Here is a 131,580-nt window from a genome sequence, read left to right on the forward strand (position 1 = left end):
GCTTTGTACTGTGTTCCATGCAGGCTTTTTCGTCATTTGAACATAGAACATGAATCAACAATTTCGTTTTTAGCAAGAAAGGAGGGATTCACAAATTGGAAAAAACTCAGTGACAAATTGCCAGAACATAAAAACTCCCAGTACCATAAGAAAACCTTTGTTTCATGGAAAGCATTAGAAACGTCACTTGGTAAAGGAGGGATCGACAAGGAGTTGCAGGATCAGATAAGAAAGGAGGAATCCCACTGGAGAGAAGTACTACGCTGTATACTAGATGCTGTCTTATTTTTTGGCAAAACAGGGTAGTGCATTCAGAGGGACAAACGAAACTTGTAACTTTGCAGATCCAAATAGTGGAAAATTTCTCAACACTATAGATTTAATTTCCCACTATAACGAGACCTTGCGTGAGCATATTGGTCGCCATAAGAAAGGGCAGCTCAGCTATTTTTCTCACACAGTACAAGATGAGTTTCTTGATCTCATTGCAAATGCAATTAGAGAAGACATAATTCAGGACATAAAAAAAGCTAAATATTTTTCATTGATTTTCGACTGTACCCCTGATGTAAGTAAAAATGAACAAATGACTGAAGTCATTCGTTACATTAAATATACTGGCGAAGGGCCAGAGGTATGTGAAAGCTTTTTAGATTTTTTTACTGTGAGTGAAAAAAACAGGCGAGGGGCTTTTTGAAATCATTGCTAAAAAGCTCAAAGAAGATGGTCTAGACTTGATGTTTTGCAGGGGCCAGTCGTATGACAACGGAGCAAACATGGCTGGGAAATACAAGGGTATCCAGTCAAGGATTGTGCAAGAGAACAAACTGGCCTACTTTGTCCCATGCTCAGCCCATTCCTTAAATTTAGTTGGGGTTCATTCAGCAGAGGCCTGTGTTGAAGCACAATCGTATTTTGGTATTATAAACAGCCTCTACAACTTCTTTCATGGCTCTACATCAAGGTGGGAAGTTTTAAAACATGTTCCCCTTTCGTTAAAATCAGAAAGTAAAACAAGATGGCCAGCAATGATTGATTCTGTGGAGGTTATTTATAAACATATGGACAAAGTGCTCTCTTCTCTTGAAGACTTAACTACCCATGAGTTCTCATCTCCTGAAACAAGAGCTGAAGCTAAATCGCTACTTAAAAACATGAAAAGGTTTGAATATGTTATTATGACATGCTTTTGGTATTCAGTCCTCAAGAAAATTGATAGAGTTAGCAAGTTTCTACAAAGAGAGGACACAACAGTAGACAATGCTGCAAGAAACATACAAGGTACAGTATTCTAAATGTATTATCTTCAACTAGGGATTTAACTGTTTCAGAGGCAATTGATGAGGCAACATTTTTAGCTAATAATATGGGCAAAACAGCAGAGTACAAGGAAACAAGAAAGAGAAAGAAAAAGAAAATGACAGGAGACACACATGAAGATGATGGGCCAAATTTTACTGAAGAAGAAGAAGAGCTTTTCAAAAGATCACTTTTTCAAATATGTGATAGAATTATTAGTGAGCTAACTAACAGATATGATGCGTTAAAAATCGTTGCTGATAGGTTTAATTTTTTGTGTGGGGATCAAATAAAAAAAAATTATGGTTGCCTGTAAAGTCGGTTTTACGGGCGAAGATTTTACGTGACAACGTCTTTTTCTCGGTAGAATATTTATTGATATGAATATTATTAAATTGCACAATAGGAACAAGGAATTGAATGAAAATAAGAATTGCACAAATTTTAACTATAGAAATATATTTTGTTTACTAAAACATTGTACATAATTTGAAATTAATTAAAATTTGTTATTGTAAATGGTAAAGTTGAATAAAACATTTACTAAAATTGGAATTTGAAATTCTTGCTAAACACAGTTAAATTCTAACTCCGCGCGTGGTGATTGGTCGGTTTAGTTCGTTTGTTTGGTCGCACTGTTTTGACAGGTTAGAGGTTATAATTTGTTATTTTAAATGTTTGACTAGCAATACGCGCTGTTTCTTCTCAATCGACTGAATTACGATTGATTGCAGAGTGATTTAAACTAATAATTTACTTAGCACTATCAACATTTGTCAATAGTATGACATAACCTATAAACTCAGTTTCTCAACTTTTGTGTCAATCTAACAATTAATCAATCAATCATAGTTTACGATAATGAAATATCAGTGTACAATTATTTACCTTTATTGTTGTAGTTGTTGTAAATGACGAATCTAAGCACTCCACATTTTCACGAATAAACATAGTTATCTGCTTTATCCCGTGCGGATCCCGTGCGGCGGACCCACTGGACGGGCATAGTAACGTTACTGGGCGTTACACTTTTTCATGAGTGATTCCAAGCCGCAACCTAATTTAAGACGTTGTCACGTCAAAAAATGGATGTTAAAACTTTGAAAAGTAAAGCAAAAGAATTAGCTACAACATATGCCAGTGACTTAAATGAAGAAGAGCTTGTGAATGAAATAGAGAGTTTTAAATTTCATGTCTTAAATATGGAAGATGGATTGGAAGACGCAACAGCAGCATCTTTGCTCAAAATATTGCATAAGAGCAAGTTGAAAGAGGGTTATCCAAACATATATGTAGCTCTTAAAATCTTTCTAACGCTTCCAGTCTCTGCAGCATCTGGAGAGAGAAGTTTCAGCAAATTGAAGCTTATAAAAACCTATTTAAGAAATTCTATGAAACAGCAAAGACTAACTAATTTAATCATTGTATCAATTGAACATGAAAGGGCTTCTTTGATTTATTTTGATCAGATAATTAACACATTTGCAGCAAAGAAGGCCCGGAAGATAAAGATTCTATAATTGTTAGTATTGTTTTTTTCTAAAACAATTGTATTGTTTTGGATTCATGTAAAATTGTAAAATAGACATTTCTATTTCATTAAAATAACACTTTCTTATTCAACCTAAGTTTTATTTTATTTCAACCCCATATACAAAGCATATAGTAGTAAAACTTATGGTAAATAGTTTGGTATCGGGGGGGGGGGGCGCCAAAAGTCAAGCTTCCCCCCCCTAGAAGAAATGATAGATCCGGCCCTGGATTTGCCTCTCCACCAGACAGCCCCTCAGATGCTTCTTGAACTTCCCAAGCTCAAGATTTCGCACACACTCCGGAAGGGTGTTAAAAAGGTTTGAGCTGAAGTAGGGAAGCTCCTCTGAGTCACAGCGAGCCTACATCATGGCACATCCAGCTGGCAGGCTTCATGAGTGCGGTGACCATGGACCTGGCTCCTTCTGTCAAATGAATCTATGTTGTCCCGTATGTAAAGGAGGGAGTCAAGGACATACTGGCCATGCACTGTGAGAATTCCCAGATGCTTAAAGATGGGCCTAAAGTGATCCAGGTGGCCAGCACTGGCTATCACCCTAACAGCCTTTTTTTGTAGCACCAGGATGTCGCCGCTAGTGGAAGAATGCCCCCAAAGGAGCAGTCCGTAGATTATAAGACTGTGGAAAAGGGAGTGGTTTGCCATAAGTAAAAACTCCTCAGTCATATTGTATCTCAGTTTGTGGAGCAGGCAGACCACTTTAGAGAGTCTTCAGCATACCTTGGAGACATGAGCATTCCAACTTAGTCTAGAATCTATCCAGAACCCCAGCAGCTTTACAGCTCCCCCGTCTGCCCAACAGCTCCGCGCTTCAGGCTGCAAAGAAGGGTTTGAGTTTTATCTTCGTTTAATTTCAACTTATTGTCTGCAAACCAAGTCTTGGCAGTATGTAGCAATTCGTCAGCCTCCCTAAGTACCACATCAGGGTCACTAGAGAGATCAGGGTAGTATCATCTGCAAATAGAAGTGTACATCCTTTTAAATACAGGTCATTTACCAGGATTAGGAACAATAAGGGCCCCAGAACGGAACCCTGTGGAACCCCGTGCTTCAATTCCCTGGCCGCCGAGCAAGCACCAACAAGAGAGACGATCTGGGTTTTTTTTTGTGAGGTAGCTGGTAATAGTACTCAAAGCCAAACCTTGGACCCCAAGTGAGTATAACTTCCTAAGGAGGATATCATGAGGCACAATGTCGAATGCCTTGCTGAGGTCACAGAGGGAGAGGGATGTAGTTTCGTTGGCCTTGAAAACATCTGAAATTCTTTCCACAAGAGAGAGTAGGGCAGTTGTTGTGGAGTGGCCTCTACGGAAACCATGCTGGGCATCTAGAAGAAAATGCCTAAGAACTATTTGCTTCCAAAAAGGAGGTGAGCTGATATTTCATTACAGTCTCAATTACCTTAGACATCGTTGGAAGAATCAAGATTGGTCGATAGTTGCACATCTGAGCCGTACAGCCTCTCTTGTAGATTGGCACTGTTCTAGCTACCTTCACTTTATCCGGAATCATTCCATGCTTAAGACAACCGTTTATTACCTGAGAAAGTGGCCTAGCAATAATGTCAATGACTCCCTTCAGAATTGAGCAGGATACGCTTTAACATCTTAGGTTCTAGAATTCTTAAATCTTGAGACAATTTAACGATCTGACAAGGGCTTACCACATTCCAGTCGACATGTCTTGGGCCGTCTGGATGATGATGCACTGTGGCGGCCAACTGAGTTGGAAGGAACCACTGGAAGATTTGAAATTACTTCCTCCAATGAGTCAAAAAAGTTATTAAATTTATCTGGCCCATATTCAGGTATTAAAGAATCAAGAATCAAGATCTTTATTGACCATTAAGTAATACAAAATTACAATAGGCTTCGTCAGTTCCAACAATAAAATATCACAGCTTGCTAATTTAAAGATACATAAAATAACAATAACATATTATGTACAATAAATAACACAAACAGGGATGCTACAGGTCAGGGAAATCAGGGAAGTCAGGGAAAAGTCAGGGAAAAATAAACAGGACTGGAAATCAGGGAAAAGTCAGGGAATCCGGTCTCAAGTCAGGGAAAAGTCAGGGAATTTCGACGTTGGTCAGGGAAAAATATAAAATCCCTTTACACAAATAAACTTACTGCCGCCGCGCCGAGTCCAAGCCTGCAGACGACCGCTTTTTAGCCTCAACACCGCTTTTTTCCACCCATTAATTGCCAAAAACCCTGGGGATTGCGTCGAAAAAAGTCAGGGAAAAATGAAAAACTTGGTCTGGAAATCAGGGAAAAGTCAGGGAATTTCATTATTGGACTCCTGTAGCAACCCTGACAAACACCAATACTAATATAATACAATACTACATTAAATAAAATTTCTAAAATACCCACATTTAACTGTCACTAATATTATATTCTAAAAATTCTCTTATGGAGTAAAATGCACGACTTGACAGCCAACCAGAAACCTGCCTCTTAAATGAATTACAATCTAATAATCTCCATGATTCAGGGAGTTTGTTAAAAAATTTTATTTGTAAATATTTATGACTCTTTGCATATTTTTCTAGTCTAGGAATAGGCAGGACTAAGTTGTTTACATTTCTTGTTTGATAAGTATGGATACCATTAAAACAGAGGAAGTCATTAATATTCTCTTTTACATAAATTAAATTTTGAAAAATGAAAATGCAGGGTACAGTCATTATATTGTGAGTAGAAAAATAAGCCTTACAACTACCCCTAAACCCTAAACCAAAAAGGATTCTTATTGCCTTTTTTTGCCATAAAAAAACTCTTTCCGCACCAGTACTACCTCCCCACAAAATATTTGAATACAATAAATGAGCATGAAAAAAACTGAAATATGACATTTTCATCAACTCTTGGCTTACACAGGTCTTTAACTTTCTCAATAAAAAACAAACACGTGCCAATTTTGAGATTAAGTTGTTTGTATGATCCTCCCATAAAAGCTTCTGATCAATAGTGACACCTAAGAGTTTTATTGGCTTTGTCATTTTACTATCTATCTGCATTTGTCTTAAAGTAAACACTATATGTTCCGTTTTACTTTAATTTATTTTAAGATAGTTAGAATCAAACCATACATTGGCTGTGTTAATTACTCTATTAGTTTGATTGAGCACTTTATTTAAACAATTTCCATTTACTAAGATAGAGGTGTCGTCTGCGTACAGTATGGTATCACAATCTAAATTAACAGGCAAGTCATTAGTATATAGTACAAATAGCAAAGGACCTAGGACAGAACCCTGTGGAACTCCAGCAAGAACCTCCTTAGCAGATGAAATCTGATTTCCAACCGATACCATGTGCAATCTGCCACACAGATACGTCTGAAAAAATTGTAATTGCTCGTTATTTATTCCGTAATATTCAAGCTTTTTCAAAAGAACACCATGAGAAATTCTATCGAAGGCCTTGCTTAGGTCTAAAAGGGTCATTCCTACAAGTTCATGATCCTCAAAGCTCCTTAAAATCTTTGTCACAGCAATATCTAGGGCCTTAACTGTAGAGTATCCTGGACGAAAACCAAACTGGCTACATGAAAGAATTTGATATTTATCAAAATAATCTAATAATTGTTTTTTAACGCAAGTTTCTACAATTTTTGAAAATACTGATACAATTGTTATGGTCCTGTAGTTATCAATACACATTCTATCACCCTTCTTAAACAGAGTTATACTTTTGGATGTTTTTAAGCAGTTTGGAAAGACAGAAAACGACAGACAAAGATTAACTATATGCACTAAAGGTTTAATTATGAATGGAGACATCTGTTTCACAATTTTGTTTGAAAATCCAAAAATATCCTCACATTTTGACATCTTCAGAGAATTTACAATGTCACATATTTCTCCCTCATCCACACTTTTCCAACAGAACTCTACCGGAGGACGTTTAGCACCTGTTAAAAACACTTCATGACTTAACCTATTACTACTAGTAGACTGACTTAACTGCAATATTTCTTTACCAATATGTATATAGTGGTCATTGAACTGATCTGGTGTTATAGGGGGAAGAGATACATCTGATTTGAAATTCCCTGATTCATTTTTAATAATTTTCCAAGCAGCTAAACACTTATTACTAGCTTTATTTATAAACTCATCATTGTGATTAATTTTTGCTTCTTTAATTTTTGCCTTATACAACCTCCTTTGTGTACTATAACAATTTCTCAATTTTACATCATATTTATATGCTGGTAGTTTTAACATATCTCTTAGTATATTTACAAAACTTCTTAGTTTCTTTAGTGAATCGTCAAACCATTTTGAACAGTCTGGTTTCTTGTACCTTAATACATTTTTGTACTCTTGGACAATACTGATTATACACAGATGAGAGTGTATTTACAAAATATTCAAAAGCAGCATGTGTATCAGTCATTTAAATAGGGGATCCCAGTCAAATTGAGACAAGCGATGTAAAAACAAATACATATTTTTATCATTTACTTTCCTATAAGAGATAATTTTTGTATGGGAAAAAACTGAGGAGGTTGAGAACTTGAAGTTAATTGCCTTGTGATCAGAAATAGCGTAGTTCCACAAACTACACTCAAAATAGTTTCTATCAATATTAGTGACTATGTTATCTATAACACTATTTTGTCTGGTTGGAAGGTTGTTTGCCTGATACAAATTAAAAGATTTCAGTACATTAATGAGAGTTACTGTTTCTATTTTTTTTACTTAAAAAAAATCTGTATTGAAATCTGCCCCAAGTACTACTTTACTGTTTGGTTTCTTATTATTAATAAAACTGAGTAACGATTCAAGATAATTAAAAAACATATCATAACTTGAGGTTGGAGTCCTGTACAATGAAATAAATAATACATTAAAGGTACTTACATAAATACAGACAGCTTCAAAGATGCTAGTAAGAGTTAAGTGGGCAATATCAATTAACTCGTATGCAATATTATACTTTACTAAAATAGAGGACTAAGTTGTTTACATTTCTTGTTTGATAAGTATGGATACCATTAAAACAGAGGAAGTCATTAATATTCTCTTTTACATAAATTAAATTTTTGAAAAATGAAAATGCAGGGTACAGTCATTATATTGTGAGTAGAAAAATAAGCCTTACAACTACCCCTAAACCCTAAACCAAAAAGGATTCTTATTGCCTTTTTTTGCCATAAAAAACCCCCGTAGGGCTCATTCCTGCAGTATGCTGCAGCTACTTTAAAACCCTCAGGCACATACAGATTCACCTCATCATTAAGAAGCCAGTGTTCATTAACTAACACAACATCACATTGGGCTTCATATAACATTACTGACAATTCATTTACTTTGTTTCTTATTGACTGTATATTTAAATGCATTACATTCACCCATGTATCTTTACCAGACTTTGTATAACATGAAATTAAATTACTATTGATAGGACTTGCAGTTTTTACGGTGGTGTAGTGTGACAGAGGGGTGAGAAGTTTCCCGAAGCTAGCTTTTTCACCGGCTCTGCAACCACAGACAGTTCGCAGCTTGAAGTGGATTCTGTATCTAGGGTGACCAATATCGAGCTGGACTCATTGACTGGTAACTGTTGTTCATTGCTCCTATACTCATCTTTGAGGGGTGATGTTGGAGTTGATGTTCTGCCGCTGGTTGATCTATGGATCAAGACTGGCCTTGTACTCTCCACCAATACTTCACAGATTCTTCTTGCAAGCCAGTGTTTTCCCAAGCCATTCATGTGCATACCATGTTGTGTGTGTAAGTTTCTGCCAGCCATACTTGACTTGACCAGCAAGACATTTGGGTACTTTTTACTAAGAGCTTCAAGTGCTGCATTTGACCTTATTATTTCTTTGTTAACACATGACCACATTTTTAAATCGTATCTAATTGGAAAATCCACCACAACTATTTTGGGAATACAATATGTTTGCAAAGTCTTGTCAATTACGTTGAGTGCTCTCTCTGTTTCGTTGCGAGCAACATCGTTGGCACCACATATAACAACAAGGGCATCCTCGGGTCCCAAGTGTTCACCATCAATGTTTGCAAAATTTAACACTTCCTCTGCTAAACCACCTGGCCTCACAAAACCGACACCATCCAATGTTTTTGAATAACTATTCACTTGAATAGCTAAGTCACGTCCATGGCTGTCAGAACATATAAGCACCTTTTGCCTTTTACCATTATGAGTTTCCTTAATTTTTTTAGGTTTTTCTTTTTTATTATGAGATTGTGAAAATACACATGAGTTACCGTTTTTGTTAGGCAACTCACCAATGACATTTATATCACCTATTTCCAATTCCGGATCACCACATAAAACTTCAAAAGGATTTACTGAAATAAAGTTTTCAGATACCAGTTTTGAATATCGTACGATATAAGATTTCCATTTCCGTCATCATGCCCTATATGTTTAAAATGGCTAGTTTGTTTACTTGACATAAGATCCCTAACAACACTCCAGACAGCTCTTTGTTTGTTGGAAGCTCTACTGATGTAGTTAGATATTTTATTTACCTTGGCAGAATGAATTCTCCCTCTGAACTCCCTCTTGATTTCGAGTAATTACACTTTCAAAGGATGAGAAGATTCTAGATGTTTGGATACTGAGTAGAGAAGAAGTAGTTGATTATTCAATTTCTTTAGATTTTCATTGAAAGGGATCTTCATCTTAGGGCCATATGTGCCAAATTTAGGTATTTTTTCCGGAAATGCACAATCAAGGTAAAATAATATGGTGGCAAGAAAGGAGTCACACACTTCGTCAACACCTAAAGCTGCAAACAATTCATGCCATTGCTCATTTACTAGAAGTCTCCTTAGAACCTGAAAACCTTGTGAAGTGTAATGTGGCTTGATTGTATATTTTACAATATTTTTTGTTGAACTTGGGATATTAAATCTCCAAGTTGCGCATGATGATCCAAAATTCGTGTAACCAAGACGTAGGGTGAAAACTGATTTTACAGAATATTACTAAACATGTTGTCTTTAATAGAACTAGATCCATTAAATTCTCAAGTAAAGCCGCTTAATGTGCTTGATAAGCCAAACGAGTTCATCAGATCAAGACACACTGTAGATGAACGACTAACTGTTTAAAAATTTATATTGAAGTCCCCAGAAAGAACAACATAACTATTTTAGATGGACATATGAAAATTGTTTTTTCAATAAATGATTAGAAATCCAATAAACATCAGAACTTTCAGGATTTGAGAATTTAGAAACTATTTTTTGTACGTCTTCTGAATTAATATTTATCCAATTAAAAGAATTTGGATTGATCAGTCTACGAGTACTTCCTAGAAAATCATAAATGTTAGCTTTAGTGTCTGAAATTTGACTTGCCAATTCATTAATGCAATGTTTGAAGTGATAATTTAATTGTTCAGGGTCAAGTGTGATGTCACTAGTAGAATTTGGAGAGTGTTCTTTTATAACATCCCAAGCTGCTTTGCACTTATTTTGTGCTTAGTATATGTAGTTTCACAGGCTATTGTTTTGGCAGAGGTTAGATGTGCCCTATAGCTTCTTTTACAAAAGAGATATGCACTGTAAGCTAACTCAGTCTGCTCCGATCCATTCCTTAACATGTTTTTATAAATATTATACAAACTTAACATATAATCTCTTTCCTGAGCAAGTTTACAATTTGTACCATTTTGTTTTATTTTTTCTAGAGTGTAGTTTAATATTACCTCGTTTTTCACTAATTAATTAATGGTGAGCAAAAATGCCATAGATTGATATATTGCCTAAAAAAACTGTCAAACATTGTTGAGACATTCATCTTTCCTAACTCAAAATCAGTGATCATATTCCACTTTTCTTTCTTCAATTCCTTAATAAAATATTCAATATTGTCTACACTTTGAAAACGAAAGAATGTTTTAGAAATTGTGTTTTTTGATATATTTAAGTCTAAGTTATCATATTTTACACCGATTATAAGTGGAATATGGCCTGAAATGTGGTCATCTACAGAGTTTACACTATATAAATCGTTAGAGAAATTTACCAATATATTATCTATGCACGAGTTAGCTCTTGTTGGTGCCAAATAAGTACAGTAAATTTTGAATGATCTTAATAAGTTTAGAAATCGAATAAAATTTTGGTTACTAGTTTGCAACATCTCTATATTAAAATCTCCACAGACAACAACTTTTGTTTCTTAGATATAATTTTCTTTATGGCCAATTCATATAAAAAAAATGTATTAATGTTACCTTGAGGCGACCTGTAAAGACAAATAACAAACAAATTTTGTGAAATTAATTTTACACAACTTAACTAAATATCCATTTCCAAACAATATTCATTCATTTAAATCACTCCAACTTCAGTACCAGTACCCAGCTTTACTACAATTCCTAACCCTCCATTTTTGAAAAACAAAACTGGAACATAGACAATAGACAATAGACAATAGACAATTGCTTTATTTTCGTATTCATTAAGAACAGAAATGGCGTCAAATATGATAAGACATATAGTCAATTAATTGTAGATAAAAGTTGCTAACTACATTAACAATTAACATGTGTAACTGACAAAGTTTAGGTAGCTATTTCTTTAAAACATGATAAAAGTTTTACCAAAATAACAATTACAAAATACACATATAATTTACATATTTACATTGGTTATATTCTTGAACTCTTCAACACTATATATTGACCTTCCAACAAGCCACTTAATAAGTCTTTTCTTCAGAACCTGCGGAGTGCTGGTTTTGAAGTTCTTCGGAAGCATATTATAAACCTTGAGGTGTTTGCCAACTTCTTCTTATTGGAAACAAAATGCTTAATTGAACAAAAATAAAAATTTCTCAATTATTGTAGTGTTTGTTCATAAATTAAGCATAACCTTGAGTTATATATATCATCTGTTCTGAATTAAGCCAGTGTTCAGACAGACTGATTACCTCAATGTCATGTTCTTTATAAAAGCTTTCTAATTCTAGTAGTTTGTTTCTCACACACTGTATATTTAACTGAAGAATTTTTAATGTAGTTGACGTTTTAATGTTACTAGCATAACATTTGTCATTCCCTACATTCCTAAAATACCTATTGAACTAGCTAAACTTACGATACTATTCACATTTGAATTATTTACAAAGAAAACTCAATGTTCTGGATCGTTCTTCACACCAACAGTGTGTACTCTCAGTTCATCACTCATGCAACAAAAACTTATATTAGAAGTTTCACCGAGCACGATTCCTGCAGACTGATGAGAAGACTCCAAAAAATCGCTATTACAATACAACTTAAAATATTTCAATGCAAGAAATGTTAATTATATACTAGATTTTGAAATATTCAGTAGAAATACATCTGAAATGAAATCTATTTATATAGAGGCTCAATGAAAATTGAAATATAATAGGAAGAAAACAGATAGATTTAGCAAACATGCCTCCTTGTACATTTATCTTATCTCAGAGGTTTCTTATCTCGATGACAATAAAATAGCTGGCCCTGTAAAAATTATATGGGATTAAAAATGTATTTATTGCTCCTAAGTAAGATTGACTGTGAAAGAGCTTAATATTGGAAATGACTATCCATATATCGATTAGATTATAACTCATTAACACAGATATTTTAAGACATACGATTACCTTTATCTCTTCTATTCTGCCATTGAGTGTTAATGATAGTTTTTATTCAATTATATTCTGGTTACAGTTAACATGAACAGTGAATATTATTTTTAGGATAGAAACTCATAATGAAGCATGTATCAGTGATATATTTCCTAACGGTGATGTACTATGTAAGATCAAATGTTGTGGATACTATGGTAAGAGCATTGATATTCAGTTACAATCTTCCTTCATTAGGCAAGGTTACTAATTTAAAAATTAAATTTATAAAATTTATGTAATTATCTCCAAAATGGAAAACATTTAAGGTAACCAAACTATGCTTTGCCACATAAGAAGAATAATTATATTTATAATATATTTTTGCATTAAGTGCTATTGTAACGCAGTTTATGTTTTTTATTGTTTGCTTGATAATAGCAAATTTGTTTCAACTGAATTAAACATTCATAAATTTTAATTTGTTACAGAAACAACAAAGGCAACTCACCAGTCAGTCAGGTAATGAAATTGATTAATTCATTTTAAAATATTTACATAATGATAAGATTGTCTCTTCACATGTTAATATTAGCTCCGTAGCACACTGATGAGTCTAAACTTATATACAATTGTTCTAAACTTGCTGAAACCACAAAGAAACTGTATACATATAAAACAGTTGAGACAAAACAAAGCAAGTAAAATTTATTTTACTTTTCACTTTCAAGCAATTATTAGCTTCTTACATAATATTCATTCATAACTAAAGATCTTGAAAGTATACTTTTTTTTACATAATTGTAGGTTCCTTAATAAAGAATTGATTAAATCATAAAAACAGTTTATATCAAATGTAGTATAATCTAATTGTACACAATTACAGCTAACCACTTTTCTAAAAAGAGTTGACTGTGTCATGTTTGTTTGGAACAGATTTCAGCCATCCCTGTGTGAGAGAATGTATCTATGGAGCCAATATGGTCTGCTACTACACATTCATAGTGGACTGGTACACCAGCATGAGTGTGCAGTGTGGCGACTGTCCTTTCACCACTACAGCCTGCTCCAATCCTGGCTGTATCGTGGGTGGTGGCATCGTACGTCCTGTTGTATCCACCAACCGTAGAATTCCTGGCCCAGCTATTTCTGTAAGAATGTTTATTTTTCATATATATGTATTTTATCAGAATATTAATTTCAACGTAGCAGTAATTTAAAAATTGTTAAATCAAATAAAAAAAGATTAAAAAGGCAGACGTATATAATGGGATTTTACGCTATTAACAATCTTAAAACTTAAAAAAGATAGTGGTTATTATGTTTTATGTTAAAATCTTGTTAATTTATAATCTCAACTATTGTACCTCGTTTAATACCTTAGTTAAATTTACAAAATCTTGTTATCTTGATAAAATACCAAATGCTTTAACCCTTTTAACCCTGACAACAAACTTTTGGGCATACTGAAAAATACTAGACATATATTGTAAGGTACTGCGAAAAATACTGAGTCAAAATTCACGTTTTTGTAGATATTTTTTTCAAAAATCACAACGCCTTTATTTTATGACATAGGATCATAACTTTTTTTATTTTCTTACAAAATAAAAGTATTTTACATAAAAAAATACTTAAACGCAAAATTAAAAGTAATAAAAATATTTAAAAAAATAAATAATGCCAAAAAAAATTTTGTTTTTTTTTATTTTTTTATTTTGAAGCATAAAAACTAGTTTTCATGAACACATTTCATTAGACAAAATTATATTCATAATCATCACAATGTATTTCTAAGTCAACATACAAAAATTCAGACACCTATCTTCAAAAACTTGGAAGAACGATGAATTTTTCAAAAATGTGGTAAAATCGACAATTTGTCCATTTTACAAGTCAATAGTGGTTTCTGTGTCTTTGATGCACTTTTATAGTAAATAACTCAAATTGACTATTGCAATAAAAAATGTATGTTTATAAATCATAAAATAACTAGAAAAATTAGAGTTCATATCTATTTACATAATTTGCAGTAAATATGTTGGGAATCTGTAGTAGACCAGTACATCTTTATTGTGGGTTTAGGATTGAGTCCCATGTTCAAGAGAACAGCAATAAACGCTTTCATTTCCGGTAAAGTGACGTTTTTCCACATTCTTGCACTTGAATTTGGAGCTAATGTGTCATCATGTTTACTAATGTACTCCCTAGTATATTTGTTTCTTTCATTTACAAATGTGGTAAGAAGATTTACTGTAAAAAATAATTAGAAATAATCAATGGGTTTTGAATTATGAGGAGGGCAATACTTTGCCCCGGGTGTCTCAAAGAATATAATATTATTATGGTCATAGCCTGGGTCATTTGTTTCATCACAAACAGTCCAATCATCATTGTCATCATTATTTACAGGGTGTACTAAATTATCATCATTTACATTTTCTTGAATAGCAGGTAGGTCTAGGTTGTCTGAATTAGTGATTACATGTTCAATTGTATCACTAACATTGTCATGAGTCATATTTACTGGTATGTTTACAGTTTACATAACCAACTCACATCATAAACAAAACTAAACTGCAATCTAGTTTGTTCACCAGCTGTTGGACAGTCAGGTGAGTCATGTAGCCAGCTGACAGATGACAAAGCAACTTTCAAAGCAGTCTGCTACCAAGACAATTCTTCAAAGACTTACAAATTATACATTTCCTTGTTTATAATTTCATTACCTAACAGCTGATAAAAAATTGGTTAGACTTAGGCAAAATTAAAATACCAATAAATAAAAAAAAGTGAAGGTCCTATATAAAGGACGTCAGTATTTTTAGCAGAGATGAAGGACGTCCTACATATAGGACCTCAGTATTTTTGGCAATAACTCAACGGTCCTATATATAGGACGTCAGGGTTAAAAGAGGGTTAAAACATGCTATTACTGAACCAACTTTTAAGAAGAAATACCACATACAGTTTTTAATGGAATTTGTTACTAAAATGGCCAAAAACCACCAGATTTTCAAAGAGATGTGTTAATATTTTTGTTCTTTAGGTTCTAATACATACAAAACTGCAATAGAAATTAATTTCTCAGTTTTTGAATGTGCAAAATTTTTTTCCTTCAACGCTGCAAGTGTTGAAAATGAGCAAAATCACTGTTTTTCATATATCAATTTGGTTTGTATTTTTTTTTTATGTAATTACAATTATTTTTGTTCATGACAGATTTTATACCATAAAATATATTCTTATACCATTGTATAGTATATATTGTGTACTATAAAGCGTGTGGAGGCGTTAGCCAAGAGGGGGACACTGCCTTAGCACCCCCTGGGCTCCGACTTCACACCTTGGGGATGCTTATTCAGTGCATGGACATGGTCACTGCACTAATTTAGCACTTCCTTTAGGATATTTTTCATTTTTAATGTTACAAAAATAAAACACTGCGTTTAGAGGATTGAAGTATTCCTAAGTAATAAAGTTTAAACAAAGATCCAACATTTCATCCACATACTTTCATCCGCTTGTTTATAAACTTTAAGAGATTCACAAAAGCTGCTTAAGTTTTTATGACCTTTGATAGCAATATATTCTATTTACGGAATTAGATATATTTAAATTAAATATGATTATTATTTGTATTAAATGAAATAGGAAACAATATTTTATTTTTCAATTACTCAAAACCATTATATCTTTTTATTTTACATTTTTATTTTAGTTCTTTAACTATGATTAATTAATATTTGTATTAATGCATTTTAAGTTTTAAATCATATCTTTAAAAGTAGTATAACTTATAAAATGAGTTAATTGGCACGTTAATGTTTAGCTGCATACTCGTATTTGTTTTCAATATTGGAAAGCATAAATAAAAATCAAAAATATAAAATTGGATTGATATGACAGTAATCCTTCTGATAGCTTTCAAACAACTATAAAACTGTATACTAACTTATTTATATGTTAAAAAGAACATGTATGATAATAATATAAACTATTTTTGACAATCAAGGTCTAGCCTGTAAGGTGTTCTGTTGCCTAAAATGTCCAATATATTTTCTAAAAACCTTTATAAGCACATAAATAAATTCTATATTATTTTCAACATTGCATGCATTTGATTGCAAAAGCGAGTTAAACTGAAATTTTAGTTAATGTGTTGTTTTAGATCTAATGTCGTAATGTAAAACGATAACAACCTTTCAAGTTCATGGAGTTGCTGTTATAAAGTTAGAAATGAGTATTAATTAACATGGAGTTGTTTCTTTGAAGAATAAATTCACGAAATTTCTAAACTCCGCTACTATTTCACTTTTAATAAGTGCAGTACGAAGTACTCTTATATTAAAGACTTCTTCCACAAAACGTAATAATGTGCGATAACAGCCAACTCTTCTATGTTATAGCATTAGATTAAAACTTCCATGTTGTCATCAAGTTGTTGTTTGAGTCATTTTTGAGTATATTATAACAGAGTGACACAAATAATATGCTTGGATTACGCATTGTTACTAGCTGTAAAATGCTGTAACACATGGTCGCATTGATTTAAAAAACAACTTTAGTCTGTGTAAGTTACTTGACTAAATCAATAATTTATTAGTTAATTTATTCACCTACAATTGTATATAAAGAAATAAAAATAAAATGTTGTTCAATGATACAATCAGCTGCACTGATATGGATATTTTTGTTGTAAAAGCTTTGCAATATTATTTAAACATTGCTATAAAATTAAATTTAATGAACAAAATTCTGAATATATGCATGTAAGGTATCCATAACTAGGATTTCTGGGAAATGGGGCATGGAATCTTAACAGTAGCTGAAGGAGTAAAAAAAGAGTGACCGGTCTAGTGATTATAATGCCATAGAAAGAGTACATGGTCAAATAAGACAGGATATGTAGTATTGGCCTTCACAACAATATTTGAGAAATAAGTGAGCACAGGGGGCCTTTAATCATTGTAAACAGAATTGAGCCCCTTAGTGTAGAAGAGGTCCTTATTTAGCGCCTTCACCATGTCCATGTCCTGATTTAAAAAAAATTAAAATAAAATATCTTAAACCTTGAAAAAAATGGTTATGTTAAGTATATTAACTGGATTTACAAATGTTTGGAAGAATATATCACCTTCAAAAATAAGTAAATATCATTAAAATTCATAACTTATTTTTTGATTAAGTATATCAGTTCAAAAAAGATTTAAAAAATTTAACAAAAACATGGATTGTAATTTTTTCTATAGTACAATTTTAAAATCAAGTTTTATTATTTTTTTAATAGCATATCCTACATTACAATTACAATTTTTAATAATAACAAATTTCAACATTTACAGTATTAAATCCATTTAAACAATGTTTTCTTTCCTTCTTAATATTATACCTAGGACTCTGTTACCTTTTTATAAAGTATTTGAGGGACTAATTTATAGTAAAAATATTGATGTATTTAGAATTAAATAATTCAATATATTCAACATACGGTATATCGTGATGATTCAACTCAATGAATTACCTTCCTTTGATGTGTAGCCTTGGATTTGACTTCAATATACTACACGAAGTGTAAAATTCAGGCTGGTATGGTGTCCATTGTTGGCAGGTGTGTGAGAACGACACAGTGATAGTAGATGTGACCAACGCCATGGACAAAGAGCTGCTGACCATCCACTGGCACGGGGTGCATCAGGTGGGCTCTCCCTTCATGGACGGTGGCCCTTATGTGACCCAGTGTCCTCTTACTCCGGGTGACTCCTTCCGTTACCAGTTTCTGGCCTCCCCACATGGCACTCATATGTGGCACGGACATATTGGTAATGTGATCCTGTTTATGTTAACAGCTGTGGGTTTCTGTTGTATGTAATCTTCCTCAAGTCTCAGTTCTTAACCTGTTATTCTTTGCTTTGTAAGTTGTTGTTAAACAAACAATTCCAATAATCATATACAGTACCTATTTAACCGTTGTGGAACATTTACAGTTGGCTTCAGCCCTATCTGGCTCATAATATACTACATTATGTACAATTTAATTTTCCCAACTGTTTAGTTTATTATTTAATATTTATTTCATATGAAACTGTAAAATGCGGCTGTTGTTTTGTGCACCATCCTGAATTCTGATGCTGAAAACAATTTTTTAGTATTGTAACTACATAAAATAATTGTAAAAGTACTGATGAAACTTTAGTGGGTGGTTATAACATACAGTTCTTATTTTCACATATATAAACTAAAGTGCAAAACAAACTCTTGATCATAGGGTCTATCACTGACTATTTTTGTTTGTTATGTAAAAGTTATAACCCAAGAATTTTGGACAAGGTAGTCATAGTCATAGTCATAGTCAAACTACTATATTCTGTAATATGTACAAGGTACAAAGAATAGCATCACTACAATGAAACTAAATACTAATAATTATTTTAAAATATAAGTAAAAAAACAAAAACAAAATATCGTAACATCTTAACAATTTGTCTTCAATTCTTCTTTAAACGAATTAATCAGTTTTTGTATTGAAATATTCCTCAAAAGAATATAGAGACAAATTAATTAAATAATCCTTGACTTCTTTTTTAAATTTTAACAGATCTGTTCCATTATAAATTTTGTTGGTAAATATCTAACACCTCTGTAATATGTTTTCTTTTTGTAAAATTCGAGATTGTGTTGATCAACATGTTTATTAAAACGATTATTATATGTATGTTTATTGGTTTTTAGTATCGGATCAAAAAATTGTTTTACATAAATTATTGATTCAAATATGTGTAAACCATATACTGTCAGAATTCCAAGTTCAGAAAAATATGTTTAACAGAATCTGTATATCTTAAAATTTTCATGATTCTCAAAGATTTTTTTTGTAGGACCAAAAGTCTATCTAAATTGCTTATTGTTGTTGCTCCATAAATGCTTATTCTATAAGCTAAATGTGAGTGGATTAATGAGAAATATATTAATTTCAGTGTATGTAAATTACTAATTTTTGCCATTTCTCGCAATGCATATAGACCAGTAGACATCTTATTAGTAACATGATCTACATGTTTATCCCAAGCTAAATCTGTATCTATTATAAAGTCTGAAAAACTTTGTGTGGTCTACTTGTTTAAGTCTGTCATTGTCTAGAAAAATGTCACAGGTTAAATTTGATCTGAATTGCTTTGTAGAAAAAGAAATATAATTAGATTTATCTGAATTTAATAAAAGATTATTTTTGTAAAAAAAAAATCCTTAATCCTACTTAGACCAATACATGATGAAATTTCAATATTCTCAAGCTTCTGACCAGAAAAAAAACATTTGAATCATCAGCATACAGACATACGTCACCATCCAACCCCTCCATCACCCCTGGCAAACCTCCTATATAACATAAAAACAATAGAGGTCCCAGGATAGACCCCTGGGGCACACCATGCTGCAGTGTCTGCAGCTGTGATCTATGAGCCCTCACATAATGATTTTTACTGTGAAAAATTGTTTCTTCTATTTCTACATATTGTTTTCTATTTGTTAAATAGGAATCAAACCATGCTTGCTCCTTTCCATTTATACCGAAGCTGTTTAATTTCCTTTTTAACTTTCCATGACAGACACTATCAAATGCTCTGGTAAGATCTAAAAATATCCCAATTACTTTTTCTCTTTTATCAACTGAATAATGGACTGGATAAATTCTATATCGGATTGTTGATTTTCCATGACGAAAGCCATGTTGTTGTTTGTCCAACAGTTCATTACACTCTAGGTGTTTTAAAAGCTGATCATAAACCACTTTTTCGAATATTTTAGAAATAATTGGGAGCAATGACACTGGCCTATAGCACGCTGGATCAGTCACATTACCTTTTTTAAAGAGAGGAATCACTTTGGCAACTTTTAAAATATCAGGAAATATTCCTGAAATTAAAGAAGAATTGATTACATGGACAAGAGGTTTTAAAATAAAGTTAACAGATTTTTTCACAGTATCAATTGGTATATCATCGTGTCCCACAGAAAACTTAGTTTTAAATGACAAAACAATTGTTTTTGACTGATACTCAGACACTGGTTGAAATCTGAAACATGGCCGAGCACAGATCAGATGCTCACTATTGGTATAAATAGAGTTGAGCTGAGGTATGTTAGGTAATACTAGTAAGTCAACGGCTGTCACAAAAAATCATTAAAACTGTTTCCTACAGTAACAGGATTACTTATTAATTTTCCATTTGCAACAATATTTGTATTATGATTTACAATGGATTGTTTGTTTACCTCATATTTAATAATTATTTTCCAAGTTGTTTTTGGTCTGTTGTCAGAGTATAGAATTTTATCATCGAAGTATTTTTGTTTATTTCTAGTCATGCACTCTTTCAATACATTTTTCTTTTCTGTTATAATTACTTTGAAATTTGTGTTTTTGGCAATTCTAAATTTTTTCTCAAGTTCAACTAATTCATTCTTTTTAATTTGTATATCATCTGTAATCCATTTTTGTCCTAAAAATGATTTTTAACAGTTTGACTAATTTTAGGAAAATGTATTTAAAAAATATAACTAAAAATACTATGAAATAGTTGATATTTCATATCTACCGGTGATTAATAAACTTCTATCCATGTCTCCTTTGCTATATCTCACAAAAATGTTTCAGTGCTATTCAATGTAAATCTTTTGCATAGTTTTTATATATTCATTTTACTCGAATCAACACAATTGAATTCTAAAAATTCTAGAAGTTGACTATCATGAACGGGTATTTGAGTTATGATACCTGATATATTTAATTTTGTACAATCTATATTCGTAATAAAGTTATCTATGGCTGTCTGAGAATCAGCTGTAACTCTAGTTGGGAAGTCCACAAAATATGTCATATTATACACTTTTAATATATTACTAAATTTAGTGTAAATTATATATTTTGACGTGACAACGTCTTAAATTAGGTTGCGGCTCGGAGTCACTCATGAAAAAGTGTAACGCCCGGTAACGTTACTCTAGGGAAGTTATAGCATGACCGGTGGGATGCGCGTGAGGAGTGGAGGAGTTGAGCGCGTGGGGGCACAATCTAAAGTAGGGGAGGGGATACGGTGCTACTAACCCTACTGAGAGTTTTCGGCTCCCGGCTCATAGTGGTGGCGGGAGCCGAATATTGTAGTGTTTGCCAACATTTCTAGACCCTTATGTTCTTACCACGGTGGTCTTTTATGATGAGCAATTTAGTATAGGAGACCTTGAGAATATTTGAACATTTCTAGACTCTTTTGAAGTTACGGCGACGGACTTTTATGATGGGGAATTCAATACAGGAAATCTTGGAAATATTGGGACCGGATGTACATGATCTTAACAATGACTATGTTCTGCCGAAATTGTGTTCATAGCTCACCCTTCTTAATGAGTTCGCAGTAGAGATACCTGGTGGTAAGAAAGGGTTCTCATAAATTGGGAAAGGGTAGGAATTTATATTATTCTTGATCTCCAACGACGACAACAGTTCAGAATTGTAATTGTTACGCTTTGTTAGCCATTAAAATTCAATTTATCATATACTAACCGTGTAAGCTTCAGGATTTACGATAGTAGATACAATTATACACTACAAAATTTTCAACTGACATAGCCTAGCTGCTAAATTAAAAATTAATATAAAACTGGTTAAACTAATTTGTCAATATACACAGTAGAATAAGAAAAAACTCAGTTTTATCTACCAACTTGTATCAAGTTAATTTAATGATGTATACTTAAAATAACAATAACGCCAACGATCCACACGCAATAGTTAACATAATAAAACCCCGTTGTCGATGAAAATTATTTATTGTTCTTCGAACTAGACCCAAATCAAAATTGTCCAGATTACTTTTAGTATGTTTGCGTTTTCTTACTTTGTTGGGCGTACTAAAAGAATTGCCAATTGGACTTATTTTTTTCCTCCTTCAAAATTCGTCTCAGCGTACTTTCAGAAATTCCAGTTGCCTCTAGGACACGCTGTTGAACTTTCTTCAAATTTATAAGTGTGTTGGTTTCTGCTTCCCGTTTCATAAAATGGGAAGCACTTCTCTTGCTTGGCTGTGTATAACCTTTCTACCTCCAATTTTACATTTTACATTATGATCCATCTCAAACTCTTTACTTAAAACGTAATGAGCACAACGCAATTAATTCACAAATTGTATTACAACTCGTGAATTGGCACAAGCGAATGTTTTTTGGGCGGCACGTATAGAAGACTGGAGACCGAAGTTCACAAGGCTAAATACGGCAACAGACTGAGCCGCTCCAACCCCCACCTTTAAGGCCATGTCACACTGCCGTGGCGTCGCGTCCGTCCATCCATAGTATGAACGTCCGCGTATGCCGCGACGGTCTCGAATCCCGTCAAACTACCAGACACGCGTCCGCGTCCTCGGCCAACGCCACGTCTTTCTAGGAGTTGCTTATGCATTTCAACTACTTTGAATTTGTTTAGTTATACACTGATAGTGGAATTAATAGTTTGTTATAGCTCTAAAAAATTAATTTATTGTTCTGGAGCGTATTCATTAATAATTATTATTATCAAAATTATATTTTCATTATTACATGCAATACTATTTCTATTATGAACTTAGTAATTAGGGCATTCAATACTTTGATATACCTCTTTAAAACTATTGGTCTTTATATATAAGATGCACTTGAAAGGATTATTTTGTAATTTTTGTGTTGGTGTTTTCAGTTTTGTAATAAGTCTTTATGTTTTTAAAATAAGGCCTATTTAATTTTGTTATAGATCAAACATAATATGAAAAAAATTATGGTTGCCTGTAAAGTCGGTTTTACGGGCGAAGATTTTACGTGACAACGTCTTTTTCTCGGTAGAATATTTATTGATATGAATATTATTAAATTGCACAATAGGAACAAGGAATTGAATGAAAATAAGAATTGCACAAATTTTAACTATAGAAATATATTTTGTTTACTAAAACGTTGTACATAATTTGAAATTAATTAAAATTTGTTATTGTAAATGGTAAAGTTGAATAAAACATTTACTAAAATTGGAATTTGAAATTCTTGCTAAACACAGTTAAATTCTAACTCCGCGCGTGGTGATTGGTCGGTTTAGTTCGTTTGTTTGGTCGCACTGTTATGACAGGTTAGAGGTTATAATTTGTTATTTTAAATGTTTGACTAGCAATACGCGCTGTTTCTTCTCAATCGACTGAATTACGATTGATTGCAGAGTGATTTAAACTAATAATTTACTTAACACTATCAACATTTGTCAATAGTATGACATAACCTATAAACTCAGTTTCTCAACTTTTGTGTCAATCTAACAATTAATCAATCAATCATAGTTTACGATAATGAAATATCAGTGTACATTTACCTTTATTGTTATACATTTGTCAATAGTATGACATAACCTATAAACTCAGTTTCTCAACTTTTGTGTCAATCTAACAATTAATCAATCAATCATAGTTTACGATAATGAAATATCAGTGTACAATTATTTACCTTTATTGTTGTAGTTGTTGTAAATGACGAATCTAAGCACTCCACATTTTCACGAATAAACATAGTTATCTGCTTTATCCCGTGCGGCGGACCCACAGTTATCTGCTTTATTCCGTGCGGATCCCGTACGGCGGACCCACTGGACGGGCATCGTAACGTTACCGGGCGTTACACTTTTTCATGAGTGACTCCGAGCCGCAACCTAATTTAAGACGTTGTCACGTCAATAACAAATAAAATAAAATGATTGCATATAAACATGACACCAGAGTATTCATTAACCCTAGAACTGGCGGTCATTTCATCCTGGAGTGTCGGGCTGTTTTAGAGTTTCGCGCAAGGGTTTTTTAAACAAATTATTAAAAATATAAAATAAAAGGAGTAGGCAGTGGCAAGAGCGCGGGTGCCCCGGTGAGGGGGTTGGGGAGGTGCTTTATGCGCATGCGCGAGCCTTCGTAGCATCGCCGACGTCGGCCAAGGATCGCTCCAGCCGCATAGCGCAGCAGACGGTGGCCGACGCGACGAACGTTGCGCCACGTCGGTTATGTCAGTGTGACTTGTCCTATTTGACAACATGGTTAGTGATTATTTTAAAAATCCATCCGCAGATGGACGGACGCGACGCCACGGCAGTGTGACATGGCCTTTAGTTCCGTCTTTGCCTACGGCGCATCTCGAAGTCACCGGTCATGCTATAAATTCTCTACTATACGATGCCCGTCCAGTGGGTCCGCCGCACGGGATCCGCACGGGATAAAGCAGATAACTGTGGAGTGCTTAGATTCGTAATTTACAACAACTACAACAATAAAGGTAAATAATTGTACACTGATATTTCATTATCGTAAACTATGATTGATTGATTAATTGTTAGATTGACACAAAAGTTGAGAAACTGAGTTTATAGGTTATGTCATACTATTGACAAATGTTGATAGTGTTAAGTAAATTATTAGTTTAAATCACTCTGCAATCAATCGTAATTCAGTCGATTGAGAAGAAACAGCGCGTATTGCTAGTCAAACATTTAAAATAACAAATTATAACCTCTAACCTGTCATAACAGTGCGACCAAACAAACGAACTAAACCGACCAATCACCACGCGCGGAGTTAGAATTTAACTGTGTTTAGCAAGAATTTCAAATTCCAATTTTAGTAAATGTTTTATTCAACTTTACCATTTACAATAACAAATTTTAATTAATTTCAAATTATGTACAATGTTTTAGTAAACAAAATATATTTCTATAGTTAAAATTTGTGCAATTCTTATTTTCATTCAATTCCTTGTTCCTATTGTGCAATTTAATAATATTCATATCAATAAATATTCTACCGAGAAAAAGACGTTGTCACGTAAAATCTTCGCCCGTAAAACCGACTTTACAGGCAACCATAATTTTTTTAAAATAAATTTATGTCTATATCTCCAGCCAAAATCACATTTTTGAATTTATGACATAGTATATTACACAATATATCTAAGTTATTTAAAAATGTATCTACTAGGCAGTGTTGGGGTGATCTATATAAAACTGCTAATACAAAAGAAAATTGATCTATTGTTATTTCAGACAGGCAGCACTCAAATTCTTTTTCTCCTAAGAGAGCTTCAACTGCTGGTAATTTAATACATCTGAAATGTATATGCTCTTTAGCCAATATTATCACTCCACCTCCAGATGAATGAGATATCACAAAAGACAAGCAAATGTTGTACTGAGGAATGTGCAACCCAACCAATTCTGCTGCTGTCAATTTATGTTCAGTTAGTGCTAAGATATCTGGTTGTATTTCCTCTAAATTTATATTTAACTTATTTAAGTGGGATGACAAATGTTGAACATTTTGATGAAAAATAGAAAACTTATATAATGATAGACAGCTCCTTGCTTTAGTATGCCTACATTCTTGAGCAAAATCATTTAAACTTTCAGTTGATGAGGGCAGGTGCTGTATGTTCTCATGAAAATTGGTAATGTTATTTGTATTTGCTATATTGTTATTTTTGTAAAACTGAACCTTTGATATTATTTTTCTCTGCTCTATTTTACTGGGCTCTTCTGCAATTGATTTGCTAAAAAAGGTGACAGTGGTGACATTAATGAAGGTTGTGTTGACAAGTGACTACATGTGTTTTTATTGCTCATGGAGTTGCTGTTGTTCCGGATATTAGAGATTCTATGTGTGGTTGAATTGTCTTGTGTGTTTGTGTTACTCTGAGCACTGCAATGATCTTTTTCACATTTTGTCTTATCAACTTAGCTATTAAAGCTTTACCTCTTCTATTAAAATGAAAGCCATGATTTGTATAGTAGTTAAGCTAGGAGATGATGACATATTGGCCTTCAATGAGTGATTGAGACATGGAGTGGTGATGTGCTTAAAAAAGGGTACTTTGGGATTATACCGACCACACCAGTATGAAGAACACAAAAATATAAATTTATAGAAATAAACATGATAGAACGAAAAAAAACAACTCTTTAATTACAAAATTACAAACTTACAAGCATTTCCAGGTATTGTGATCGGTATGTTGTCGCTGTTATCTTATCTTTCTCGAGAATCCCGATTACGGCAGGCCGCGCGGCATCACATGATTTGCACTGTACATAATTGCCTTTCCATTACAATTCAATTTATATTTCTGATCAGCCCCTCTAGAATTTGATATTTTACTGATAGGTACTATCTTGAGGGATGTTTTTCTTTCTTCGATATCAGCGCGGGGCAGCACCGAAGGTGTGGAATGTGATCAAGAATAAAAACAAGTTTTGAGTGTTTTTTCAATAAAGAGTTTAGTTTTAGTTTGGTAATGTTTGTTGTTGTTGAATTTTTGTGTTTGGAGAAATGTAGAGGTAAAACACGGAAGTACAACAAAGCGACGCACCAGCTGAACGGGCGGCGAGACTCTGCAATCACGTTATCTACTAGACCGCTCGACTTTGACCTCTGTCTGAGGATGGGGAGGGGTTTGCGATAAGACAATTCCTGTTTTATATTGACGAAATATTGTTCTACGGTAATCTAGTAATCAGTAAAAGCAAAATGTCGAATAACGATTCATGTCTGGGTGTGGTCGGTATAATCCCAAAGTACCTAAAAAAGTTGCTTTTAAGTGAATCATGAAATGTGGTGACTATAAAATGTTGTCTTAAGGTTGATAATGTAGTTATATGCTGTGAATATAAATCAGAGTTTTTAATGTCATGATCTCATATTTATTTCATTAAACTGCAAGTTGACTAACATAACCTAAATGCTAAAGTTATAATGTCTTGTGCTGTAGAGTTTTAAGTTCAAGAACCATTTAATTTTAACACCTTGACAAAGAATTAAAAAAGTGCCAAGGCTAACAATATTAAAAATCAGTACATACATAAGGGATAAACTTTCATAACTAATAATCATTGTAAACCTAGGCTTACCAGAATAGTCATGTTATAATTATTTCTGTTGTCTTATTATAATTTATTTATTACATGCACGGCAAGTTGTAGTTTAAATAAGAAATTATACAATTCATTTAATTACCAACTTTTAAATAGCTTCCTACAAGAAATATTGAAAATTTTCTCCAGTTAAACTGACATTACATGAACTTGAACTGACAGGTGGGAAGCAGGAATACTGTACACTACTTGTCACTGACCCTGTCAACTTCTCATAGCTCAGTTGGTTGATCATCTGTCACTATCAACCTGAAGGTCAGGGGTTCAAGTCACATAGTGGGTATAACTTTTTGCTAGGTACTTTAATATTAGTGCTGAATACTAAAGAATGTTTATTTAATATTTTTTGTTCAGAATTTTGATTCACAATTAAGTAAATTAAAAAGACAATTTTACTGGACCATTTTAAAATATTTTTGTGAAAAATGGATGTTTTAACTAACAGGAAAACATATGCTTGTAAAATGTGTAAAAAGGGAATAAAATCCGGAGCTATTTACTGTAATGGTCAGTGCAAATCATGGCTTCATCTGAAATGTTTGAAAATGTCATATGCTGAAGTGAAAAAAATTCCAAATAATAGTATAGAAAATTGGACATGCTTAAGTTGTAAAGGAAGTTTGGAAGATCAATGTTCAAGTATAAATAATGAGAAAAACTCTTCTATAAATAATCTGGAAGAAAAACTCTCTTTAATTTCAAATTTTCAAGAGATTAACTTGGAAAAATCTTTGACACTGGCAGCGGAGGTGACTACTGCTCTTCTGCAGGAAAATGATGAGCTTCGGCAACAATTACATGCAACAAAGTTTGAAAAATCCTACTCTGAATTAGGATTGGAAGATCAATTAGAAGAATCTAGCAAACAAATTCAAAAATTAATAAATGAATCAAACAAGAAAGAAAAGGATCTTATGATCAGAATTGAAGTCTTAGAAAATAAAATTAAACATGAAAGGAAAATTAGAAAAGAGTTGATTCACCAGAGTGATACAGAGAAAACCGAATTGAAAGCTAAATTAAATTATTTTGAGAAACAAAATAGAAATTTGGAAGACTTCGACCTGGCAAATAAACAAACTGAATATTTGGAGGAAAAATTGAAACAATGTAATTCGGTAAACCTTGAATTGAATACAAACATTCTAATCTGAAAAGTGAGATTCAAATTTTAAAATATCCATGTAAGACATGCACCAATTACAAAGATGAAATTAAAAACATTACTGAACGTTTGAAAGTTTTTGAACAAGAAAACCAGTCTCTTTTAATTATTAATGAAGAAAATCAAGTTCTACAGAAAGAAAATAAAGCCCTTAAGAATGAAGTGACAAATCTTCAAACTGTTATAAAAGTACAAGAAGATAACAAAAATGAAGATCCTACACCTCCAAGCAAGGAATCCAGTTTTACTGTTTCCCGCAAAACTTTTAAAGCATCAGCTTTACCTAACAAAAGTAGACTCATAGAATTGAAAAATAGTTTTAATATTTTAAACAAAATTGACAATGGAAACTCAGAGACATTAAATGTTTTCAATATGAGAGACTTTCCCCCACTGTCGACTAAAAATACAAATTCTACAGATATTGAATCTCTTAACAATATTAACACTAATAAAAAGAAAAAACATAAAGAACCTCTGCACATAACACATAACTCCAAAGTAAAATGTTGATTCTATCAGACAGTCATGGTAAAAACCTGTTTAGAGAGGTCCAAAGTAGATCATCTGATAATGTGACTGTGATAACGAGACCTGGAGCTCCACTACAACATGTGACTGGTGACATTGAGCAGCTTACACATGGTTTCACCGCTGACGACTATGTAGTGGTCATTGGAGGAACCAACGATGTGGGAAAAAAACAACCTAATAGCATCGTCAATCAACTTATAGAAGTGCATACTTTTACTAAACATACAAATCTCATACTGGCAACCTTAACAATGAGACATGACAAACCACATTTAGATGAACAAATTTCACCCATCAATGATAACTTGATGAAATGGCCTACTGGTGCTGAAGCTGTCTCTATACTGCCTCTTCACAGACTGCCTAGACATTTCTACGCCAAACACGGTCTTCACCTCAACAAGCTTGGGAAGGAAAAGATTTGTCAAATGATTGTTGGAGCTACGAGAGAAATGAGGCAACATTGTATGGTATTAGAGCAGTGTGTAACATTACTGAGTGTGGCTGCTGAGCTCAAAAACCCTTCAGCAGATATCGTATTGCACCAGTTACCCCAAACCTCCATCACTAGTCGTGCTGTACTTCATGAACTAATAGAAGATCAAGTGTCTCAAGCCAACAGAAACCCAATCATCACCAAATCTAGCAAAATTAAAATTATAAAAGAAGATATGAATAAAGTGATAAAAGAATTCAGAAATGACCCTAACACAGCTTTCAGCCATTGTATATCAGCGGATATTGGATCAGACAGACAAATGTCAGCAGGTGTTGCAGTGGTTTTTGGCAGAAACTTTGGCAAGCCATCAACCACTCATCTCTTAAATTCCCACTTAACCTACCAACAAGAAAAGGGCAAAGCTGGTATTTATGGACTCGTTACAAAGACAAAACATTTTGAAAAACCAACCTCTGCAGACTATGACACAGCTTTCCATCAATTCGCTGCAGACTTCATAAATAGAGGACACAAACAGCTCATTTGTTCACCAATGGGCTGTGTTAGGGATAACATACAACTGGAACATTTCTTATCAAACCTCATAGTATTTCAAAAATCTTCTGGAGTAGATGTCACAATAAATTGTGTCTTATGAAGAAAGATCAACAAGAAGATTATACAATGGTTTAGAGCATTCTGATTTTATGAAGAAGATGGAAACCATCATCCAACATCTTCAGGGACATTCCATGATGACAGCACAAAAAGAAGAGCCTTCAACATCATCTAGAAGAGCAAACCATTGTGTGAATTCTCCTGATGACTGCATTATCTCATGTCCAACAAATCCTTTCGATGAGCAGGATCTGAGCTAAGTGAGGTCAGCTACGCCGAGGAACCAACCGTTTGACAGTCCAAATAAAACATTGGAAACTATTTCACCGACTGAGACACCTTTGGACTGCAGTGCAAATCCACCATTAGATATGTCAGAAGAAGTGGCCAGTGACAGTGGAAAAATTCATGGGCAATCTAGTGTTATTGATTTATGTTCTTATCCTTTAGGTTTAAACTAATGTTTTATGACAATGAAGACGCTTCTGCATCTGTTTATAATAATCTTAGTATAGATGTTAATAAGGTAGAGACCAACTTAAACGCAATGTATTTTTATAATAATAATAGCAATAATACTTTTGGTAATGACTTACAATTTAAACAATAATCTAAACGGCACTCAACTTCAATCTCTTAAAATACTACATCACAATGTTCAACATTTATCATCACGCCTAAACATATTAAAAATTAATCTAGAGGAAATTCAACCTGATATTGTCACAATATCTGAACATAAAATGACCGAAACAGAAATTACTTATTTAAATGTACAAAATTACAAAAAGTGTTCCTTTTTTAGTAGATGTTGATTGTTGTACATTGGGCGGTGGTGTATTGATATTAGTAAAAATTGCATCAAGTCAAGAGTAAAAAAGTATCAATTCCTGCCATACAAAATCTTTTAGTGGAGAAAGAATTTGAATGATGTTTATCAGAAATAACTGTAAACACATTTTCATTTATCTTGGTATGTATATACAGATACCCCCAACAATGCTTACTTGAATCTTTTTTAATAAATTTGATTTCCTTTGTGATTTTTTGTGCAAAAAATACAAAAATATTCTTATTACAGGTAACTTAAACATAAATGTTTTGAATAAGGATAAAACTTATATTGCCTTTGTTAATATTTTAAGTTCTTATGATCTTGATTATAAAGTAGATTTTCCTACCCGAGTTACATCAGAATCTGAAACTGCAATAGATAACTTTATCACTAACATTAATGTAAAAAGTTAAAAATATCAGGTATAATAACACACTTATCAGACCATGATGGACAGTTGTTGGAAATTTATGGTTTGGAAAATGAGTTTGGTTATAAAACTAAAAAAATACTGCAGGAAATTTACGAAGGCTAACACAGATTTATTTTTTAAACTTCTGGCACACGAAAATTGGTTAGATGTTTATCAAGCTACTGTTGAAACTAAATACAATGTTTTTTATTGTAAATTTTATTTGTAATTGTAAAATTGTTTTTTTTTGCGTAAATTTGCATTACGAACTGCCTTTGAAACTAGCTTTCCCAAACTACTAACAGAAAAAAATAACAATGTTAAATGGATTTCAAATGATGTTAAAATTAAAAATGATGACATTTTGAAACTTGAAAAAGAGTATAGATTGCTGAAAACCGAGATTTTAAAACAGAAAATTAAACAGTTAAAAAGGGAAGTTAAATTACAAATTAATAATGAAAACAAAAATTTTTTTGGATAATAAAATAATGAATTCTACAAATAAATCAAAATATACATGGCAAATTATAAAATCTGTAGTTGACACCACTACTAAAACAAATGAAAATATACATATTGTTGTAGAGGGCAAAACTGTATCAGAGCCAAACCTGTCAGCAATATTTTTAATGATTCTTTTTGTAAATGCTATAGATAATTTAGTAATTCTGAACATCCAACCTAAAATTGTTAGAGAGTTGTCCTTTAAAACACAAAATTCAAGAAGATTCACTTTTGAATCTGTTAATGAAGATGCAGTAAAAAAATTGTTATGGCTTTTAAAAATATATTTTCGACTGGTATTGATGATATTCCAATGGCTTTGGTAAAACAATCGTTCCCGCTCATCTCCAGGCCACTCACACACATTATTAATTCATCATTAATTTCTGGTTTTTTCCCATCTCAATTGAAAATTGCTAAGGTAATACCTCTTCATAAAAAAGGAAACACAAATGACCCATCAAGTTTCAGACCTATATCATTGTTACCCGTATTCTCAAAGGTTTTTGAAAAAGTAGTTTATAATCAGCTTATGAAATATTTGGAACTAAATCAGTTACTTGATAATGAGCAACATGGTTTTCGACCAGGCAGATCCACAGCTATAGCAAGTGTTAAATTTATTGAATCGATTATAGACTCAATTGACAGAAATGAAAAAGTTATTGCAATTTTTCTTGATCTTACCAAAGCATTCGACAGTGTGACACATGATGGGTTGCTTAATGTCCTTAGTGATTTGAATATAAAAGGCAATGAATACAATCGGTTTAGGTCATATTTGAAGAATAGACAGCAGTGTACTCAAATTCAAAACATTTTAAACTATGCTGGAAGTCAATATAATTACATTAGAACCTATTTTTCAAAATTTAAAATAGTAAAACATGGCGTTCCTCAAGGTTCCATCCTGGGCCCTTTTTTTTATTTCTCTATTATTTAAAGGGGCTCCCTGGGACGGTTCCAGGTGGAGGCTCAATATGCCTTTATGCTGACGATGCAAGTATTACGGTTTCAGGTAATAAACAGGAAGACATTGAGCTTTTATCTTTTTTAAACCTTCTAACTGTTAATGATTTCCTGACTTCCAAAAATCTCTTGCTAAATCCAAATAAATCAAATTTTGTATCGTTCAGTACCAAACAATCAAGATTACAATTTGAGCCTAACATATATTTAGAAACTTCAAAATTGAATCAAGTAGACAATACAAAGTTTCTTGGAATAATATTAGATCGGAATTTAGGTTGGGAGAAACATGTTGATTATGTTGTAAAAAAATGTCCCCCGGTCTATTTGCTTTACGCCAAATGTCAAGGGTGTGTAATATTGAGACATTGAAAGCCATCTACTTTGCTATGGTAAATTCCCATATGTCTTACAATATAAAGCATTATACGAAGCCACAACTAAAAGAAATCTGGACGAATCTTATTACAACAAAAAAAAGCTTTAAGAATATTTTTTAACCTAAAACAAAGAGATACAGTGAAACCAAACTTCTCTCAACTTCAAATTTTGACCTATATGATCTATACATTTATGAAACTGTTTTATACGTAAAAAAATACAACAACCCAATTAGTATTTTAAATCATCATGATCACAATTTGATATGTGGAACAACATAGGCTGAAGTTTAATAAAAGAAAACTGGTTTCATCGGCATAAAAATTTTGTTTAACCTTGCTCTCAATATGCAAAATGAGCAAAATTATGAACAATGCGAAAAACTAATTAAAGATTATTTATTTACGTTATCCTTGTATTCTTTTGAAGACTTTTTTCGTTTCAATATGTAAATAACTTTTAAGTATTTTTGGGAATGTTTAGAAATGTATAAAATCCCCTTAAATTACCTAATAATTACCTTAACTAATAACTGCCTTGATGTAAAAATTGTCTTAACTTACTCTGTAGAAGGCTACATAGCCAAATCTTACTTTTTCAGTGAGTGTCAAACTGATTTTTATGTTTTAATATATAAATGATAAATTTATATTGAGATTTATTTTGACGCTATTCTTGTAATCTGTTACATGTCTAAATAAAGAAATTTTGAATTAGAATTAGGCTGAATGGTTAACAAATCTATAAAACCTCTACTATTAGATGTTGACATACATTTATGTAGTTTTGCATTTACACAGTGAATAGCAAAGTTTTCTTTAGACCTATCAAACCGGAATGGAATGCTTAGAATATGTACGTTTGTTTTAGATGCTACATTTACTATTTTATCTAACTTAAAACTATTTACATGTAATTCATGATCATTGACTCAATCACAGTCATTGCTTCCACAGAGAAATATTGCATGGTCTTCAGCTGTAAAATTAGATGTCATCTCCACCAAATTTTGAGCAACATAGTTAAAATTTGCTCCTGGTTTTGTGACAACTTCCACAGTGAAAATCTCCCCCAGTTCTTCTTCCAGAAGTGACTATCTGTCACAAACGGCAATCTGGGCTTCTTGGTTTTTGTTGACCTCGAGTTTGTTGGCTGGTTACATTTTTCCAACGGTAACCAAGGTAACCAACGAACTGTAAGCCATGCCATCAAACAATAAAAAAAGAATAATATTTTATACTATTGATAAATTTACAATAATGTGTATGTGAATAATATTGTTCTGTAATATGATACATAGTAATTAAAAGATCTTTAGTGTAACATAAAGCCTATTATAGTTCATACAGAATTAAAAAGTTTATGATAACTATTGTCTAACGATTTATAAAATAAGTCTTTTAATTCAGATGAATATTAATTTCTTAGTTTTATTAAATGTTAAATAAAAGTAGTACTTCAATTAATTAATAAACTATTAAATAATATAGCCATGTTTTACAAGATATATTGAAATTATATTATATTGAAACAAATGATTAAAAACACTTAGTCTTCTCTAGGTTGACATAATATAAAAGTTGATATTAATAGATTTTACTCTGCTAAATACAACAACATTCTATTATTATTATTATTTGACATCTGTTATAGACTAGATGTCAATAATATTTTTAGCACATCGGTTTTAAGTTACATATAGCATGACTAAGTTATGACTGAAAGCGAACTATGGGGTGGGGAAGGAAGTGAGGGTGATAGAACCTACTGCCAGAGCCCTAAAAATAAATAAAATACAGGGTGTCCAAAAAGTCCCGGGTCGGTTAAATATTATTCAAAATATTTAAAATAGAGCTACAAAACCTTACAAAAAGTTACTGGACATAAAAATCTATTTTATCACATATTCAGTGATCCGCTACTTCCTCAGGGGGGCGGCCCGCTAGGAGTCAGAAGAAAATCTTAAATGTAAGCATAGGTTGATATGCATATCAAATTAAAGGTCTTTATTAGTAGAGTAAAGAGCCGCAAACCCGATCTCAAACGGATAACCGAGTCAAAAATGGCAGCCGTTCAAAGATGGCGAGAGTTTAGGTCCAAAAAGTCTCGGGTCGGTTAAATATTTTTCAAAATATTTAAAATAGAGCTACAAACCCTTACACAAAGTTACTGGACATAAAAATCTATTTAACACATATTCAGTGATCCGCTACTTCCTCAGGGGGGCGGCCCGCTAGGAGTCAGAAGAAAATCTTAAATGTAAGCATAGGTTGATATGCATATCAAATTAAAGGTCTTTATTAGTAGAGTACAGAACCGCAAACCCAACCTCAACCCAAAACTGTTTACAATTGAATCAGTCATTCAAATGACCCTCAAACACCTCAAGAAACACCTCATGTCCGTTTTTTAATGTTAGTAAAGTTAAAGTCAAAAAGCTCATCAGTGTATTTTGTTACATTAACCTAAGTTGCAAACTCTAGCCATCTTTGAACGGCTGTCATTTTTGACTCGGTTATCCGTTTGAGCTCGGGTTTGTGGCTCTGTACTCTACTAATAAAGACCTCTAATTTGATATGCATATCAACCTATGCTTACATTTAAGATTTTCTTCTGACTCCTAGCGGGCCGCCCCCCTGAGGAAGTAGCGGATCACTGAATATGTGATAAAATAGATTTTTATGTCCAGTAACTTTTTGTAAGGTTTTGTAGCTCTATTTTAAATATTTTGAAACATATTTAACCGACCCGGGACTTTTTGGACACCCTGTATATAACATCAACACAAACTTGTCTGAAATATAGCAGTTAAATGTTTTACCTAGGATTAAGCCTACACGAGTAATACACATTAAAATGTATTCCATACCACGGAGTGTGTGCTCTTCAATCCAAATGATCTCCCCCCTCAAGCCAGTTCCTAGTTTCGCCACTGACTAAAAGTAACTATTTATTTTACTGTTTCAGGTTACCATGATTCCAGTGGACTATTTGGGTCTTTGGTTGTGCGACGACAGGAGCCAGACTACATCAGTTCTCTGTATGACTATGATTTGCCCGAACACACAATCGTAGCATGGCACTGGTATAACCAGGTCAGTCAGCATTTATTTAAGTAAAGGAACAGCCACAGTAGTCCGGAAGTCAACAGTTTTGTCTGAACACACAATCGTAGCATGGCACTGGTATAACCAGATCAGTCAGCATTTGTTCGTAGCATGGCACTGGTATAACCAGGTCAATCAGCATTTGTTTAAGTAAATGAGCAGCCACAGTAGTACGGAAGTCAGCAGTTTTGTCTGAACACAGTCGTAGCATGGCACTGGTATAACCAGGTCAGTCAGCATTTGTTTAAGTAAAGGAGCAGCCTCAGTAGTACGGAAGTCAGCAGTTTTCCTGAACACACAATCGTAGCATGGCACTGGTATAACCAGGTCAGTCAGCATTTGTTTAAGTAAAGGAGCAGCCACAGTAGTCCGGTAGTCAACAGTTTTGCCTGAACACACAATCGTAGCATGGCACCGGTATAACCAGGTCAGTCAGCATTTATTTAAGTAAAGGAGCAGCCACAGTAGTCCGGAAGTCAATAGTTTTGCCTGAACACACAATCGTAGCATGGAACTGGTATAACCAGGTCAGTCAGCATTTGTTTAAGTAAAGGAGCAGCCACAGTAGTCCGGAAATCAACAGTTTTGCCTGAACACACAATCGTAGCATGGCACTGGTATAACCAGGTCAGTCAGCATTTGTTTATGTAAAGGAGCAGCCACAGTAGTCCGGAAGTCAACAGTTTTGCCTGAACACACAATCGTAGCATGGCACTGGTATAACCAGGTCAGTCAGCATTTGTTTAAGTAAAGGAGCAGCCATAGTAGTCCGGGAAGTCAACAGTTTTGCCTGAACACACAATCGTAGCATGGCACTGGTATAACCAGGTCAGTCAGCATTTGTTTAAGTAAAGGAGCAGCCACAGTAGTCCGGGAAGTCAACAGTTTTGCCTGAACACACAATCGTAGCATGGCACTGGTATAACCAGGTCAGTCAGCATTTGTTTATGTAAAGGAGCAGCCACAGTAGTCCGGAAGTCAACAGTTTTGCCTGAACACACAATCGTAGCATGGCACTGGTATAACCAGGTCAGTCAGCATTTGTTTAAGTAAAGGAGCAGCCATAGTAGTCCGGGAGTCAACAGTTTTGCCTGAACACACAATCGTAGCATGGCACTGGTATAACCAGGTCAGTCAGCATTTGTTTAAGTAAAGGAGCAGCCATAGTAGTGGTCAACAGTTTTGTCAATCGTAGCATGGCACTGGTATGCCTGTGCAGTCACAATCGTAGCATGGCACTGGTATAACCAGGTCAGTCAGCATTTGTTTAAGTAAAGGAGCAGCCACAGTAGTCCGGGAGTCAACAGTTTTCCTGAACACACAATCGTAGCATGGCACTGGTATAACCAGGTCAGTCAGCATTTGTTTAAGTAAAGGAGCAGCCACAGTAGTCCGGAAGTCAACTGTTTATTTGTATTGTATAATCCAGCTTTAAACAAAATCTTGACACACTTAACCCTTCAAGCCTCCATCATCCAAATTTTTTGTCATCATCAAAAATGTTGATGATAAATATTCATCTCTTTAAATTCATTTAACCAACACTAATACCGATAATATTGTAATTATAACCTATACCGTTCGAAAGCCTGTGAGTTTTTCTTTATGTTTAGTGGTATTTGGATTTTTCATACTCTGTAACGAACATAAGTCTACATCATTTTCACCAGCTTTTGTTTCCAAATTATGTATTATTTGTTGTTCCTCAGACACAAATGTGTGAATTTCACTATTTACAGTCCTTTGCGTGCTTGTTTTTTTCAATTTTTTATTATGTAGTTACTGATATTGTTAGAAATAATATTACAGCATGAAAATATTGTTTAAGTTTTTCATAACAGATATTCACTACTTTCACTTTCCTACATATATGTTAATATCATGAATTCTAAAAAAAATCTTGTAGCGTTGTATATTTCTGTGTTTATGACAAATTGCTACCAGTAGGCTGTTCTAAATGTTTATTGCTGTTATTTTTAGTATAATATAAAAAGTAAGACCATTGTTTTATGAATGTGTGAAATAACTACTCAAATGTGCGCTTTTTCTTAAAAATGTATGTATTACAGTTTTTATTGATATATACTATTCAATATTATACATTTATGTCTTCAGACAAAACTTTCTACAATTTGGCTATTCTGAATTTTTAATATGTATAATATTTTAAATACATGTGCATACTTTTATTGCAATTTTTAAATTTCTAAAATAATAAATTTGTTTGACCAACTTCATACTTACATATTATGAAAACACAGTTCTTTGCAGTGGTATATAACACTTTATATTTAAGTTATTATTTAGATTTATTATAAATTTACAATGAGAGCTTGCAAAACCTCACAAAACGGATATAAATTTTCCAAAATACGATGGACACTCCGAGGGTTCAAACCATCAATCAGGCACATAACCAAAAGTTAAGTCAGTACATTATTAAATGAAGACCAAAATAACAATTTGCTAAGGTACAGGTATTTAACAAATTAAATTTGACAAAACAATGGTATGTTTTATGTCTCATTGGCTGACTGTGATATAACTAATGTTTATATGTATGACAGAGGGTTTTAAGAGTGTGACAAAAAAATCGAATCTAAGAAAAAATTATTCTTTGACCTTTTGATATTTTCCCATTTCGATTCCCATCAAAACTAACAGGCTAATGATTGATTTCTTTATAAGGAGAACCTCCTTTACTGATTTCATGAAAGTTTGGTTGTGCACCTTGGCTGATTGTACTCCAAATTTAAAAAATTGTTTGTCAGTGGTAGTTTCTCTTCAATGGTTTCAGGGGAGAGCCAGTTTATGCTGTATAACGTCACTTATTAAAAACAAGTTTTCTTGATATCAATAGAAGAATTTTCCCTGAGAAAGGTAATGATAGTCAACAGTGTTAGTTTTGGTGGGGGAGATGTGATAGTAAATGGTTTAGAGTGCCAAACGATACATTGTTTCATAAGTGCAATGTTAGCTTGACACATTTTAAAATCAATCATCAGAAATATTAATAATTAATTAATTATTAATAACTGGAGGCTGAAAGTTGTCCAAGATGTCAATGACTGCCGTGCTGCTGATGGATTGACACTATTCGCCAATTAGAATCAGCTTTTCAGCAATTAAAACAGTTCAATTAACCTCTAGCACCAATAAATAGGCTGAATTAAAGTAGCATACCATGAAACATAAGTGTATTATTCTACTTGGGAGAAACACTATGAAGCCCAAGAGAAGATCAAGGTATGAAGAAATTTATGTATCTAAACATTTCTGAGTGACACCCTTCCTCTTACACGGCTTTCTCCACCTCACATTCACTGATTTATGAGATGGATGGATCATTTCCAAATCCATCAAAATAATTTTTAAGTTATGATCTTATAAATCCCTTAAGCGTGCGGAATATTCCCAACTATTCAATGTTTTATATTGAGCGATATAAATAGTTACTCTTATTTCTTTTAGATAATGGTTTGTTAATTAAAATCCAATACATTTATTAAGAAATGTATAATTACTTTTATCTACCCATCATGTGATAGTAATGAAATTAGTTCAAAATATTTCTGTGCTTTATCTAACACTATCAATCGCCTCCATTTCCCAGGTTAGAGTCTGAAATTCAAGATTTCACAAATCACTCAAAGTATGAATCTTAGTATATCAAACTTAAATTCCAGTATTAAAAAGTATTTATAAAAATAATGCAGATTAATTGTCGACTATAAAAGGTTTTCCAGCTCAAACTGCACCGAACAATGTCAGATAAAGTCAAACCTTAAAGTATCTTGTATCTCCTCTACCTGGCTGTGTAGCTTGTATCTCCTCTACCTAGATGTGTATCTTGTATTTCCTCTACCTAGCCGTGTATGTTGTATCTCCTCTACCTAGCTGTGTAGCTTGTATCTCCTCTACCTGACTGTGTAGCTTGTATCTCCTCTACCTGACTGTGTAGCTTGTATCTCCTCTACCTAGATGTGTATCTTGTATTTCCTCTACCTAGCCGTGTATGTTGTATCTCCTCTACCTAGCTGTGTAGCTTGTATCTCCTATACCTGACTGTGTAGCTTGTATCTCCTCTACCTAGCTGTGTATCTTGTATCTCCTCTACCTAGCTTTGTATATTGTATCTCCTCTACCTGGCTGTGTATCTTGCATCTCCTCTACCTAGCTGTGTATGTAGTATCTCCTATACCTAGCTGTGTAGCTTGTATCTCCTCTACCTGACTGTGTAGCCTGTATCTCCTCTACCTAGCTGTGTATCTTGTATCTCCTCTACCTGGTTGTGTAGCTTGTATCTCCTCTACCTAGCTTTGTATATTGTATCTCCTCTACCTGACTGTGTAGCTTGTATCTCCTCTACCTAGCTGTGTATCTTGTATCTCCTCTACCTAGCTTTGTATATTGTATCTCCTCTACCTGGCTGTGTAGCTTGTATCTCCTCACCCTAGCTGTGTATGTAGTATCTCCTCTACCTGGCTGTGTAGCTTGTATCTCCTCTACCTGGCTGTGTAGCCTGTATCACCTCTACCTAGCTGTGTATCTTGTATCTCCTCTACCTGGTTGTGTAGCTTGTATCTCCTCTACCTAGCTGTGTACCTTGTATCTCCTCTACCTGGCTGTGTATCTTGCATCTCCTCTACCTAGCTGTGTATGTAGTATCTCCTATACCTGGCTGTGTAGCTTGTATCTCCTCTACCTGACTGTGTAGCCTGTATCTCCTCTACCTAGCTGTGTATCTTGTATCTCCTCTACCTGGTTGTGTAGCTTGTATCTCCTCTACCTGACTGTGTAGCTTGTATCTACTATACCTGACTGTGTAGCTTGTATCTCCTCTACCTAGCTGTGTATCTTGTATCTCCTCTACCTAGCTTTGTATATTGTATCTCCTCTACCTGGCTGTGTAGCTTGTATCTCCTCACCCTAGCTGTGTATGTAGTATCTCCTCTACCTGGCTGTGTAGCATGTATCTCCTCTACCTGACTGTGTAGCCTGTATCTCCTCTACCTAGCTGTGTATCTTGTATCTCCTCTACCTGGTTGTGTAGCTTGTATCTCCTCTACCTAGCTGTGTACCTTTTATCTCCTCTACCTGGCTGTGTAGCTTGTATCTCCTCTACCTAGCTTTGTATATTGTATCTCCTCTACCTGGCTTTGTAGCTTGTATCTCCTCTACCTAGCTGTGTATGTTGTATCTCCTCTACCTAGCTGTGTATCTTGTATCTCCTCTACCTAGCTGTGTATCTTGTATCTCCTCTACCTAGTTGTGTAGCTTGTATCTCCTCTACCTGGTTGTGTAGCTTGTATCTCCTCTACCTGGTTGTGAAGCTTGTATCTCCTCTACCTGACTGTGTAGCTTGTATCTCCTCTACCTGACTGTGTAGGTTGTATCTTCTCTACCTAGCTGTGTATCTTGTATCTCCTCTACATAGCTTTGTATATTGTATCTCCTCTACCTGGCTGTGTAGCTTGTATCTCCTCACCCTCGCTGTGTATGTAGTATCTCCTCTACCTGGCTGTGTAGCTTGTATCTCCTCTACCTGACTGTGTAGCCTGTATCTCCTCTACCTAGCTGTGTATCTTGTATCTCCTCTACCTGGTTGTGTAGCTTGTATCTCCTCTACCTAGCTGTGTACCTTGTATCTCCTCTACCTGGCTGTGTAGCTTGTATCTCCTCTACCTAGCTTTGTATATTGTATCTCCTCTACCTGGCTGTGTAGCTTGTATCTCCTCTACCTAGCTGTGTATTTTGTATCTCCTCTACCTAGCTGTGTATCTTGTATCTCCTCTACCTAGCTGTGTATATTGTATCTCCTCTACCTGGCTGTGTAGCTTGTATCTCCTCACCCTAGCTGTGTATGTAGTATCTCCTCTACCTGGCTGTGTAGCTTGTATCTCCTCTACCTGACTGTGTAGCCTGTATCTCCTCTACCTAGCTGTGTATCTTGTATCTCCTCTACCTGGTTGTGTAGCTTGTATCTCCTCTACCTAGCTGTGTACCTTGTATCTCCTCTACCTGGCTGTGTATCTTGCATCTCCTCTACCTAGCTGTGTATGTAGTATCTCCTCTACCTGGCTGTGTAGCTTGTATCTCCTCTACCTAGCTGTGTAGCTTGTATCTCCTCTACCTAGCTGTGTAGCTTGTATCTCCTCTACCTGACTGTGTAGCTTGTATCTCCTCTACCTAGCTGTGTATCTTGTATCTCCTCTACCTGGTTGTGTAGCTTGTATCTCCTCTACCTAGCTGTGTATGTAGTATCTCCTCTACCTGGCTGTGTAGCTTGTATCTCCTCTACCTGACTGTGTAGCCTGTATCTCCTCTACCTAGCTGTGTATCTTGTATCTCCTCTACCTGGCTGTGTAGCTTGTATCTCCTCTACCTAGCTGTGTATATTGTATCTCCTCTACCTAGCTGTGTATCTTGTATCTCCTCTACCTAGCTGTGTATATTGTATCTCCTCTACCTGGCTGTGTAGCTTGTATCTCCTCTACCTAGCTGTGTATCTTGTATCTCCTTTACCTTGGCTGTGTAGCTTGTATCTCCTCTACCTGACTGTGTAGCCTGTATCTCCTCTACCTAGCTGTGTATCTTGTATCTCCTCTACCTGGTTGTGTAGCTTGTATCTCCTCTACCTAGCTGTGTATATTGTATCTCCTCTACCTGGCTGTGTAGCTTGTATCTCCTCTACCTAGCTGTGTATGTAGTATCTCCTCTACCTGGCTGTGTAGCTTGTATCTCCTCTACCTAGCTGTGTAGCCTGTATCTCCTCTACCTAGCTGTGTATCTTGTATCTCCTCTACCTGGTTGTGTAGCTTGTATCTCCTCTACCTGGCTGTGTAGCTTGTATCTCCTCTACCTGGTTGTGTAGCTTGTATCTCCTCTACCTGACTGTGTAGCTTGTATCTCCTCTACCTGACTGTGTAGCCTGTATCTCCTCTACCTAGCTGTGTATCTTGTATCTCCTCTACCTGGTTATGTAGCTTGTATCTCCTCTACCTGACTGTGTAGCTTGTATCTCCTCTACCTAGCTGTGTACCTTGTATCTCCTCTACCTGGCTGTGTATCTTGCATCTCCTCTACCTAGCTGTGTATGTAGTATCTCCTATACCTGGCTGTGTAGCTTGTATCTCCTCTACCTGACTGTGTAGCCTGTATCTCCTCTACCTAGCTGTGTATCTTGTATCTCCTCTACCTTGGTGTGTAGCTTGTATCTCCTCTACCTGACTGTGTAGCTTGTATCTCCTCTACCTGAGTGTGTAGCTTGTATCTCCTCTACCTAGCTGTGTATCTTGTATCTCCTCTACCTAGCTGTGTATCTTGTATCTCCTCTACCTGGCTGTGTAGCTTGTATCTCCTCTACCTAGCTGTGTATGTTGTATCTCCTCTACCTGAGTGTGTAGCTTGTATCTCCTCTACCTAGCTGTGTATCTTGTATCTCCTCTACCTAGCTTTGTATATTGTATCTCCTCTACCTGGCTGTGTAGCTTGTATCTCCTCACCCTAGCTGTGTATGTAGTATCTCCTCTACCTGGCTGTGTATCTTGTATCTCCTCTACCTGGTTGTGTAGCTTGTATCTCCTCTACCTAGCTGTGTACCTTGTATCTCCTCTACCTGGCTGTGTAGCTTGTATCTCCTCTACCTAGCTTTGTATATTGTATCTCCTCTACCTAGCTGTGTATCTTGTATCTCCTCTACCTAGCTTTGTATATTGTATCTCCTCTACCTGGCTGTGTAGCTTGTATCTCCTCACCCTAGCTGTGTATGTAGTATCTCCTCTACCTGGCTGTGCAGCTTGTATCTCCTCTACCTGACTGTGTAGCCTGTATCTCCTCTACCTAGCTGTGTATCTTGTATCTCCTCTACCTGGTTGTGTAGCTTGTATCTCCTCTACCTAGCTGTGTACCTTGTATCTCCTCTACCTGGCTGTGTAGCTTGTATCTCCTCTACCTAGCTTTGTATATTGTATCTCCTCTACCTGGCTGTGTAGCTTGTATCTCCTCTACCTAGCTGTGTATGTTGTATCTCCTCTACCTAGCTGTGTATCTTGTATCTCCTCTACCTAGCTGTGTATCTTGTATCTCCTCTACCTGGTTGTGTATCTTGTATCTCCTCTACCTAGCTTTGTATATTGTATCTCCTCTACCTGGCTGTGTAGCTTGTATCTCCTCACCCTAGCTGTGTATGTAGTATCTCCTCTACCTGGCTGTGTAGCTTGTATCTCCTCTACCTGACTGTGTAGCCTGTATCTCCTCTACCTAGCTGTGTATCTTGTATCTCCTCTACCTGGCTGTGTAGCTTGTATCTCCTCTACCTAGCTTTGTATATTGTATCTCCTCTACCTGGCTGTGTAGCTTGTATCTCCTCTACCTAGCTGTGTATGTTGTATCTCCTCTACCTAGCTGTGTATCTTGTATCTCCTCTACCTGGTTGTGTAGCTTGTATCTCCTCTACCTGGTTGTGTAGCTTGTATCTCCTCTACCTGGTTGTGTAGCTTGTATCTCCTCTACCTAGCTGTGTAGCTTGTATCTCCTCTACCTGACTGTGTAGCTTGTATCTCCTCTACCTAGCTGTGTATCTTGTATCTCCTCTACCTGGATGTGTAGCTTGTATCTCAAATCAAATCAAATCAAATCACGTTTATTTTCCACACACAAAAAGAAATGAAATACAAAATAAACCTTTACATTGAAATGATAGCAAATGTAGTATTTGTATATTATCTAATTCATAAAAACAAACATACAGAAGTATTCTAGAATACAATTAAAAAACTAAAATTAAATAATTAACGTTAAATAATATAAAAAGACTTGTGTTACATAAATAAATCAATATAATGAATAAAGAGATGATAGAATAAAGAGACATATATATACACACATACATGTACATACACATGCATATACATACATATCCCATACATACACGCATACCCAGTATAAACAGCATTAAGTTTGCTACATAATTTCTGGATAAATTCAAATAGGGAAAAGAGCCTACATGGGCCTTAATGGCCTGTGCGTAGACTCGAGTTGAAATTGTTACGATTCGAATTTTATCTCGAGCAGAGTGTAGATTAATTTTATAAAATTTGATAATTGAAAGAAGACATCTAAAGCAGAATAAACTACGGATATGACCTCGAATTCCGATAATCAGCAATATAGAGGAGAAAGTAGACATAACAAATAAAAATATTGAGTGAACAAAAATTACAAAAAATAGGCTAATTACTTAAGTTATTGGATTTTATTATATATAGTTTGAAGAGGAGAGGAGAGGGGACAATGCTGTCAGTCAGTTGTCAGATAGTCTAGGTCCGTCTGTAGTCAACAGAGATAAGTAACTGGGCCCTCTCACTGCTTATGAGAATCAAAAACTCCTTGACATGTTTCTTAAAAACCTCAAGAGAGGGAGAGTCGAACAGCTTGAAATTTCTAAAACTATTAGAATAATTTCGATATAAAATGTGTGCTAGATAAAAACTGTTTGTTGTCGCAAATGATTTATGTTGGTGAATAGTGTTAATTCCGACTATATTTGCATATCTTGTGTTATAAAAATGTGGGATTGTAGAAAAAATGGAGCCGAAATGTTTGTAAATATGAATAAATAAGACTTTAATAAAAATCTTTTTAATTGGCAGAATTCCTGTTTCTTGAAACAATAAATCAGAGGGATATCGTCTACACTTCGCAAAACCGGCTTTCAGAATAGATTTCTGAACTATATCTAAACTTTTGATATGTGAAGGAAAAGCACCCCCCCAAGCTAGAATGCCATACGAAAAAAGGGATTGCACATAAGCAAAATAAACGATTTTAGTTTCATCAAAACTCAAAATGCTATTTAACTGCCTAAAAGCAAATATATACTTTCTTGCTTTATTTTTTAAGAAATTAATGTGATCTATCCATTTCATTCGAGAATCAAACAACACACCCAAATATTTGTATGACGACACTTTCTCGATTTTATTACATCCACAGGCATTGTTATAGAGATTATTACAATTAGACTATGAATAATTAAATCGTGTAAGTTGTAATCTGAATTTGATGTAAGAGAAAGGTGCATAAATTTAGTTTTTGAGATGTTAAGTGATAAAACATTTTGGTCCATCCATTTTTTAATTGTCATGAGGTCATTTAAAGATTTATTTTGAACATCCTGCCAAGATTTACCTTTGATAATAATTAGCGTGTCGTCAGCAAAAAGAAATAGTTTACCATGAATCTGCAGTTTTGAAATGTTGTTAATGTATATTAAAAATAATATAGGGCCCAGAGTGCTTCCTTGAACTACACCATAATCCACAGGAAGCTCATCGCCATTCACACCGCAGACAGACACAAACTGCCGTCTGTCCGCAAGGTAGCTCCTAAACCATGCGAGAGCGTTTCCCGTTACACCTATAGCTGATAATTTGTAAATTAATTTGTTTCTATCTACACTATCAAATGCTTTCTTTAGGTCAAGGAAAATTAAAAAGCTCCTCATACCATCTGACAAAGTATGATAAATTTCTTTGTTTACATCAAAGAGAACGTCTGAAATGTTTTTATCAGCCCTAAACCCGTATTGACACTCCGCTAAAATATGGTTGTGTTGAAGGTAATTTACAAACTGCTCTTTGACGATTCTCTCCAGCACCTTAGAGAAAACACTTAACAAAGGAATGGGACGATAGTTATTTTTCTCCGTAAATGTGCTAGCCTTGTGAAGTGGGATTACTTTAGCTAACTTAAAACTATCAGGAAATATACCGTACGCCAAGCTAAGATTTAAAATATGTAGAAAAGGTTTAGAGAAAATATGAATATTATCTTTGAGTGCAGAAGCTGTGACGCCGTCATAACCAGGAGCGGACCCGCCACGTAGTGCAGTAATGTGTCTGAATAGGTCCAGTTCAGTGACAGTCCGAAGCGTGAACAGTGAGTCTCGCCCGTAATCTGCATCATCGATAATTAATGCACCCCCGGTGTTAATTGAACTTGCCAAGTTATATCCAACGCTAGCAAAAAACATGTTGAAATCGTTAGCGACTTCTTTACATACACCGTGAGTAACACTTGGTACATTAGGCAGATACCTTTCTACCGGAAATAAACCCTTATTATTTTTTTTACCTGCCAACTCGTTAATTACAGTCCAAAACAATTTAGGATTATTTTGATATTCGTTTAATTTAGCCCTGTAGTAAATACGCTTAGACGTTTTGATAGAATTGGCAATAAATTGCCTTAACGTTCGATAATTATTTTTAAGAATTATATTAAAAGGCTGTTTTTTAATTTTTTTGCTCAATTTATCTCTATCGCGAATTAATTTGATCAGATCATTTGTAATCCAAGGCTTAAGCCTCTTGAATCTAGATGACTTTTTAATTGGTTTTCTAGAATTATCGATCGCTTGGCCTACCATTTTGCAAAATTCGTATGTAGAACCGTTTACATTTTCGTTCTGAAAAATCGTCTTCCAGTCAATATGAGCAAGATTACGGGACAAGAGTGCAGAGTCTATAATCGTCTGTGCTGTATTTGTCATAACCGATGGTGCTGTAACGGGAAAAGTAATTGTAAGACCAGTGCTATAGTGATCAGTTATCTCAGTCTGTAACACAGCTGCCTGTACGTTGTTCATGTCGTTATATCGTATAATAAAGTGATCCAGGCATGACTTTCTTGATTTTGTTACCCTTGTTGGTTTATCTATACAATGAATGAGACCAGCACCTACTATACAATTCAAGTATCTGTCAGTATAAGGGGAGTTTGTTTCAAGCAAGTCAAAGTTGAAATCTCCAGCTAAGATAATTATTTCGTCCTTATTCAAACTATCAAGATAATGTTCTAAAGAATAAAAAAAAAGTTGAATGTCGCAGTCAAACGTACGGTAGAGAGCCACGAGACAAAAAGTTTTATGACAAAAATTAAAGTAGAGTTTTATGCCGTACGTGTCACCTATAGAAATCTGTGATGCAGCAACTGACAACCGGTTATTGTAGTAAACAACTACACCATCAGCCTTGTTACGCTGCTTATCAGTAAGTACAAAGTCAAACCCGTCAATGGTCCACCCCTCCTCACCTCCCCTCAACCAACACTCTGTCAATATTATTATATCTAGCGAAGGAAGATCATTTAAATAAATCAAAAGTTCGTCAAAGTTTTTTGAAATACTTCTTATATTGCAATGGAATATTTTAAGTTTATCAACAGAATTACTACTAAAAAAAAACTTTGTATTCAAAATATGATTCCAGTTCTAAACAATCGTTGTGGAAAAACAAAGAGTTGTCATCATTCTCACCCATTTATGCCGTTCAAGCCCAATCACCCGCCCGGCCAGTCTAAATATTTGAAAGTAATAAAAGTATATTTTATAAATGCGTATATGTACCCTGGCATACACAGAAGTTTAATTAGCACTTAAATATTGCATATAATCTGTTACTTATTTATACTTCAGTAAGATGCATTTATATAAATCCATATTATTACAATGTAATTACATTAAAATGGCCAATTTCAGTAGACGATTAAAAAGATTGCATAATTATACATTTTAAAGGTTTTCAAATTTAAAGATTGCAGTCTTACATAGACAAATTTAGAAGTTTGTGAATTCTGAACATTAAGTTTTATCATAAAATAGTTTCTGGTTAAATAATAAAGATATTAAATAGTGGAAAGACAGACTAAATAAAGACATCTGTGTACATAAATTAAATAGTACTAAATGTATTTAACTATATAATATTAATCTTAATTTCTTACACCTAGGCCTATGATGCGTATACCATAATAAACATAATAAGAATAATAAACAAGCGTATGCTTGTATAAGTTGCTGACAATTTATTACCAAAAACAGACAATGCAAATATAACAATACTAAAATAATTGAATTTATTTTTTCAATGTTTTACTCACTTAAGAAAAAAAATATTGCAAATATGTAATTTAGAAAATATTTAATTGATTAGTAATAAATAGTTAGTTATGTTCTGAATTTATACTCCGAAAAATACTGATATTAAATTTTACATGAAAAGAAAAATTGTATATAAAATTTGAGCCTCTCTTACATATTAGTAACTTGACTTTCTCATAGAAATTAAAATACAAAACCATACACCAAACTAATAATAACTAATTACATCAATCTCATTGTCATACTTAATTTATCGTTTCCTCGTACAATAACCTATCGAGAGAAAAATGAAATATTATTTTCTCTAATAAGAAAGTGTATTGTAAAATTATAAATGTAGTTTTAGATTATATAAATACAATACAAATGAAAATTAAAAGTATCTTCTTTATGACATAAAAAGTGAATAAACAAAAGAAAAAGCCTGATTATTATACTAACGAAAGAAAAAAATTTTATAGACGTATAAACTTACTTATGTAATGCGGACCACAGAGGAAAGTTATCTCTTGTCAAACCTGTCGAGATCCTCCATCATGGTGACGCGAACAGCCTCAGCACCCTCAGCAGCCTTGATGACGACCTTTCCGTTGAAAAATCCGGCTAGGACGATCTTCCCCTCTCGCTTAAGCCGGCGAGCCTTCCCCAGAAGCGCTTTATTGTGAGGTGTCAGTCAGGTGGTCGTTCACGTATACATTACTCCGTGTGAGAGATGGGTGGATGTCCGCGGCGTTTAAATTCTTCTTCGTCCTCGCTGCCCTCAGCCAGTCCTCCTTGACGCGTCTGGAGACGAACTGCACAATAATCGGCGGATGTACATGCCTTCTCGTGGAGTAAGCTCTCAGCCGATGAGCGATCGATACGTCCTCCATCCTGAACTCAAGTCCAAGGGCACCGGCAATGTGCTGGAGACAGTCGACAATATTTTCATTGTCAGTCTTTGGCAGACCGACTATCTCCACATTAGCAGATCGAGAGTGCTGTGTATCTCCTCTACCTAGCTGTGTATCTTGTATCTCCTCTACCTGGCTGTGTAGTTTGTTTCTCCTCTACCTAGCTGTGTAGCTTGTATCTCCTCTACCTGACTGTGAAGCTTGTATCTCCTCTACCTAGCTGTGTATCTTGTATCTCCTCTACCTAGCTGTGTAGCTTGTATCTCCTCTACCTGGTTGTGTAGTTTGTTTCTCCTCTATCTGGCTATGTAGCTTGTATCTCCTCTACCTGACTGTGTAGCTTGTATCTCCTCTACCTAGCTGTGTATGTTGTATCTCCTCTACCTAGCTGTGTATCTTGTATCTCCTCTACCTAGCTGTGTATCTTGTATCTCCTCTACCTGGTTGTGTAGCTTGTATCTCATCTACCTGGTTGTGTAGCTTGTATCTCCTCTACCTGGTTGTGTAGCTTGTATCTCCTCTATCTGGCTATGTAGCTTGTATCTCCTCTACCTGACTGTGTAGCTTATATCTCCTCTACCTAGCTGTGTAGCTTGTATCTCCTATACCAGACTGTGTAGCTTGTATCTCCTCTACCTAGCTGTGTATCTTGTATCTCCTCTACCTGGTTGTGTAGTTTGTATCTCCTCTACCTGACTGTGTAGCTTGTATCTCCTCTACCTAGCTGTGTATCTTGTTTCTCCTCTACCTGGCTGTGTAGCTTTTATCTCCTCTACCTGGCTGTGTAGCTTGTATCTCCTCTACCTAGCTGTGTATCTTGTATCTTCTCTTCCTAGCTGTGTATCTTGTATCTCCTCTACCTAGCTGTGTTTCTTGTATCTCCTCGACCTGGTTGTCTTATTTGTTTCTTCTCTACCTGACTGTGTAGCTTGTATCTCCTCTACCTAGCTGTGTAGCTTGTATCTCCTCTACCTGACTGTGTAGCTTGTATCTCCTCTATCTGACTGTGTAGCTTGTATCTCCTCTACCTAGCTGTGTATCTTGTATTTCCTCTACATGGTTGTGTATCTTCTATATCCTCTACCTGGTTGTGTAGTTTGGTTCTCCTCTACCTGACTGTGTAGCTTGTATCTCCTCTACCTAGCTGTGTAGCTTGTATCTCCTCTACCTGACTGTGTAGCTTGTATCTCCTCTACCTAGCTGTGTATCTTGTATCTCCTCTACCTGGATGTGTAGCTTGTATCTCCTCTACCTAGCTGTGTATCTTGTATCTCCTCTACCTGGATGTGTAGCTTGTATCTCCTCTACCTAGCTGTGTATCTTATATTTCCTCTACCTGTGTAGCTTGTATCTCCTCTACCTAGCTGTGTATCTTGTAGCTGTGTAGCTTGTATCTCCTCTACCTCTACCTAGCTGTGTAGCTTGTATCTCCTCTACCTGACTGTGTAGCTTGTATCTCCTCTACCTAGCTGTGTATCTTATATTTCCTCTACCTGGCTGTGTATCTTGTATCTCCTCTACCTGGTTGTGTAGTTTGTTTCTCCTCTACCTGACTGTGTAGCTTGTATCTCCTCTACCTAGCTGTGTAGCTTGTATCTCCTCTACCTGACTGTGTAGCTTGTATCTCCTCTACCTAGCTGTGTATCTTGTATCTCCTCTACCTAGCTGTGTAGCTTGTATCTCCTCTACCTGGTTGTGTAGTTTGTTTCTCCTCTACCTGGCTGTGTAGCTTGTATCTCCTCTACCTGACTGTGTAGCTTGTATCTCCTCTACCTAGCTGTGTATCTTGTATCTCCTCTACCTAGCTGTGTATCTTGTATCTCCTCTACCTGGTTGTGTAGTTTGTTTCTCCTCTACCTGACTGTGTAGCTTGTATCTCCTCTACCTAGCTGTGTAGCTTGTATCTCCTCTACCTGACTGTGTAGCTTGTATCTCCTCTACCTGACTGTGTAGCTTGTATCTCCTCTACCTAGCTGTGTATCTTGTATTTCCTCTACCTGGCTGTGTATCTTGTATCTCCTCTACCTGGTTGTGTAGTTTGGTTCTCCTCTACCTGACTGTGTAGCTTGTATCTCCTCTACCTAGCTGTGTAGCTTGTATCTCCTCTACCTGACTGTGTAGCTTGTATCTCCTCTACCTAGCTGTGTATCTTGTATCTCCTCTACCTAGCTGTGTATCTTGTATCTCCTCTACCTGACTGTGTAGCTTGTATCTCCTCTACCTAGCTGTGTATCTTGTATTTCCTCTACCTGGCTGTGTATCTTGTATCTCCTCTACCTGGTTGTGTAGTTTGGTTCTCCTCTACCTGACTGTGTAGCTTGTATCTCCTCTACCTAGCTGTGTAGCTTGTATCTCCTCTACCTGACTGTGTAGCTTGTATCTCCTCTACCTAGCTGTGTATCTTGTATCTCCTCTACCTAGCTATGTAGCTTGTATCTCCTCTACCTGGTTGTGTAGTTTGTTTCTCCTCTACCTGGCTGTGTAGCTTGTATCTCCTCTACCTGACTGTGTAGCTTGTATCTCCTCTACCTAGCTATGTATCTTGTATCTCCTCTACCTAGCTGTGTATCTTGTATCTCCTCTACCTGGTTGTGTAGTTTGTTTCTCATCTACCTGACTGTGTAGCTTGTATCTCCTCTACCTAGCTTTGTAGCTTGTATCTCCTCTACCTGACTGTGTAGCTTGTATCTCCTCTACCTGACTGTGTAGCATGTATCTCCTCTACCTAGCTGTGTATCTTGTATTTCCTCTACCTGGCTGTGTATCTTGTATCTCCTCTACCTGGTTGTGTAGTTTGGTTCTCCTCTACCTGACTGTGTAGCTTGTATCTCCTCTACCTAGTTGTGTAGCTTGTATCTCCTCTACCTGACTTTGTATCTTGTATCTCCTCTATCTAGCTGTGTATCTTGTATCTCCTCTACTTAGCTGTGTATCTTGTGTCTCCTCTACCTGACTGTGTAGCTTTTATATCCTCTACCTAGCTGTGTATCTTGTATTTCCTCTACCTGGCTGTGTATCTTGTATCTCCTCTACCTGGTTGTGTAGTTTGGTTCTCCTCTACCTGACTGTGTAGCTTGTATCTCCTCTACCTAGCTGTGTAGCTTGTATCTCCTCTACCTGACTGTGTAGCTTGTATCTCCTCTACCTAGCTGTGTATCTTGTATCTCCTCTACCTGGTTGTGTAGCTTGTATCTCCTCTACCTAGCTGTGTATCTTGTATTTCCTCTACCTAGCTGTGTATCTTGTATTCCCTCTACCAATATTATAATGATGTTTTCTTTGCAATTAAAATAAATAATATTTAATTGTAATATAGGCTTCTGTACTTTGTTATAATAAGTAAATTGTTAGCTACGCAATAAAGATTTATAATGTAAAATATTTTTATTGAGTTGTGTATAGTTCTTGTTTAATTTATTCAATTGTTTATAAATGAAATTTAATAATTATAGCCTTAAGTTACTATAGGTTGTAAAATATTTCAGTTTTGAAAATTTTAGTATTTCAAGTCAAAAAATTTGTCCATTCCTTTTCTTTTGGGAACAAATCAATTTTTTTCTTAAGGAAATAAGTTTTTCCTTGTTTATGGTTTCTTCATTCATCAACTGAATTTACAGAAGTAAGAAACAGTTGTATGTTTCAGACAGATCGAAATGTTCTTTCTTCAGTGCTTCACACAGGCCACGAGATGATGGGGTTTGGCTTATTGATCAATGGTTATGCTGCATTAAAAAAGTTTCCTTTAAAAACAAATTCATCAGACTTCGTTTCAACTCCTAGAGCAAAATTCTTTGTTAACCAAGTAAGTGCTTTTTCTCGTTAGAGTATAGTTTGCAGGAAATATAACACATACATTATTCTGTTTTATTTTAATAATCCATCAAAGTTTATGGAACAAAACTAAAATATCTGTATTAACTTTACTTTAACTTGGCCTGCATCTCATATATACGTCAATGAGGTTTCTAGAAAACTACTACTGAAGTAGTTTTAGAAAATATTAATATAAGAGGGGAGGGTTTAAAATGTGATTTGTTTTGTCAGACAATAAAAATGTGTCACCAAAATACTATATTTATACTATAGAATTATAGGAGGGATGTTTTAAAATCAGTGTTCTAATATGAAAATAAAAATACTCTAAACATTGTTAAAATATACATTTGTTCTACATAAATTCTACATAGTTTATTTCAATTCCTATATCACTTCTATTCTTGTCCAAACATTTGCCATATATCCCTAACTAATTAAGAAACTTGGTTTATTGTGCTATAAATGAAGAAGTTTAAATAATGATAGCAGTTTAAACTTCTTTATCATTGAACTATTGCCTACCAAGTAAACCCTTTAAATACTGAACCGATTGGTAAAATGACTGAAGAGTAAGGATTTAAAACGAAATATTATTTTTGTCATGTGCACCATAAAAGTATTGACAGAATCACGATTGGGCATTTTTGTTGGCATCATACATTATGATAAGTTACATATAACTTAATTAATATGTTAAATTATAGAAATAAATAATTACCTAAATAATATGACTTATGGCATTTAGATATAATTAAAATTAATATTTACAGTAATAAATAACAATAAAAATCATAAATAATTCCTAATAAATAAGTTGTTTTAAATTCCTAATGTGCAAACATTTTTGTTCATCAATAAATTATTAAAAGACTTGCCATGCCTTTTTAAAAGCTCAACAGTTTTTATCTTATTAACAAAAAGCATAATCAATGTTCAACTCGATTAGCATCTAATCTAGGCTTTATGAACTACATTTGATTTGTTTACAAATGTTCTTGTGCAACTCAGGTTTCAGTCACATATTAATACTCTATTTGTGTTGGTAGTAATATGCCTTAAATATTAATACGGGATCAATCTGAATGAATCTAAATTTCATTTAATTAGTCAGGCCTAATTCAAAGTAACACGTTTAAATGCTGTATTTCAAACAAGTTGGATTTCTATTATACATGTATTTTAATTTTTTTAGGGGTTTTTGGGGGTTCTATCCCCTTAATACCTCTCCCTTTAGTTACACCATTGGAGGTTGTCATGTTAACTAGTTTGTCATATTTGTGATCTCTCACATTTGTCAGCTACAAGAAAGTATGGCACTGAAGTGCCCAGGTAAAATAGATAGTCCTGAAGGGATATATTTAACAGCCAAGACCACTTTAACTAAAATTTAAAAGCTTGTATCAAAAGATTGTAGACTCATTAACAAATTTAAGCCATCAGGAACTTAGGAGCAGGAACTTATGGCCAAGGTTCTGAGAGATGAGACATAAGGTCATAACAACAACAAAACAAACATAATAACAAACGTTACGTAATAAGTTAAGGTCATCAATTAGAACTTTTTATTTTCTTAAAAATTATTGCGATAGAGATATTATGCGCACTCTATATTTTGCCCTTATCCAATCTACATTACAGTGTTCAATTAGTTGCTGGGGAAGTACACATTAATTTTTGATAAACAAGTTAAAAGTAGCACAAAATGAAATGGTTTCATGCGTATTATATTAAGTAGAAGCAAAATAGATAGCGTCTTTCCATTATATTTGAAATTGAAAATCTTGCCCCTAGAACATCTACACGTATACAACATTTTGAGAAATTTTTTATTAGAAGCGGAAATTTAGGTACAAGTGGTTTGACGTATAAAACTAGAATTAGTAAAAGCAGAATCTTCAGGTTACCTAAAGTTAACAAAGAACTCTATAGACAATCCATTCTATACATAGGCCCAAAATTATTTAATCAAATTACTGATGAAATCAAATCGAGTAGTATCTTAAAACAGTTCTGCTTCTTACTAAAATCCTGGCTATTTACAAAATCTGACATCGCTTTTTTAACGAGTGTATTAATTTAAGTTTTATGCAACCACTTACTATATTATTCACATCATTATTAAATAATTTTTAACCTGATTGTGTAAAACTATCATAATTATAGTAGTGTGTGCCTGTGAATGTTTGTTTTAGAATGAGTGGCTGTTCTATCGTATGCATGTATGTGTACGTATGTGATTTGTCTGATATTTGTATGTAACTTTATATAATATATTAAGCAAATTTTCAATTATTTTAATATATTTGTTTATAAATTTTTGAAACATTATTTAGGATTTTAGTACATAAGATTGTATTTTTTCCAAAATGGTTTTTTATTCTTTACAATGTCTAATTACTTATTATTAATAATCAATTTATATTGTATAGAAATCTATATGTCTTTCTTTTGGTTCTAGTCTTGAGCAGACGTCGCGGAGAGCAGTCTGTTGACTTTTTAGTTTTTTATGTGAGAGCAATCTATAAGCTATAAACTGTTTATTTATGTATTTTACACTGACCAGCTACTTGATTTTGGTCAGTGACTACCTAAGTTTATTGTTTATTGTAAACATGTATGTAAATGTTGGAAAATAAATATTTATTTATTTTATTTAAGGTGGCTCTACAAAATTGAACAAGTCAACTACATCTCAAGGCTATCTATCCACCTATATTGGTGTAGATGAATTCTAGTTATAAAGAGTTATTTTTTCATAAATACAAAGTAAATATTTATTATTTGCTATATCTGAAACACATTTTATTGTAGGGGAAGAGATACAGATTCCGGTTATTAGCCAACAGTGTGATTTATTGCCCGTTCCAAATCTCCATAGACAACCATACACTTCTTGTGATTTCTGGGGACACGGATTCCTTCCAGCCTCTGCCAGGTAGGTAGGAAGTGTAATGTAATAAAAGTTGTACTATTTGGTATGGCAGTTGGTTTTTTGTTCACTCAAATACAAACTAAAGTCTGAGATACTTTGTGTCACCCGATCAGCTGTCAACAATTTTGCCTATCTTTGAAGTAGTAAATACGTTTTCTTTAAATTACTTTTAAAAGGACCGTATTTATTAGTTTTATTTTTAAATAAAAATATATTCTTACATCTAAAGGAAAATCAATGTATATGCCAAATTTAATCTAAATCTGTCCTCTAAGTTTTGTGTGATTGAGTATCACGTATACATATTCACAAACTTTTATATTTTTATAATATCAATAGAATTATTATGAGTATTGTTTAATAAATCTTAAAGATAGAAAACAAACTACATGAGGTACGAATGTTGAGTTTAGCTCGAGTTCGCCTTCTTCTCAGTGCAGGGTTTGGAATCTGGTGCTGGTAAAGACTTGACTCCTGGAGCCTGGAGTCAAGTTCGTCTGAAGAGATTGGTGCAATCGTGCACCTGATGAGACAATGACAGTGCTAATTCACCTAGATTACACTATATTTTATATTTTGGGTGTCCTTGATGTCAAAACGATGCAAATTGTTCGTTTTGAGCTTCTTTGTAGCAGACTTTTTCAACCACTTTTATGCGTCTGTAACACCATTGAGAAGAAGGTGAACGGGAGCTAAATTCAACATTCACATTAAACAACCCATCTCACCATGACTACGTTACTCTAGGTAGATTTAAACTCTTTAAACATAGTTTTATTTTAGTTCTATACATTTTTTCAAGTTTTCTCTAACTGTTTTAAACAATACAAAAGTAGGGTTTTGAAGTACAGTTTTAGGTACCTGTCTACAAATAGACAAAGTTGATGACTAGGGTTTAATAGTTTTTTAATTGAAACTAAGCAGATGTACAACTATCATTTATCTTTTTTCAGAGGAGGGTCTCAAGTCCTTTGTTCAAGTAGTTGGTGTAGATTTTAATGAACACTATCAAAAATCATGGTCCTCACTTTGCTGATCAATTTTACCGTTTTCTCTGAGTCTGTTAACTAAAACAAATCACTGTTTTAACGGTTCCTTTGTCTCTGGAGTAATGGTGTATCCACGTTTAGGCCACAGTTAAGTATCGATACAGAAACTTGTCAAGATTGTAATGGGAAAAGTACCAACACAACCTCAGAGTCAACTATGAAGTTGTGCTTTGCTTTTTCTTCACAAAGAGCAAACATCCCCAGCAACCATGTTAAGTATCGATACAGAAACTTGTCAAGATTGTAATGGGAAAAGTACCAACACAACCTCAGAGTCAACTATGAAGTTGTGCTTTGCTTTTTCTTCACAAAGAGCAAACATCCCCAGCAACCATGTTAAGTATAGATACAGAAACTTGTCAAGATTGTAATGGGAAAAGTACCAACACAACCTCAGAGTCAACTATGAAGTTGTGCTTTGCTTTTTCTTCACAAAGAGCAAACATCCCCAGCAACCATGTTAAGTATCGATACAGAAACTTGTCAAGATTGTAATGGGAAAAGTACCAACACAACCTCAGAGTCAACTATGAAGTTGTGCTTTGCTTTTTCTTCACAAAGAGCAAACATCCCCAGCAACCATGTTAAGTATAGATACAGAAACTTGTCAAGATTGTAATGGGAAAAGTACCAACACAACCTCAGAGTCAACTATGAAGTTGTGCTTTGCTTTTTCTTCACAAAGAGCAAACATCCCCAGCAACCATGTTAAGTATCGATACAGAAACTTGTCAAGATTGTAATGGGAAAAGTACCAACACAACCTCAGAGTCAACTATGAAGTTGTGCTTTGCTTTTTCTTCACAAAGAGCAAACATCCCCAGCAACCATGTTAAGTATCGATACAGAAACTTGTCAAGATTGTAATGGGAAAAGTACCAACACAACCTCAGAGTCAACTATGAAGTTGTGCTTTGCTTTTTCTTCACAAAGAGCAAACATCCCCAGCAACCATGTTAAGTATCGATACAGAAACTTGTCGAGATTGTAATGGGAAAAGTACCAACACAACCTCAGAGTCAACTATGAAGTTGTGCTTTGCTTTTTCTTCACAAAGAGCAAACATCCCCAGCAACCATCTTGTCAACAATTCTTTAACACCCAATTCGGGTGTGTAAAATTATAGTCTGCACCTACATAACATTTGTACATACAGACATTTCTACATACATTTGTATGTCACCTCAACTACTTTGTGCATTTTGATTGTTGATCACTCAAAACCATATTGTAGATATTGATACAGATTTTGGAGGATTCACTGGTCCAATAGATGTCCTTAATAATTTTCATCTTTCTTGAATAAAAAAGGTCTCATTTGGATTTTAATACAAAATATAGTGTAAACAACACATATATAGCCACAACTTCAAACCAACATTGTTGGTGGTCCATAGTTTTGATGGTGCCAGGTTCAAACATCTACCCAGTAGCGAACTGTTTCAAACATAGAAGCAGATACGCTATAAACTCAGCTTTAGTATTTTAAAAATATAAATGTTCAATGGAAGCACAAATGTAATCCAGAGTGCTCCAGACAACTAACTGAATTAACAACTAACAGAATTAACAACTAACATAAACCATGTGATTGATGTAGTTGACATTTTTGATAGCTGTTTTATGAATGGGATATTTTAAACATTTTTTTATATGGTATTGATAATTATGATACAATTTTTGATAAATACTACAGTATTGTCATTTAAAGGATATTCTTAGGACTCATTGAATGACCCTCGTAAATAATGTAATGAAAACTCTAAATCATATACCTTTGTTATAATTTCGTACGGGAATAAACAGTTAAAAAAAGGAATAAATGCTTGTTGATAAAGAGAAAAGGTAATATTTCATAGTAAAATGGTAATTGAAAGAATGCATTATTGTAGAATTGACTACTGATGGTGAATACCGGAGAAAGATTCAGTTTTGTGATGGAAGCGAACCAGACAATAGGCTGCTACTGGATAGGATTAAGAGGCTTGGGTTACTGTGGTTCCAATGATGATATGTTATTGTGCAGTTGACTCGCTGATGGTGAATGCCAGAAAAAGTTTCAGTTTTGTGGTGGAAGTGAACCAGACACCAGACTGCCACAGGATAAATTCAGAGGCTTGGGTCACTGTGAACCAATGAGTATGTATAGTATTATTGTACAGTTGACTCACTAATTTCGAGATTTAGAGGCTTGGGTTAACTGTGGACCAATGATGATGTATTATTGTACAGTTGAATCGCTACTAGTGATTGCACAAGAAAGATTTAGTTTTGTGGTGGAAGCAAACCAGACACCAGGGTGCAACTGTATGAGATTCAGAGGCTAGGGTTACTGTGGACTAATGATGTACTTTTGTACAGTTGATTCGCTGCTGGTGAATGCTGGAGAAAGATTCAGGTTTGTGGTAGAAGCGAACCAGACACCAGACTGCTACTGGATGAGATTCAGAGGCTTGGGTCACTGTGGACCAATGATGACGTATTATTTTACAGTTGATTCGCTGATGGTGAATGCCGGAGAAAGATTCAGTTTTGTGATGGAAGCGAACCAGACAATAGGCTGCTACTGGACGGGATTAAGAGGCTTGGGTCACTGTGATCCAATGATTATGTATTATTGTACAGTTGACTCGCTGATGGTGAATGTCAGAGAAAGGTTCAGTTATGTCGTGGAAGCGAACCAGACACCAGGCTGCTACTGTATGAGATTCAGAGGCTTGGGTCACTGTGGACCAGTGATGACGTATTATTTTACAGTTGATTCGCTGATGGTGAATGCAGGAGAAAGATTTAGTTTTGTGGTGGAAGCGAACCAGACACCAGGCTGTTAGGATGAGATTCAGAGGCTTGGTTCACTGGAGACCATTGATGATGTGTTATTGTACAGTTGATTCGCTGATGGTGAATGCCGGAGAAAGATTCAGTTTTGTGGTGGAAGCAAACCAGACACCAGGGTGCAACTGTATGAGATTCAGAGGCTAGGGTTACTGTGGACCAATGATGTACTTTTGTACAGTTGATTCGCTGCTGGTGAATGCTGGAGAAAGATTCAGGTTTGTGGTAGAAGCGAACCAGACACCAGACTGCTACTGGATGAGATTCAGAGGCTTGGGTCACTGTGGACCAATGATGACGTATTATTTTACAGTTGATTCGCTGATGGTGAATGCCGGAGAAAGATTCAGTTTTGTGATGGAAACGAACCAGACAATTGGCTGCTACTGGACGGGATTAAGAGGCTTGGGTCACTGTGATCCAATGATCATGTATTATTGTACAGTTAACTCGCTGATGGTGAATGTCAGAGAAAGATTCAGTTTTGTTTTGGATGCGAACCAGACCCCAGGCTGCTACTGGATGAGATTCAGAGGCTTGGGTCACTGTGGACCAATGATGACGTATTATTTTACAGTTGATTCGCTGATGGTGAATGGCGGAGAAAGATTCAGTTTTGTGATGGAAGCGAACCAGACAATAGGCTGCTACTGGACGGGATTAAGAGGCTTGGGCCACTGTGGACCAATTATGATGTGTATTGTTATTGTACTGACAACTCGCTGATGGTAAATGCCAGAGAAAGATTCGGTTTTGTGGTGGAAGCGAGTCAAACACCAGGCAGCTACTGTATGAGATTTAGAAGCTTGGGTTACTGTGGACCAATGATGATGTATTATTGTACAGTTGACTCGCTACTAGTGATTGCACAAGAAAGATTTAGTTTTGTGGTGGAAGCGAACCAGACACCAGTCTGTTACTGGATGAGATTCAAAGGCTTAGGTCGCTGTGGACCAATGATGACGTATTATTGTACAGTTGACTCCCTACTGGTGAATGCCGGAGAAAGATTCAGTTTTGTGGTGGAAGCAAACCAGACACCAGGGTGCAACTGTATGAGATTCAGAGGCTAGGGTTACTGTGGACTAATGATGTACTTTTGTACAGTTGATTCGCTGCTTGTGAATGCTGGAGAAAGATTCAGGTTTGTGGTAGAAGCGAACCAGACACCAGACTGCTACTGGATGAGATTCAGAGGCTTGGGTCACTGTGGACCAATGATGACGTATTATTTTACAGTTGATTCGCTGATGGTGAATGCCGGAGAAAGATTCAGTTTTGTGATGGAAGCAAACCAGACAATAGGCTGCTACTGGACGGGATTAAGAGGCTTGGGCCACTGTGGACCAATTATGATGTGTATTGTTATTGTACTGTTAACTCGCTTATGGTAAATCCCAGAAAAAGATTCATTTTTGTGGTGGAAGCGAGCCAAACACCAGGCAGCTACTGTATGAGATTTAGGGGCTTGGGTTACTGTGGACCAATGATGATGTATTATTGTACAGTTGATTTGCTGATGGTGAATGTCGGAGAAAGATTCAGTTTTTTCATGGAATGGAATCAGACTCCAGGCTGCTATTGGATTGCTATTTAAAGGCTTGGGTTACTGTGAACCAATGGTGATGTGTATTGTTATTGTACTGTCAACTCGCTGATGGTAAATGCCAGAGAAAGATTCGGTTTTGTGGTGGAAGCGAGTCAAACACCAGGCAGCTACTGTATGAGATTTAGAGGCTTGGGTTACTGTGGACCAATTATGATGTGTATTGTTATTGTACTGTTAACTCGCTTATGGTAAATCCCAGAAAAAGATTCATTTTTGTGGTGGAAGCGAGCCAAACACCAGGCAGCTACTGTATGAGATTTAGAGGCTTGGGTTACTGTGGACCAATGATGATGTATTATTGTACAGTTGATTTGCTGATGGTGAATGTCGGAGAAAGATTCAGTTTTTTCATGGAATGGAATCAGACTCCAGGCTGCTATTGGATTGCTATTTAAAGGCTTGGGTTACTGTGAACCAATGGTGATGTGTATTGTTATTGTACTGTCAACTCGCTGATGGTAAATGCCAGAGAAAGATTCGGTTTTGTGTGGTGGAAGCGAGTCAAATACCAGGCAGCTACTGTATGAGATTTAGAGGCTTGGGTTACTGTGGACCAATTATGATGTGTATTGTTATTGTACTGTTAACTCGCTTATGGTAAATCCCAGAAAAAGATTCATTTTTGTGGTGGAAGCGAGCCAAACACCAGGCAGCTACTGTATGAGATTTAGAGGCTTGGGTTACTGTGGACCAATGATGATGTATTATTGTACAGTTGATTTGCTGATGGTGAATGTCGGAGAAAGATTCAGTTTTTTCATGGAATGGAATCAGACTCCAGGCTGCTATTGGATTGCTATTTAAAGGCTTGGGTTACTGTGAACCAATGGTGATGTGTATTGTTATTGTACTGTCAACTCGCTGATGGTAAATGCCAGAGAAAGATTCGGTTTTGTGGTGGAAGCGAGTCAAACACCAGGCAGCTACTGTATCAGATTCAGAGGCTAGGGTTACTGTGGACTAATGATGTACTTTTGTACAGTTGATTCGCTGCTGGTGAATGCTGGAGAAAGATTCAGGTTTGTGGTAGAAGCGAACCAGACACCAGACTGCTACTGGATGAGATTCAGAGGCTTGGGTTACTGTGGACCAATGATGATGTATTATTGTACAGTTGACTCGCTACTAGTGATTGCACAAGAAAGATTTAGTTTTGTGGTGGAAGCGAACCAGACACCAGTCTGTTACTGGATGAGATTCAAAGGCTTAGGTCGCTGTGGACCAATGATGACGTATTATTGTACAGTTGACTCCCTACTGGTGAATGCTGGAGAAAGACTCAGTTTTGTGGTGGAAGCAAACCAGACACCAGGGTGCAACTGTATGAGATTCAGAGGCTAGGGTTACTGTGGACTAATGATGACGTATTATTTTACAGTTGATTCGCTGCTGGTGAATGCAGGAGAAAGATTTAGTTTTGTGGTGGAAGCGAACCAGACACCAGGCTGTTAGGATGAGATTCAGAGGCTTGGTTCACTGGAGACCATTGATGATGTGTTATTGTACAGTTGATTCGCTGATGGTGAATGCCGGAGAAAGATTCAGTTTTGTGATGGAAGCGAACCAGTCAATAGGCTGCTACTGGACGGGATTAAGAGGCTTGGGTCACTGTGATCCAATGATCATGTATTATTGTACAGTTGACTCGCTGATGGTGAATGTCAGAGAAAGATTCAGTTTTGTTTTGGAAGCGAACCAGACCCCAGGCTGCTACTGTATGAGATTCAGAGGCTTGGGTCACTGTGGACCAATGATGACGTACTATTTTACAGTTGATTCGCTGATGGTGAATGCTGGAGAAAGATTCAGTTTTGTGGTAGAAGCGAACCAGACACCAGGGTGCTACTGGATGTGATTCAAAGGCTTGGGTCACTGTGGACCAATGATGATGTATTATTCTACAGTTGACTCGCTGATAGTGAATGTCGGAGAAAGATTCAGTTTTGTAGTGGAATCGAACCAGACACCAGGTAGCTACTGGATGTGATTCAAAGGCTTGGGTCACTTTGGACCAATGATGACGTATTGTTTTACAGTTGACTCGCTGATGGTGAATGTCGGAGAAAGATTCAGTTATGTCGAGGAAGCGAATCAGACACTAGGCTGCTACTGGATGAGATTCAGAGGTTTGGGTCACTATGGATCAATAATGATGTGTTATTATACAGTTGACTCGCTGATGGTGAATGTCGGAGAAAGATTCGGTTTTGTGGTGGAATCGAACCAGACACCAGGTAGCTACTGGATGTGATTCAAAGGCTTGGGTCACTGTGGACCAATCATGATGTATTATTCTACAGTTGACTCGCTGATGGTGAATGCCGGAGAAAGATTCAGTTTTGTGGTGGAAGCGAACCAAACACCAGGTAGCTACTGGATGAGATTCAAAGGCTTGGGTCACTGTGGACCAATGATGACGTATTATTTTACAGTTGAATCGCTGATGGTGAATGCCGGAGAAAGATTCAGTTTTGTGGTAGAAGCGAACCAGACACCAGGGTGCTACTGGATGAGATTCAAAGGCTTGGGTCACTGTGGACCAATGATGATGTATTATTCTACAGTTGACTCGCTGATGGTGAATGTCGGAGAAAGATTCAGTTTTGTGGTGGAATCGAAGCAGACACCAGGTAGGTACTGGATGAGATTCAATGGCTTGGGTCACTGTGGACCATTGATGATGTATTATTCTACAGTTGACTCGCTGATGGTGAATGTCGGAGAAAGATTCAGTTATGTCGTGGAAGCGAATCAGACACCAGGAACTTACTGGATGAGATTCAAAGGCTTGGGTCACTGTGGACCAATGATGATGTATTATTCTACAGTTGACTCGCTGATGGTGAATGTCGGAGAAAGATTCAGTTTTGTGGTGGAATCGAACCAGACACCAGGTAGCTACTGGATGAGATTCAGAGGCTTGGGTCACTATGGATCAATAATAATGTGTTATTATACAGTTGACTCGCTGATGGTGAATGCCGGAGAAAGATTCAGTTTTGTGGTGGAAGCGAACCAAACACCAGGAACTTACTGGATGAGATTCAAAGGCTTGGGTCACTGTGGACCAATGATGACCTATTATTTTACAGTTGAATAGCTGATGGTGAATGCCGGAGAAAGATTCAGTTTTGTGGTGGAAGCGAACCAGACACCAGGCTGCTACTGGATGAGATTCAGAGGCTTGGGTCACTGTGGACCAATGATGACGTATTATTTTACAGTTGATTCGCTGATGGTGAATGCCGGAGAAAGATTCAGTTTTGTGGTGGAAGCGAACCAGACACCAGGGTGCTACTGGATGAGATTCAGAGGCTTGGGTCACTGTGGACCAATGATGGCACAGGCACATGGAGAAGCTTCAGTTTGTTATCATGGAGCAATATCTGAGCTGACAGACAATCCTACATACAGCCAGGGGAAAAGGCTAGGCAGGGTGAGATCTTCTAAAATTACCTATTATTATTGTTTTCACAAATGCAGAAATTATTTTATTGTTTGATACCATCAGGTTTGATGTTAATGGTACACCTGAGGCCAACATCCCCCTTAAACACGGCTATGATATGAATTAATATCAATAAGATTCAATCACAAAAAGTACTGTAAGCGTGAGAAAATTGTTTGAAATTGTCATAAATTTGAACGTGTATGCTTAGTGTAAGCGTTATTATTCTATTTGTGTTGCAACTGATTTAGTTTATTATGGTGGATATCACTTGGATATATTATAATTTATATTTATAGTTTAGTAAATATGTTATTGGAGTCTTTCAGGTCAGCTCTTTCTATGTCATGTATTGTCAGCTATGCCATCTTATTGTGTCAAAAGTGTTGTATAATTATAATGGTTTACCGTTGAAATAAATAAATAAGTACTTGGTTTAATGGGACATGGTATGAATTAATAATTTTATGTTTTGCTATGTTTTATATTTAACACCTTATCTTTATGTAAGAAAAAATTTCTTTCTGTTCTAATATCTATGTTTTACCACTAGGTGCATCTTTACCGATTTTCATTAACAAATATATATATATATATATATATATATATATATATATATATATATATATATATATATATATATATATACACGGTAAATACACTGAGTACAACGTGACAATGGTAGTATCCAGAGATATGTATATAGAACTGTAATTTGTCTTTTAAAAAGCAGCACTGCCCACAGATTTCCAGATTGCAATGTCTGGAAACTATAGACTAGTCGCTCAAAAGCAAAGAGATTACTCTCTGAATAGCCTACACTTAGTTTTGCTCTAATAGGGGCAGCAGTATCATTATCTAGAACTTTGAGAGTACACGAAAGTACTAGACTATCATAGGCGTAGGCGATTTTAACTCTCTGTATGAGTTCCTACTATGAGTGGAACTATAAACTAAACTCTTCTGCATTGTGATTAAAAATGCATATCTATAATAACACAGGGGTTTATAATGTTTGGAAAGCTATATACTAACTAACAGAGTCTTCTCCTTATTTCGAATTCCTTATCCTGGAAGTTTATCATTATAAAGTCAAATTTAGAGTTTTCCATCACTTCTAACATTTAGGTTTTTCAGTATATAGATATAAACATAAAAACTGGCAATATGCAATCCTAATTTATTATTGCTAAATCTCATCACTTTAAAAAGTTACAAAAACTCTATAATTGAAATTACAGATATTCCATACACTTCCATTTTTATAACCTACACAAGTTCATACTAATTAACAATTTGAACTTTGTGATGTGATATATAGGGTATAGTATCGATGAAAGCTACAATGTAATATTCATGACATGATTTCAGATGTTAAACCCTGTTTTCAATGGTGAAGATTACTCCGAAGTTGAACTTTGTGATGTGATATATAGGGTATAGCATCAATGAAAGCTACAATGTAATATTTGCGACATGATTTCAGATGTTAAACCCTGTTTTCAATGATGAAGATTACTCCGAAGTTGAACAGATTTCATTAAGTGATCTAACGGGTCTAGAAGTAGAGAAGTACAGCTACAGCGGTCCTCCTAATGTAACTATTTACCTGGAACTCAATGCCAAATATTATAGTAAGTTCTATCAGTAAACTGGTAATTATAATAAATGTATTAACTGTAATGTTATGCAGAAGCCGCCTGACTATATCTGTGTCACGTGAAACTTCTACATTGACTACGCTCTTCTCACAGAAAACCTCGCGTTGACTGGGTACTGATCTGAGGAATTTATAGGTTTAGTTTGTAATTCAGTGTTTGTAGAAAAAATGAAATTCCAATATAAATACCAGGTTTAAAAATAGAAACCTTGGATATATAAAGCGCTAATCAGATTGCTACGGTCTAGAGATAAATTAAGTAAACGGCAGGAAAACAGCCTTTAAATTTACAATTAAAAAAACGATCTTAGGCATCTTATCTTAGACAAATCCTCAATAATTCTTAATACGAGCAAAAAGAGAATCAAATTAGTAAATTAATAAGAATCCCAAGATATTTTGGTCTGTAGTTAATGAACTAAGTAGAAACATTGGCAAGCATTCTACCTTTCTGAGGGGTTACCTCCCAGGGATTTTTGATATCACCCCTGATTTATATAAAGAAACTACAAGTAAATTTGATTATTTTTTTGCTTCTGTGGGACTGGAGCTGCCTGATGCAATCGATTCAGGTGGGAGGGGGGCTGGTTGTGAATGACTGTGACCTTAGTCTAGACTATTTGTTTAGTTTTAACACAGTGACTGAACTGGACGTTGTACGCAACGTGAACGCTCTACAGGGGCTGGTTGTGAATGACTTTGACCTTAGCCTAGACTAATTTTTTATAGTAGTCTTAACACAGTGACTGAACTGGACGTTGTACGCCACGTGAACGCTCTACAGGGGCTGGTTGTGAATGACTTTGACCTTAGCCTAGACTAATTTTTTATAGTAGTCTTAACACAGTGACTGAACTGGACGTTGTACGCCACGTGAACGCTCTACAGGGGCTGGTTGTGAATGACTTTGACCTTAGCCTAGACTAATTTTTTATAGTAGTCTTAACACAGTGACTGAACTGGACGTTGTACGCAACGTGAACGCTCTACAGGGGCTGGTTGTGAAGTACAAACCAAAGTTCAAAGTGACCTTATGATATTGAAGAATTGGCTCAATAAAAACGTTTTAACGCTAAATAGTTCAATTTTTATTATACTATTCTTGTTCTCTGATTGTGATGATCTAATCTGAAAAATCTGATCATTCACAACTTCAGTTTACAAGTGTCCTATTGGAGTATTCCTTGATTACAGGATGATATGGAAACATCATTCAGATTATTTAGTTAAGAAACTAAGACAGTTAATTTTTGTCTTTCTACAACTGAGCGATGTTCTCAATGCAAGCGAGATAAAACTTGCATATTATGCTTATATTTAATCGTTGCTTTCATTTGGAAATATTTATTGCAGAGAGGGGAGCTAAAATTACACCGATCCACACCTTGTTTTACACCAAATACAGTTACTAAAATTTGGTACCCACAAAGAACGTTGTTAACCTACTGAAAATTTATGTCAGGAATTATCTGTCCTCACAGTTCGTCAGTTATTTATAAAATCTCATTTAGTTAACATCTCCTCAAGTTTACATATTCTCACAAATTCCCTATTGATAACACCAGATATGCCCAGGAAACAGGAATAACCACTCTACAACATTATAGATTATAATGTTAATGTATAGATTATAATGTCACTTTTATGATGGGACAAAATCTTTCACCTCACACCACTTACTATACTTTGTATCAGTGCCGGGTAGATGAGATGTGACCCTTGAGGACATGTCACTGTTACTGATGGGACACTCTCACAACATTCTACTTTCTATAATTTGTATCAGTGCCGGGTACAGGAGATCTGACCTTAGACGGACATGTCACGGTTACTGATGGGACACTCTCACCACACTCTACTTTCTATACTTTGTATTAGTGCCGGGTACAGGAGATCTAACCTTAGACGGACATGTCACTGTTACTGATGGGACACTCTCACCACACTCTACTTTCTATACTTTGTAACAATACCGGGTACAGGATATCTGACCTTAGACGGACATGCTACGGTTACTGATGGGACACTCTCACCACACTCTACTTTCTATATTTTGTAATAATACCGGGTACAGGATATCTGACCTTAGACGGACATGTCACGGTTACTGATGGGACACTCTCACCACACTCTACTTTCTATACTTTGTATCAGTGCCGGGTACAGGAGATCTGACCCTTGACGGACATGTCACTGTTACTGATGGGACACTCTCACCACACTCTACTTTCTATATTTTGTAACAATACCGGGTACAGGATATCTGACCTTAGACGGAAATGTCACGGTTACTGATGGGACACTCTCACCACACTCTACTTACTATACTTTGTATTAGTGCCGGGTACAGGAGATCTGACCTTAGACGGACATGTCACTGTTACTGATGGGACACTCTCACCACACTCTACTTTCTATATTTTGTAACAATACCGGGTACAGGAGATCTGACCCTTGACGGACATGTCACTGTTACTGATGGGACACTCCCACCACACTCTACTTTCTATACTTTGTAGCAATACCGGGTACAGGAGATCTGACCCTTGACGGACATGTCACTGTTACTGATGGGACACTCTCACCACACTCTACTTTCTATACTTTGTATTAGTGCCGGGTACAGGAAATCTGACCTTAGACGGACATGTCACTGTTACTGATGGGACATTCTCACCACACTCTATTTTCTATACTTTGTATCAGTGCCGGGTACAGGAGATCTGACCCTTGACGGACATGTCACTGTTACTGATGGGACACTCTCACCACACTCTACTTTCTATACTTTGTATTAGTGCCGGGTACAGGAGATCTGACCTTAGACGGACATGTCACTGTTACTGATGGGACACTCTCACCACACTCTACTTTCTATATTTTGTATCAGTGCCGGGTACAGGAGATCTGACCCTTGACGGACATGTCACTGTTACTGATGGGACACTCTCACCACACTCTACTTTCTATATTTTGTAACAATACCGGGTACAGGATATCTGACCTTAGACGGACATGTCACGGTTACTGATGGGACACTCTCACCACACTCTACTTACTATACTTTGTATTAGTGCCGGGTACAGGAGATCTGACCTTAGACGGACATGTCACTGTTACTGATGGGACACTCTCACCACACTCTACTTTCTATATTTTGTAACAATACCGGGTACAGGAGATCTGACCCTTGACGGACATGTCACTGTTACTGATGGGACACTCTCACCACACTCTACTTTCTATACTTTGCATTAGTGCCGGGTACAGGAGATCTGACCTTAGACGGACATGTCACTGTTACTGATGGGACACTCTCACCACACTCTACTTACTATACTTTGTATCAGTGCCGGGTACAGGAGATCTGACCTTAGACGGACATGTCACTGTTACTGATGGGACACTCTCACCACACTCTACTTTCTATATTTTGTAACAATACCGGGTACAGGAGATCTGACCCTTGACGGACATGTCACTGTTACTGATGGGACACTCTCACCACACTCTACTTTCTATATTTTGTATCAGTGCCGGGTACAGGAAATCTGACCCTTGACGGACATGTCACTGTTACTGATGGGACACTCTCACCACACTCTACTTTCTATATTTTGTAACAATACCGGGTACAGGATATCTGACCTTAGACGGACATGTCACGGTTACTGATGGGACACTCTCACCACACTCTACTTACTATACTTTGTATTAGTGCCGGGTACAGGAGATCTGACCTTAGACGGACATGTCACTGTTACTGATGGGACACTCTCACCACACTCTACTTTCTATATTTTGTAACAATACCGGGTACAGGAGATCTGACCCTTGACGGACATGTCACTGTTACTGATGGGACACTCTCACCACACTCTACTTTCTATACTTTGCATTAGTGCCGGGTACAGGAGATCTGACCTTAGACGGACATGTCACTGTTACTGATGGGACACTCTCACCACACTCTACTTTCTATATTTTGTAGCGATACCGGGTACAGGAGATCTGACCCTTGACGGACATGTCACTGTTACTGATGGGACACTCCCACCACACTCTACTTTCTATACTTTGTAGCAATACCGGGTACAGGAGATCTGACCCTTGACGGACATGTCACTGTTACTGATGGGACACTCCCACCACACTCTACTTTCTATACTTTGTAGCAATACCGGGTACAGGAGATCTGACCCTTGACGGACATGTCACTGTTACTGATGGGACACTCCCACCACACTCTACTTTCTATACTTTGGAACAATACCGGGTACAGGAGATCTGACCCTTGACGGACATGTCACTGTTACTGATGGGACACTCTCACCACACTCTATTTTCTATACTTTGTATCAGTGCCGGGTACAGGAGATCTGACCCTTGACGGACATGTCACTGTTACTGATGAGACACTCTCACCACACTCTATTTTCTATACTTCGTAGCAATACCGGGTACAGGAGATCTGACCTTAGACGAACATATCACTGTTAATGATGGGACACTCTCACCACACTCTACTTTCTATACTTTGTATCAGTGCCGGGTCCAGGGTACCTGACCCTTGACATACATGTCACTGTTACTGATGGGACACACACTCTCACCTCACTCCTATTACTATCCTTTGTATCAATGACGGATCCAAGGTAACTGACCCTTGACGTACATGTCACTGTGATGGGACACACTCTCTCACGTCACTCCTATTATTATCCTTTGTATCAATGCCGGGCCCAGGGTACCTGACCCTTGACATATATGTCACTGTTATTGATGGGGTACACTCTCTCACCTCACTCCTATTACTATTCTTTGTATCAATGCCGGGCCCAGGGTACCTGACCCTTGACATACATGTCACTGTTACTGATGGGACACACTCTCTCACCTCACTCCTATTACAATCCTTTGTATCAAGGCCGGGTTCAGTGTACCTGACCCTTGACATATATGTCACTGTTATTGATGGGGTACACTCTCTGACCTCACTCCTATTACAATCCTTTGTATCAAGGCCGGGTTCAGTGTACGTGGCCCTTGACATATATGTCACTGTTATTGATGGGGTACACTCTCTCACCTCACTCCTATTAATATCCTTTGTATCAATGCCGGTCCAGGGTACCTGACCCTTGACATACATGTCACTGTTACTGATGGGACACACTCTCTGACCTCACTCCTATTACAATCCTTTGTATCAAGGCCGGGTTCAGTGTACGTGGCCCTTGACATATATGTCACTGTTATTGATGGGGTACACTCTCTCACCTCACTCCTATTACAATTCTTTGTATCAATACCGGTCCAGGGTACCTGACCCTTGACATACATGTCACTGTTACTGATGGTACACATTCTTTTCTCTTAACCCTATTACTATCCTTTGTATTAATGCCTAGTCAAGGGTACCTGACCCTTGACGTACATGTCACTGTTATTGATGGTACACATTCTCTCACCTTACCCCTATTACTATCCTTTGTATCAATACCGGTCCAGGGTACCTGACCCTTGACATACATGTCACTGTTACTGATGGTACACATTCTCTCACCTTACCCCTATTACTATCCTTTGTATTAATGCCTAGTCAAGGGTACCTGACCCTTGACGTACATGTCACTGTTACTGATGGTACACATTCTCTCACCTTACCCCTATTACTATCCTTTGTATCAATACTGGTCCAGGGTACCTGACCCTTGACATACATGTCACTGTTACTGATGGTACACATTCTCTCACCTTACCCCTATTACTATCCTTTGTATTAATGCCTAGTAAAGGGTACCCGACCCTTGACGTACATGTCACTGTTACTGATGGTACACATTCTCTTACCTTACCCCTATTACTATCCTTTGTATTAATGCCTAGTCAAGGTACCTAACCCTTGACGTACATGTCACTGTTACTGATGGTACACATTCTCTCACCTTACCCCTATTACTATCCTTTGTATTAATGCCTAGTCAAGGGTACCTGACCCTTGACGTACATGTCACTGTTATTGATGGGACGCACTCTCTCACCTCACTTCCTATACTTAATAAATAAAGTTGTCTTTTATAGTTTTATATTATATTAAATTATACCGGTACCATACCATTTAACATTGTTTGTTGTCACCGCTTCAACCCAAATCATTATTTTTGTAGTGAATACAAAAACCAATATAGCTGTATTTATTCTTTTTTTTCCTACATTTTCTAGCCTTTTGTGTAATGTTTACGTAGGCGGCTAGATACACTAGGACTACGCACAGGCAGGTTTGCCCACGTAGGTGTTTCCGTATTGTGTATTAGTATATTACAGCATATTTTTTATTTGTATCAGAAAGTTGTTTTATTTTGCTAAGTATGTATACTTTATTGTCCATGAAGTTATAATTAGCCTATTTTAAAGATTACAGTAGTGTAACTAGGACTTTGCTTTGGTGAGGTGGGTTATGAATCTGATTGAAGACACTACTCTAAAGGGAGTATGGGGTAGATCTGGATAAATCTTATTGAAGAGCACATCTCACCAGGGAGTATAGGGTAGATCTGGATAAATCTGATTGAAGAGCACAACTCACTGGGGAGTATAGGTTAGATCTGGATAAATCTGATTGAAGAGCACATCTCACCAGGGAGTATAGGTTAGATCTGGATAAATCTGATTGAAGAACACATCTCACCAGGGAGTATAGGTTAGATCTGGATAAATCTGATTGAAGAGCACAACTCACCTGGGAGTATAGGTTAGATCTGGATAAATCTGATTGAAGAGCACAACTCACCAGGGAGTATAGGATAGATCTGGATAAATCTGATTGAAGAGCACAACTCACCTGGGAGTATAGGGTAGATCTGGATAAATCTGATTGAAGAGCACAACTCACCAGGGAGTATAGGATAGATCTGGATAAATCTGATTGAAGAGCACAAATCACCAGGGAGTATAGGGTAGATATGGATAAATCTGATTGAAGAGCACAACTCACCAGGGAGTATAGGATAGATCTGGATAAATCTGATTGAAGAACACATCTCACCAGGGAGTATAGGATAGATCTGGATAAATCTGATTGAAGAGCACATCTCACCAGGGAGTATAGGTTAGATCTGGATAAATCCGATTGAAGAACACATCTCACCAGGGAGTATAGGTTAGATCTGGATAAATCTGATTGAAGAGCACAACTCACCAGGGAGTATAGGGTAGATCTGGATAAATCTGATTGAAGAGCACAACTCACCAGGGAGTATAGGATAGATCTGGATAAATCTGATTGAAGAGCACATCTCACCTAGGAGTATAGGATAGATCTGGATAAATCTGATTGAAGAGCACAACTCACCTGGGAGTATAGGGTAGATCTGGATAAATCTGATTGAAGAGCACATCTCACCAGGGAGTATAGGTTAGATCTGGATAAATCTGATTGAAGAGCACATCTCACCAGGGAGTATAGGTTAGATCTGGATAAATCTGATTGAAGAACACATCTCACCAGGGAGTATAGGTTAGATCTGGATAAATCTGATTGAAGAGCACAACTCACCAGCGAGTATAGGTTAGATCTGGATAAATCTGATTGAAGAGCACAACTCACCAGGGAGTATAGGATAGATCTGGATAAATCTGATTGAAGAGCACATCTCACCTGGGAGTATAGGGTAGATCTGGATAAATCTGATTGAAGAGCACAACTCACCAGGGAGTATAGGATAGATCTGGATAAATCTGGTTGAAGAGCACAACTCACCAGGGAGTATAGGGTAGATCTGGATAAATCTGGTTGAAGAGCACAACTCACCTGGGAGTGTAGGTTAGATCTGGATAAATCTGATTGAAGAGCACATCTCACCAGGGAGTATAGGTTAGATCTGGATAAATCTGATTGAAGAACACATCTCACCAGGGAGTATAGGTTAGATCTGGATAAATCTGATTGAAGAGCACAACTCACCAGGGAGTATAGGGTAGATCTGGATAAATCTGATTGAAGAGCACAACTCACCAGGGAGTATAGGATAGATCTGGATAAATCTGATTGATTTGGTTGCAGTCCAGACATTCTGCACATCATAGGAGGCTCTACTAACTTAAAAGAAAATTCAGTTTTTTTAGGGGGCCCATTTTACAGCAAAGGGCTAAATTGACAGATCAAAATCGGCAAAATCAGACAAATCAAAAAGTACATGTTCAAGGTTCCCTAAGACTACTCCACCAAAACGCCCAGTACGCAACCAACAAATTGGATGAAATTCAGCTGATGTGTGAGGAGCTGAAATCAGATATACTCGTTGTAACCGAGAACGGTTTTAACAACGAAAACCTTGAACTATGCAAAATTCCAAATTACAACTTGGCAGAAGCGTACTGTCGCCAGACCTCCAAAGGAGGTGGTGTAGCAATTTTTCTGAGACAAAATTTAGTTTTTACAAAATTTACAATCAAAGAAACGACCGCGAAAGATTTCGAAGCAGTTGGGATCAAAGTACAAACTAACAGGTCAACATTAATTGTGATAGGGATTTACAGGTCTCCCAGTGGAAATGAAGATCAGTTTTACTGTGTGTTACTCATACAAGTGTTACTCACTGACCTGACTAACCATCAATACGATTACGTCTTGATGGGCGATCTCAACGTGGATGCGATGGACAGCAACCATCCATCCACCAAGCGACTAGTCGATCTGCTGAGGTCATTTGGCCTTGAACTGCTGGTCAAAACTCCAACGAGAGTGACGGCTACAACACAGTCGGCTAATGATAACATCATCACAAACGTTGAAAATGTCACAGTATCGGTGGTCAACACAGCTATCTCAGACCACTATGGCCAAGAGGCTATCATTAGTGGAAAACAAATCGAGAGAGAATCAAGAATTACCAAAACAACAAGAGACACGAGGCCAGAAAATATTGCTCTCCTCAACGCTTCCCTTTCAAAAGGAAAGTGGAATTTTCTAAATTCTTCACACCCAGTAGAGCAGCAGTTCCAAATTTTCAATGAATGTTTGAATTTCCATCTCAACACCTGCTGCCCTACAAAAACGATCAAACCTCGTCCAAAGAAGGTAAATACAGTCGACTCTCGATAATTCGAAATTGGCGGGACATGCAAAAAAATTCGAATTAGTGAGAGTTTTGAATTACCGAGAGTTTCGATTTATTGAGAGGAAAAACAAACTATTCGAATTACCAAGAGTTTTTTTATTAAACACACAATGTCATACGGCAAACTAACAAAACTTAAAGAACATTAATTTCTAATGATTAATTGAAAAAATCTGTTATCTTTGATTGCTTTTTCTTGTTGATTCGTGCCTCATCGACGACCTTGTTTAACACAAATAGTGCGTCGAACACTTCCGGCCCAACTTCTGTCTGCAAAGAAAAGAAAGAAAACAACTGTCACAGCGTATTTCGTAACAAATGCCGAAAATTACGTAATTTGTTGGTTGTATTGTAACTTATGACATACAGTATTTACATTGAAGTTTTAAACTAAACAAACAGCTGATTTTACAGCCCTAAGACCCTAAGGTTAAAAAAAGTCTACGCTACTTTCGGACATCAAATTCAGTGAAAAATGATGGATAAATTGCAGTGTGGAGAATATGGCATTTTTAAATCAGTTTAACAAATTGATAGGCTAACTACAGTAGTTTATTGCGATGCTTTTACCTGGAGAGAAAAATAGCGCAGCTTTTCTAAGGATGTGCTGGCTTCCTTCAGTGTGACAGGCGGGAACTCCTGGTCTTCCTCATCGTTATCAACATCAGGTTGTTCTTCATCTTTAGCGACCAAGATGTCAGCATCAGTAAGGGTTCCCCATACTGCAACTTCGTCATCAACTTGCACAAAATCTTCAAATGGAACATCTCCTATTACAGGGTGAGATTCCCAAGGTGTTGGCTGCACAACTTGAAGTTCTTCATCGGGTTGTGTTAACACAGAATCCAGACTTACGAAAACAGTTAAATATTGTCGTTTGACTCACACTTTTCCACGCTTTTTCAAAAATCAACATGGCTGTGAGAATAGAGATGTTTGGAGTTTCATTACTGTCAATTCCATCCAGTACAATCTTGACTATTTCATGTCTGTAAAATGCTTTGAAGTTTTGAATTATGCCTTGGTCTAGAGGCTGCAACTTGGATGTTGTATTTGGTGGAAAAAAGTGAAGTTTCACATTCGAGAGATTTGGAGGGTTGTTATGAACTGAACAGTTATCAAGGAATAAGAGGATTTCACGATTTTGTTTTTTCATGTCGCTGTTCAATGAATTTAACCACTCGTTAAACAACTCCGTTGTCATCCACGCCTTTTTGTTCGAGCGGTAGGTTACGGGAAATGACTGGATACCTTTAAAACACCTAGGTTTTGCTGCTTTCCCGATGAGGAGGGGCTTCAATTTTTCGGAACCATCCATGTTAACAGTCAACAGAAGAGTTAAACTTTCTTTACTATGTTTCCCTCCGTGGCATTTCTCGTCTTTAAATGTAAATGTCTTGTCCGGCATGCATTTAAAGAATAAGCTGGTCTCGTCGGTGTTAAAAAATGTTGTGTGGTTCATAACTTTCTGTTAAGCTGGACAACTCTGTACGCCAATCGGAACACACACTGTCGCTAACGCTAGCGCTTTCCCCACAAACCTTTTTAAAAAATATACCATTACGTTTTTTGAAATTATTCAACCAGCCTTCGCTTGCTGCAAAGCTGGGGATGCCAAGCTCTTTAGCATATGCCTTTGCCTTTTCTTTTAAAAGCGAACCTCCAACAGGAACATTTTTATCTCTACACTGTCTAAGCCATGTGAATAAACACTCTTCTAATCTAGGATATTCACCTTTTGTCGTTCTTTTTCTTCCTGCTACGGAACTCACTTCAACTATTTTTTGTTTATTTTTTAGAATGGTAGACAAGGTACTCGCAGGGATTTGAAATGTTTTTGCAACTTCCGACTTCGCTTTACCACTTTCTACCGCCGCGATCACTTCTTTCTTTTCCGAAAGAGAAAGACATTTATATTTTTGCTTAGTAGCCATCACGACAAACACTTCTTACACACAACAAACACGACTTCCACACAACACGGCGCAAACATAACCAACACTGCAAAGAGTATGCTCTGGGACACAGGATGCAAAGTTTCTTGTTATGACAGGAATAAGTTGAAATGCGTGTTTCCCACCGGCCGACTCTCAATTCGAATTACAAAGAGTTCTGTCGAGTGAACTTCGAATTACTGCGTGTTCTGTATCGGCCTAACCTTAATTTGTTTACGTCATTTCGAATTATAGAGAGTTCCGCCGACAAGACTTCGAATTACTGCGTGTTCAAAATTAGTCTGTCCTCTGCGGTAAGTTCGAAATACCGAGTGTATCAAAATGCATTGAAAAATTTCGAAATAGCGAGAGATTTTCAAGGGACCGGCCTTTTCGTTCGAATTACCAAGAGTTTTGAATTATCGAATGTTTGAATTATCGAGAGTCGGCTGTAATACTTGGGTCACTAAAGGCATTCTGGTGTCGAGAGAAAAACTCAAGTTTTTCTCCGAAATAAACAGAAAAACAGCCAATGAACAGTTCAAAATCTTTTTTCGAAATTATAAAAAAATTTACAGGAAGGTGATCCAAGCTGCAAAATCGTGTATGATGTCTCAAAATCAATTACTTCTTCAAAAAACGTTTCTAAAACTGTATGGGGCATCATTAACAATAAACATCAAGAATCCAAGCAAATCACAGTCAAAATTGGGGACACCCTTGTGAGCGATGCCTCTAGGGTTGCCGACGAGTTTAACGGATTTTTTGCGTCTGTTGCTTGTGGACGGGGCCCTCGTCCATCGCTGTCACAGGGGAATCCCACGCGTAGACAGAGTCCAACAGCCTCAATGGCTCTGACTCCTGTAGTTCAGGAAGAGCTCGATAAAATCATTCAACAATTCCCAGCTAAAAAATCGAATGATCTAGAATCGAGATCCATGTGGTTTAATAAAACAATGCTCGAGATCCATGTGGTTTAATAAAACAATGCTCTAACGTGAAACCACTGACTCAATTGGTCAATTTGTCTTTTAACTCAGGAGTTTTTCCCTCTCTCCTAAAAATTGCAAAAGTGCATCCAATTTTCAAGAAAGAAAACCCCTGTTCAATAAATAACTATCGGCCCGTCTCAATTTTGCCTGTATTGAGCAAAATATTTGAAAAAATCTTTCTAACGAGAATGCTTTATTTCTTAAATAAAAACAACCAGCTTTCTGAACACCAATTTGGATTCAGGAAAAATAAATCGACGATAGACGCAGTGGTGAGTCTGGTTGATATGGTTGTAGAGGGTCTAGAACGTCAGGATCACACATTAAGTGTGTTCCTGGACCTTTCTAAAGCATTCGACTGCGTTGACCATGAAATACTGCTTGACACATTACATTCTCATGGCATCCGAGGTGTGCCGCTCTTATGGCTTAAATCATTTTTAAGTCAGAGAAGTCAAGTGGTTCAGATCTCAAACCAATTTTCTAAACCAATTCAACTGAGTTATGGAGTCCCTCAGGGCTCTATACTCAGTCCAATCCTTTTCCTGATATACGTCAACGACGTACATTCATCGCCGCTGCATGGTAAAAGTGTGCAGTATGCTGATGACACGACTCTCTGTTTCAGAGATATCACACAAGAAGGTTTGGAGCTACAATCCTTCGTAGATATCAACAATTGTGTGCAATATTTCAATAGCCTCAACCTTCAAACGAATTCTTCGAAATCAAACGTGTTGAATTTCACACTGCGTCCAACGGACTCCCAATGTGGGTCAGCCGTCATGTTGGCAGATTCCATATTGGAAGAAGTCTACTCCTCAAAATTCCTTGGAATACTCCTCGACCGAGGGTTGACATGGAATAATCACATTGACCATGTGTGCGCCAAACTGTCCTCAGGAATATTTGTTTTGAGGTCCTTGGCCCGGTACTGCCCCAGTCAGGTATTGATTGCGGCATATTATGGGCTAATTCACTCTCACCTTTCCTATGGAGTGGTGTTGTGGGGGGCCTGTACAGGCAATAATTTCCTGAGTGTGTTCAAATTGCAAAAAAAAGCTATTCGTATCATCGCAAAGTTGAATTTCAGAGAGTCGTGCAGGACAGCATTCAAAACTTTGCTACTGTTGACTTTGCCCAGTCTCTACATTTTAGAAACATCTTGGTTCTGTTTGTCTAAATGTGCCCTAACCAGGGGACGTGACATACACGGGTATGAGACTAGAGGCAGAGATAACTACCGTACTGGAAGACACAGAACGGTGGTTTATGAGCACTTGCCTTCGCAGGCAGGTGTTCATTTCATCAACAGTTTGCCAAATTTTATTACAAACGCCCAAACGCCCAAGGCGTCAAAAGCTCGTCTTAAGCGCTTCCTGGTGTTAAATGCATTCTACAGCGTTGACGAGTTTCTGGCGTTTAACTGGGAGACCGCCCAATTCGATGACTGACTCCAGCGCTGAAAGTGGGTTGAAATTGGCGATGAATGAATGAGACTGGAATGCATGAAAATTATGTAAGTTTGGACGTGGTGGTAATGTGGTATGCGAGTTTTAAATTTATAATTAATTCTGACGTTTGCCATACAATGTGTAATTGTGACGAGCAATTAAAGATTTGATTTGATTTGATTGAAGAGCACAACTCACCAGGGAGTATAGGATAGATCTGGATAAATCTGATTGAAGAACACATCTCACCAGGGAGTATAGGTAAGATCTGGATAAATCTGATTGAAGAGCACATCTCACCAGGGAGTATAGGGTAGATCTGGATAAATCTGATTGAAGAGCACAACTCACCGGGGAGTATAGGATAGATCTGGATAAATCTGATTGAAGAGCACAACTCACCAGGGAGTATAGGATAGATCTGGATAAATCTGATTGAAGAACACATCTCACCAGGGAGTATAGGTTAGATCTGGATAAATCTGATTGAAGAGCACAACTCACCAGGGAGTATAGGATAGATCTGGATAAATCTGATTGAAGAGCACAACTCACCAGGGAGTATATGATAGATCTGGATAAATCTGATTGAAGAACACATCTCACCAGGGAGTATAGGGTAGATATGGATAAATTTAAATTTAAATCAGATACCAGTGTGCTGTATTTATGACAAGTTAGATTATGGTTGTACGTGTATTTGTAAATTTTTAGGACTTTGGAGTAGGGATACTATACCTTCATATTCCCTCTAGTTTGGGGTTACTCAGCTCTTCTCTTGGCTGAATTACTACATCCCACCCTTAGTTACGGTTATATTTATAATTTAGTTCTCAAGCCCTGCATTAAAAAATTATTTTATTTTAATTTTTTTCAAGTATATTTAAGTTATTAACATACAATTTAATTAATCTTTTTATTATTTGATAATTTAAAATTATTACAAGGTTATAGTTGTGTCATGTACTGTTAAATGTATATTGGATCCTATAATGATTTTAGTATTTTAATAATATAAGATTAACGAAACATACTGTATATTTTATTAATAGATTTAATATAGCAGTGTGTGGTATCGATGGATTTATTAACAATTTTTGATAAAATGTAGCGCAGTATCCAAGCTTTGGACTATTCAATCTAAGCCCTGTAGTTAATACGTTAACTTTACTGTTTCTATAATACATACTGTATTAGAAAAAGTAAAAATTATATAAACCATCGTACAAAATTAAATTCTTGACAGGCAATTCATAAATAATCACTTGGTGGTAACTTTACTTTTGGTATTTAAGTTACTGAGCAAAAAAAAAGAAAGCACGCTTTATGTCATGCTATTTGTTGTAATCAGGTACTTTAAAATTTAAAAAGTTGTATTTTTTAATTAGTAATAAAAGGATACAAAACATGGGAAAATATTCGATGACAAAGGAATTTCTTTCTCATCCATTTCTCAAGGAATATACAATAATATTACAATACAGCTGAACCTCAAGTATAACTAAATAAATAAAAATAAATGCTTTCAGATGAAACGGACGGCCCAGGCCCATGGCCTCAATTTAACAACATCAGTTTTGAGTTTCCGCCCTTCAGCATGCTGACCCAGCGCGACATGATGAATGCCAGTGTTATCTGTGACGGAGTTCCCAACTCCCACCATTGCATCGGCACGTTCTGCAGCTGTACTGTCACAAAGAAAGTGCCTCTCAATGCCCTAGTTGAAATTGTAATGGTGGATGTAGGTTTGTGCCTAACAGTACCATTATATTTTAGGTTCATAAACTGATAAGTTATTTGGATATAAATTAAAATGAATTATTGTGATAGATGGTTTTAAGCGTAAAACAAATCTGAAAAAAGCTTTTAACATTTTGTTTCAACTCAACCCTTTTTCGTTTTTTGACGATGTATTACGTTCATAGCGATAGCCTAAAATGTACTTCTTAGGTAATATTAAGTATAGTTATACTGCTCCTGTTGTATTCTGGTGTAATATTGCGTAAGAAGCATGCCTATGACATCCTAGAGTTTTCTAGTTGGTCAGTACTTTCTTAGTCCTAGTGTTTGCACGTTGGTGAGTTCGATATATTCGTACAGCGGAGACAGCTACTACGTGTTGTCGCATGTCACTAGTTGATGTTAGTACTTTCTTAGTCCTAGTGTTTACACGTTGGTGAGTTCGATATATTCGCACAGCGGAGACAGCTACTACGTGTTGTCGCATGTCACTAGTTGATGTTAGTACTTTCTTAGTCCTAGTGTTTGCACGTTGGTGAGTTCGATATATTCGCACAGCGGAGACAGCTACTACGTGTTGTCGCATGTCACTAGTTGATGTTAGTACTTTCTTAGTCCTAGTGTTTGCACGTTGGTGAGTTCGATATATTCGCACAGCGGAGACAGCTACTACGTGTTGTCGCATGTCACTAGTTGATGTTAGTACTTTCTTAGTCCTAGTGTTTGCACGTTGGTGAGTTCGATATATTCGCACAGCGGAGACAGCTACTACGTGTTGTCGCATGTCACTAGTTGATGTTAGTACTTTCTTAGTCCTAGTGTTTGCACGTTGGTGAGTTCGATATATTCGCACAGCGCAGACAGCTACTACGTGTTGTCGCATGTCACTAGTTGATGTTAGTAGGCTACTTTCTTAGTCCTAGTGTTTGCACGTTGGTGAGTTCGATATATTCGCACAGCGCAGACAGCTACTACGTGTTGTCGCATGTCACTAGTTGATGTTAGTAGGTTACTTTCTTAGTCCTAGTGTTTGCACGTTGGTGAGTTCGATATATTCGCACAGCGGAGACAGCTACTACGTGTTGTCGCATGTCACTAGTTGATGTTAGTAGGTTACTTTCTTAGTCCTAGTGTTTACCCGTTGGTGAGTTCGATGTATTCGCACAGCGCAGACAGCTACTATGTGTTGTCGCATGTCACCAGTCTTGGTTTTGTGTTTAGTGTTTATTGTACCGACACACGAATAACGTGATGATGACACGAACAAGGACAGTGAAAATGACTTAGTTGACAATATATATATATATATATATATATATATATATATATATATATATCTAAAACCTACAAACCTGTCTCTGTACAAAATGCAACAAACATTCATCATCACAAAATAGTTGAAAGTACAAAAATATATGTGTGTCGCGGTGTTTAATCACTTCAAGATGATTCACTTTTGAATTCCATACACCCAAACAAGTTTTCGGTTTAAAAGTAATCTAATGACAACAAACTGTAGGTGTGGTCCAGCGCCAGTACCATCCCATCCACTTACACGGTCACAAGTTCTATGTGGTGGCGATGGCTTCTCTCTCTGGTGACGTCAGTCTGGAATATGTGCGAAATCTGAATGAAGGAAACCAGATTAGAAAAAAGTTATCTAAAGCTCCTGCTAAAGATACTGTGTCAGTTCCTAACAACGGCTACACCATCATTCGCTTCAAGGCTGATAACCCAGGTGAGTTTTATTGGCCTCTGAATGATCAACTTTAAATCCTCTATTGCATGGGTCTTAAATAAATGTAATTTTAATGTAGCAAATAAAACAAACACGGAAGATTTTTCATTGTTTCCTCTCAATTACAATACAGAAACAATAATGAAAAACAAAAGTAAAGGCAAAGGTAGCACAGTAACAAGGTTATTGTCTAACAAGATAAAGTAAAGGTTAAAACCATTTTAGTTTAGAAGATAAGCTTTTTAAGGGGAGGAAAATTTTCTTTTAAGCCTTAATTTATCCGTACTCATAGGCAGCTGGCCTGTGTGAAGATTTTATCGAACAGAATAAGAAGGAGAATTGATATAGTACAAGGTCAATAGTACTGATTACAAGTACTGCGATCACGTTTGGGAGACGGATATGTGCAGAGATCCAAACAAGATTTTAATAGAGTGTAATTGTTTTGGTACACATTTATATATAAAAAAATGAAATTACATTTTGTATCCAATTCTTTATAAGGTAATACTTGATGTATAGCCTGTGTTGAAGGCAAGTTATCAAAAGACACAAATTACTTGATGGCTGATGGTTTTGTCCTAGTATTCTAATTTGATGTGAATGTTGAGTTCAGCTACAGTTCACCTTCCTATTCTCATTGAATCAACCCTTCCTTCCATAATTAAATTATGAGTAGAAAACTCAGTTGCTCTACCGTGCTTAGAGATTGTGTTTAAAACATTGTAGTGAACTCAATTGTGCATCTGATGAGACAATGAGAATACATCTTCACCTAGATTACACTATATTTTGCAGTCTAGGTATCTCTGCTGTCAAAACAATATAAAGAGTTCATCTGAGCTTGTTCGTCGCCTACGGTTTTTAATCTCCTCAGACGATGATTCCAGATTCCAGACTCTGCACTGAGGAAGATGGACTGGAGCTGAACTCAACACTCAAATTGAATAGACTCTTCCCACGATATATATATATTGTATATTGCAGGATTCTGGCTGTTTCATTGCCACATCACTCACCACCTGGTCCTTGGCATGGCCATGGTACTGCAGGTGGGAGAGCTCAGTGAGATGGCAGAGACTCCTCCCAATTTTCCTTCTTGCAGGAGTTCTCTTTATGATCCCATAGCTCAAGAACTGCAAAATCCATTGCGATCTAGTGTCCGACAAACCGACCTTCTCTCATGCATTTTGGCTTCTCTGCTAATAGGAGTCATAAGTGTTAATTTGTCATAAAATTCTCCATTACATTATTGTGATTCTTAATATTTACTATAATGTATACATTTCTAAATCCATGCAAGTTTATAATATGTTTTTGTTTTGCTAGAAGGAGACAACAAAACTTTGTAATAAAGTAAATTATATTGTTGGAGACAAGATATGAGTGTATAATGACCTCTTTTTAGTTATGACCAAATCGATACACTTGTTAAATAAAAAATCCGAGAGCAGGATATAAAAGTGAAGTGAAAGATGATCTACTAGTATGAACAATAATTTAGAAATAATTTAATGATCATTATTTATTTGAACCTATTTTGTATTTGTAGAAAGATCCGCAAGTTTCACAAAATCCTCTTACATAATTTTTCATTAGTTTAATTAATTAATTATTTATTTCTTCCAACGGTACATAACCATTTAGCCTATGACTAAAAAAAGCAAATTTTACTTATATATCTAGATATAAGAACAACTTAAAACTATATTTACATACAACATGCAATCAAAATCTTCCAGTTTAGCAAGACAATCTTAACAAGACTACATTGCAATTGTAACAATGAAAATGGTATTAAAAGAAACAATCGAATATCAAAATGCATAATATCAACAAAGCAATGAGATAACAATACAGTAACAACATAACAAAGACTAGTAACAAAATAAATAATTTTAACAAGACAAGAGAATAACAATAACAAGTTACATCACAACAAAGTTACTGAGTAGTAGGACCTAATTAGTTAATGATTTGCTTGATTTATTTTTGAAAGGCAAAAGAGACCCCAAGAAGAAATCCACCTGCCCGGACCACACACCACCATGCCTCAGAATTCTTGCAACGCCACTGTTGCATGCGTAGTTTGTGGGCAGAAATTTGCGGCAGAAGACAGTCCGTGATCTCATTCCCCTAGGGACGTTCAAATCAACCATTTACAGGAGGGCAGGGCAGTCCACCAGTCCGTTGATCAGCTTGAACAGGAAGAGAAGATCGAAGATGAGGCGCCGATGGTACAGTGACTGCACATGAAAACGCTGTTCCAGTTGGAGAACAGGCGTTTCCATATAGGCGCAGCCCAGACGAGCTCCCAGCATCCTCAAAAAAACGTGACTGCACCCTCTTCAAGTCTTTTACGTGGCCCAGTTGGTAAGGACCAGATCACAGTTCCATATTCAAGCACGGTCGCACTATGGATTTATACAAAACCAGCATTGAGTCGTGTGACTTGAAGCCCTTGTCGATCTTCCAATAAAGCCAAGGAAAGCATATGCCTTAGAAGTGATGGACGCAATATGATCAGAAAAACTTAGTGAACTGGTCAAAATAACTCCAAGGTCTCTCAGATAATCAACTCTGTTAAGGGACACACCACCAATATGGTAGTTAAAGTTGAAAGTTAACGTAGCGCGAGAGAACTAGATAACTTGGGACTTAGAGATATATAGGTCCATAGAATATGCCACACACCACTCAACAATGCTGGAAAGGGATTTCTGTAGATTCTCCTGGTCATCCGAAGAGAGGATTCTAGCATAAATCTTCATGTCATCCGCGAACAAAAGAAAGGAAGCTGAGACCACTCTGAAGATGTCGTTGATAAATAAGATGAACAACAAGGATCCAAGGTGAGAATCCTGAGGGACCCCAGATAATACCGGGAAAGGTGCCGAGATGGATCCACTGCACTTCACAACTAGAGAACGGTCCATAAGGTAGCTCCGAAGCCAATCCAGAAGTTTACCACCAACGCCATAACCCTCAAGTTTTGCAATCAGTAGTAGGTCGTGATGAACCGTATCGAACGCCTTAGAGTAATCAAAGTATATGCAGTCAACTTGACATGCACTGACGAAGGAGGACATCACAAATTCCTGGAACAGCAGGAGATTTGATATCGTGGAGCGACCAGGAAGAAAACCATGTTGACTCTCGTGAGTAGATATGAATATGGGGTTTCTAGCTCACTTTTGGGACAGACGGTAAATCAATGTAAAATACTGTTCAATGTACCATAAAGGAAGCTGAGAAATAACACAGCAAATCTCAATGAAAAATTAACCGAATCTACAGTCGTTCGTCTCCAAAAGCGATCGGTACATTACTATCTACTCTGTGGAATGAAAAATTAACCAAATCTACAGCTGTTTGCTTCTACTTTCTTAAGCTGTGCTTTGTAAAATGTTGTCAAATCTGCTACGAATAAAGGAAAAATCTTCGAAATCTTAATAAAATTTAATCAATTTAAAACATTTTTACTAAAAACATACTGTACTTTAATAAAATCTTTTCTACTAAATAAACAACATGAACTCACCAAAGTCTCTACAATTTCTAGCATTAAAACAGTGCAACAAAGATGAATTCAGTGAATTGCCGGTTTATTTTCAACAACAGTTGATACCGTCTTCGATACTTTCCTTAAATGATACAGAATTCAAAGAACTTGTAAAGTCTTTTGCAGAAAAAACGTCTAATGGAGTGTTTTACTATCGGCAAAAAACTAAAAAAGTAAGGGATTACATATTTAATATAATTACGAAAGATATTGAAAAGAAAGTAAAAAATAAACAAACAGAGAGTTTTCATCGTTTTTTATGACATTTTTCCCATATTATACGTTCTTTCAAGATAATCAAGACTTAATTGATGAATTTCTTAGGAATTTTTGTGAGTATCAAGATTTATCAACACAATTCATTAAAGAGCATTATAGAATTTTTCTTATAGAATATAGCCACATTTTGTGTGAAACAAAAGGTATTACTGTAGATAATATTCCATGTGATTCCTATGAAGAAAGACACCAACTATGGTTATCAAAACAGTACTATGACGTGGGGAGGGACTGCAAGTTTTAGAGTTAAGACTTTATTCTACAAAGTTAATTGTTATAATTTCTTTATCTTTGAAAAAGAAAATGTTATAATAGTAAAAGGGAACACAATTTTTATTCTTAAAAGCAAATCTGCATTACCGACATTTTAGTTCCGGGTGTGCTACTACAGACCGACCATCACGATAATCGCTTCGCCCGCGTCATATCCGTAGTGATATCACGCCGTGAGAGGCGCAATCGTTGGTTTACAAGCACCATTTAGATAAATAAATTTTTCTATTTAAATGGAGAGGAAAAAGGTGTCATGTCCATACTGCAAAAAAAAACATTTTTGAACACCATTATGATAGACATTATAATTCTAAAATTCATCTAAAAAACAAAGGCATTTATGAGAAAGAATTGAATTATTTGAGGACTTGGGCTAAAGAAAATCAAATTGTCGATCATGAAAAGATGTACAATATAGAAAAATTGCGTGAATTAAAGAAAAACTTTAAGGAAGATAAAAAAGATCTCAATCTATTTAATGATGAAAAAATTCAATCAATCGCTGAAAAATTGTCCATTGAAACAAACGATAAAACTAAGTCTGAAATGATCGAAGAAATTGACAAAACTCTTAACGAAAAACCTGAAAATATCATAGATGTTGAAGTTTTATCCTCAAATACACGGTCTTTTCAAGCAATACATTTTAACAAATTTAAACGATAATTCCATGTCAATTTACAAATATCTATCAATTATGAGGCCAGAAATTAAGAGTTTAATAGAAAAATTTCAAGAGAATGTTAAAAATATGAAAGGATATCTCTCTTTGGAATGTGAATACGAAAGAACTTTAGTGAACGGTGAAACACAAACATGTCCAATGTACTTTACTATTAAATCTTTGACGTAAACGACTTTATTACTAAGCAATTTAATAAATTAACACATCGAGAACAGACAAATCATCCAAATAGAGGTTCTGGATGGACATTCAAAAGTTGTAAACAATTAGTTTTGAGCCTTAATAAACACGAATTTATGAACGCAGGATCATATATCGATTTACCACAAGAGATCAAGGTAAAGAAAGCTTGTGTAAATATCAAAAATAAAGATGATTTCTGTTTTGTTTATTCTATCCGATGTGCTATTGGAAAACCTGAAAAGAATGCTGATAGAGCAAAGCAATACGAGAAATTTGTAAATGACGAGATATTTTCGGGCTTTGAGTATCCAATGTCTTTAAAAGATATACAATTATTTGAAAAACGAAGTCACAATTCCAAGTACAAATATCCAAAAATGTCTATAAATATCTACAGTTATGATGAGAAACTCAATATTGTTCCGATACAAATTTCTGAAAAATATGATGCCGAGTTAGAAATCGATTTATTGTATGTTAAACAAGAAGACAAATCTCATTATGTTTTGATAACCGATTTAAATAAACTCGTGAGTTCTCAGTTATCCAAGCATAAGGAAAGAAAATTTCTTTGTAGAAGATGTTTAAGCCATTTCTACAAATCTGGAGATTTAACAGATCATTTAGAAATTTGCAAGCAACATGAAGTTTGTAAACCAATTATGCCATTTCCAGGTCAAACAACATCATTTACTAATTATCAAAAGAAGTTTAGCCATCCTTACGTTATTTATATGGATTTTGAGAGCATATTAGAAAAAATTCCGACATGCAAGAACAATCCACAAAGATCGACTACAACCAAGATTCAGAAGCACATTCCTTATGGTTTTACTCTATATTTAGTGTCGAATGTGACCAATCGTATGTACAAGCCGATATGTTATCGAGCAAAAAATGAAGAAGATTTGCCAAATGTTCCTGCAAAATTGTTTGAAGAACTCAATAAATTATCGAAATACATAGCGAAAAAATATAATTCTAAGAACATGAAACCTATGAAATTGACAGAAGAAGAAGAAATTTCGTATCAAAATTCAAACGTTTGTCATATCTGTGAATGGTCTGCTTATGATGTTGAGTCAATTCAGTATGGTTTTACTCCTGATAGTTGGAAAGATAAGAGTTATAATAAAGTAAGAGATCATTGTCATTTAACCGGCAAGTTTCGAGGCGCAGCTCATGCATGTTGCAATCTGAATTTGAAATTTCCACAAAACATTCCAGTTTTCTGTCATAATATGTCAAATTACGATACTCATTTGTACATAAAAGAATTGGCAAAACAGTACGGTAATGTTGATTTGATTGCAAACACCGATGAACGATATATAAATTATTCTGTAAATTCTGGATACGGGTATGAGTTTGATGGTGACAAACCTAGAAAGTTCATAAAATTCTCTTTCGTGGACACATTTAGATTCATGGCCTCGTCTATTGAAAAATTAGCGAAAAATCTAAAGAAAGAAGACTTCAAACATACAAATCATTTTATACAGGATGGAAGAATATTGAATGAAATTCTAAAAAGACAGCCAAATGACGAAGAAGAAATCTTTAAAATTCTATCTGGAAAAGGCATATTTCCCTATGAATTTATCGACAGTATTGAAAAACTTGATTACACAGAAGAATTGAGAATTCAAGATTTCTATTCACTTTTGACAGACGAGAGCATATCTGAGAAAGATTTTCAACACTACTTAAATGTTTGGAACAAATTAAAAGAGAAAAATCTAGGAAATTACTCTGATCTCTATAACATTCAAGATGTTCTATTGCTCGCTGATATCTTTGAAAATTTTAGGAATATTTGTTTGAATTGCTATAAGCTTGATCCAGCACACTATCTAACAGCTCCCAGTCTTGCATGGGATGCTATGTTAAAATTAACTAAAATCAAGCTTCAACTGATACACGATTACGATATGTATTTAATGATCGAAAAAGGTATTCGCGGAGGCATTTCTCAATGTATTAAACGATATGTGAAAGCAAATAACAAATATTTAAAAGATTTTGATAAGACAAAGCCCGAAAACTATTTACTCTATCTCGATGCTAATAACCTTTATGGGTATGGCCTCATGCAAAGTTTACCATACGGCGATATCAAGTGGATGGATCCTAAAACGTATACAAAAGAAGAGTGGCAAGAAACAATTTTAGAACTCACTGGCGACGAAGATTATGGCTATATTCTCGAAGTCGATCTTGGATATCCAACAAATTTACACGAACATCACAAGGATTTACCTCTTGCTCCAGAACATTTTAAAAACAAACTTTGCACAACTCTACTGGATAAAACTGAATACGTTGTTCATTCGAGAAATTTGAAGTTCTATTTGGAACAAGGTATGATTTTGAAACATGTGAATAGAGTTATTGCATTCGATCAGAAGCCTTTTATGAAAGAATACATTGATTTTAACACAAACATGAGAACCAAAGCTACAAGCGACTTTGAAAAGGACTTTTATAAGCTGATGAACAACTCAGTTTTTGGAAAATCTATGGAAAATGTGAGAAACAGATGTGATATTAAGCTTGGAAATGAAGAATTTTCAATGAAACAAGCTAAGAAAACAAATTTCAAATGCTTTAACATCTTTGACGACAACTGTATAGCGAGTCACATGTACAAACAAAAGGTTAAATTTAACAAACCGATTTACATAGGATTTTCAGTTCTCGACCTCTCAAAATTGCTAATGTACGAGTTTTATTACAACAAATTAAAGAAGTTTGATCCAGATTTGAATCTGTGTTACATGGATACAGACAGTTATTTCCTAGAATTGAAACGAGATCCTTTTAAAATTATTAAAGAAAATATAGATGACTTTGATACAAGTGATTATCCAAAAGATCACGAATGCTTCACTACTAAAAATAAGAAGGTAATAGGGAAATTCAAAGATGAGTTAAATAGCGAAGTTTTAGAAGAATTTTGTGGTTTAAGGTCTAAGATGTACTCGTACAAATATCTAGATAAAAACCCAGTTAGGTGTAAAGGAATTAAGAGAAGCGTTGTAAATAAAACAATAAATATCGAAAACTTGAAGAGATGTTTGTTCGAAGATAAAGAAGAATTTAGGGAGATGACAGTAATCAAAAGCTATAAACATGAGTTGTACACCGTTACTATAAACAAGTTAGCACTGAACGCTAAAGATGATAAGAGAATTGTCCTAGAAAATAAGATCGATACAGTACCTTATGGCTATAAAAATGAAGCGGAATCTAATATATTAGATGAGTTAAATAAACTTGGAAACTTTGACATGTAAATGGAAGATGATTTGATTCACTGCCACAAATGCAAGAAAAAAACGAAAAGTATAGATTCAAAAATCGTTCAAACTCAAAATGGATTGTATAGAATTGCTGCAAAATGTTCAAAATGTAAGACAAACAAGAGTAAGTTTATAAAGAATCCAAATCCAAAACCTGTTAAGCAAGAATTGAAGACTAAAGATGAGATAGAGATTGAAGCTCGAGAAATTCATGCACCGGTACGAAAGAAGTTTAAAAAGAGAAAAATTATAACATTAGGAATTGACGATTTATGGGCAGCAGATTTAGTTATAATGTCTAACTATTCGGATCAAAATGATGGATTTAAGTATATGTTAAATGTTATTGATACTTTCTCAAAATATGCTTGGTCAAGAGCTATCAAAAGAAAAAACGGCAAGGATGTTTCAAAAGCTTTCGAAGATATAGTAAAAGATGCTATAAAGATCGGGCATAAACCTCCGAATCTTCTTCATACAGATAAGGGTTTAGAGTTTAAAAATAAAGAATTTAACGATGTTTTGAGAAAATACAACATTAAGATTTATCATACTGAAAATGAAGAGAAATCAAGTATTGTAGAGAGATATAACAGAACTCAAAATGAGAGAATGAAAGTATTTTTTGAGATTAATAAAAACTTTAAATGGATCGATATTCTTCAAAAAATCGTAAACAATTATAACGATACAGTTCACAGCACAATCAAAATGAAGCCCAAAGACGTAGATAAAGATGCAGAAAAGGAGTTATTAGAGACCGTTTTCAAGTATATTCCACCAGAAATTCACACAAAAACTAAATTTAAAGTCAATGATCATGTAAGAATTGTTAGTAAAAAACAAACATTTTCGAACAAATATAAGAACAACTGGTCAAGAGAAATCTTTGTGATTTATCAAATTAATAACACAGATCCTGTAACTTATAGTATAAAAGATTTAAATAATGAAGAAATAACCGGAAAGTTTTATGAATATGAATTGAGAAAGTCAAAGATTTTTTCTATATAAATGGAGGCCCAAAAGAAATGTTCAATGTGCAAAGAATTAAAAGGTTTTGAAGAATTTTATAAAGATAAGAATAGAAAAGATGGAATTAATTATAATTGTAAAGATTGTTATAGGAAGTATCATAAAGAGCTGTATGATAAAATAGAAAAATTAACTTTGGAAGAGAAAGAATGTCTTAAATGTAAAGAAACTAAAAAAATTTCAGAGTTTAATAGTCATCACTATAGTAGAGATAAGAAAGACTCATATTGTAAAGATTGTGTAAAGAAGAATCACCATAGATTATATTATGAAGATACTCAATGTGAATGTGGAAGAACTATAAAATGGTTAAATAATTATCAAAAACATTTACAAACAAAATATCATAATTCAAGAGTTTAACATTTTCATCGTGTAATAATTTTTTCTATTTAAATGGAGTCTCAAAAGAAATGTACAAAGTGTCAAGAAGAGAATAGAAAAGACTGTTATTGTAAGGAATTATACGTTAAAATGGACAAATTAACTTTAGAAGAAAAAAATTGTTACTTTTGTAAAGAAATTAAAAATATTTCTGAATTTAATAACTGGCAGTATAGTAAAGATAGAAAAGATGCTTTTTGCAAAGATTGTGCTAAAAAAATTTTCAGCGAAAGTTATAAAAACGAAATGCCTTGTGAATATGAAAAAAAGATTTTACAATGGTTACCTAGTTATGCTAAACATTTACAAACAAAATATAATAAATCGAGAGTTTTTAGTAAAATTTAGAAACATTTTCATCGTGTAATTTAGATATTCTATAAATCAGTCGAGATTCTGCCATATTTGTAGTAAAATGATTTCCGTTGTATAAAATATTCAAAGATTCTTTCATTTGGTTGTAGAGATTTATACTATTTGGATCTCCATGTCTTAATAAAATTTCCATTTCTGGGTAATCAATTTCAAGTTCTTTCAATCTTTTCGGTATTTCTCGTTTCTGAGCTCTGATAACGTAATAAGGATATTCCCACATGTGATTCTTCTTAATTAATACAAAAACATGGTGTTTTTTCTTATCAAAATCTTTACATACCATATCTCTCTTCATTAATTCCATTCGCAATTCTTGATTCTCTATTTTCAATGATTTCATTTCATCTTTAATTTGTAACTGTTTTATTTCATCTTTTAACTGCTTATTTTCGTTTTCAAGTTTGTACTCGCCATATTTTCTAATACTCGGTAAAACTTCTTTTGTAACCCAATTTTTGAAGATTTTTGCCTCTTTTTTATGTGATCTTAAAATTAAAGAATAAAGTCCAGATTCATTGATAAAAACAGTGTCAGGATGAAGATTGTTAAGGGGCCATTCGAATAGCCCCTTGTTTTTTAAGTAAAAATATTGAATTTTGTCATCATCTTCAACATTTAATTTAATTGCGTTTTTTCTTTTTTCATAACCTAATATTTCACAAACATCTTTAGCCTTAAACCAGATTACATTGTTTTCGTCAACAATCGTGCAAATGTCTTTATTATTGAATGTAAGTTGATTATTGAGTAGGTCTACAACTGACTCCATTTAGATAGAAAAGAAATTTAACTAGTAATTTTTATTTCAGTATAAAGTCCAGATTCATTGATAAAAACAGGGTCAGGATGAAGATTGTTAAGGGGTCTATGGGATAGACTCCTGTAATTTATACATTCAAAAGTTGTTTTCTTGAAAATTTGAAGGTAAGAACGATTCGTTCCCCCTTGATTCATCATTCTTTCGACAATCTTCAATATATTGTTGTTTTACTCTCATTATTTAATAAATTTCCCTCAGAGTCTTGAATAGTCAGAACGATTTTTTGAATTCTTTTAATATTTTTTCTAATTGGAATATAATCGATTTCATTCGGTTTTTCACTGATTTTTGATCCATAAGCAACATTTGGGAAAAATGTGTACAAAATTTCAGATTCTTTGTGTAAATGTTCGGTATGATTTTCAAAACTAGGTTCAACGAGATTACAATGTACTTCAATTACATCAAACGGTCTAAATTTTGGCGTTTTATTTCCTAAATATACCTGATTTGGCTCAATAGTTTTTTGAACAAACCCTAATAAATCTACAATAATTGCTGAACTCATTATTCTTACTGGTGATTTTATTTGAATTTTATTAGAGAGATAATTTTTTTGCATTTCAAACTTGTTTTCGTCAAAGTTTAAAGATTTATCTGATTGTTTGAATGTTTTCAGATAATTTTTAAGGGAATTTTTTATTTGATCGAAAGTATAATATCCTTTGTTTAAACCATAATATTTTGTTACGTTCTTCTCACTAAATCCTATACGATAAGGAGAACTTTCACTAATATTTATTACAAAATTATCAGAATAAAAGCCGCTTAAACCGATAAAATAATTTGATTCTTCCTCTAAGTGTATAGGATGTTCCAAGTTTAAAAATAATTGAGAGCTTTCTGAAGTCAACTTGAACAGCTTCATTTTCGCAAGCGTTGCTTCAAGATGAAAATCTTCTATTTAAATGGAGAAATTTTTAAAGCAAAAAGATCAGATAAAACTTCAAACGTTTGAAGAAAATAAGAAAGATCAACCAATCAGATTGTTAATTGTTGGTTCAAGTGGATGTGGAAAAACAACTTTATTATTGAATTTTATCTACAATAGGTTGATTCCTTATTCCAATTTGTATGTTTTTAGTAAATCTTTAGAACAAGACGCCTATAAAAAATTACAAGAAAGATTTGAAAATATTGAGAAGAACTTAAGTAAGAAAATATCATATTTTTATAATGCTTCCGAGGACATAGTTCCATTAAGCGAATGTAAACCGAATTCTTTAATCGTTTTCGATGACTGTATTTTAGAAAATCAAGACGTTATTAAGGAATATTTCGTAATGTCCCGTCACAAAAATATCTCTTGTATCTATCTTTCTCAATGCTTTTCAAAGGTTGATAGACAAGTTATAAGAAATAACCTGAATATGTTGTGTATTTTTAAGCAAGACGATCACTATTCGAGAAAGATTTATAACAATTATGTGGGATCTGATATGAGTTTTAACCACTTTATTGAGTTATGTGATAAAATTTGGAAGGAAGACTACGGATTTTTAACTATTAATCTAACTTTGAAGCCTAAAAATGGCAAATATTTGAATAAATTTTCCAATATAAACGTGTGATAATCTAGTTGTTTTCATGTTTTTACGTTCACGTTTACGTTTCGTGTTCTCGTTTTTACGTTCCACGTTCACGTTTTACGTTTCACGTTCACGTTTTACGTTCCACGTTTCGTGTTCTCGTTTCGTGTTCACGTTCCACGTTCACGTTTTACGTTCCGTGTTCACGTTTCGTGTTCACGTTTTACGTTCCACGTTCACGTTTCAAAATTTTTCTAATTAAATGGTGAACGTAACTTCTGAAGAAGCGAAAAAACTTGATCAAATCGAAAAGAAATTAATCAAAGAATTTAAAGAACAGATTCGAATGGATGAAGAAGAACAAGAATTTATTCAAAAAATTAATCAACCTGTAACTTCTGCAATAAAAAATGTTGAGGGCAAAATTGAAAATGTTTTAAGTGATAATCAAAATTTGATGAATTTGGTTCTAGTTGTACGACAATTTGCCGATATTTCGATACCAGAATCTGAGTTTGAATTGCCAAAATTACCATCTTCAACACCATTTAGACCTCGAATCATTGAAGACTCTACCATAGTTGAACCAATAAGTCCTGGAACAACGGATATAATAATTGGTGAAATTGGTAAAAAATTCCTTCCTAGAGTAAAAGATGATAAATTTGGTTTGTATTGGGATAAAAAAAAGAAAAGTTTTATGATTGGAAATTTACCCGTTAATTTTGAGCATAATGATATCATTATTAATGAAAAAACATATGAAGGAACTCAAGGTTTATGGGGATTATTAACAGACCATAACGCTCCAAAAGATAATTTATATTCTGAAGAAGATTTGAAAAAGTATACAGAAATTTTATGGGAATCTGACTCAATTTACAAAAATAATGATCCATAAACTAAGAAACCAAAGTCAAGTAAAGGTAAAAAATATCTCAATTTGATTAAACCAATTTGGCAAAAACGAATCGAAGGATCAGGTGTAAGAAAATACAGTGATAATAAGATTGAATACAGATATATCGACGATTTGACAAAACTCGATGGAATTATTAATTATATTTATGCTCAAGAAAAGGCTGGAAACAACAATTTTTTGAACGAAAAGAAAGCGATTAAAGATTTTATTTCGAACAAACTTGATGAGGTGATTGAAAAAACCTGATGGAATTAAATATTTAAAACGAATTTTGCCGGCAATAAGTTCATCTATGATTGAGGGTAGTGGACTTTTGAATGATTTTATCAACAATTTACCTTTTGAATTACACGTACCAACTTATCAGTATCTGGGGCCTGGCACAAAACTCGAAAAAAGACTAAAAAGAGGAGATACTGGTATAAATAAATTAGATCAAGCTGCTATAGAACACGATATTTTTTATGCAAAACATAGAGACACAAATTCCAGACATATCGCAGATAAAGTTTTGCAAGATAAGGCAATGGATAGATTTTTATCAAAAGATGCTAGTTTAGGTGAAAGATTTGTTGCGCTTCCAACAGCTGGAGCAATGTTTTTGAAGAGAAAACTAGGAATGGGAATCGAAGAGAACTTGAAATTTTAACTATATAAATGGAGGTGAACGTAAATTTCAGCAAAAATCAGAAAGAAAAAATAAAATCCGCTTTTAAGAAGAAAATACCCGTTAGTATTCAATTTAAAATAGATCAACTAAAAAATGGCGAAGATAAGATATTTTTAACAAATAGACAATACAATAAACTCGAAAAACATAAGAAAAACAATAAAGGAACCAGAATAGAATTTTCTTATAATCAGTTGAAAGAACTCAAAAATGGTGGACTTTTGAAAGATTTATTAGATTTTGGAGAAAATATTCCAGTTGTTAAAAATGTTGTTCCTTATGTTCGTAAAGCTGCTCCAATCGTTAAAAAGGATGTGATTCCTATTGTTCGAAACATTTTAAATTGGTTAGATAAAGAGTTGGAAGATGTTACAGGATCTGGATTAGATGAGAAAACTTTGAATTACGTGAAATCAAACATTGAAAAAAAAATTTAAACCTTTAACATTCGGGGAATTGGAAGAAATCTGCAAAAATATTAAACATTTTAGAGGAATCTTCATGAGAGATACATTACCTGAAAAAGTTAAGAAATTTGAATGTGGAATTGTGAATTTAGACTCGATTATGGGAAGTGGAACGCATTGGATTTGTTATTATAAAAATGATAAGAATGCATGTTATTTTGATTCGTATGGAAGAATTGAGGACAAACCACCTATAGAATTGATTAAATATTTGAAAAAATCAAGCGTCTACTACAATGATTCTCAGATTCAAGACTATAAAGATCCCCCAATTTGTGGTCATTTATGTGTTTTTGTTTTGAATGAACTGAGTACTGGTAAAGATTTTAAAGAAGTTGTTAACAAATTATTACTTAATAAATATGGATTCACAAAATATTTTTGACATATTTGGAACACAAATTATTCAAAATGTAGATAATAGTTTGAATTTTGATAGTTTGAGAAATGAGTTTGATAACAAGTTAGAAAATGTATTACAAAACCTTCCAGATTCAGATATGTTTGCTGTCGAGATTGAAGATTTTAAAGCAGAATATGATAACAAACTTGCAAATTTCATGAGTTCAAATGAAGTTGCTGATAAAATAAAAACATTGGAAAAAGAAGTTGATGATGGTGTAAAAAAATTATTTACCAATTTAATGTCTCATATCGATAAAGCTGATAAAATTACTGAAGCGATCAAAGTTGAAAAGAATTATGTTAGTTTGGCTAATAAAAAAAGAATTGTCGGTGTTCGACCTGGTATTGACAAACATGATGTTGTTGTTAAAGAACAAATTTTAAAACCTCTAAAATTATCAGAAAACATCGATATTGTTGATTTACATGATCCGAATGTTAAAAATGCCTTAGATTTTAAAGGAAAAAGAATTAGCAGTGTTAGTAAAGGAATTAATCCATTTGATGTTGTTGTAATGATTCAATTAGAAGATCATATTAAAATGTTTAATGAACTAAAACAAAATTATGAGAATCATAAACAGCATGTTAAAGATTTTACAACAGAAGTCTATGACAAGTTAGAAGCCAGAAATAGAAGATCAGTAGACGATGTTGGTGAATTACTTGATAAAGTAAATAAACTAGAAGAAAACTTTAATACATATAAAAATAATGTTAATGAATTAGTTGGTGTAACAATTAACAAAATTCTGGAAAATTTTGATACACATTTCAATGAGAAAATAAACTTTTTTGAAAATTTTGGTACACGTTTCAATGAGAATGTAACACATAATAATGAATTACTTAAAAGAATAGATGATCGATACTCTTTATATCTCGATAAAGTAAATAAACTAGAAGAAAACTTTAATAAATTTAAAGAAGATGTTAATAAATCTTTTGAAAACATTGATAACAGATTTAATGGATTAGGCGGCTATGATGACTAATTTTCCTTATATAAATGGCGCTCATATATTGTGTGAGATGTAAAGAAAAAACTGCAACAAATGATATAAAATACTATGCAAACATCAATGGAGTTAAGAGAATATCTGGAAAATGTGCTGAATGTAACTCAAAAAAGAGTCAATTTATAAAAACTTGATTTTGAAATTTTTTCCTAATAAATAGAGATGGCGGGACATTACAGTGCTTTCGATCTTTTTATCATACAACACTGATAAAAAAGAACATTGGGATGACATTTCTCAAAAATATGAATTATCCGAAGATATGATGAGATTATACGTAAACAAATTGAATTGGTATAACATTGCAAAATATCAAACTCTGTCCCCAGAGTTCATTCAAGAAAATATACATTATCAATTAAAAGATCATATGTCTGTTCTTTGTCTCCATCAACACTTGAGTATAAAGTTTTTGGATGAAAATAAAGATACAGTTGATTGGAACAATATTATAGATAGCGGTTACTATCCTGTGCAAATTTTATTGAAATATGTGACCGAGATCGCAAAATTTAAGGAAGAGAATCCTGAATATGACGAAGTAGATCATTAAAAATGACTCTAATCTTTTTAATTATTTTACTAAAATTTATATCTTTTCTTATAAAAACGTACATTAGATCGATGAAAAAATGATACATGATGTTTAAAATTTCTAAATTTTCTCTTATTAAATGGCGGACTACAGAAAATATGCTAGTGATATTGAAAGGGCGGAGTTTAAAAATTTCTATCCAATTAGTAAACAACATTTGAATGAACCGAATAAAAGAACTGAGTTTAATATTGATTTTGGAGATAACTTTTGCTCGTCTAACTTCCAGTTTTATATTTCTGGAACTTTAACAAAACAAGATGGTCAAGCATATCTTGGAACTGATAATGTTAGATTAATCGATAATTTTATACCGTTTTTATTTTCTAAGATTGAAGTAAGAAAACACAATAAATTGATAGAAGAAGTCGAAAACTGTGGCCAATTAAGCACAATTAAAGGAACTATTTCGTATTCAAAAAGTGATGTTATTTCTCAAACTTCTAATGGCTTTGAATCAGATTTTAAATTTGGTGTTTTTGAAGCAGCTGGAAATTTATCTCATTTTGGATTAGGATTTTTTGAAAATGTTACTATTCCGATCTATAAAGGAGGATTTTATCTAAGTTTTATAAGAGCAGAAGACGATGATGTGATTCTGAAGACTGCAACTGGAAATGTTATGCCTGTTGATGGAAAAATAACAATTACAGATTTTTTTATTAGAGTTCCAATGATTGATTATAAAACCACGAGTAAAATTAGGTTGATTGATGAAATTACAAAAAGTCAAAACATTATGTTTAATTTTCTAGATTGGCAATGTATTGAACAAAAAGGTATTTCCGGAACAACTTATTCGTTCGATATTACAAATATTTATAGAAATATCTTCAATCCCAAGTTCGTTATTATAGGTTTTCAAACAGATAGACAGAATAATCAAGAAAAAAATCCTTCAAAGTTTGATAGTTTGGATGTAAAAAATATCAGAGTAAAATTGAACGGTTCTTATTATCCAGATGAATTACAAAATTTAAACATTTCCGGAGGTCTTTTCAGAATCATGTATCAGATGTATCAAGATTTTAAGAAAGTTTACTGTAATAATAAGGAAATGTATTACAATCCTAAAGAATTTTTAGCGAATAGACCTGTTTATGTCATTGATACAACAAAGAGTTTGACAAATATTTCTGGTTCAAAGAACGATATAATTATCAATATGGATTTTCAAAAAGCTGTTACAAACTCGACATGTTATGTGGTTGTGGTTTCTGAGAAATTTTTAGCCTATGATGTGATTAAGAACGATATTAGAGAAATTCAGTAAAAATCGCGTTATTTTCACTATTATTCGTCGGATAGTTTTAAAACTTTACAGAATTGTTAAAGACATTGATAAAAGTATTCATTTTAAATTGCAGTAAAAAACTTTGAAAAATAGTGATGATATTAGGAAAAAAACTATTTCAAGGTCATGGACCGGAAGTGATGATTTTACAAAATACTTTAATATTTACTGAACCTATATACCAAATTTCATCAGAAAAGCTCCAATAGTTCTCTAGATATAAGAGTTTAAATATAAGGGATGATTGGGGTAGATTTTGAACATTTTGTTATTTTCATGAAATTTTAAGTAGAACTCGCTTGTTTTTGAAGTTTCAGATTTGTCTGATAATTTTTTATATTTTTTTATGAATATTAAGAAATAGGGGATGATTTCACCCTTATGGATAAGTTAAGTAAAAGTAAAAGTAAAGTATTTACTATATGTGTACCAAATTTCATTAAACTCGGTTGAGTGGTTTTTGAACAACAAGGTTTGAAAGAAATATTGATATATACTTATTTAATATACATTGGAAACTATAACAGTTCTAGGGAATTGAGACATTTCATTTTAACATGTTGGTAACACTACATCTCGTCTTCATCTCTTGCTGGGCGTTGGCCACGTATAGCTAGCCATGTGTGATCCTCCTCTATTTTAACGAAATTTAACAAGATATATCATTATTTAGAAGATTCTAATGTATTTGCAAGTTGAAGAAAGAAGATATGGACTTTATAAAGTAAGAAGATTGCTGTGAAGATCTGTGTTTCTTGTTAAAAGTGAAGTGAAGTGTTCCACTGGGCGTTGTCCTTCATATTTAATAAGTTTCTATTATATTCTCGAAGAAAGACATTACAAGAAGATTGTGTGTTGAATTTGTGTAGACATTCTAAACTGTGATAAAAACATTGTGTGAAAATAGTGTTCATTTGTAATACAGAATTAAGTGTTTTTACAGTGATTTCATTGTCGCACACGGCGTGTGCAAAGCAAGGTCATTGTTTGGTGTCACTACTGTCCTTGTACCACACACGGCGTGCGCAAAGCAAGGTCAAGCGTTAGTGGTACAAACGCTCTCAGCAGACGTCACAAATCTAGAGTTGATTGAAATAAAACATATGATACCTTTCTTCTTATCCCATTCCCAATTTCTTAGAAGTTAAGTAGATATCGCAAAAACACGCACACTAACAACACTCATTTTGTATGTCTTTAACAATAATTGATGATGTTCATATTATTCTCTTTCATTCCTTCTAAAACTTCAAAAATATACTCTTTCGCTGATGAAAAATCTCGATTTCTTCCGGAATAATCTTTGTAATCATAGACAAAATATCCTAAATAGTTGTACAATAGAATGAAATTATTTATATTTATCTCTGTTGTAGAAATGTAAACATAAACATTTGCGCTGAAAAATTTGTTTCTCGGCAGAGTTAGTTCCATAATCTCCATTTATAACAAAAAATCTTTTTGTATAAATGGAAGAGTATAATGCCAACTGTTACAAGTGTTATAATAGAGGAGAAATTATTGATAAAAGATATTTAGTTTGTAGAGATTGTAATTTAATTTTGTATGAAAGACCTAAACCTAAGAAATTTCGAAATAAACTAACACATTTGAATAATCTGCTTATGAAATTACAATACGGAGGTGAGAAACAAACAAAATTTGTTACAGAATTTAGAAAACAGAATAAAAATTTTTACTTATCTCTTGGAACCGTTGAAAAAATTATTTTCCTTTTCAAAGAATACATTAGGTTTGTAGGTATCGATACACACGTTTATTATGAAAAGATTTTACCTATAATCTTTCACTATTTGGATATTGAATTTGATTACGATTTTAAGCCTGAAATCTTTGATGATTTTATAGTACATTTGGAGAAATTAAACGAAGAACCTCGTGAAAAGAATGCGGTTTTACTCACATTCTCCCCGACTTCTCGAGTGATTGTTAGCAAATTTCATTTTTTCCGTCTTTAAATTTTTTCTATTTAAATGGAGTTCTTGAAAGAGTTAAATGATATTGGAGAATGTAAGTTTAAAGAGTATAAGAAGTTAAATGAATTGGAAGAAAATAAGAAATACAAAATTTTGAATCTGGAGAAAATGAAAGATAAATTCGGGTTTACAATAATTGCCGAGTTGGAAGATTGTAAAGTACACTTGCCGAACAGATTTTTGACTGTTTTGGATGAGAAAAAGATTAAAGAATTAAACAAAAATGAAAAATTACACTTGGTTGTTACTGGAAAGAAGACTATTAAAGATAAAGAAATTATAACAATTAACTTTGTAGAATAAAGTCTTAACTCTAAAACTTGCAGTCCCTCCCCACGTCATAGTACTGTTTTGATAACCATAGTTGGTGTCTTTCTTCATAGGAATCACATGGAATATTATCTACAGTAATACGTTTTGTTTCACACAAAATGTGGCTATATTCTATAAGAAAAATTCTATAATGCTCTTTAATGAATTGTGTTGATAAATCTTGATACTTACAAAAATTCCTAAGAAATTCATCAATTAAGTCTTGATTATCTTGAAAGAACGTATAATATGGGAAAAATTTCATAAAAAAACGATGAAAACTCTCTGTTTGTTTATTTTTTACTTTCTTTTCAATATCTTTCGTAATTATATTAAATATATAATCCCTTATTTTTTTCGTTTTTTGTGTGTACACGTGTGCAGTTTTCGTTCTTTCTGCAAAAGACTCTACAAGTTCTTTGAATTCTGTATCATTTAAGGAAAGTATCGAAGACGGTATCAACTGTTGTTGAAAATAAACCGGCAATTCACTGAATTCATCTTTGTTGCACTGTTTTAATGCTAGAAATTGTAGAGACTTTGGTGAGTTCATGTTGTTTATTTAGTAGAAAAGTTTTTTATTAAAGTACAGTATGTTTTTAGTAAAAATGTTTTAAATTGATTAAATTTTATTAAGATTTCGAAGATTTTTCCTTTATTCGTAGCAGATTTGACAACATTTTACAAAGCACAGCTTAAGAAAGTAGAAGCAAACAGCTGTAGATTTGGTTAATTTTTCATTCCACAGAGTAGATAGTAATGTACCGATCGCTTTTGGAGACGAACGACTGTAGATTCGGTTAATTTTTCATTGAGATTTGCTGTGTTATTTCTCAGCTTCCTTTATGGTACATTGAACAGTATTTTACATTGATTTACCGTCTGTCCCAAAAGTGAGCTAGAAACCCCATATTCATATCTACTCTCGTGTATATAGGGTTTTAAGTAGAATTGGAGTTGATCAAGAACGAGGGCCTCAAACACCATAGCTAAGGATGATGGAATCACTATAGGTCTATAGTTAATTATTTCAGTTCGGTCGCCATTCATAAAAATTGGAACGACAAATCCAGACCCCCCCAGTTCCCAGTGCTTGAAGAAGCACGATGGGAAGATCCCAGCATCTAGAAGTGAGTTGCACAGCAAGGAAAAAATATGTAATGCAAGTATAGGCGCGCAGTACTTCAATATCGCAGGAGGGATTTCGTCAGGGCCTGCACCCTTGTTGTGATTAAGATCTTCAAGTGCCCTCTGAACATTAGTGGCAGATAAAGTGATCTGAGAAAGGGTACTGTTCCAACCAAAGTCAAAGGAAGGGATATCAATTGCTGGGTTCGAGAAAACTGAATAGAAGTGCTGAGCAAATAGGTTACATATACTTGAGGAGTCACTAGCCACAGACCCATTTAACCCCATTTCATGCGGCATAGAGGAGTTACTGTACATTTCAAGTTGTTTACATGCGTCCAAAATGATTTAATGTTGTGTGGAATGCTTTCCTCAATCTTTGAAATGTAGTTCCTGTGGCAGTCTGAGGCCAAGTACTTGCATCTCCGGCGAAGCCTTAAAAATATTTCACGATTCAAAAACCTTCTAGAAGTTTTAAATCTCTTGTGTGCAGCCTTCTTCTCGATTATTAGGTATATAAGTCTTCTTGAGAACCATTTAGGAAAATGAGTCTCTGCAATCCTCTTCAAGGGAGTACTCCGTTCAATGATGGACGAGAAATATTGACAAAACAACGAACATGTAAGTTCCACTTCATTCGAGTTGTCAATATAGGGGAGACTAAGAGCCTGCAACCGACTGAAGACCATGTTGACATCGCACTTCCTAAAATCAGGTATTAACTCAGTAAAATAAGGCAAAATAAGGATGCAACCTCAGAATGAAAGATAATAAGCTAAAAATTTGCATACGTCTTTATTTTGATGGTATAAAACTTACCTCAAAAGTCTCATATAATCACGTGAACGCGTCTTTAGATATTTAAGGTCAAAGTTCATGAAAATTCTCTTCAACTTTTGTCTAAAGTAATTTTATGTACGTTCAACCCTTTTTGAGATACAGCGCAAAGAGTAGGGGACCGCTTACCTGTATAGACGATAATGCGAGGTCAGCCAGTAGAATACAATAAATAAATGAGTTATATTATTAATTATTCATTGACTATTATTATTATTACTTAATACTATTATTATTGTTATTATTATTATCATTAATATTAAATATTTATTATTATTTAATATTTAATATACCGAGACTAAACCACTACAACATATAGCCTATCATCGATGGTGGTTTTCTCTTGCATCGCGTTGTATGGAATAAAGATGATACTATCTATGATATTTTGAATAAATACATCAAATATTTACAAACACATTATGGGTCAAGTATCGTTGTTTTATTTGATGGTTACTCAGACTACACTAAGAACATTAAAGAAATGGAACAGTTAAGAAAAACTGCTGGTGTTTCAAAATCTTACGAACTTCGCTTTGATGAAACAATGGAGGTGCCAATTAGCCAAGAAAAATTTTTATCGAATTCATCTAATAAAAAATATTTATAGACATGCATATCAACAAATTAAAAACTGTTAATATCACTAAAAAACAAGCAAGAAATGATGCTGATGTTCTCATTGTAGAAACAGCTATTGCAGAAGCTGGAGTCTGAACTTAAAAAAAAACTTCTGTCATTGTAGGCGAAGATATTGATTTGCTAGTTATCTTGATAGGACGTGCTCAATTGCACCAACAATAAATTAAAAAAAAATGGGTAAGGCTAATGTGGATAAAAAACTGTATTCATCGAAAAGTTTTGATAAATACCCTCATTTTAAGAAACACATATTATTTTTACACGCATTTAGTGGATGTGATACGACTTCTGCGCTTTATAAAAAAGGTAAAATATTGTTTATTAAAATGTTCGAAAAACATTACGATTTAAATCAATCAGCTGAACTATTTAAACAAAAAAACTGCTCTGTACAAGAATGATTTGAAAATGGAGTACGTATTTTCTTAGCAACGTATAATGCTCCGAAATCAGAAGACGATATAGACTCTTTTCGATACACCCAGTTCATCAAATCAACAAGACTCAACAAACCAGTGCAGTTATCAAGTCTTCCTCCTTCAAGTACAGCATCTCGTAAGCATATCCTTCGTGTCTATTATCAAACCCAAATGCCAGGAATTCGGCTGGGTACTGCAAAATGAACTCCTGGAACCAATAACAACATTATTACCACCAGAACCAGAAGAACTGCTGAATACAATATTTTGAAATTGCAAGAAAGGTTGTGGTTCTAATTGCGGATGCAGGAAATCAGGATTGCGATGCACTTTAATTTGTGAGCAGTGTAATGGACAATCATGCCTCAATGATTCATCAACTTCAGATGGTTTCAATGAAGAAATTGAATATGCACCTGATATTCTTGAATCTTTCTATTCTGATAATTTAGTAAACTAGAATGATGATAATGATTCCGATATTGAACAGCCAGAGGAAGAAGAAGAAGAAGAAGAAGACGATGAACAAGAAGAAAATTAAAACAAAAATATTAATCATTAATAATGAAAACCAAGTTTTATATTTGTAATTTTAATAAACTGATTATTGGATCAATAAATAAATATATAATTAATCTTCATTTGAAATATTTCTTTTAATTTGTTTGGTAAAAATAAAATATGTATAATTCCGAGAATATATAATTCATAATTAATATCTATAAATATGGTATATTAAATAATAAATAATAATAAAAATTTAATAATAATGATAATAATAACAATAATAATAGTATTAAGTAATAATAATAATAGTCAATGAATAATTAACAATATAACTCATTTATTTATTGTATTCTACTGGCTGTCCTCGAATTACCGTATATACAGGTAAGCGGTCCCCTACTCTTTGCGCTGTATATCAAAAAGGGTTGAACGTACATAAAATTACTTTAGACAAAAGTTGAAGAGAATTTTCCGTTCTAAAATTTCTCTAACCACCTTCAAAGTCATTTAGCGTAAGGGAAACGAGATATTTGCAAAAAACTGATTTTCATGAACTTTGACCTTAAATATCTAAAGACGGGTACACGTGATTATATGAGACTTTTGAGGTAAGTTTTATACCATCAAAATAAAGACGTATGCAAATTTTTAGCTTATTATCTTTCATTCCGAGGTTGCATCCTTATTTTACCGGACTATATGTACATAGTGCACGGACGTGTCGTACGTAAGTACAGGGAGAGCGCAATATCCAGAGCAGGGTGATGTCTGTCTTCTGTAAGAAAAACGTCCACAGCATGCGTGACTTCCGTGGCAGCAACTGACGAGAAAACCAGATCCAAGGTGACTCCACGTTGATTTGCTATGCCATTGCATTGTTTAAGGTCATGGAAAGCAGCCATATTCATTATGTGACGAGAAGAAATATCAGAGTAACTGGAATCGAGCCAATCAGTGTGAGGTAAATTGAAGTCGCCAACAATGAGCAAACTATCAGACCCCCGGCCACTGCCAACAGCCTCATAAACAGACTTGCAGAAATTCAAGTACGTAGAAGCTTCATGATTTGGTGGAATATATTCCACCAAATTGGCACAGCCAATTGTTGTACGAGGCATCGAGGAAGTACACTTTACAAATACACTTTCAGTAATGTGATTGCCAGATGAAATCATGTTGCATTGCAAAGAGTTGTGAACTGCTATAAGCGCTCCCCCTCCACTGCACTTACCACTAAGCAGAGGGGATCGGTCACATCTAAATATATTATGGTTTACAAATCCCAGCTCAGAATCACTAATCTCAGGGCTTAAATTGGTTTCAACCAAAGCAATAATATGATAGGCAGCAGTAGCCAGTGCCTTAGTTGTTAACTCAACAAGTTTCATTCTCATGCCATTGCTATTTTGGAAGTAACAATCCAAATTCATGCTCTTTGCACCGTAGGAAGTTATACTTTTTTTGGTTTGATACAATTTGTGGGACGTTATTAATACCTTTTATAGTCAGGTCCTTCTCGCCATTTGATAACCTCTTGCTTAGCTCAGATCTCAGCCAGGTTAGGTGTTCTATTTCTCGAGGAGTCTTGTCTCTAGAAACCTTAAAAGATGAAAAGTTGTGATCGACTTGGGTCGCTGAAGCAGAAGAGAAGCCTGCAAGAAAAGCTCTCTCATCAGAATCACATGCAAAGATCAGTTTGACAGGCCGATTCTTGTTAGGTTGAGTCTTGCCCACTCTCAAGATCTTAACAACAGTTGAGTCAATATCCGGAAGAATCGAATTTAGCAATTTGTTGACGAGAGAGCGATCGTGTAGTTTGCAGGCTTCAACGTTCCTACCATGATATTCAGTTAGGTTGAAGATCATTACGTTTCTTGAACGACGGACGCGATCATGCATTTCTGCCATAATCTCCTCCGGGCCACAGGTAGGACCTGATGCACACAAAGTATCGTACTTTTCCTCGAGAGCAATAATCTTGGACTCATTGCTGTTCGTACGTTTTTCGATGGGGTCCAATCAATAGAGTATGCGATGGAAAATTAACTATCTAAATTTCAAAGAGCTATCAACTATTATGTTTACATTATTGAATAGTTTAGTTAATATATTTACGTGAACATTGATAGTAACAGACGTGTCATTTTGAGTTGACGATGGTCAACTGTAAAGTGTAGTAAAGTGCTAAGCAAGACATGAACTGAATGCGTAACTTTCGAATCAAGAGTCAGCATCTATGATCACAAAACTGGTTCAATACTCATATCACGTATGACCAGCATCACAATTATAGATGACTTAATTTAAAGATATGAAATCCGCATCCAAACAGGTTTTAATTTTCTTTCTATAATTTTATTGCTTTTTTAAGAAAAGACGTCAATTTTTAAAAACTTTTTGCTTTAAAACTAAAAAATATATACTTCGCAAGTAGTAGAAACTAAAAAGCATTTGGATTCGTATTAATCACAACTTTAAAATGAGACATTTCCTATAATTATATAACAACAAATAAAGGTATAACAGCTTTTGAAGTTTAACATTGCTCTTAGGATAAAACTAAAGACCTTTTCAGTGCAGGTGACGACGCATCAATAATATAACTATCAGCTAGTGATGAGACAACAAACTAAATTTAAAAATCGGTGAATAACCAATAAAAATAAAAGACGTAGCCCATTAAGAAATATTATAGAATAAAGTAGCTCTTGAGTTTTTAATATGTTAAATAATTGTTTTATTTATTTGAATTACATACATTTTTTATGTTTTATTTGAATTACTTGTGTCTCCACTGTAGTAAATAATGAATTCACTATCAAAGATTAATTTTACTTTGAAGACAGATATAAATATGTGATCAGCCTTTTTCTCGGTAAATTAAATTTAGATTTAACTTAGAACATTCAAATTAAATTCCTTTCAAAATGATAATATAGCAATTAGTTCATGTTGTATTATTTTGGGATACAGCATGAATTATAATTGCAACAGAGTCTTTGATTGATCAAATTAATAATTAACTTTAATTTACAATTACTTAAAATGTAATTATTTTTCAGTTGAGTTTAACTCTGATACGTGTATAAACATTTCCGTTTAATTTATATTTTATTTAAAGGTAAACATAAATCTAAAACACATTTAATTGTAATTATACTCGTACTTGAATTTATAACTACACTTACGTTTTATGATCGAAATTTAAGAGAGCCAATATTTATATTATGGTACAAAAAAGTTGTGATTTATTATAAAAATGATTTAAAAATATAAATTAATACGTGAATGGTTCAATTTCGAGTGAAAACATCTATAGTAGCATTATTCTAATTAAAAAAAACATAAGCAATGACACTTATAATATACGAAATTGTTATTACAAAAGTAAAGTTTTTGCATCTGATTAAGCTGCTAAACAGTTTTTATTATTGATTGAAGGATTTATCGAACCATCACAAGTTTACCAAACAAAACTAGATTATATTAAAAAATTGAATAAAAATGGATAAATCAACCAATAACATGGACGATAGTAACGATTAAACATACAGTGGCAGGAAGTGCCGTCACTCAGGAACTCATGAGCTCAGAATGAGTGATATAACTATGAGTTAGTCACTTATTTCGTGTTATTTTAAGTTTCCTTGATTTGATTAGTGATATAATTAAATATGAAGGTTATTCTGAAAGTAAAATAATATAGAAACTATTATTATGCATATAAGAGCTCTATACACGATGTTTTACCTAGGACAACTGTTAATAATAATAAATTAATTCTGTAATAAGGACTGCTGTGGGGTTCTTACGTGTCCGATTTCTAACTGTTTGGGATTTTCAAGTATTAATTCCAGTATATTATTTTATTATGTTCGTAACTACTAATAGACATTTTGGATTAGGTATATTGTAATGTACCAATTTAAACCAATTGTAATTCAGTGTTTTTACTCTTATGTACCAGATAAATTTTGGCAATGGAAATCATTGTGTGAGTATTTAGGGTTAATTAAAATTATTAATTGACCATATAAAATGTTAAAATTGTATTTTATTATCATATATTTTAAGTATTTAATTGCATGTAAAATTGGATTTATATCACTAAAAATAAAATTATATGACATTATGTGGTCTTGTCCATTCCAAAAGTTTGAATGTTAGGGCTTGTCATATACTTTTCTTAAACTTCTTCATCGCCACTTTTACTCAACATTTCATCATTAAAGTAATTATCGTTCACTTCATTTTTACTTTTATTGAGTATGTTCTCGACAAAGTTACACAAACTTTCAAAAAGAACCGCGATTCCATTTCAGACAGCAACAATCAGTAATCAAAACAAACAATTAACAGATGACACAGTAATCGACTTAAAGAGAGTCGGCCAGCTTTCCGAGAAGGCACAAAGCAGCCCGAAACCTTGAGGAGCTAGTTAAAAGAAAAAAAGAATGAGTTTGATAAGTAAGAAGAAGCAGCCAAAATGATGTCGCAAGTTGAATTTGAATCTCCTAACTACAAGATAGTCAGAAAAAAAAATCCTTTGCAGATGAGGGACATGGTGTTAAAGATAATCTTAATTAAAGATCCGTTTTCAATATTCGAGTTTACATAACATCTATGACTCATTAATATGCAACCTGTCAAGACAACTTCGCAACTTCTCTTACACAATGAAGCACAGAAGAAGGGCATATCACAGTCTGCAAACAAACTCTACGACATGTACCCTAATGATATCGATAGTGGTTTGGAAAATGAGTGCTATTACCTTAAAATCTATGTGGGAGAGGAATATTTCAAAATAATATTTCACTTATATGATAACATTACAAACTATGATCTGAAATCTACATTTCCCAATCTTGAAGTATCCATCAGGATTTGTCTTACATTATCCGTCACCAACTGTACCGCAGAAAGAGGTTTTTCTGTTTTGCTCCGTGTCAAGAATGCGAAGAGGTCAACTATTTCACAAGATAAACTAAATTCTCTAAAGTTTTTGTGCTGTGAAAACATCTTAACTCTCAGTATAATCGTTTCTGACATTATAAAGAAGTTTGAAAAGTTGAAATCCAAAACGAAAGCTTTGATTTAAATTTGTTCAATAATTTTCAATAGAAGAGCATTAGCTTTACGGTGTAAATAAATAACAAAATTTGTATAAGAAAAGTCAGTCAGCCTATGTTATTTCCAAAACATGTACAAAATTAGTAAGTCTAGTCATTGTAAAAAGCATGGATCTTTTCCGTTATACGTATAGCCTAGCACTTTTTAATTCTATAGACACTACCTAACCTAACCTATATTGATAACAATAGCTAGTTAGGGGAAGGTTGGGATGCGTTACCTATGCCATTAGATCAGATCACACTGTGGTGAACGTAGTGTATAACGGAAAAAAATCTTTTATTACTAAAGACGGCGATGTCTCACATTATGTATATATCGAGGATTTCAACAACCTTATCGTTGGGCAACTATCAAACCAAGTGAACTTAGTGTATAACGGAAAAAAATCTTTTATTACTAAAGACGGCGATATTTCACATTATGTATATATGAAGGATTTAAACAACCTTATCGTTGGGCAACTATCAAAACTAAGTGAACGTAGTGTATAACGGAAAAAATTTTTTAAATAAATAAAAATGAATAAACATACCTTCTATTTCAAGCGATTATCAGATAAATCTTTTTTCATAATAACTCACGTCAACATAATACAATATATTTCAGACACTAAACTTATTTAAAACAATTAAAAGTACAAAGTTAAAAGTATAAAACGTTCACACCAGTGAAAAGATGTGCTTCTTTAGCTGAAGTTTAAAATGGCGACCTTTAAGCAATTTAAGGTCGTTGTACAACTTTGGACCAAAATGGGAAAACTCCCTTCGACCAATCTCCAACCTCACTTTGTTAAAGTGAAGTTGGTCACTCTGCCGCGTGTTGGGCAAACGATCTCGGCACGACTGCACAGCCTTTCTGCCAGGTATCGTGGCTTCCGCTGGAACAGTACATTGTTTATAAGGCAGCAAGTCTGCATCCTACACACGGCATTCATGGTCATGAGTCCTGCAGCATCTCGAAAGGGTGACAAGTGATCTCTTCGACAGAGCCCGTATACAAATCGAATTGCAATGTTTTGCATTCTTTGAATTTGTTCTGCGTCTTCCTTTGAGATGCTATTGCCGTATGCAGGAAAACAGTAATAAAAATTGGAAACACGACAGACAGGACAAGACGCAGCTTAACGGACTCTGGAAGGATGGATCTCAGCGTATACATGCCTCGCAGTCTCCCCAGCAGTGCTCTCTGAGAAACATACGACGCATGGTCAGAAAAACCCAGCCACTGTTTAGCACAACGCCAAGCGTCTTTACAGTGTCACTTACACTCAAGTTTTCATTGCCAATCCTGATTTGCACGTTGCTCTCTTTGATACACTGCACCTGAGCCGCTGATGCTATGTAGAGAACCGTGCATTTTTTAGCGTTCAGCTTAAGACCATGTCTCCCCGACCACACTCGCATGCTCTCCAAATCTGAATTTACATTAGCAATAGCCTCCTCCAACCCATTTAACTCAAATGGTATATGCACCTGGCAATCATCGTCATACAGATGGACTTTGCAGTGGCGCACACAGTTGTCCAGATCTGATGTATACAATGTGAAGAGTACTGGGCCTAGACAACTTCCTTGCGGGACGTCCCTAGCTTTAACCAGAGGAGAAGAAGTCATCGTACCCATCTTCGTCATCTGTTGCCTCTCAACAAGATATGACCTAAACCAGTTTAGTGCATTATCCCCGAAACCAAGAAACTTCATCTTTGCAAGCAATAAAGAATGGCTGATTGAGTCAAAAGCGTGGGAGTAGTCAAGCATGACTAGTGAACTACACCGGCCTCCGTCCCGAGTCTCAAACAAGTCACTGAACAAGTTAACCAGTGCAGTACATGTCCCGTGATGTTTCCTGAACCCAGACTGGAGTTTCGGGAAAATATTATACTCATCAACAAAATCCGCAATTTTTCTCACAACCAATTTTTCCACCATTTTCGACTGGTAAGATTGATATGGGTGTAAGATGAGAAACACTTGTTGGTATCTGTGTTTTCGGCAATGGTTTGACTATACTCATCTTCCATGTCTGTGGAAACTCATCTCTTGCCAAGGACATATTTACAAGGTGGGTAATGGCATCAATAGCATATGGGCTTACTGCTCTTATCATATTATAGGATGCTTCCTATATTATTTAATTATTTATAGGAATATTTATATTTAGATTAAGAGAATTGTAAACTTATATAATAATTGAATTGTAAGAATTGTTATCCTTTGAGCAGTGGTGAATTTCTTGTTGAGTTGGGTTCGAGGAATGCCTAGAAGCTTCCTTTTGTATCTAGGTATTGAGCATAGGTTACCACCCAATTCAGACATTGTGTTTGCTCAATTTTGATTGGCCAATGTTAGGTTGATTAGATGGTGGGAGGGACTTCTAGATCCTTCCGGTGGATTCAACCACGTTTTCAGGGGATTCTTTGCTGTGTGCTCAGAGAGAGCAGTTCGTGGAGAAGTGATAGCCTACTCTTGCCGTATCGACTTTTCGGTTGTTTAAGATTAAAATTCTTTTAAAAATTTAAGTTTGATGTTTAAATTAATTGATCTATAACCGTTATTTTTGTTAGTTGGTGAAGTCTTCAGGAGAAGTGTGAGGTACTGTGAAAGTTAGAATTTAACATTTAAATAGAAAATTGCTTGATGATATTTTCCTGTTCAAGTTGGTTAAATCAGGAATAGCCTACTGATAAAGAAAATTTATTTAATTTTTTGAGATTATATATATATATATTTTTACAAGTTCCTACATTTAACATTCAAGGCCAAGCGTATAATTCTGGATAATTCAATAATTTGTAAATTGGAAATTTACAGAAAATAAGTACTTTGAAATTGATACAATTTTGAGTTTAACTGGTTGGACATTGTCTTTGTTCATATATTAATTATTAACATTACCTTAATTTGTTTGATTTTTATTTTGAGAAGAAGTCTTATTTTATTATTTGTTTCATTTTATATTAGAAGAAGATTATTTTATTTTGAAATTCAGTGAAGATTTTTATTTTGAGTTAGTGTTGAAAATATTAGCACTGAGAACTTGAAGGACACAATTATTGATGCTTTGATTGATTGTTAATCTTAAGGCTGGACATGTGAACATTTCATGGGTTATAAATAAGAAATAATTGAGAATAAATTAAAAGTAAAAAGATAGCTTGGCGTTGCTGTATTATTGATTTCAAATTTTAATTAAAATTACTATTAATTTATACTGAGTTTAATTATTGAATACCATTGGAACTTGTGCTTTCTAAAAATAGGGTTATTAGATTAGAACTCAATTGATCGCTCTTATAAAACAAAAATAGTTGTAATTGGTTTATAGAAATTAACCTTACTATAGACACGTTACACATATCAATACCGATGTCGTCTGTTCCTACTGCCTTAGAGGTAATTTCATTCATTGCTGAACCACCTCTTTGTGTGAAACTATCCTAAACTTAAACTCGTTAGTTCTACCCTTCTGCTTATATCATAAAACTGCTCCAATGCTTCATCAGGTTCGCAAGACGTGCCCATCTCTGTGAAGTACTTGTTTATATCATTAGTATTCATGTTTGGAGGCAGATTTTGATCTTTTGATCCCACAATACCATTCTGCCGTAAGAATTTCCAGAAAGTACTAGAGTCTCTACAATTGGCCAGTTTATCTTCAAAATATCTCTTCTTTGAAGATCGTATAGCACTATTCAGTGTGTTTCTGACTCTTTTATATTCTAAACAGTTTCTAAAAGCATATATATTCTAAAAAACTGCCTCTTCAACCTGGTTTTCACTTTTGTGAGTTCTATAACTTCTCGGGTTCTCCAGGGGGCCCTATTTTTTGTTACTCTTTTAGTAAAAACTGGAGAATGTGGCAAAAATGCTTTTAATGTTGGAAGTTATGAAATATTCTATATCATCAAAACTGCTGAGATCACATGCTCTACTCAAATCCACTTCAGCAACCATTGCCAATGTTCCATTCAAATTAAATTTGGAGTAATCTCTGTATCTTATCAACTTGGCCTGAGTCTTCTCTTGTTCGAATCTTAATTAAGTCACAATATATTAGTCTGTGGTCTGTTATTCTCAATCCTCGATGATCAATAATACTTGATGTGTCTATAACTCCACACTTTTCTACTTTGATAGCTTTGTCAGCAATCAGATGATCAATCAATGTTTCTGAAGTGCTTGTCACTCTAGTCGGCTCACTGATGTGCTGTACAACGTTGTGAGACTTAATCAGACGACGAAGGTAGCCAGCAGCACTGCAGGTATAGGACATCAGATCAACGTTGATGTCACCCAAACAGACACAGAGTTAACCTCAACAGCCTCAAAAAAGACTGGAACAGAGATTTTAGGCAAGTGTAGTTCATATCAGGCGGTCTGTAGACGATGGCAACCCCTAGTTTACACTCTTTCATTCTGACAATAAACGAAATGTGTGAGCCAATCTAAAATTGCTCCCTCTTACTGCCCGTTTTCCGGAATCGGAGGTGTCTGTGAGTTGGAGATTGAGCTTAGGGGGTATACTGCAGCAGAATGCTCAGTCTCGAGCCTGAGACCAAAGTCCATCACAGCCTCAAAGAGTGCCGCCAGCCGCGCCACACCTCTCCTGTTTAGGTGTCTGCCATCCCGGCCAAGATCTCGCCTCGCAACCCAACAGTTCGCCTCCAAAAATGTGACACCAAAGTTGTGACACATTATTTCAAGCTGACTGTTAAAATCAAAAAGAGCTTTGTAGCCAATATATGATCGAATGAGAACGCTGTTTACAAATATTTTGGAATCTGGAAAATGTTTTTTAGTTGTAAACAGTAAGTCAGCCATACTGTGAGGAGCCTGTTTTTTCCGTGTCCTCCGTTGTACCCCGGACCCCCCCTGTAACCTCTCCTCAGGTTTTTGGCGCCTACATGAAAATGAATAAATGACAGATCTTGATTTACATAGTTCATCAACCTTTCTTTGACATTTACAATACGAGCTCCAGGACAGCATTCTAGCATAGCACCCTTATACACACACTTTAGGCTGGCCTGGCGTACTACCGAATCACCAATAATCAACATTTTACCTGAACTAACAGCTACGTTGTCTACAATTTTTTAATTGGTTAAAGGAGCAGGGGAAGGCGTCAGCGTACCAACTGAATAGTTGACCCGCGCCTCCAACCCCGCAATCTGAGCCCTCAAACAAACCAGCCACGCCTCGAGCACCTCTATGGTAGTCAACAAACATTTTCTTACTTCACTCAAAGCTTCCACTTTTGCTGTATTGTCTACTAATAACTTATCTATATTTCCTACATCTAATTGTACATTTTCCTTAATTCTACCACTTAGAGCTAGATTTTGTTCCGTCAATTCTTTACACTGTTGTTTAAGACCCATGATGATCTCAGTCGACTCATCCTCCAACAAATTGCACTCCACAGATTTTTCTCTGAAACTGCAGTTGAGAGTCTGCACTCTATTCTCAGCAGCTTCAAGGTCCCTATTACGAGAACTGAGTTCTTACTCCAGGTCACTAATTTGTTTACACTTTACATTAAGCTGGTTCATTATTTTAGCAATATGTGGGACAATTTTTTTATGGCATTCTCACCAAAATTAGTGGATATGGCCTTTAGTTCAATATGAAGATGAGAAGCAATATGAATCACTTCATTATCAATAAAATATAGGCCGTCAGTCATGTTTAGCAGGTCAGAATATCGAGTTATTATAGGCATGTTGTAACTTATTTCTGATTCAGAGACAGATATTAAATGTAAACAAAACAGTTATAAATAATTAATAACTAACAATAAATAAATAGCAGCCAATAAATGTATTAAAATTGGTCAGAAGTCAATAATTATTAAGTAGGTCAATACTTGAATAGATTGCAATATATGACAAATAATAAATAAGTAACATGCCCATCCATATATACAAATTGGTCATTACATTAAAAGCAGGCAATAATTAACAGACAATGAATAACAGTTAATAAATAAAACAGCAGTCAATAAATAAACAGCAACCAATTGTTATATTAAAATTGGTCAACATTCCATAATCTTATACCAAATCGTTAATCGTTTATAACAATATATAACAAATAATAAATAATTAATAACAGGTTAAGATCAAATATACAAATAGGTAATTAAATTAAAATCAGGCAATAACTAACAGAACAATAAATAAATAACAATTTGCAATAAATAAATAACAGCAACAACAATTAACAGTCAATAATGTATAAAAAATTGTTCAATAAATAATATTAGGAAATAATAATGTCAATTTTGTGAATTAATATTGTTCTGTACTATTCTAAATTATGCAGTCGGTGCAACGGAAGCAGACAGAACGGAATGCGAGCCAGTCTAGACGCCTGCAGGGTGGCAGCCGCAGTAAGACAATCAGGGCAGCATGCGTGTTGTGTCTCCGGCCGGCACGGCGCAGTGGGCGTTATTCCTGTGCGGGACTACCAGTGCTGTTACGTTGGTACAGCAGCCGAGCAGACCAGCGTGCGGCGTGTACTGATCAGCTGTGCGCTAATACTACTGTTTTCCTGTTGTTACATCCGCTCTCGGCAAATACACTTTCAGAGTTAGTGACAGTTTCTGACATTAATATACTAACAAAGTTAGCAAGCGTTATTATACCACAGCATGAGTTGTTAAAAAAATATTTATTAGACCACTCAACTCACAATAAAGTTATAGACATTTGTTATTAAGTAATAAAACGGGAGCGATGTTCCATTCGACCAACCACTGCAGAACAGGTCTGCCAACCCCGTGAGATGTAACTAAAGACGGCGATATTTCACATTATGTATATATATGAAGGATTTCAACAACCTTATCGTTGGGCAACTATCAAAACTAAGTGAACTTAGTGTATAACGGAAACAAATCTTTTATTACTAAAGACGGCGATATTTCACATTATGTATATATCAAGGATTTCAACAACCTTATCGTTGGGCAACTATCAAAACCAAGTGAACTTAGTGTATAACGGAAAAAAATCTTTTATTACTAAAGACGGCGATATTTCACATTATGTATATATGAAGGATTTAAACAACCTTATCGTTGGGCAACTATCAAAACTAAGTGAACTTAGTGTATAACGGAAAAAATCTGTTATTACTAAAGACGGCGATGACTCACATTATGTATATATCAAGGATTTCAACAACCTTATCGTTGGGAAACTATCAAAACTAAGTGAACTTAGTGTGCCTGTATAACGGAAAAAAATCTTTTATTACTAAAGACGGCGATGACTCACATTAATGTATATATCAAGGATTTCATCAACCTTATCGTTGGGCAACTATCCAAACTAAGTGAACGTAGTGTATAACGGAAAAATCTGTTATTACTAAAGACGGCGATATCTCATAATAGACATAGATTAAGTAAGACAGTAAGTAAAGTAACAGAATACCAAGAATAATATGTTATAAAACAAGTTCGTATGGCACAAACATATTACAACTATAACAAATACGAACGGAAGGTTAAGTATGCTAGTGAATAATGTAATAAATACAAAATAGTAATATTGTATTCGTTAGGTCCGTATTACACGAACATAGATTAAGTAAGACAGTAAGTAAAGTAACAGAATACCAAGAATAATATGTTATAAAACAAGTTCGTATGGCACAAACATATTACAACTATAACAAATACGAACGGAAGGTTAAGTATGCTAGTGAATAATGTAATAAATACAAAATAGTAATATTTTATTCGTTAGGTCCGTATTACACGAACATAGATTAAGTAAGACAGTAAGTAAAGTAACAGAATACCAAGAATAATATGTTATAAAACAAGTTCGTATGGCACAAACATATTACAACTATAACAAATACGAACGGAAGGTTAAGTATGCTAGTGAATAATGTAATAAATACAAAATAGTAATATTTTATTCGTTAGGTCCGTATTACACGAACATAGATTAAGTAAGACAGTAAGTAAAGTAACAGAATACCAAGAATAATATGTTATAAAACAAGTTCGTATGGCACAAACATATTACAACTATAACAAATACGAACGGAAGGTTAAGTATGCTAGTGAATAATGTAATAAATACAAAATAGTAATATTTTATTCGTTAGGTCCGTATTACACGAACATAGATTAAGTAAGACAGTAAGTAAAGTAACAGAATACCAAGAATAATATGTTATAAAACAAGTTCGTATGGCACAAACATATTACAACTATAACAAATACGAACGGAAGGTTAAGTATGCTAGTGAATAATGTAATAAATACAAAATAGTAATATTTTATTCGTTAGGTCCGTATTACACGAACATAGATTAAGTAAGACAGTAAGTAAAGTAACAGAATACCAAGAATAATATGTTATAAAACAAGTTCGTATGGCACAAACATATTACAACTATAACAAATACGAACGGAAGGTTAAGTATGCTAGTGAATAATGTAATAAATACAAAATAGTAATATTTTATTCGTTAGGTCCGTATTACACGAACATAGATTAAGTAAGACAGTAAGTAAAGTAACAGAATACCAAGAATAATATGTTATAAAACAAGTTCGTATGGCACAAACATATTACAACTATAACAAATACGAACGGAAGGTTAAGTATGCTAGTGAATAATGTAATAAATACAAAATAGTAATATTTTATTCGTTAGGTCCGTATTACACGAACATAGATTAAGTAAGACAGTAAGTAAAGTAACAGAATACCAAGAATAATATGTTATAAAACAAGTTCGTATGGCACAAACATATTACAACTATAACAAATACGAACGGAAGGTTAAGTATGCTAGTGAATAATGTAATAAATACAAAATAGTAATATTTTATTCGTTAGGTCCGTATTACACGAACATAGATTAAGTAAGACAGTAAGTAAGTAAAGTAACAGAATACCAAGAATAATATGTTATAAAACAAGTTCGTATGGCACAAACATATTACAACTATAACAAATACGAACGGAAGGTTAAGTATGCTAGTGAATAATGTAATAAATACAAAATAGTAATATTTTATTCGTTAGGTCCGTATTACACGGCATAGATTAAGTAAGACAGTAAGTAAAGTAACAGAATACCAAGAATAATATGTTATAAAACAAGTTCGTATGGCACATACATTAAAACTACGAGTATACAAAATACGAACGTAAGGTTAAGTACGGTAGTAAATAATGTAATAGATAACCAATTGCAATATTTTATACGTTAGGTCCGTATCTCATGAACAATTCGTAGTCACTTATCAGTGAAAATTGGGGTTATGGTATCAGCGCACCGTGTGTCTAAATGTTACTTGTACAGTGTACAGTGATCTCTCGCTCCTCTGCCGGTCGGTCCGTCTGACGATATTGCGTTGTAGCGTTGTAGCGCATGAGGAAGTAATTGTTCCTGCTGCATGCTGCAACGCACTGATTCTAGACTCTAGTATCGGTGATTCAATTTATTACAGTACACAAACGTACTAAAGTGATGAAAAAAAAGAATAAAATTGTCTAAATACAGGAATCAATGTATGATTTGTAAAAAAGAGAATACGGCTCCGAGAAATGTGAATAATCAAGTTAATAGAATAAAACCAATCAGATGATCGGGACTTCTCCGTACCACTGGCCTATTAGGCCTAAGCCTGTGGGATCCTCTTTTCCCATGAAAAAAGTAGTGACCTCCGAGATGGTGGAAGAGGTTGACGTTTCTTCGGAGGCTTTGAACTAACATTCTATCGGTCTAAATATACAAACCAAACGTTTTGAGCAAAGGCAAACTTATTAGTCAGATGAAAATTGATGCCTATCTCCTAAAACTAACATCCATAATTTAAACAATTACAAATAGAAATATAACGTTAAATTAAAAGAAGAGGTTAGTGTCGAGCAACAGCAGTTACTGTGGCCTGTACACAACACTTTCAGTACCTCACAATATTTGAAAAGATGTATTAGAATGTTTTAAAATTTCAGAGTTTTTTAGTATTTTTTACCATATTATGGGCTTTTAGGAATATTATTATATTCATTATTGTTATTATATGTTTCAGTCATGTATACACTGATAATATTATAGCTTTGTTTGATTAGATGTTTGCAAAATATTATCAGGTTAAAATATAAATAAATATAATGACATATTGTTACGTAATCCGCACATGTACATGGCTAAAGAAAATATTTGTAATTCACTATAGTCATTTATATATATGATGTACATATATATATATATATATATATATATATATATATATATATGTGTTATAAAATATAATATGTAATATATATATATATATATATATATATATATATATATATATATAAAATTAAATAAGGCTATTGCCATTTATACAAATTTGATTAATGTAAACAAAAGTCGTTTGACAGGTATTTGGTCTTCCGATCATATGTTAGTTTAGTTATTTAAACACATATGTGACAGATATGGCCAAATAAAATATAATTGAATCGTAAAAAGTGAGGACTCTGTGGTGTAATGGTAGCACATTCACCCGGCAAAGTGAGAGATCCGGGTTCGAGTCCCGGCGGAGCAAGTACTTTTTGTGATTCAATGTTTATTTAAAAATTATATATACATATATCTACATTCGTTGTCCCAGAGTTTGGTTGTCCTGTTATTATAAAACGCACTGTATTTGGCAATAACTTTCTATCGTTACTACTTACTCCCTTATTTATTTGATCAACAGTTACTTGTCTATATTATCCATACTCAGTTTATCCATTTGTTGGAAAATTTCAATAGCCATAAGTTTTTATAAATACAAGTGTGCGGGTAGAACTTCAGATTGTAAATTATATTTATAATTTTAGTTACAAGTCTTTTCTAGATATCCACTAATATCGAGATTTATCAAATCCCAACCACCGAATGTTTGTGGGATTTGTTCCTTTTTTTCTTTTTAATATTTTTCCCACTAGAAAAACATTACCAGTCACTGATTTCAAAAATTCATGACCGTAAAATCCACCTTGTAGTATCTGACCTTAATTATCCTTAAGTATGTATGTAATTCCAAATGTATCCTTAAGATAATTACAGCAAAACTGCATCGATTGCGCTACAATAATACATACATGTATTTAAAAAATCTTTTAATAAATCAAAATATTAAAAAGTTTAGAAAAGACACTGAGTAATGTTAAATGAGATTAATTATTTAAATTTTAATGCAAGCGATAATACTATGGATCCAGGTGAAGTTCGTCCTTATTCGATCTTCATATTTGATGATATATCTTGTGAAAAGCATGATATAATTAAGAGTTATTTTTCAATGAGGAGACCTAATGATATAGATTCAGTGTACATAGGACAAAATTACAGCAAAATAACTAAACAACTCATTAGAGACAACGAGAACTTAATTTTTATTTTAAAACAAGATGAAATAAATCTATCTAACACATTTATAAAGATCATGTCTTAAGTGATATGACGTTTACACTATTCAAAGAGTTGTGTAAAAAAGAATTGATTGAAAATAACCATGGTTCCTTAGTTGTCAGTAAATATGACATGAACAAAGTTAGATATAGAATTGAATTTGATCGTTATGTTTTAATACACTGATACTGCTGTTAAGTATTTCAAGCTACCTGAGCGAGGAAATATGGCTGATCATGAACATTTACTTGAAGAAAGTAATTTACTCAATGACACTATCCGAAAGAAAAAGAGTTTTAAAATTATAGAATTATTGGTAGTGAAAGTTACAAAAAAGGAAAAAGTTTCGTACCAAAAACAGAAAGGAAAAGCAAGGAAAAACAGGAAATTGCTTTTACCTAAAACTTTACCGTGTATACTATACAATGACAGAAAGCTTATTGTATCAAACAGGGCATTATCTACATATGCTTTGTGTTTGAAAATACCCATTTTAGCGGTGTGTATATGATACACGATTTTCCTAAAATAATATGAACAAATGAATAAGGTATAGTTAACTTGGTTAATAAGAAAGGATCCGGAACACATTGGGTTTGTTACAAAAATTCAGTATTTTACTTTGTCAGTAATGAAAGTTAACTTTCTCCTAAAGAATTAAAGCAACACTTTAAAAATGCTTATCAAATTCTGTACAATTACAAACGATATCAAAGTTATGATAGGTTATTACATGTGGACATTTATGTTCAGAGCTTTATATCTTTACATGTTTGTATGATGTAAGATTTCTTCAATACAGTTTCTTTAAACAGCAATACTTCATATTTAAAAACTACGATTTTCCAATTCTAAATTTGCAAACACATTTTAACTGAGAGACTGCTTTATTAGATTTTACTGTTTATAACTTTATTACAAACATAACACAAGATTTTAACAACGAAAATCACTATTATTAAAAGTTAAAATGTTCAGCTTTAGGAGGGGTTTCATTACAAATCACAACACAACTACACAACACTTCAAAAGATAGCACTAACTATTAAAAATAAAGTAATTATGACGGATCAAGTTTAAAAGTAATAAATTTAGTAAATGGTACAAATAATACCGATGTTGTAAATGTGAGATGTCTTAGAGATGCAATTTCAAAAATGACTAAGCAGTTAGGAAATCAGTTAAAACGTTTAAGTGGTGCATTGTTTGTTCATATCCTCAAGCATAAATTTGATGGAACACCTGAAGATTTACATGAAGGAATAATTTAGACTGGGATTTTAGTCATGGCTTAAAACAGGAAAAAAATAACCCACTGACGTCATAATACTCAAGGATCATACTAATTGTATACATAATGATGAATATCAAAATTTTGAATCCCCTATTGTTTATACAGAAATAGTGTTGGTGTGGGGAGGTGTTTTATAAACAAACACATAATGACAAACACAAGTTTAATTCTAACCGTGAGGGAGTCTACTTCATTATGAGTATAAAACAAGCTTACATTGAATACCGCAGTGTCTACATGGATCTTTCTGTATTGAAAGAAGAATTGGAGAAAATTTTGGATAACCAATTTGCAGAAAACGTCACCGCTTATGACTTTATAAGCGTAATTTGACATTGTATTCTAACCACACAAAAGAAGAGCGAGATAATGCTGATAACACGACTGTGAGCTCTAACCCATTCCCCTATTGCGTAAAATGTCACTACTAATATATCTTCAGCAAGATCAATTTCTTTAAAATTTGATCTCTGTGTCTTGCTGAAGATCTATTAGTAGTGACAGTTTTTGATCAAGGATGTGTTTTCTAGCTTGACGGCATGTGCGGAAAAGATTATTTGCACATTCACATCCACTTATGTCTGTGAATCTACCTTTAGTAAATTAAAGTTTATAAAAAATAAGGACAGACTCACAAATGACAATGTTAAAACTTTGTTAAGATTAGTCGTTACTTCACAGCCTCTTAATAACGACTCAATATTCCAGGAGTAATAATAATAATAATAATATTATTGCAGGAAACAATTAGCAATAATTGTATTGCAAGCGTCATATAGAAATAAAAGTCCTAATCTAATAACTAACACAATTAATTTTAATTCTGAGTAAAAAAAAAGAATAAATTTAAAATAAAATTACTTTTTGGGTATGTGCCATCTGCCGCCGTTTTCTCGATAGTGGCCAAATTTTCTTGGATATCAGAAGGGGAGTTGGAATATTTTTAAATGTTAGTGAAGACTATCCCAGCGACCCATCGCAAACTCGTCAACTGAGTAAAATGCTTTGGACACTAAGAAGTGTTTTAATCGAGATTTAAATTGTTTGTGGTTATTGACGCGTTTGATCTCTTCAGGGAGCCTATTGATTAGCCTCACACCAACCTGAGATGGCAAGCGTTCAAAAACAGTAGTTCTGTGCTGTGCCATACGAAAGTTGTCCCGGCCTCTAGTTCCGTATTGGTGTACGTCGCTACCCCGAAGTGAGACGCACTTGAATCGGCAGTATAGCACGACGTCGAGAATGTAGAGGCTAGGCAAAGTGAGTAATCCAAGCTCCCCGAAGGCTAATTTACACGACTCTCTCTGATTTAATTTGTAAATGATTCTGACAGCTTTCTTTTGCATTCTAAACACTCTATTAAATTTGTATCTAGAACAGCCACCCCACAATCTTAGACCATAAGCTAAATGTGGATGTATTATGCCAAAGTAAGCTGTATACCGCCATGACTTAGCTCCTGACAACGCAACAAACAGGACGATCAGGATGGTGAATGGCTACATAACGGAACTCTGCAATCGGCATAAGGATGTAAGGGTACTGGAAGTGAACTGCATCCGACGTCCTAACTTTACTGCCCACGGCATGCACCTGAGAATGTGCGGCAAGAGGGTTCTGGCACGACTGATTGCGGGGAGACTGGCCGACTTTGGTTCCTGTGAGAACCATCAACAACTGAACTCGGCGGCACCTTCTCCAGCGGCAGTGCAGCCTGTGGAGCCGATGACTGTTGTGTCCACTCCCTCGAGACCAGTTCCTCTGCCTGAGACGCCAGGACCAGCTCCTTCGAGACTCGCGCTGGTGTCAACTCCAGCATGCGCGATGACACGTACTTGCAACAAGACCTATGCCGAGGCCGTCACCAGCTGTTCACCTGCCACTTCATCTCCTGTGAATTCTGATAAAGCTGATTGTGTTTTTTTAGGGACCCCACAGACGGCCGACGAGCAAAATTGACTGACGCTACCCAACAAATACAGACGAATTCCAAATTTCTCAATCAGGTTGAAATCCGACTGCTTCAGCAAAATGCCCAATCTGCCACTAACAAGCTTGACGAAATTCAATTAATGTGTGAAGAAACGAAAACATATGTACTTGTTGTAACTGAGAACGGTTTTAATGACAAGAACCTCAACCTATGCCAAATTCCAAATTTCACATTGGCTAATTCGTATTGCCGACAACTTTCCAAAGGAGGAGGAGTCGCCATTTTTGTAAAAAAAAAATATTCTTTTTCTCCCTTCTCACTTGTCAAAACTATAGAAAAAGACTTTGAAGCAGTTTGGATAAAATTCAATTCGAACAAATCAAAATTTACCGTCATCGGAATCTACAGGTCTCCCAATGGCAATGAGGAAAATTTCTTCACAAATTTCTGAAGCCCTGCTGATGGATTTAACTAACCATGAACAGGGTTATATCCTAATGGGCGATTTTAACATTAATGCGATGGACACTAATCACCCTTCCACCAAACGATTTGTCGACTTGTTAAGATCATTCGACCTTGAGTTGTTGGTCAAAACGCCAACGCGTGTGACACAGTCTACACAGTCGACAATCGACAATATCATATCTAATCTCCCAAGTGTCGCAGTGTCCGTGGTCAATACAGCTATCTCGGACCACTATGGCCAAGAGGCTATTATTAGTGGAGTAAAAATCGAGAGGGAGCCCAAAATCACTAAAACAATAAGAGACTTAAGGCCAGGAAACATCGCTCTCCTCAACACTTCCCTTTCCAAAGAAGATTGGAAATTCCAAGAATCAAGTATTTCGGTAGAACAGCATTGTAAAATGTTTAGTGATACACTAAACTTTCATGTTAACATGTACTGTCCTCTCAAAACCATACAAGTTTGTCCCAAAACGGTAAACAACAAATGGATCACTAAAGGAATTTTAATTTCTAGAGAAAAACTAAAGTTTTTCTCAGAAATTCAGAAAACATCACACAATGAAGAATTCAAACGATTTTTTCGAAATTACAAACTAATTTACAGAAAAGTGATCCAGGCGGCAAAGGCATATGATGTTTCTAAATCAATTATATTTTCAAAAAATATTTCTAAAACTGCTTGGAACATCATCAACAATAAAAACAAATCATGCAACAATCAAATCAAATTAAAAAATGGTGACAGACTTGTGGAGGACGCGGTTGAGGTTGCGAATGGGCTTAACGGATTCTTTGGATCTGTTGCTTATGAGCAAGGCCCTTGCCCATCACCGCCACAAGGAATCCCAAGACGGAGACAGTGTCCAGTAGCCTCCATGGTACTGGCACCTGTCGTTGAGGAAGAGCTTGAAAAATAATTCAGCAGCTCCCAGCCAAAAAATCAAATGATTTAAATTTAATGTCGATGTGGCTAATAAAAACATGTTCAAAGCATATTGTGAAACCTTTAACCCAATTAGTAAATTTCTCTTTTGAACAAGGAGTTTTCCCCTCACTCCTAAAAACCGCGAAAGTGAGCCCGATTTTTAAGAAAGATGATCCCCACTCCCCACACAATTACCGGCCTGTCTCAATTTTTCCAGTTTTGAGCAAAATATTCGAAAAACTTTTCTTGGTAAGAATGCTTCAGTTTTTAAATAAGCACAACCAGCTATCTGAAGACCAGTTTGGCTTCAGGAAGGGTAAGTCGACAATAGACGCAGTTGTACGTCTAGTCGATATGGTTGTAGAGGGGCTAGAACGTCGGGATCCCACATTGAGTGTGTTCCTAGACTTATCGAAAGCATTCGACTGCGTTGACCATGTTACAATGCTTGACAAACTTGAATCTCATGGCATCCGAGGCGTGCCTCTCCAGTGGCTCAGGTCATTTTTAAGCCACAGAACCCAAATTGTCCAGATCGCAAACAAATTATCTGAACCAATCACCTGAGCTATGGTGTCCCACAGGGCTCAATTCTCAGTCCAATTCTCTTCCTGATCTATGTCAATGACGTAGGTTCATCACTTCTGCACGGAAAACTTGTGCAGTATGCTGATGACACGACTCTCTGTTTCACAAGCAAATCAAAATTGATTCTGGAACAGCAAAGTTTTGTTGAGATCAACAACTGCGTCCAACATTTCAACAGCCTCAATCTTAAGACAAATTCTGCAAAATCTAATTTTCTAAATTTTGCTTTGCGATCAGTAGACAGGCATGACGAGCCAGCTGTTATGTTGGCTGACACAATGCTGGAAGAAGTCTACTGCTCGAAATTCCTGGGAATATACCTAGATCGAGGGTTGACTTGGAATAATCACATCGATCACGTTTGCTCCAAATTGGCTTCAGGCATTTATGTTTTGAGGTCTCTAGCCAAATACTGCCCTATTCAGGTTCTAATGATGGCGTATTTTGGCTTGATTTACCCCCATCTCACTTACGGGTTGGTGTTGTGGGGAGCTTGTGCAAACAATCAATTTATGAGAGTGTTCAAGCTGCAAAAACAAGCGATCCGCATTATCGCTCTGTTGAAATTTAGAGAGTCGTGCAAGGAAGCCTTCAAAAATTTACAACTGTTGACGCTGCCCAGTCTCTACATCTTGGAAACAACTCTGTTTTGTATGTCTAAATGTACCATGACGAATGGCCGGGACATACATGCGTATGAGACTAGAGGCAGAGATAACTACCGAACTGGTAGGCACAGAACGGTGGTTTATGAACGCTTGCCTTCACAGGCAGGTGTTCATTTCGTCAACAAATTACCAAATTCAATAAAAAACACTCCAACGCCCAAGGTGTTAAAGACTCGTTTGAAACGCTTTTTAGTGTCACAAGCATTTTATAATGTAGACGAGTTTTTAGCATTTGATTGGGAGACCACCAATTAAAAAGACTGACTGAATCCGTCGCTGGAAGTGGGAATCATTGGCGAATGAATTGATGTATGTAAATTTGTAAATTGTATGTCTGAATGAGATCTATTGTGGGGTGTATGACAAAATTCTAGCAAGTAAAAAGTTGACTTTTGCCATGCATTATAGAATGTTTCGGCAATAAAAATCTGATTTGATTTTATTTGATATCCAATGAACAGAATTTTGCCAAATTGCGTAAGACATAAATGCCAGAAGCAACCTTTGAACAGACACTCTCAATGTGATCGTCCCATGTCAGCCCTCGATCAAGGTGCATCCCAAGAAACTTGGTGGATTCTTCTTCTTCTATTATGGTTTCATCCACCATCACAATTGGTCGGATTTCGTTTTCATGTTGCCGAAAACAGAAATTAATCACGCTTGTTTTGGAAAAATTTGTTTTCAAATTGATATTGAAAAAATGATCAATGCATGAGTTGAGTTCTTCAAAGGCTTTGATTTCAAGATCTGGTTTGGTTTTTGATCTAATGCAGAGAGTCGTATCGTCAGCATACTGAATCATCTTTCCATTATAGATTGATGAACTCAATCTGTTGACGTAGACGAGAAAAAGGACAGGCCTTAGAATCGATCCTTGTGGGACTCCATAGGGCATTTTAACTTTTCCTGAGAGGGTATTCGCGATCTGCACACACTGCTCTC

The 131,580-nt window shown here is 34.9% G+C and overlaps 1 protein-coding gene across 1 annotated transcript; it reads left to right on the forward strand.

Annotated features, from left to right (window-relative positions):
- Positions 1 to 12,480: 12,480 nt before the first annotated feature.
- Positions 12,481 to 85,937, forward strand: LOC124361717 (laccase-2-like). The gene is made up of 12 exons (XM_046815642.1): positions 12,481 to 12,665; positions 12,939 to 12,969; positions 13,384 to 13,598; positions 18,059 to 18,269; positions 36,252 to 36,379; positions 53,871 to 54,029; positions 56,855 to 56,978; positions 65,693 to 65,904; positions 67,403 to 67,550; positions 82,608 to 82,823; positions 84,338 to 84,556; positions 85,544 to 85,937. Exons 1-12 carry the CDS (start codon positions 12,594 to 12,596, stop codon positions 85,789 to 85,791), a joined length of 1,983 nt encoding a protein of 660 aa, XP_046671598.1. The 5' UTR covers positions 12,481 to 12,593; the 3' UTR covers positions 85,792 to 85,937.
- The last annotated feature ends 45,643 nt before the right edge of the window (positions 85,938 to 131,580 follow it).

The sequence above is a fragment of the Homalodisca vitripennis genome, chromosome 5 (assembly GCF_021130785.1).
Source record: "Homalodisca vitripennis isolate AUS2020 chromosome 5, UT_GWSS_2.1, whole genome shotgun sequence".
NCBI lineage: Eukaryota > Metazoa > Arthropoda > Insecta > Hemiptera > Cicadellidae > Homalodisca > Homalodisca vitripennis.

What these genes read in the sequence shown, in the direction of transcription:
- LOC124361717 (XM_046815642.1), top strand. Translation starts at nt 12,594, where the DNA reads ATGAAGCATGTATCAGTGATATATTTCCTAACGGTGATGTACTATGTA. An exon ending in GCAACTCACCAGTCAGTCAG is followed by an intron (nt 12,970 to 13,383) that starts GTAATGAAATTG and finishes TGTTTGGAACAG; the next exon opens with ATTTCAGCCATCCCTGTGTG. An exon ending in CAAAATTCTTTGTTAACCAA is followed by an intron (nt 54,030 to 56,854) that starts GTAAGTGCTTTT and finishes ATTTTATTGTAG; the next exon opens with GGGAAGAGATACAGATTCCG.